The sequence below is a fragment of the Pinus tabuliformis genome, chromosome 6 (assembly GCF_031772625.1).
Source record: "Pinus tabuliformis cultivar Carrire ecotype Pingquan chromosome 6, CPIR1, whole genome shotgun sequence".
NCBI classification, from domain to species: domain Eukaryota; kingdom Viridiplantae; phylum Streptophyta; class Pinopsida; order Pinales; family Pinaceae; genus Pinus; species Pinus tabuliformis.
In genome coordinates, this window is record NC_142292.1 from 1760162470 (window position 1) to 1760306648 (window position 144179).

The window sequence follows — 144179 nt, forward strand, 5'->3', positions numbered from 1 at the left end:
TATTAGCGCTTGGTGGTGAGCATGGGTTTTCTTAGCCTGTTCTCGTTGTTCTTCTAGCTTGATTATTTCCATTTGTCTTAGTTGTAAGGAGGAAGTAGATACTTCATCAATGTATTGTACTAAGGACAAGGAGGGAATGACTAGGTGAGTAGGAAGAACTGCTTCTCTCCCGTAAACTAAATTAAAGGGAGAAGTGTCGATAGAGGCTTTCTTTGTAATTCTGTCTGCCCATAAGGCGTTTACCAGCGCTTTGTGCCAATTCTTTTGGTTTTGGTCGACTGTCTTTTTAATAATCCTGATTAGGTTCTTGTTTGTCGATTCAGCCAACCCATTACCTTGCGGATAGTAGTTGGCAGAATACTTTAGTTTGAACCCTCTTTTGAGCGCGAACTCAGTCATGGTATTTCCAGAAAAATATGAAGCATTATCAAATATTAAGGCCGTTGGCAATCCAAACCTAGTGATGATAAACTGATCTATGAATTCAATAATGTTTTCAGAATTAGCTGTCTTGAGAGGAACCGCCTCTACCCATTTAGTGAAATAGTCAGTTGCCGTGAGGATATACCTATGCTGTTTAGAGGAGTGAGGAACGATCTCACCTATTATGTCCAGGCCCCATTGACTGAACGACTGTTCGATGTTAACTGGCTGCAGTGGCATGGATGACTTCTTTTGTTTTCCTGCAGCAGTCTGGCAGACCTGGCATTTCCTTACGTGATTGTACGAGTCTTTGAACAGCGTGGGCCAGTAATATCCTGCACGTAAGATTTTATGTGCGGTGGCTTCTCCAGCATAGTGTCCACCTGCTGGTCCATCGTGGAGTTCCTGCAAAATCTTTTCGGCTTCAGTTTTCTCAAGACATCTAAGAAGCACAGAATCATAATTTCTTTTAAATAGGACATCATTTACGAGCTGGTATTGTTTAACTTTCAATCTCAGGGCTCTCTTCTTGGTGTGATCCAGGTGAAATGGAGCATACCCGTTCTTAAGGAAATAAATGGTGTCAGCATATAATGATTCTGCGTTGTTTAGGCTTACCTCATACGCGTGTACCTCTTCAGACGAGTTTTCAGGGATTTGCGATGCTCCAGCTAACATCTTACAGAAGCCTTGACCTCTTACGATGTGTGCCGGCTTGATCTCCAGGTCGTATTCTTGTAAGGCGGTGATCCAATTCGCTCTCTTTTCGCCCACATCATTCTGTATCAGGAGGTTTCTTACCGCTAGAAACGGTACTATGACCTTGGTATGGGCCTTTAGCAAGAAAGGTCTGAAATATTTGATTGCTTTGAAAACGGCGTATGCTTGTTTCTCTACGTTCGAATAATTGAGTTCAGCACCTTGTAAGTTTGAGCTAAAAAATGCAATTGGAGCTTCTACCTTTTCTTGATTCGCTTGAGTCAAAATTGCAACATAAGAATTCTCTGAGGCAAATGTGTATAAGACAAAAGGTTCTGAAAAATTTGGGGTTGCTAAAGATGGAGCGTTGATGATGGCTTGTTTGATTAAGTTAAATGCTTCGTGCTCGTCTAGACCCCATTTAAAGTTTGAATTCTTTTTTATCATTTTTTGTAAAGGAGAAATAATACGTGAAAAATCTGGGACAAACCTTTTCACAAAATTGATCTGTCCTAGGAAAGATTGCATGGTCTTTTTGTTATGGGGCATGGGTATCTCGGAAATTTCTTTGATTCTGTCAGGTTCAATATGAATGCCAGATTTGGACACTATGAATCCTAGCAATTTCCCTTCACTCAACGCGAAAAAAGATTTCTTCGGGTTAAGCGAGATCCCATACCTTAAAAATCTTTGAAATATTTGCTTCAAATCTTTGAGAGGGTCGCTTCGGTTCTTGGAGTACACAGTTATATCATCCAAGTAAATCACTACCGATTTATTGACTAAACCTTTAAATGCAATGTCCATGGCTCTCTGAAAAGTAGCGCCGGCGTTGATCAGACCAAATGGCATCTTCAGATAAGCGTAGGTACCCCATTTGGTTCAGAAGGTGGTTTTTAACTGATCATCCGGGTGTACTAGCACTTGATTATATCCTGAAAATCCGCCCAGGAAAGACATCAACTCTGAGCATGCTACTGCCTGTAATATTTGCTCCATCGGTGGGAGGGGAAAATTGTCTTTCTGACAGGCTTTGTTGAGATTCCGGAAGTCGATGCAGATTCTAATATCTCTGTTTTTCTTCCTAACAGGTACCATATTGGATACCCATTTGGAATGTCTGATCGGGAAGATTATTCTGGCTCTCAACAACTTATTCAGCTCAGTTTTTATCTGATTTTCTAAGTTGGGGTGGATTTTTCTGAGCCTCTGTTGGACAGGTTTCTCGTTGTCAATCATAGGGATAGTGTGCTGAATGATAGAAGTGTTGTAAGTTTTCAGCTCGTCGTAATTCCAGGCAAAAACGTTTTTGTACTGTTGTAGAAGACGGATATATGCTGATTTTTCTTCGGGGGCTAGGCCTTGGCCTAGATTAACGTTTTGCGGCTTCTCATCGGTTCCTAGTGTTAGCACTTGAAATTTCACCTCAGGCTGAAAAGGCAAATCTCAAAGCTACATCAAACCATTCAGCCTCGTAGCTAGCCCTACGGGGCAGGAGAAGGCTCTCTCCGGTCAATCTCGGCAAATTTTCAATGAAATGAGATGACCAATCAAAGGTAACACTGATATTAGGCTAGTAAACTGATTAAAAGGTTGATTTGGGGGTTTTTGGGGTTTTTGGTGGCAAATTGAGGATTTGTAATTTAGGGTGCGGGGATTGGACACAGTTTCTGCAGGGAAGTCTTTGGGGCAAGGTAGGAAATTGTGTAGATGTCTTTAGCTGAAATGGATGATCTGGAAGAAAGATAAGAAGGCTAAAGAGAGCAAACAATGGATTTGAATTCTCTTTAGACAGTGGAAAACATAAACATTAAACAAATTTGAAAGCTGAGCATGGCAAGCATGAATTCAAACTTTATCACTTCATTTGTTTAATAAGCTGCAGTAAAGAAAGAGATGGAACACATAAACACACTTACAATTACAATAAGAGAACACACCATCAACACAAGAATCCACAAGAATCCCAATGATGTCTGCAAAACCCTGGTCTTCCTTTTCCTCAAATTGCAGAGATACAAGTAAAATATACAATAGGAGCTTCTCCCTCAAGAGTCCAACCATGAAAATGAGCAAGAGAAGGCATAATATAGATGATCTAACTCCTTTCCCCACCTCTAGGGGTTGAGCTCAGCTTCCTAGGAGCTGTTTCAACTAATTCTAAACTGAGCACTAGATAATAGGCAGTCAAAACAACTTGCCTCTAAAACTTAGGAAACCTATCCATGTATTAAATGTTTACCATTTACATCAAAGAATATTCTAGAAGTGATGAAGGAGAGTAAAATTATCTAAGTGCCATGAAAATTACACAAAAATCCATCATTTACATGCCTCAAAAGTCAACCAAGATGAAAACAGTGTTTTGCTGGCCGAACTGGTCAAAACAGGCAAATTTCCCTGACAGGTCGCGCACATCACTCTGACAGGTCGCGCACATTCACAGCTCTGTTTGAGGGCCTTCCCAGTGTCCAAATCAGGTGCAAGATAGCTCGTTGGAAAGCTCTACGAGTCTACTTTCCAAAACCACCGGAATTTTTGAATTTGGAGTTGATTTGACCCCTCAAAAGTCATTTCTCCTAAGACAGCTTTCTGCAACTCAAAATAGGGGCAGAAAGTCAAAATTTGCATGTATTTTGAGCTTTTGGAAGCCCAAATCTCCATAAAATCTGAAACCCATCCATAGGCAAGTGTATTTTTGCATGACAAGTCCAAAAATGCAAAGTTTTCCCCGTTTTGAGTTGCCCCCATGTAGGGTCGCGCGCGGGGTGAGACCCGTCAAATGGCCAAAACCTGTAAAATTCCCAAAAATGCCAAAAATGCTTCAAAACTCTCAAAATTTCTTGGGTTTGCTGCTAGGAGGATGCTAATGAGTATCATGGTGAGTGAGAGAGGCCTCAGCCAAGATACGGAGCGGGTTGGTCTTCTTCTTCCTCTTGCGGGCCTCGGACAACCTCCTCTGGAATATCTTCATCTTTGCTTTGCAAACATGCATCCTCGCCCAGTAATGATTCTTCATGTTCCGTAGCAGTCTCTTGTCCTGGTTGGCCTTCTCCAATAGCCTCTCCAAGTGTGCATTCACACGGATAAGCATGGATTCCCTCTCTTTGGGCAGCAAGTCACCGGGCCTCCTACGGTTGATGACTTCGGTCACTTCGAATCCTCCACAGCTCATCCAACTCTTTCTCATCCTCAAGTTGCTTGTTGCGCTGCTCAAGATAGTTTATTGTCCATTGGGCCATGTCGAGCTTCTGCTGCAACAAGAGGTTTTCCGCCTCTCTCTGTCGGATGATCTCATGCAAATCTGAAGTGGGGGAGCGAGCATCAAGATCAATGATGTCAACCTGTGTGTCACCGGCTCTCTCCTCCTCTATCATGGGCTGTTTGCCCTCCCGTACTGCTGATGGAGAACGTGAGGCCCCTTCCACCTGGTGTGGAGATAACACTCGCTGACCTGTAGATGATGATGGCGAGACCCCTTCCACCTGCTGTGGAGATAGTACTCGCTGAGCTGCTGCAAATAAGGCCCTCGGGCCTTTCTGATAAGTGAGCTGAGGTGAGGAAGCAACATGTCTCGGAATAGTGATCTCAGGCTGGTGTGACGGACCTCCCTCCTCATAAATGGCCTCTGGCTCTGGCTCTCGCTGTGGTGGCACTGTAAAGAACTCATGAGAAATGAAGTCTGCCCATGGAATGCCCTGCTGACTCAACTGATGGGAAACAATGAGCTGGATGAGACCATGATGGCACAAACTCCTATACTGCTGAGCTGGGGACCGCCTCTAAAACACGGACACCATCCTCTGAATGTCCTGGAAGAAGAAAACCGGGATGTTCATCATCCTCACTCGGGTAAAGTGCATCAACAGGGGAATGTGATAAGAGAAGACCTGTGAAAATCTCCCCTCACATGTGAAGTAATGCATGATAAGCCGCATGATCGGAGCATACTCCCCCCGAAGGAATCTGAAAGGAAAGACCCCCGACAAGTGGCTCATGAATGCTGGCCTGACATATGGCTCAAAATAAACATAATCCAGCATTTTGCGCTTGGGCCACACCTCACCCACATTTGGTATCCCGGTAGCCTCTGAAATCACCTCCGGAGATAGCACAAAATTCACCCCTGCAAGAGTGACCTGCCCATCATGAAGGTGCAAAACAAATAAGCGGGCCAACTCCCTGTGGTGCTGAATCTGGGCAAGCCTCTCACAGAACTGAAAACATGACATATAACAGAAACAATTCACTGCCATAGGACAGGCCTGCAACTCTGCCAAAGAGGTGGGCTCCTCTCTTTTATGATGACCACCTTTGCCACCCCTACGAGGCCTCCGCTGTACCTCAACCTCTGTGGAAGAAGACCGGTCATCACCTTGCTCATAGGTTTCAGTGGTTGACATGGTGCTTTTGAGCAAAGTGGAGAAAATAGATAAAGTAGACTGCTGCCCTTGCCTGCGAAAATGCTGAGTTGTATGCTGTTTTCAAGGGGAACAAAATCATGAAGGAAATGTTAGGGGAGGGGATTTTTCATAAGGAAAGGGAAACATATAAAAATAGGGAATTTCTAAGGGACAATTCACAAACTGTCAAACATGCAATCTCATCTTAATCACCGGGAAATCATTTGCAAAGAAATGTTTTTATCAGGGAAACATGGATGATAATAACCAAGGGAAAGGATATACATGCTCAACAGGGGGTAAGGGACAACATGTATAACAGGGGTATGGAGCAGCATAGATCACTAGCATCAACAACTTGCTCTTTGATTTTGTCCTTTGACTGTACATTATAAGGCATACTCTGTTTTTCAAGGGATTCATGTACATTTGATGCTAAGGGAAACAAGGGATTCTTTTACATTTGTCATAGGGGAAGGAGGGCTTTATTTACATTTTTGTCAAAAGGGGAAAAGGGATTTCATTGACAACTTCAAAAGGGAAAAGAGTTGTATTGAAACAAGGATATTAGGGGATAGAAGGGAAAAGGGAAAACAGGGTTTAGTTTTGGGAGACACAGCAACATTATTTTTGTAATGAATACTCAAAGCAATATGTCTTTTTGATAAATATACACAGCTGCATTGTCTTTGTTTTTGCTTTGAATATACACAACAATATGTTCTCTGTTTTGTAATGACTATGCACAGCCATATTGCCTTTCTCTTAGTTTTGTCATTTTGCCATCATATTGCCTTTTTCTTTTTGCACATCATTTTGTTTTTCTTGCATAGAAATTTGTTCTTTTGCCGTGTGTGTTTTTATATCACAATGGAGGGTATTAGGGTTTTGAGAATATGTTTAGGGAGGGATAGGGTTTGACATTTGGAGATGGGAAAATTTTAATTTCTTTGCAAATGACATATGATAGAGATGTATAATGACAATTGCGAAATCAATGGGAAAAAATGGAGGTAATATAAATGGGAATAAAAACCTTGAAAAAACACCAACCCTAGCACTATGCCTACATGAACAAGCAATAACTAAAATCCATTTCTCTTTACATTCTTGGTAGAAAAAATATATATAAGCACAAGCCCAACATCCTTGATTCAAGCATCCAACACGTTAAAAGACCCTACCTCGATTGATTTGGCAAGCACGAGGGCGATTGAGCAAATTTTGAAGCGGTTTTGTGAGTGACAGGTTGACGGGTCGCGTACAGGATTTGACAGGTCGCGCATGGGCTGACAGGTCGCGCCCGTTATGTTTTTGCACTGCGGAGAGGCGCCTGACAGGTCGCGCACCGCCCAACAGGTCGCGCACAATCCCTGACAGGTCGCGCACCTGAAAAACGACCAATTTCTCTGCACTTCACCTTCGTTCGCCTCTTCGCCCTATCTCTTTGCCTTGCAAGCTCTTAGATGCACAATGAGGGTGTTTTAGAGGGAATTTGACTCTTTATAGGCCCAATTTGAAAAAATTTACTTACCAAACCCACTTTCTAATGTTTTGTTTTGGCAGTCACTTTTAACACTGATTTGAGTTTTCTTTGTCCTGAATTTGGCTCTTTGAGTGCTTTAACTCCGTTCTTTTTGCAGGTAGACCAACTGATGGACTCTGGCGAGAAGACCAGGGCTATTGCCGACATTTTGAAGAATTTTTGAAATTTCCTTATTTTTTGCAAAATTGACATGACCTTGGCTTTAAAAACAGGGTTTTTAAATCCAAGGTATAAATGAGCTGTACCTGATGAAAATATCAATGAAACATATTTACATACCTCCTTCTGGCTTGCTGGGGACTCATGGACTTTTGACTCATGACATTGCAAAGACTTTTGACCGAAACCCTAGACCTAAGACTTTGGACTTCAAGACAAAGCAAAACAAATGTGACACAAGCTCATTAACTGATATGACCTGATCCAACAAAGCCAAGAAGGGAACAAGGACCAGCTCCTCCATCAGTTTTATGGCATGCCTAACGGAATGCAAAACTGACATTGATGAGACACCTACCTATGCATAATGCAAAGAGCTTTTGATCACCGATGGAGGGCATCATGACCGACACTAACATTGGCTCCAATGGGGATGGTAGCTCCTTGGAGGTACCAAGAACCTTAGACCTCTGGGAGAGCAGACCAGTGTTTTATTCATTGGGCAAATGGAGTCAACTTGTACACACATGACCAAACTTGAAATGACTGTATTGGACTTTGACTGAAAACTGAAATTTTCAAAGGACTTTGACACAAACAAACTAACTTTTGCAGAAAATAAACAATCTGAAAACTTCTCACCAACCAATCCCCATCCTCAGAATTATAGCCTTCACCGCGGGCCCCAAACTAAGGATGAGAGATCAGTTCACACTTGCTGTAATATGAAAGAAAAACGGTAATTACAATGAGGATGATTAGAGCAGCAATTGCTCAAGCATGATATCTTTTCAGAAGCCGGCCATTCACCGACCCACCGGGACATTCATCACCATTCAACTCTTTGAGAAGGAAAGCATTAGGACCACGATATGCAGCAATCTTATAAGGACCTTTCCACAAATTATCAAATTTACCGTGCTTACCTTTGTCCTCATTTCGGGCATTCCATCTCAAAACAACATCCTCCAGCTGAAAGTTTTCCGACTTTGCCTTCTTGTCATAGATTTTCTTGATGCGCTCTTGCAATCTCAAAGAATTTTGGAGAACCTCTTTCCTTGTTTGCTGTAAGTGAATCATTTGATTGATTCGCCGTTGCATTGGATCCAGATCTTCACCCGCTTCTTGAAGCAATCTCGCGACCGGTACACTAAGTGATGTTGGAAAAACTGCATCAATTCCGTTAACGATTTCAAATGGCGACATGCCAATTGACTTCTTTTGACTTACCCGATCAGCCCACAATGCATTTACCAACTTTTTGTGCCAACTTTTCTTGTTAATTTCCAGCATCTTCTTGATAATGTTCACTAGTGACTTATTTGACGATTCGGCCAGCCCATTACCTTGCGGATGATAAGCCGTGGAGTGCCCCAAGCTGATGTTATACTTATAGCAAAAATCAACCATCTTCTTGGACTTAAATGCCGCTGCATTATCTGTGATCAATTTGAATGGACAGCCAAAACGTGACAAGATATTATTCTCAAGAAAAGAAATGATTACCGAATCCGTGGCCTGCCGAGTGGGAATTGCCTCTATCCACTTTGTGAAGTAATCGGTAGCTGTCAAGATCCATCGATGCTGCCCGGATGATGTTGGGTGGATTTCGCCAATGAAGTCTAAACCCCACTGCTGAAATGGCGCACTGATTTCCACCGGTTTGAGAGGCAAGGGCTGTAATTTATGTTTTCCTTGAAAAATTTGACATTCATGACAGCTCTTTACCGCTTTATATACATCTGAAAATAAAGAAGGCCAATAGAAACCAGCTCTCAAAATCTTATTAGCCGTGGTCTTCCAAAATAAGTGACCTCCACAGTCACCCTTATGGAAATCATTTACTGTTGTTTTAGCTTCCTCTTCGACCAAACAGTTCAGCAAGATGCCACCGGGATCCTTCCAATATAGTGCTGATTTCATAATGCAAAACTTAGCAGCCTTTAACTTCAATGTCCTTTCTTTGTTTCTTGACATTCCAGGAGGTGTGGATACATTCTGAAGTACATAAACTATATCAGCATACCAAGGAGAAGTAATAAAAATATCTGATACCTGAACCGCTGAATTTTCTTCATCACCATCGGACAAGGCAGCAATCAAGTTGATGTCAAGGGCATGGAGGTTTGTTTCAGCCATCAACTTAGCGAGACCTTGTCCTTTAATCAGCTTGGTAGGCTTGATTTCTACATCATATTCTAAAAGAGCAGCAATCCACTTACCCCTCCTACCTTCCGGCTCCGTTTGTACCAAGACATCTTTTACGGCTGCACTAGGGACATATGCCAATACATGAGAGTTAAGTATATATACCCGGAAATCTTTCAGAGCCTTAATCAGTGCCAACGCTTGCTTCTCAATGATGTTATAATTTAGCGCCCCATCTCTTATGATTCGGCTGAAAAATGCAATTGGCCTCTCAACTCCTTCTCTCTTTTGCATCAATACGGCTGCCAATGTATGCTCAGAAGCAAAAGAAAACATAATGAAATCTTGAGTGTAATCGGGGCTGATCAAGGTTGGGGCTGAAGACAAGATTACCTTGATTAAATTGAAAGATTTGACCGCCTCCTCGGTCCATTTGATCTCGCTGTCCTTCTGTAGCATATTGGTTATCTCTCTAAGGTGCTCTGCAAGGTTAGGAATGAAGCGGCGCAGAAAATTTAATTTGCCATTAAAAGATTGTATTTCCTTCTTGTTTCGGGGCTGCTCTAGCTGCTGAATTGCTTCCACCCGTGCAGGATCAATTCGAATACCATCTTTGGAAATGATATGTCCCAGCAACTTGCCTTCACTCATGGCAAAAAGACTCTTTTTCGGATTTAAGGAAATGCCATATTTTCTGCATTTTTGGAACACTTTCGTCAAATGAAACAAATGCTCTTCATCTGATTTGGAAAACACAGTTAAATCATCAAGATAAACAACTAAGAATATATCCTTTTCATTGGCAAAGGCCATATCCATAGCTCGCTGAAATGTGGCACCCGCGTTCTTCAACCCAAATGGCATTTTTGCATAGTGAAATGTTCCCCAAGGTGTAGTGAAGGTTGTCTTATCACGATCATCTTCGTGCACTAAAATCTGATTGTAGCCGGAGTATCCATCTAGCAATGACATCCTTGAAGCGCCCACTACCCGCTGCAATATGTGATCCATTTTGGGCAGCGGATAGTTGTCCTTGAGAGATACTTTGTTCAAATTTCTGAAGTCTATGCATAAGCGTATTTCACCGGTCTTCTTTCTCACAGGCACTAGATTGGAGATCCAATCGGAAAAGCGAATAGGAACTATAATTCCGGACTTGTAGAGCCTATTGACTTCCTTCTCAATCAAAGGCAGCAACTTGGGATTGATCCTCCACAACTTTTGCCGAAAAGGCTTTTGATTTGGCTTTATGGGAATAGTGTGTTGAATAATGCTTGTATCATAGGTCCTTAGATCTGAATAATCCCAAGCAAACACATTAGAATACAGAGACAATAATCTGATATAATCTTTCTTTACCTTAGGCGGCAACGCTTTTGAAAGCTTCACCATCTTTGGATTTGCAGCTGTCCCAAGGTTCACATCTTCAACTCCTTCGTTCGTTGGCCTCAAAGTTGGCTTGCGGGCGACATCATCCTGATCAAACAATTCCTCTAAAGGAATCAATCCTTTTGGAATGTGATTGTCTTTGAGCTGCAATACATCCATCTGATTCACTCCTTCAGCTTCCGTATCTATTGAGATGTCTTCAAACTTACCCTTAACTTCCAGAAAATCTTCAATTTCTTCGTCATCTTGGAACACTTGCCAACACCTTTGGTTATCTGGAACTGTAGGACGATGTTTCACATATATCTCGAACTTATTGCTGGAATTCATGGGTATTTTTAGATTACTTGCCGCCTTAGCCAATGCATCCACAACACCATTTTGAATCCGGGGCACACATGTCAAAGTATGTTCAGAAAATCTTTTCAGGATATCTAAAACAGCATTTCTATAAGCTCTCATGCGAGGATGTTTGGCCTGAAATTCACCTTTCACTTGCTTGATAACTAGTTCGGAGTCGCCATATACCGCTATTTTCTTTGCCTTTAACTTCAGAAGGATTTTCAAACCAGCAATAAGAGCTTCATATTTTGCCTCATTATTCGAACAATCAAAAGCCAATTTATAAGAACACACCCGTACCTTGCTTGGAACTTGGTTAGGGACTGAAAATGGACTACGAATCCACACACCTATGCCAGCTCCATCGCTGCCCACTGCACCATCAAAATCCATGGTCCAAAGACCATCCTCATCATCTTCCAAGGGCTGCACTTGTGATGTTGTTGCAGTTATGATTTGCTGCCCATTTGCTTCAGCAATTGACCTTATGACAGCAGTCCTTTCTTCCCTTTCCTTTCTCAAAATTTCTCTGAAATCTTCTGAAATGTCTGATATGTCTTCTACTTGAACTAACTGACTATCTACCTCATTGAAATTTTCCGCAAACAAAACAAAAGATTCTAAATCTATTTGTACATAATTTACAGGATGATTCACGGGCTTTTCCTTACTAGTGATCATGTATTTCATCTTCTGTTCCCGATATAACTTCCTCATTTGACCGAAAACTGGAATTGAAGCATATGAAAAATCAAGCTGAATCGTACCTTTGAGTTTGGCTCCCCATGACCTCGACAACAACATGCCAAATCGTGGAGGAATGTCCGCCACCACCACATCCATCAAAACATTCTTTGCTGGAATTTGATCTAGACTCACCACTAAATCTTTGATCAAACCAATGCATCTTACCCGGCTAGAATCAAACGAATACAAATCATGGTACTTCCTTGTGATGTCAAGCCCCAGCTTCTCCATGATTGTTTTCGGCATCAAATTATGTGAAGCTCTCGAGTCAAACATAGCATTGTGCAGCACAAACTCATGCAATCGCAAACTAATGTAAAACGGAGGAATGTCACTCTCGGGGGACTCACCATTCAAAGTTGGCTCAAAGATTAACTCCGGATGATCATCTTTACATTCACCATGTCTGGCATTGGGTCAAAATTCAGCAACTTGGAAATTTGGCTTCGGTAAGTGGCATTCTTCATGACTTCCGTTAAAGGAATAGATACCTTCACCTTTGCAATTTCATTCTCCACACTGAAAACTAGAAACTTCTCACCTTCCTTTGCAAGATTATCTCTTTTCTCAGCTTTATCCTTTGGTGCATTTGATGGATGGTCCACTTTAGCTGCTAATGATGATGGGATTGTTGAGGGACCAACTATGTCTTTACCTTTTGAAGAAACTGAATCATTTTTCGTTGCAATGTCTTTCTTCTTCTGCACAGGGTTTATAGGAATAGTCCGACCTGTCAATTGCCTTTGCTGTCCTTGCTGAGCTGATAATGCATTCAAGTACCCTCTTTGATATTCTTCAGATTCTTCTTCTAGTATCATATCATTTGACAAAATATAATGCTCATCTTGTGGAAAGACGGAATTACTTACCAACTCATCTTCTTCCGTGATATATGTAGGCATATCATCAGGGGTAAAGAAATGATTTTCCTCGCCAACATTATCACCCTCATCTTCAGATTCTTGACTAACAAAGTTCTGCTGAAAAGGCGGTTTCATTTGCTGCTGAACTGCTGTTTCTTGTGCCTTTGTTTCACGCTGCTTGATCCTATATTGTTGCTGCTGACCTCTGAAATTTGGGTTACGAATCTGAGGTTCCGGCTTGTCAATTGTGACCCTTTCAAGTAACCTCTTCACCTGTTCAACTGACTGAAGAACCTGATTTGATGTGGATGCTTCCTCCTTGATTGTAACTCGCTTTTCTGCCTTCATCCTTGCTCTTTTGTCATTCAAATTTGCCTCAACGCTGACAGCAATTTTCTGCATGTCCTCCAAGGTAGGGGGATCTCGGTCTCTGAGTGAATAAGCCATCTCCGGGTCAAAACCATCCGGGAATTTGAGAAGTGCTGATTTTCTAGATGGCCTCAAATCATCGGGAATAGCATTATAAACTGAATTGAATCTGATTATATAATCTTGAACCGACTCACCCGGATTACGCTTGAGGTTGTTGTATTCGGCATTGATTCGAAGCGGATCCTTTCTGATTTCCCACCGATCCAAGAATTGATTCTGAAGAGCTTCCAAGGTAGTGATGCTGTTAGCTGCCAACCCTTTGAACCATTTTCTTACTTCTTCGGCAAATGTTTGCACGAACAACCGCATGGTAACATCTTCTTCATCTAACTCATATAGATCAAAGAAAGTGGACATTTTATCGATATGTTGCTGTGCTGTAATACTTTGTGGAGTGCCATCAAACATGGGGATTTTACTTTGGTAATCAGCAGGCATATCATGAAGATTAGCAGGCAATGCAAGTGGGGCAAACCGGGCTGCCATTTTTCTAGGTAAGGTAGGTCTTGGAGTAGCAGGCGGGGTAGGTGTAGCGGTATGAGGAGTAAGAGGAGGAGAAGCAGTATGTGATGCTGAAGGCGAAACAACTGTAGATGGAGGATGAGTAACTATGGGAGAGATAACAATAAAAGGAGGATTTGTCTGTTCATGCGCCGTGATAGAAGATCCAATATGACCAGAGATATTTTCAAGGAAATCAGCAAGAGTAGTAGCTTGTACACGTGACTGAAGATTTCTCAAAATGAAGTTTTCAACTAATTTGTTATGCCTCTCAAATTCAATAGCAGCTGCAAAATCGGGATTAGGAACTAGAGTTGCAAGTGCACTTTCAGATTTTGTTTTGAACAGAGACAACTCAAAACTTTCGTCAAAATCTAAATCTTCAAGATACTCAAAAATAGCCGGGCATGAATGAGATCTGAAAAGGGGTTTAGGAGTTGTAGCCAGCTTGTTTTCTCAGAATGACTAGGAAAGAAAAAGCGTTTCAGCCTGTGAAAACTCTCAACCTATCATCCACGGCTCAGAGTTAACAAATACATGGGGATAAGATGTCAAAGCAGCGCTATATTCACAAGCTCACGGAGATTGACTGAAGCAGCGTTTATCTACTTGCGCTGATGTAAAACAAGAGCGTTTTCGAAGGCTACCTGGCGTAACTTCAGGCTCCGTCTAAGACCTATGAAATAACACGTCAATGAACAAAAGATCAGTTTGTTCTCCCCAGTATGGTCGCCAGTATGTTAGCACTTGAAATTTCACCTCAGGCTGAAAAGGCAAATCTCAAAGCTACATCAAACCATTCAGCCTCGTAGCTAGCCCTACGGGGCAGGAGAAGGCTCTCTCCGGTCAATCTCGGCAAATTTTCAATGAAATGAGATGACCAATCAAAGGTAACACTGATATTAGGCTAGTAAACTGATTAAAAGGTTGATTTGGGGGTTTTTGGGGTTTTTGGTGGCAAATTGAGGATTTGTAATTTAGGGTGCGGGGATTGGACACAGTTTCTGCAGGGAAGTCTTTGGGGCAAGGTAGGAAATTGTGTAGATGTCTTTAGCTGAAATGGATGATCTGGAAGAAAGATAAGAAGGCTAAAGAGAGCAAACAAAGGATTTGAATTCTCTTTAGACAGTGGAAAACATAAACATTAAACAAATTTGAAAGCTGAGCATGGCAAGCATGAATTCAAACTTTATCACTTCATTTGTTTAATAAGCTGCAGTAAAGAAAGAGATGGAACACATAAACACACTTACAATTACAATAAGAGAACACACCATCAACACAAGAATCCACAAGAATCCCAATGATGTCTGCAAAACCCTGGTCTTCCTTTTCCTCAAATTGCAGAGATACAAGTAAAATATACAATAGGAGCTTCTCCCTCAAGAGTTCAACCATGAAAATGAGCAAGAGAAGGCATAATATAGATGATCTAACTCCTTTCCCCACCTCTAGGGGTCGAGCTCAGCTTCCTAGGAGCTGTTTCAACTAATTCTAAACTAAGCACTAGATAATAGGCAGTCAAAACAACTTGCCTCTAAAACTTAGGAAACCTATCCATGCATTATATATTTACCATTTACATCAAAGAATCTTCTAGAAGTGATGAAGGAGAGTAAAAGTATCTAAGTGCCATGAAAATTACACAAAAATCCATCATTTACATGCCTCAAAAGTCAACCAAGATGAAAACAGTGTTTTGCTGGCCGAACTGGTCAAAACAGACAAATTTCCCTGACAGATCGCGCACATCACTCTGACAGGTCGCGCACATTCACAGCTCTGTTTGAGGGCCTTCCTGGTGTCCAAATTAGGTGCAAAATAGCTCGTTGGAAAGTTCTGCGAGTCTACTTTCCAACCCCACAGGAATTTTTGAATTTGGAGTTGATTTGACCCCTCAAAAGTCATTTCTGCCAAGACAGCTTTCTGCAACTCAAAATAGGGGCAGAAAGTCAAAATTTGCATGTATTTTGAGCTTTTGGAAGCCCAAATCTCCATAAAATATGAAACCCATCCATAGGAAAGTGTATTTTTGCATGACAATTCCAAAAATGCAAAGTTTTCCCCGTTCTGAGTTGCCCCCATGTAGGGTCGCGCGCGGGGTGAGACTCGTCAAATGGCCAAAACCTGTAAAATTCCCAAAAATGCCAAAAATGCTTCAAAACTCTCAAAATTTCTTGGGTTTGCTGCTAGGAGGATGCTAATGAGTATCATGGTGAGTGAGAGAGGCCTCAGCCAAGATACGGAGCGGGTTGGTCTTCTTCTTCCTCTTGCGGGCCTCGGACAACCTCCTCTGGAATATCTTCATCTTTGCTTTGCAAACATGCATCCTCGCCCAGTAATGATTCTTCATGTTCCGTAGTAGTCTCTTGTCCTGGTTGGCCTTCTCCAATAGCCTCTCCAAGTGTGAATTCACACGGATAAGCATGGATTCCCTCTCTTTGGGCAGCAAGTCACCGGGCCTCCTACGGTTGATGACTCGGTCACTTCGAATCCTCCACAGCTCATCCAACTCTTTCTCATCCTCAAGTTGCTTGTTGCGCTGCTTAAGATAGTTTATTGTCCATTGGGCCATGTCGAGCTTCTGCTGTAACAAGCAGTTTTCCGCCTCTCTCTGTCGGATGATCTCATGCAAATCTGAAGTGGGGGAGCGAGCATCAAGATCAATGATGTCAACCTGTGTGTCACCGGCTCTCTCCTCCTCTGTCATGGGCTGTTTGCCCTCCCGTACTGCTGATGGAGAACGCGAGGCCCCTTCCACCTGGTGTGGAGATAACACTCGCTGACCTGTAGATGATGATGGCGAGACCCCTTCCACCTGCTGTGGAGATAGTACTCGCCGAGCTGCTGCAAACAAGGCCCTCGGGCCTTTCTGATAAGTGAGCTGAGGTGAGGAAGCAACATGTCTCGGAACAGTGATCTCAGGCTGGTGTGACTGACCTCCCTCCTCATAAATGGCCTCTGGCTCTGGCTCTCGCTGTGGTGGCACTGTAAAGAACTCATGAGAAATGAAGTCTGCCCATGGAATGCCCTGCTGACTCAACTGATGGGAAACAATGAGCTGGATGAGACCATGATGGCACAAACTCCTATACTGCTGAGCTGGGGACCGCCTCTGAAACACGGACACCATCCTCTGAATGTCCTGGAAGAAGAAACCCGGGATGTTCATCATCCTCACTCGGGTAAAGTGCATCAACAGGCGAATGTGATAAGAGAAGACCTGTGAAAATCTCCCCTCACATGTGAAGTAATGCATGATAAGCCGCATGATCGGAGCATACTCCCCCGAAGGAATCTGAAAGGAAAGACCCCCGACAAGTGGCTCATGAATGCTGGCCTGACATATGGCTCAAAATAAACATAATCCAACATTTTGCGCTTGGGCCACACCTCACCCACATTTGGTATCCCGGTAGCCTCTGAAATCACCTCCGGAGATAGCACAAAATTCACCCCTGCAAGAGTGACCTGCCCATCATGAAGGTGCAAAACAAATAAGCGGGCCAACTCCCTGTGGTGCTAAATCTGGGCAAGCCTCTCACAGAACTGAAAACATGACATATAACGGAAACAATTCACTGCCATAGGACAGGCCTGCAACTCTGCCAAAGAGGTGGGCTCCTCTCTTTTATGATGACCATCTTTGCCACCCCTACGAGGCCTCCGCTGTACCTCAACCTCTGTGGAAGAAGACCGGTCATCACCTTGCTCATAGGTTTCAGTGGTTGACATGGTGCTTTTGAGCAAAGTGGAGAAAATAGATAAAGTAGACTGCTGCCCTTGCCTGCAAAAATGCTGAGTTGTATGCTGTTTTCAAGGGGAACAAAATCATGAAGGAAATGTTAGGGGAGGGGATTTTTCATAAGGAAAGGGAAACATATAAAAATAGGGAATTTCTAAGGGACAATTCACAAACTGTCAAACATACAATCTCATCTTAATCACCGGGAAATCATTTGCAAAGAAATGTTTTTATCAGGGAAACATGGATGATAATAACCAAGGGAAAGGATATACATGCTCAACAGGGGGTAAGGGACAGCATGTATAACAGGGGTATGGGGCAGCATAGATCACTAGCATCAACAACTTGCTCTTTGATTTTGTCCTTTGACTGTACATTATAAGGCATACTCTGTTTTTCAAGGGATTCATGTACATTTGATGCTAAGGGAAACAAGGGATTCTTTTACATTTGTCATAGGGGAAGGAGGGCTTTATTTACATTTTTGTCAAAAGGGGAAAAGGGATTTCATTGACAACTTCAAAAGGGAAAAGAGTTGTATTGAAACAAGGATATTAGGGGATAGAAGGGAAAAGGGAAAACAGGGTTTAGTTTTGGGAGACACAGCAACATTATTTTTGTAATGAATACTCAAAGCAATATGTCTTTTTGATAAATATACACAGCTGCATTGTCTTTGTTTTTGCTTTGAATATACACAGCAATATGTTCTCTGTTTTGTAATGACTATGCACAGCCATATTGCCTTTCTCTTAGTTTTGTCATTTTGCCATCATATTGCCTTTTTCTTTTTGCACATCATTTTGTTTTTCTTGCATAGAAATTTGTTCTTTTGCTGTGTGTGTTTTTATATCACAATGGAGGGTATTAGGGTTTTGGGAATATGTTTAGGGAGGGATAGGGTTTGACATTTGGAGATGGGAAAATTTTAATTTCTTTGCAAATGACATATGATAGAGATGTATAATGACAATTGCGAAATCAATGGGAAAAAATGGAGGGAATATAAATGGGAATAAAAACCTTGAAAAAACACCAACCCTAGCACTATGCCTACATGAACAAGCAATAACTAAAATCCATTTCTCTTTACATTCTTGGTAGCAAAAATATATATAAGCACAAGCCCAACATCCTTGATTCAAGCATCCAACACGTTAAAAGACCCTACCTCGATTGATTTGGCAAGCACGAGGGCGATTGAGCAAATTTTGAAGCGGTTTTGTGAGTGACAGGTTGACGGGTCGCGTACAGGCTTTGACAGGTCGCGCATGGGCTGACAGGTCGCGCCCGTTATGTTTTTGCACTGCGGAGAGGTGCCTGACAGGTCGCGCACCGCCCAACAGGTCGCGCACAGTCCCTGACAGGTCGCGCACCTGAAAAACGACCAATTTCTCTGCACTTCACCTTCGTTCGCCTCTTCGCCCTATCTCTTTGCCTTGCAAGCTCTTAGATGCACAATGAGGGTGTTTTAGAGGGAATTTGACTCTTTATAGGCCCAATTTGAAAAAATTTACTTACCAAACCCACTTTCTAATGTTTTGTTTTGGCATTCACTTTTAACACTGATTTGAGTTTTCTTTGTCCTGAATTTGGCTCTTTGAGTGCTTTAACTCCGTTCTTTTTGCAGGTAGACCATCTGATGGACTCTGGCGAGAAGACCAGGGCTATTGCCGACATTTTGAAGAATTTTTGAAATTTCCTTATTTTTTGCAAAATTGACATGACCTTGGCTTTAAAAACAGGGTTTTTAAATCCAAGGTATAAATGAGCTGTACCTGATGAAAATATCAATGAAACATATTTACATACCTCCTTCTGGCTTGCTGGGGACTCATGGACTTTTGACTCATGACATTGCAAAGACTTTTGACCAAAACCCTAGACCTAAGACTTTGGACTTCAAGACAAAGCAAAACAAATGTGACACAAGCTCATTAACTGATATGACCTGATCTAGCAAAGCTAAGAAGGGAACAAGGACTAGCTCCTCCATCAGTTTTATGGCATGCCTAACGGAATGCAAAACTGACATTGATGAGACACCTACCTATGCATAATGCAAAGAGCTTTTGATCACCGATGGAGGGCATCATGACCGACACTAACACCTAGGTTCACTGATTCGTAGTTCAGAGTTGAACTGTAGAGCTTGGCATTAGCTGACCTTTTGAACCGAATTTTTAAGTCATATAAGTCTTCTAGTTTGACCACTGATTTGGGTATAGCATTATCAGTGCTATTTTGTTGTATTTGGTGATCATGACAGTCTTCGTCAATTATCTGGTTTGAGTAGGATCCTTCAGAGGTGAGGAAACTTACGATGTCTGGGTCGTCATTGAATACCCTCCAGTTGGTGATGTTGTCAGGGATGGACGGTTTAAAAATTAACTCTATCGAGAATCTATCTGGACTAAAGTCTTCGGAGGGAATGAGTCTGGAGGCTACGTTAGCTAACAGGTCCGCGCTTGCATTTTGGAGTCTCGGGACTGACGAAATATTGAATGCTATGAAATGTGCAGTGAGATCTTGTACTAAAGATTGATAGTGCTTCAAATGACTTGACAGGCAGTGTATGGTGTTACGTACCTGTTTGACGACGATCTCGGAATCTCCAAAGACTTGAAGATACTTGACGTTCAATCCGATTGCTTTGTATAGGCCTTGCACCAAGGCCTCATATTCCGCTGTGTTGTTCGTGCAATCGAACTCGAGTTTGCATGTAAGCATAGTCTTATTTCCGTCTGGGCTAATTAGAACGCATCCTGCTCCTGCTCCCTCGTTGGACTTAGAGCCATCAAAATATAATTTCCAAAATAAAGATGTATTTACAGGGTTATCTAAAAAACTAACACATTTTGAATCATCAGTCTGGGAAAAGTTTTCTACTTGGGACAAAACTGAATTTTCCAAATAAGGTGATATGTGAGCATTGAAGTTTCCGAGGAAAGAATCTACCGAGTAGTTGCCTATGATGCTGCTGTTGTATGCTATGGCTTCATTCTCTCCTTCCAAATCTGTCACTATGTATTTTTGGTGCAATTCTCGTTCAACCTTTATTTGATTTGGTTTCCCGTTGGAGGGTAACCACATGTGCGACCAATCAGTTGAAAAGTATCCGTGGAGTTTCTCGGACCAGTCCCTGCTAAGAATCAAACCATAAAATTCAGGGATATCAACCACTAGAATGTCGATAACCTGGCATACCTTGGGGTTAGACGACAGTCTTATGGTCACTTGGTTAAGTTCACATATCACTTCGACTTGCGATCGATCAAGTTGAACTATGCGCACTGCGGATTTTTGCGGTTGAACATTCAGTTTGGCACATATTGACCTGGGTAAAATATTGGTTGAGGCACCAGAATCAACCAAGCAGTTGTGCACGTTTCTATTAAAGATTTCATAAGTGAGGAGGAAAGGAGGAGTATGAGATCTAGATCTTCCTCCAATCAAAGCGATGTCATTCGGATTGATTTTATTGATCGTGTTGACCGGAGGTCTTCCTATATGGTGGGAAGCTACAGCTGTAGGTAAAGGTGTAGTAGGTACGGCATGTAACTCTTTCATCATGATTTTCTGTTGGTGTTTCAATTTGCTCAACTCGTACAGAGTGATATTAGCCCTAGTCTTTTTCATGTCATCGATGATGTTATACTCCATTTCATCCGACACTATCAGTGTTCTTGATGGAGGCGTTTGATCTGATTGGACTGGGCTAAATTGGGTCGCTTTAGCAGTTGTTTTCTTTGTTGCAACCTTTTCTTTTGCTGCAGGGCTTGCGCCCTTCTGTTTGGGGGTAGTTTGGGGAGGATCAAGTTGATTTTTGCTTCGTGTGCTAACCGGAAATGCTTCTTGATCTTCTTCTTGTGGGAGGATGAAATCCCACATTCCTTGCAGTTCCACCACTTCTTCATCGTCGGTCTGTGTTTCGATGGTGCTCTCTTCTTCTTCTTCTTCAGATTCAATGTTTGAGACCACATTGGGTGGCTTCATCTCCATGGGAGGATTTCTTTTAAAATTCCTAAAAGGCTTTCTTGGGGACGATTCTGCTACTTGTTTTCTTATGTCAATCATCTCATTAGACATGGCCTTTAACACCTTTTGTAATCCTTCCATATCGAAAGGATCTTTCGTTTGCTTCTTCTTGGTGTCTTCTTTGAAAGAGATTTTCTTAGATTTACGTTCTTCGATTGCAGATCTCTTTTCTAGGGCTACTACGCGTTTTTCAACTGCTAACGCCTCAGTCAAATTTTCAACTAAGGTTGTCTTGCTTGCCCTATCTACGAAGATGGCCAAGTTTGAAGGTAAGGCCGTGATGTACCATTCACATCTCACTTCCTCGTTGGGTTGGGAAGCAGCGGGGATTTTGTTGAGGATCTTGTTGAACCGTAAGTTAAAATCTTTAATGGGTTCCCTAGCCTCAGCTTTAAGATTGGATAAATCGTTGATCAGTGTCGCTGTCGATCTATCATCACCGAATTTGGTAAGAAATTGATTTTGAAAAATGTCCCAGCTCGTGATAGATCCGGAGGGCAGCGAAAAATACCATGACCCGGCTGTCCCTTGCATTGTATAGGGAAAAAGTCGGACCACGACATCTTCGTTGGTAACTCCGTTGAGATTAATAGAAAGCATGAAATTATTGATATGTTCTTCAGTTAGCATTCCTGTTTCTGGATTGAACTTCGGTAGCCATTTCTCAGGATGGGCGGGTATTGGACTTAGGGGTGGAGGCATTAAAACCGCCCCAGGATTGTTCCATGGAGATTGGGCCATCGCTGAGTTGCTAGTTAACAAAAGTGCAGAAGGTGATCTCTGATGTTGAGAAGATGGAGATATTATGATCTTCGATGATTGCGGAGGAAGGGTTGTGGAAGATGGATGGGTGATTTGAGGTGAAGATGTGGGTGGTTGACTTCGCGGAGAGGGAGTTGAAATGGACGAAGTGGACGAAAGAGTCTCTCTGTCAGACTCTGGAAGTGCTTTCCTTGCTCTTTTCCTAGTGGGGAGAGGAATTTCAGTTGGCTGGATGCCAAACCTTTCACTCTTCAATCTGGTCAGGGGATGAGCAGGATTGTACTGCGAAGTCACGCTGCCTTTAGATTCATCAGACCTCTGAGTAAAAATAGAGAATCCCTGGAGTTTACGGATCAAAGTTTGAATTTCAGGGGGATCAATGATAAGTTGGTCTGATGTATTAGGGTGTGTAGCAGCGGTGGATGCCCGAACGACCTCTAGTTCCGAGTTTAATCGTACCGGAGAAGTCGGGGAAGTTGGTAAGGGTGATTTGCTCTTAGAATGGTATTTGGATTTTGAATTATGCGCCATTCATAGCTTAGGCCCTCCTTCTAGCGCCAGAAATGTTGAGGGCCCCGAAATCGGGTCAACAACAAGGGGGATACCCACCCGGTCCGGAACCTGGTTGGCGGCTCCTTGCCCGTTTGGAGTAGCGGGTCCGACAGGGGGTAATGGGACCAGTTTCCCAATGTGAAGGGTGTGCGTGTGTGTGTAGAGTTTGATGGTATTGATTTAAAGGTTTTTCTAAGCTAGTCTTAATTCTAACTGCTAAACTAACTCTATACTAATATAATCTAATGAAGAAAAACAATACATCTAATCTACGCTAACCCGGGGTGTTTTCTTTTGTTATGCGATCTAGAAAGATTTCAAACAACAGCTGGTAATAAAGATCATTCAGCTATTATCAGAATATAAATCAATAAAGATAAACCACTCTGCATAAGAAGTTAGGCAGAACAGTTGTGAACAACATATCGCATAATTAGTTATTCATATGTCAAGCATAAATAAATGACTCCACCATACAGAAGTGCCAAATGGTAATACACACATTCATACAGTAACATATAAAGAACTCAGCTGCATATCACTTTAGGAATACTAGCAGAATTTAGTCAAGAGATAAAAGTACCATTTATGACTGACTTCACTAATAAACTTCAAGCAATAATGATTTATTTCTACTTGTTCTAATATCTGCTAAGAGTACAGAAGTGCAACATCAGTAACAGACATTAAAATGCAAACATAAATAAATCTCGATCCATCCATTCATCAAAAACCCCCTCCGAGGGTGCAGAAGTGCATGTTCTGAGGACAAGTTTTTTGACAGATTTCCGGACCCTTCTCCAAATGCCATGAGAAGGGTTAAATACTACTAACTAATTAATCTTAATTACACGAATTTAGGGAAACGGCTTCAAATCACCGCCCTTTACTAAAATAAAATTTATTTCTAAAACTTAAATCTAATTTTTGACCGTTTCTATATATTCTCCTTAGTGCTGTAAACAGTGCAACGTTTGCCTGGGAAGAGTCGGCTGGCTGCCTTCTTCTTTCACTCGGGAGATAAAAGTGGAAATAACAAGAGCTGGCACCTCCTTCTGACAGACCAGAAGATATTTTCGAAAATCTTTCTCTAGCTGGGTGTATTCGCTGCGTATATATTTAGCACAACCCAGGTTCTTCTCGAACTGATTTTGCTGTTGCTATTTTGGTTTTTGGTCGTGCGAATGACTGAGTGAGTTAGGAGTCGTGCTGTATGGGCAATTCCCTGTGTCGAGAATTTCTTCCGTTCTTTGTTCCAGGCTTTTCTGGAGCGTCCTCCTTCTCTTGCGCTTCTTTCTCTGCTTTACCAAGTCTGAGCTTCAGGATCTTTTGCAAACACGCTGCTTTTGTGCGCCTTTGACTCTTCGTCTTGGATAGTCTAATTTCATCAGTGCCGGTTGGCTGATAGTCTGGAATCCGCGGTCCTGCTGCATGCGGCATCCATTTGCGGAGGCATCTTTTCTCTGTTATCTGATTGGCGCTTTCCCCTTTTCCTTAGATGTTTCCTGCATATAGATTTATATCAGTTGCGTGTCTTGCAGTCTACGCAAAGAAGAAGGGAAATGAAAAGATTGACATGAAAGCATTAAATTCTAATGAATGCATAATCCTGACATTCATCATGACTTGACTCTTCGGAAAATGCGATGCAATCATTTCTGGATACTCAAGCATGTGGTGATTAATTTCCTTTAAGGCGCGCGCTTAATCTTGGGTCTATCGTGTATGTCGGAGAATTCTTGCGATGAGTCTTTTCATATCGCAGATCGCAGATCGCTGATCGCTAGTCGCGGTTCACTGATATCGCAGATCGCAGATCGCTGACATCGCAGATCGCTGATTTCATTCAATGGTTTATGCTTCTTAGTGCGACGTTTGCGATGTGCGATGTCGCATATCGGCGATCAGCGTTTCTTGAAGATCTTCTTTTTAAGAGCGCTTGGAATGCATGCGACGCGATGAACTTCGCGTCGCTCTTTCGCAGTTTTGCTTTTCGCGCTTGGGGGATGCTTTAGTCTTTCCTTGCGATGCGATTTAAGCCTTAGGGAGAAAAATACAAAAATTTTAACAAAATATTTTTTTGGATTTTTTGTTCAGGGTCCCCCCTTTGCTTGATGTTATGGCTAATATCAAACAAAGAGGGGGGGTTGTTGGTGACCACAACATATTCTTAGGATTTGTTCTTGCTCAATCTTACATAACAAATAATGTTCATTTATACAAACACTTTCTAAACATAGTACCTGTAGGTCATGAATTCATAACATGTTCATTGTTTCATTAATTGTATCATATATTCTTCAAGGAGGCTCACTTCATTCTCATATTATCTACAATAAAAAACATATTAGCACATGCATCCATATAAATCATCAAAGAGACCATCAAAACCATGAGAAAGATCTATAATAAGAGCACTTCATTTAACAAGAAATACATCAAACATGTAACAGTCATTTAACCAGAATGAATCCATGACAAACTAGTCACATAATCAGACATCAACCAAAACTTGTGCTCCTTGATCTCATTAAAGAATAACACATAATAACATATGCATAGTCCTAACCAAGTTAGGGACTTCCATGTACCACTTGACCATAGATTACGCTGAACCAATTATTTCTTTCCACCCAATCACCCTCGTGCCATATTCTAAGCCTGAAGGTGGGATCACATGGGATAAACTAAAATATAATCAAACAAGGAATCCAAAGGAAAACCACCCCTGCCCTCAAGACACCATGAATTCACCTAAACCAGTCTAGAAACCACCAAAACCAATACAAGCTTGGATGCCTCAGAATTTCTTCACCATAACCAAAGGAATTTTCCTGTCTCCACTCTCCTGTCAAATGCTTGCCAGGAGAAAACCATATCCACCTTCAACCCTTGGGATTTTCCTAAGACCACCTCAACCAGGATCCAAAATCAAATGGCATCCAAAGCTCAACCAAACAGGGAGCCCACAAGATCATGGCTATCTAGGAAATGACATAAGGAAAAGTATGTACATGATTGTCACTCCAGGAAAATCCCATGCCAATGACATCAAAAATGACCAACAAACCAACGCAGGAACCATGAATTCAAATCCCAACATGATTATCACACATGCAAACTGTTACCTACAAAAATCCTCATGTTCGATGCCATTTCCTCTATTCTTTTCTGTCATTGCTAGTTGTTGATCCAATTCCTCTTGCTCTCCATACTTTTCCCTGCTTGTCTCTGCTTATCTCTTGCTTGTCTTGCTTGTTCCTTGTGTTGTAGTGTTCTCTCTCCTATTCTTCCCAAAGTTTGTCCATGCTCGAATGCTCTTTCTCTCTCTCTTTTCTTTTCCTTTTTCTTCATTTTTTTTTGAATGCATATTCTTGTCTATTTTCTCATTTTCTTGTCTCTTCCTCTTCCCCACTTGCTAAAATGGAGTTTCTTTCGTTTTCTTTTATTTCTTTTGCACTTTTCCACGTGTCATTGCTAGCCTATAATAATTAATTTGTCATTTATTTCCTTTTGCCTCTCGCCAATGCCAATTTCCATAGTCAATAAGTAATTAACGTCGAAGGGACCCCAATGCAATGTTTTTCCCCTCATTCAGCTTGGAATATGTGTCCCATGACATTGGTTTTATTTTTGCCTTTATAATGCCCATACATCATTTATTTACATGGAAATGTAACTCGGGGATATTACAAAAAACCCACAACGACCCTTTTAGAAAGAAATCCTCAAGCATCCAAGCACATAACCAAATGTTAAAAAAACCTAACGCATTCGCTTTGAGTTTGCACATGCATTCACTCCCTATTCTCTAACATTTTAATCCAGCCATTAGCCACAACACGATGGAACTTACTCCTTCAATCTTAATCGTAACATATAACAAGGAGACTAAGGACCTTCCCTCATCTCCTCTTCATTCACTGTAGACTAACGCCTCATCCATACAAGCCAATCAATAGAAACTCTATGCCAAATGTTAGATTGCATGTGCATGTATGCGAAGGAAGATTGTGTCTTGTTACCATTAATGCTTTATGGGAACTATGGGTTGGTAGGCGCGGCCTCTAAGGACCCTATAAACCAAATTAACACCCCATCAAAGGTTTATATAAATAATATTAAAAAATAATTATTTTATTAAAATATATTTAAAAATTATAAAAAAAAAAATTATTAACAAATTAAGATATTAAGCTAAATAATTAATTAAAGAAGTTATAAACTTTTATATATATATAAATTCCTTTCGTGCAATATGTGCAAATCATTTACGTATCTAAAAAAAATCAAATTTAATTATCTTCAATAAAATATAAAACCAGATTATGGACTTAATTTTTCTATAAAAAATTAATACACAAATAATTACAACATTGTTATAAAACTCTATATAATATCTCATTATATATTATATGTTGTTATTGAGATAAATCAATTGCAATTTTGTTTGTATTTATTGACTTGAATTAGTAATATATAGTAAATATATTGACGTCTTTTTATTGTTATAAATTATCATTTTATTTTAAAACACTTTGGAACATAAGAATTTGCTTCTTTATAATAGTAAGAGAGTTAAAGGTGAAAAGCACTTTCTCTTATATTACTTAGTCTTTATATTGATTAGTTTTTTCATAATATTTGTCACATCACCAAACTTTTTGACTTGTTAAATCGGAAAAGCTACAATGATCTTATAATCCTTCTCTCTTTTCTTTTTGTCATAGAAATAAAATATTAAAAAATTTCACTTAATCTACTTTCTTAAAATTTAATAGACCATATTCACCACAGCCATGATCAATCACTATCACTTTTATTATATTTGTCGGTATTTCTTAGTAATATTTTTAAATTTCCAAAATCTTTATTTTTAATTGGAGTTGTCTATAATGCGACTTTTTGGAGATTCCGGTGATGGAATCCGGTGGAAGAAATCGAGGTTAAATCTTGATTTGTTGCAGTTAAAATGGTTTTTTAACTGCATATTTGGATTCAGCACCCTGAAAAACCCCTGGGACGCTTTGATTGTGCAGAAACTAACTATCAAACTTGCGATTCCAATAAATTGCTACCAGATTTTGACCGGAAAAACCGGCCGAAAAAACTTTCAAAAAATTGCATTATAGACAATATGATTAGTTCACTTTTCTTACCTTTATATATTTTATTTATTAATATAATAAGATACGTTGTATTTGTTTATTGTTTATAAGAGTATTTTAATTATCAAAGTCAAATAAAAATATTTGGCAATGCAGGTCTAGACATGTCTGAATTACAACTTTTCAGTCGTCTACACATCTTTCTCGCTTATAATCTAGATACAATCTGCTTGGTTATGGTTTTGACTTTTAATCATAATTAATATTATTTAATACAAAAGGAAATATTTTTACGAGCCGTGATCTATTAATTATATCTTTTATTAACATCTTTGGTTTGAAGGATCGAATGCTTTATATGAGTTGATACTAAGATAAAACCTTTATATTAAACAAAATAGGGCTTTGATTTCATATAACCTAACTACTAACTATATAATAAGAAAAATACTAGCCCAATATGATGAAGGACAGAAATATAATACCTAGAACCTCTTCTCGCAACACTGGTCGTAAACTCTTAAGAAATCAATGTTGCTGGCTCAGATACTTTTGAAAGGGAGTATAGTGATTGTTTTGAGTTGGCCTCTTTTTGTTGAATTTCTAATTCTAAGTAAAATATTTTTTAAAATATAATTATTAATATAATTGAATTTGTAATTTTGATTAAATGTTTTTTAAATATATATTTTTATAAAATTAATAAATTAAGAAAGTAAAATATAAAATTAATAAACTAAGAAAGCCGAGGTTAATAATCTAAATACATGAGTTACAACAAGGTAGGAAATGGAAATATTTGGACTTTCATTATGCTTTATGTTGTCATATATGTGCCCCGTGGCAAGATAGTGCCCGTTTGGAGATGACATGCCATTTATCTATATTATTATCTGAGCCAAATTCGTGGAATTGAGGTTATTTTTATTAAATTAATATATATATGTATATGTATATGTATATGTATATATATAGAGAGAGAGAGAGTGTGTGTGTTTAAATGTATTTATCATATACAACATTAAATTGTTTTTGTTTGGTTAAAAGTTTATTTTCTTTAGATGTAAGGAAATAGGTTAACAACTTAAGGCTTGAAGATATCTAGCAAGAGTGAAATGTTTTTTTTGAATAATAGTGTTGAGTCATCCTTCTTTCCAGTGCTAATTTGATAACTAAGTTATCATATATATATATATATATATATACACATACACATCACTGAAGGATATATATCATCATTTCCCACTTTACATTATTATATTTATTATTTAACTATTTAGAACAAGGTGATTATCATTTTTTATATAATATAATAATATTACAAAGTTTTGCTTTACTTTTTATTATGTAATCCATAAGTGATATATAGTGACCATGTTGAAGTATTAATTTTATAGTACAAAAAAAAAATTCAGAATTTATTTTAATGAAGTTTACAATTTTGACTTTAGTTTAAAAGGGTTCATACTGAAAAAATCCATCAAGGCTACATAACCGAGCAAGGTTTACATAAAGTGAATCTATAGATTTTAATAATATTAAACATTGGACCAAACGTCTGTACTCTGCTTTGCCACACTATTTCTCCTATAGATCAACAAGCTCTATCTACCTTTATTTTCAGTGATTCATTCCCAACTAGTGCAGAGCATAGCAAACCAAACTAGAGCAAATAGAGCTTTGAAGACTCGAATGCAGAGTAGATAGAGCTTTGAAGGCTCGAAGGCAGAGTAGATAGAGCTTTGAAGGCTCATAGGCAAGGATTATAGACCAATTCATTGAAGATGGCGGGATTTGTAGGCATCTTGGTCTTAGATCCATAGCTCCAGAGTTAGTTCACACAAGTTTAGTTCAAGGATTTCAAATCTTGTGTAAGTTTTTAAAACAAATTTAACTGCTTTTTCCATTTGGCAGTGGATGGTAACGATTTTTAATCTCATGGGTTCATTCATATTCACACGCACACACCTAGACATACCCTATTTCCAAAGGTGCATGAGCTCATCCTCATTTTTGAATGCAGCAACAACTACATTGTTTCATACCATTAGTGAGTCTGAGAAGAAAGTTTATGTTGCACACATCAACAATTGCTTTGAAAATGACCCCATTATGAAGAGATACCTTCCAATCGACCCCTCCACAAATGATCTCTTTGAGATAACAAAGGATGGGGTTCTGCTATGGTATACATTCTTGGCAACTACAATTTTGGCTTCTAATGATAATGGACATCGTGTTTGATATAAATCATTGTAATTTTAAATTGCCAAGGAATTTATTTTGTTGGCAGATAATTAGAACTATAAGTGTACGAACTCTCAAATTTGAATGAAGACAATTCATTTTATTATTCTTGAATGTGTGGAGTAAACTGATCAATTTGGCAGTCTCGAGGATGATTGATGAGTGCACTATAAATACGAAGAAAAATCTCAACCCATGGGAGAGGAATGAAAATCATACTCTTTGTCTCAATTCTACAAAGGCAATTGGATGCACAATTGTCAATATTGGAATGCAAGATTTGGTTGAAGGAAGGGTAGGTGAAGATCAACCCTATGGTTGCACTTATTACTATCCTATCCATCACAGAAGGAATGTAGCTTTTGGGTGAATTATATATATATATCTATATATATATATATATATATATATATATATATATATATTTTTTTCTTCTACTATATATTTCCTTTTAATTATACTTATTGACTAAAAGATGTTTTTCTTTTTAATCTCGATCTAGAGTACACCATCCTCTGTATTTAAAAATGGATCCAAATTTTATGTCAAACAATGTTATTCATTTTAGTTACAGAACAAACCTATATTGAAATACATCAATACTTATTATCACTCAAATTAGTTGATATCCACATATTATTTGTCACCACCCACTAGAAGTCCATTGCTTGTAGCCTTGCTTTTTAATGTTGTGCTTGGTCTATTAGCCTTCAATGGGACAAGTTGTCTCTACAACTACGATGTTATTCATAAGTTGTTGTATCTTATTTAGATTGACACATACAGTTTGTGTGTTTAGTTGCATCATTATTTTCTACTTATTCTAAATTTGTATACATTTGTGTATTGTTTTTGCAACCTCATCTTTTACTTGGTTTAATATCTCAAATTATTAAGGTATGATCTCATCGGCCCAATTTCTATTTTAGCTAGTAGAAGGATCAACGTGGAAAGATATTTGTTACTATGAGTATTTGAATCTATATAGGCAAGAAAATTCACTAACACATTGGGAATTTTGTTTAAGGTACAACTTATATCAAACTTTGAGTTGAAGAAAACACCCAAGCTTGTGAAGTTGGTTGATGATAGTAAGGTAAAACTGTCATAAGAATCTAATAGAAATGAGCGTTATAAACTGCTTCCACATATAATGTTTGAAGTGTTTTTTAAAGGACTATGATTCTACATGGAGTTGTTCATGTAGTAGGTTGTTTGACATGTTCTAATGACTATTTGCATGATAATCTACTAGGAAATGGAGGAACTCATGAGTTTAGCTCCTGAGAAGGATTTGTTGTGATGGATGAATTTGCATCTTTGTAAAGCAGGGTTCAAGAAAGTTGTTTCAAATTTTTCTTCGGATCTGAAGGTATATATTCGAAAGAGTGTGCTTGGATATAAACGATGTTAAAAAATTAGGAGCCCTATCATCTGTCTATTCATTGGTTGCTCATTTAAACTCACTGTAACGACCAAAATTTATTATGCAGTTTAGTTTTGTTGGCAAAGTATCCTTGTGTAAATTTTCATGCTTGATAGCTATGATCTTACTTGACCCTCCATTACAATAATATTAGAAGATTATGAAGCAATGGCTTCATCTATGTGGAGCGGAAAATATAGGATTTAGCTATGTTGCATGGTTACCCACACTCAGGGCAAGGGTACCCAAGCCCATCTTGGGTTCCCATTTCCCATATAATTTCTAGAATAAGGACTTCATTTCATGAACCCAAATCGACCCAGTTTTTCCAGCAGGTGAGTGGAGATGGAAACCTAAAATGGGTACTTGAACCTTGATTTTGGGTTCTCCAGGGGCACACCATCCAGAAAAAAATATTTTTCAATTTTAAGAAAATCCCAAAGATGCAAGGATAGGGTAGATCCTACCATAGAACCCTATTTGTTCACCTGCCTCACACTGTCATGCGCTCTAAGAGTCAAAACACATACCCTCTCATATTTACCATTTCATTTCCAATAATGAAGGGCGAAATAGTAAGGCATTGAAAGGAGTTAACAAATCAACAGTGAAAGGATTTTGGTGCTCTATTCTTGCTAAAGCTTTATGAGAAATGATATACAGTGAAGTGGTTTGAATATAGTGTGTAGAATTTTCTCTACCAATCAGCTAGCTCACTGATATCATGTAGAAATTTCACCTGCAAATCAAACTGATATATGCAATGTACTAAATCATAATACTAGATCTACATCTACCATAAAATTTGCAGAAGCTTAATTGAACATGAGCAACATCAATCATGAACGGATATAACTAAGAATGAGAAGTAATCAACCATAACAAAAAAGATATAACCTAGGGAAAGCACCATCCTAAAACCCCATCTTTGTATTATCAATCAAGTGGAAATCCTCAACAACATACAAAAAGAATCAGCTCAAAAGCTATCCTGCTCTCTATGTACTCTGATGATGTGTCTCATGGACTATGTAGGCCTCTATATATAGGCTCCACAAGTCCTCCAAGCCCCTATTTCCTTGCGCAGTTTTGATTGGGGTCCAATTACATAACATGTGTGAATTGGACAAATCATAATTGTTGTCACCTTAGATCCAACTATGCAGTACTAGAAGGAATAATATTCCTTCCTCATGTAAGGAATATTCACTAGGAATATCCTAGAAACTCATCTGATCTCAACTGGGTCTCTATCTGAATTGCCATGCATCAGTTATTCATGAGTGAATACTCAGCTATATGAAAATACCAGTTGTCACATGCATGCAAGCATCAACAAACTGAATCTCATTAATTTAACATCTTGTTAAATTAATCTAATTGGACTTGATTAAGTTAAACTAAGTCAACTAATCCTCTCAATATAGAACTCATCCTTAATTCCTCAATCAATGGAGCAAATCAAGGACACATTCCCCAATCAGTGGAGAATTATTGCATGTTCTCACAAAGACTTCAAGTTTGATTTTCTTTAACTAATTAACTCAAACTGAATTAATTAATTATTTTCCAAACTGCTGTTAATATCAAATTCGAATTTTACTTCCTATTTCTAGTCGAGGGACTGACTAAAATAGGAACACTGCACTGCTAAAAATAGAACTTCTACTTTTAGCACTTCCATTTTTCATTCCCTGTTGCCCAATCCATGCGCAAATTGCTATTTTTAGCACTTCTATTTTTAGCAATTTCTTGTTGCCAATTTTCAACATAGTGTGGAATATGTACATGCCACTTTATCTTAACTTTTTAAGAATGAGGAGTCTAGATTTATTAATGCTAAATTTCAATTTTCAAATGATAATGATCAAGTCATTTGTTCAATATTTTTCTAATCATTGTATGTTTGTTAAAAAATTCAATGAAGCAATGTGCATGTTTTTGTTGTTATTTGCTCAAAATGATATTATGCAATGTGTCATTTCTCAAAATTTTAACTTTTTATAATATTTTCATATGCATATAATGTACCCCTAGCCCTGAGGAACTAAGTCCCCTATTCCAAAATGTGTTGTCCTTGTCTTTGAACACAAGTACTCATGCAACTAAGGTGTATAGCTTTGGTATGGACTTCAAATTGTTGATGTTATTTCACAGTTAAAAATTTTGATTAAATTTTGTCTTTCTAAATATAAATCTCTTTAAAACTTTATAATAAATACAAAATTTATATTCATTTTTAATATATACATATTATTTATCAATTTTATACTAAAAATTTAAAAACATTATCCATTATGTTAAATACTTTTATTTATTTTTAATCTCTTTAAAATATCATGTTCACACATAAGCCCATGTCATTATTGCATAATAAACAAAAATCACAGGATGACAATATGTAAAAAAAAAACAAAACTAATAACATTGCCACCAAATAACTCTTGTATTATAATTATTAATAATTACATTTTGCTTATTTTTTATTATATTATAAAAAATAATAATACATATCCAAAATAATTTAAAAAAAATATTATCTTACCCATAATTCATATCCAAGTATTTTTTCATATATATATATATAATTCTAAATTCTTATGTTTAAATATCTCACAATTTCACAATTGTTTATCTCAAATAAAAACATTAAATATTTAGTAACCTTGCCTTTTTCAAAAAAATATTAATCTATTATTAATTAAATTTGTTATTAAAAAAAATTATTTCCAATATTTAATAATAAAAAATTAAATTATTTCCCATATTTAATAATAAAAGATTAATTTTCATCGATCTCATCGACACTATGAAATATTAATAACTTCCAATTTTTTTAACATTTCTTAAACTAAGAACAGCCATCCGAGCCACAACTACTTACAGGATAGTTGATCTAAACCAAAGAGCAGGCAAGTAAAATCACAAAGACTAAATTCTATGTGAAAACATCCCTATTATGTTTTGTAAACTTAATTATATTCAGAAAGCTAGAAGGCTTTGATAATAGAAATGGCTCCCACTTCTGCAGCAGTCAACTCCTTCATCTTCTCCATCTCCTTATCTCTTTTCTCAGCCTCTGCCATAAGCTCGTCAATCTGTTGTTTATAGATACGTTCCAAATGGTCCAGCTGTTCAGAAATTTCAATCAAAAAACCAAAACCATATCAGTCCTGCAACCTTAATTTTTTAACTTCATTAACAGTAAGGGAACTCTAAAATAATTTATTTAACTTCATTAACAGTAGGGAACTCTAAAATAATTTATCTCAAAATGTAAAAGCATACCCCTTTCTTCCATTCATCAAATTTCTCTGTAACCTTGCCAATTATAATTTTCACTTCACTCTTTTGAATCTCAAGCCTTTCAGCCATTGTGTCCACAGTCTCTTCCAAACTTTTAGTGACTGCTTTGTCTTCAACCATTTTAGCCTGTAGCCAATCAAGTTTTTCACTGTCCTCCTTCATTTTCATCACAGGCTCTATAACCTTAGATTTATATGACAACATATCATATTTCGTCTTTCCATTGCCTGGTCAGCAAACATTAAATTTTAATTTTAGTAATTGAAATTCAGTTTTTTTTATTTTGATTATAGATTCTGAAAATATTTTAGAATTAAACACTAAAATAAACTCAATAGTTTAACGTGGTTTTTCAAAAGGGAGGGGCTAGTTTCCAAGCAGAAGCATTATAGGGCCCTTTTTTTATTACATTATATACATATCAAACAAGCTGATAACTGTCACATTGAAACCATCATATCAACCGGAACCGGAATAATCGCCATGGAACAGCATATGCTGCAGCGCAGCCACACGAAGGAGGTTCGCGGGTGGGGTGCGAATTAGCCAACTACCCCGTCCACTGAGCCATGCACTCATGGCAGATCCTGCGAGTTAGCCAACTACCCCGTCCACTGAGCCATGCACTTATGGCAGATCCTATTTCCACCTCTATTGTAAATTTAATGCGCTTGACATGCGGGGGCGATAGCCACATACAACGCCCGCGGTGATGACTATCGCCCCCTAGACATCACGGGGCGTGTTGCATGTGGCTATCGCCCCGCATGTCAGCCTGCATTAAATTTACAATAGAGGGAGAAATAGGATCCGCCATACACTCATATGCTAATAATTTAACGTAGTTTGTATCCAGTAAATTTCAAAATATTTCCAAAACCTAAAATAAATTTAAATTCAACACTAAAATCTAAAAATTAAATATTTAGCTAAATACAAATTGCAAAAACATTTTAACAACAAAAATATTAGATACCCATGTGTTTGTTGAAGTTTTCCATGTCCTCCTTCTTTGCCATGTAGCCATATAATATACGTTTTGCACCAGGAGGCTGAGTCAGCGTTCCACGTCGTTCCCAATCAGCTCGACCTCTTCCTTCTTTCGAGAAATCCTTGTGTAAACGGTCTGCCTCCAAGTAGCCAACTGCGGAATCCTCAAAAACCAGCAGACTGATGCCACGGTGGCCCTTTGGACCGTAGGCTTGTCTTGCCTTGATGGGTTTATATCCTTTGAAATGTGCCAACAGTTCTTTGTTTCCCATGCCAGCGCTCTGGAAAACAGAGTTACAAACAGAGTCGTAAATTTCAGCCCAGGGCATTCTCAAAAGTGTATTTATGAGTTTTCAACCCATATTAAACGTTAAAATATATTACCAAAATATGAATATAGATTTGGAATACTGCAGATCTTGGAATGCAAAGTAGGAAACCATTATATGTAAAAATATCATTTTAGTAGAGGAGAAAACTATTAGATTGTTTTGAGTGGATATGGTTATTTTTAAAATATCTTATAAAGAGAGTAATAAGGTATTATTAAATATTAAAAATGGAAGTTTTTTATATATAAAAATTTCAATTACATGTTATATATATATATGAAATAAAAATAAAAATAAATGGTAAGTTTGTTATGATTAATTTTTATCATTAAGGAGTGTTTTAACCGAACACCCAATTATATCAAGGAATGCCTTAACAGAACACCCTATCATTGTCTATCCAAGATTCATAAACAGAATTTTAAAATTTAAATTAAACAAATTTAAAAATATTTCTATTTCTATTTTTTTCCAAAATTATTTATGTTTCTATTTATATAAGTAATAAACCCTTAGTTAAAATGTAAATTTGTGTGATACATCCCTTGGCTGACCCATAATTAAAGATTTTGTAAGATGTTTGGGACAAGTAATGGTGAAGGTTATGTAGTGAGATTTTGATAGAATTATTAAAATGGAGATGGGGTATTTTGTATGATAAATTTATATTTTTGGATAGTATTTTATTTTATGATGTTATTATGTTTAACTGTTTTTAATAGATTATATATGTAGGGATATATTTCTTTATTATTATGTTTTAATATTTCAATCATTTAAATAATAAAATATAGTGTAGAAGCTTTTTCAATTTATAAATTTCATTTTATTTTTTTATTTTTTTAATTATAAAAAAAGAAATTGAATTGTTCTAGGTGTTGGAATAGTAGACTTAATTTTAATTAAAGACACATTGTAAGTTGGTGGGAGAGTTTCAAATTTGAAATTTGTACAAACAATAACATATGGATGTCTAAAAATTTGGAAAATAATTATAATGAAGACCAAAGGAGGGCAACTAAAAATATTTGATTGTAGTTTGGTGAGGATGCTAAGGAAATCATGAATGTATAAAAGTAGAATTGTATATTAAATTATGGATCTTCAAAGATCATTCTATATTACTTTGGGAATGATGGAGGCTTTGTAACATCCCTGACCCTAGTTGGGAAATGCTACAAACTCAACTACAATCAGTAACTGCCATTTCTCAGTGGAAGCCTCAAAACCCTAGTACATACTCCAAACCCTAGCTCATTTACAAAGCCCCCTATGACCATACCATCCCATGGCTGGTCCTCTGTAATCACTTAGTACATTGTATATCTATCAAATTAGTTGTACTAATTCTGTCGTGGTGAATGCACCTATAGTTGGCATTAATTCATTAAATTATAAAATGCATAATATCATGCAATACCCAACCATTATGTACCATGAAATAATTAGCCATTTAATCACGCATTTAACCAACAATTATACACATGTATTGTCCCAAATACGTTTTTTTGTAGAAAATATCTTTGAAAAATTAAGTAGTCAATTTAAATAACAATTTGCACACATTTGACCGTAAAATTAACAACAAAACTAGAATATATGATTTGCAACTAAAGAATAAACAAGAAAAACATGAAGAAGAACTCAACCTTATTTTATTAATTTAGATAGTACATGCAAATACTGGAAATGGCTGAGAGAATGACCTCCCACAAATATCTGCTACAAGCTGAACTGAGCCTCCAAAATATGAACTGAAATTCTGGATGAATTCTCCAAGGAGAGAGATGGATTCTCACCCACTCTCATTGAATCATATGAGGGTTTTCGTCTTGGGGCTACAACTAACACTAGGAACTCTCAATTCTCCAAACGTCTCGACAAGAAGAATACACAACTCCAAGATGTCCAAAATGATCTCCTCGTCCTCCTTTTAAAGACTCCATAGATAGATCTCCAAGCGTCTAGAAGCATATTATTTTATTATTTTATTATTATTCTAGAAGTTCCTCCATTGACTCTATCTTAAGTGACTTTTTGATTTTATTTTATTTCACTTAAGTCACTTTTGGCCTTTTTCCTCCAGTTAATTATTTCCCCCCCTTTTAATTAAATGACTAATTAAAGTCATTTTTAAAATGGAAAAATGGTAAATCACCCACTATATTGTCTCCAACCATTGAAAGTCACTTTTAAGCATCACATCGTGTAGTATTCTCGTTATGGTTCCAATGAGCTATTACGCTAAGGTATTCCATCAAATATTCCTCTCAGAATGCTGCCTCAAGCTTAATTAATTAAATCAGGCCCAATAACAACCTTGTTTTATGAAAGTTGTTGGAATGCAAGGTAACAAAAGGCAAGTTGTGCGGATCATGGAATATGCCAAGTGAAAGCCATCGGATCTCGTAAAAACTCCTTAAAAATCCTCTGAAACCCCTAATGATGTAATCCTACTACTACGACCTCGCCATCACATGCTCTGAAAACCCATCCTAGTTGTACTATAGAGGAAAATAAAAATGGGGACATGAAAAATACTCCTGCCCCAAGATTTCTTGCCCTCAAGCAATTTGTACCTGTTCACTGCAGAGGCTTAAGTAAATTAATACCAGGATCCCATATGAACCACTTGACCACATCATGCCTCCATGCAATCCAAACATGAATGGATCCCCTAATACCTAGATCCCAGGCCCATCTCTAACTCAAGTTACCATTAGTGGATCCACCTGGATCCGAAAGCCACCATGGCCAATCATCATCGCCCATACCCCATGGCTCTAGGTGTGCTCAGTGTCTGGTCGTAGATGTTTCTCCACCAATAGAATACCAACTCATCACCTCTCTCCAATCCAACCCCTGGCATAAACCAAGGTCAATCCCACTGTGTTGATGTTGGGCTAGTGCTACTAGAATACTAATGAACAGTCAATCCACATCCCATGGTCGACTGAAACATGTAGTATCCATCACACCTAAGGACCCATGTTACACTATGTCGTTGAATACAAATATTGTTCCATCAATAGGATACCAAATCATGATCTCTCACCAATCCATCCTGTGGGAAGGATTGGATGTATGGACACCTGTCTATGGTACAAGTCCATTATGCTGCATTGTGCCCAACTCATGTAGCTCTGTTTGGTTAATCTACAAGATATGTCTAGGGGACCTTGTTCCTCTCCCCATAATGGACCAAAGCGACTAAATTGTGCTGCAAGCCCTATGTATTTACTCCTAGAGAGGTATGTTGCCTTAAACTACCATAGCTCTACTAGTTTCTTATGCATCTATATGCTCTTCATCAATGGCTCATCCAAAAGATGCCTGCTAATCCTCCTCTATCATGGGCTCCACCTGAGCCTCCAATTGGCTCTCCAATAATGTCTCATCATGCACATTGTGCACATCATCCTCCTCAACTAATTCATGTCGCACCATATGTTGCTCATGTTGAATCGTCACATGTGACTTGTCTCTATTAATGTCTCCCATGGGGTCTACCGACTGCTCATCATACACAGGCATACATATTCGGCATGTTGTCAACAACTCCACATGACTGCTCATGCTACTTAAAGGCATCCTTGTATGAACCCATGGACTCGGGAGAATCCATATCTTGAAAATCATAAGGAACCTTCTCCTACTCTACCTCTACCATCTCCTTCACATCACTCAAGAATGAGTGGTCTAGTCCCCAAGTTTCCTTGGAGATGAAGCAAAGGCCCTTCCTCCTCAACTCATTCTTGCTACATGGTTGGTCACTACAAATCCTTCATGAATTATCTTGGGTCAATCATCCCCTAAATATTTTTATGTTTTTCTTTACCAACCTTTCGGCTAGCTCGTAAGTAGTAGGTGAGAACAACTATTCCTTCCTCCAAATGGCCAACAACCTAAACTGCAACCTCCTGCAAATGGCATCATCGCCTTCCATACATGAGGACAAAATGGACTGCATGTGTGTTATGACTATTTCAAGATGATGTTTCCTAATGTTGAAGAAGCATGAGAACATTTGTAGAATCAAGTCATCACATTCCAGCTCAAACATGAGGTCGTAATATCTAAACATGTCCATGAACTTTAGAATCTCTAGCTTCTTCCCAAAGGTTGGACCCTCACTATTATACAAGTTTTGAAAGGTATCCACTATCAACTTGAAGACTCTCCTCATAATGTCATCATTGTAAGGGGGTATAGGTGTGTTCAACATCATAATGCTACTGAGACAAGAGGAAACTGGAAGTTTGACCCCTTCACAAGGGTGCTCCAAAAGTTTATGTTGGACTAAGGTGAGCATGGCTAGTTTTAGAGCCCAAATCAAGCTCTCCCCATTTGACCGGTCCACCTTGGAAATGAGGGAAGAAAGTTCTTCCAATTTGAAAAGGGATTTTATTGTAAACCCCATGAATCTCAAATATATCCCAAGTGTAAATATTTTGGGTTCCAACTCATGTTCTTCTTGTGGCTGCTCTTGTTGTAGCATAGTAAGTATTCCCTTGGAAAAGGATCTGTTGATTGCTACTGCTAATTTATCAAGGGAATTTATGAAGGTTTGATCCATTTTTTCTAGTTCAATACTGAGAAGTGTAGCAAGCTATTTTATACATGACTTGACTGACAAACTACCTAAATCACAACCTTTTACAAGCCCAATAAGACACCTCATTGGAAATATATTGGCTCAGACTCAACCATACAAATACTCAACAACATATTAAGCTCACTTTCTCTCTTTGTTCTTCGTAAATTCTATTAACATCATACAATAACACAGAAAATGATACAAGCAGCCTTACTCTTGTTATGACAACACACATATGGACTCAACAATTAATGATACTCTTTCAACACACTCAGTGGTAGCATACAACTCCCTTCACTGACAAAAATACTAACACAAATCATACTTCAACTTCAATACATCTCATCAGCATTGTAGCTCAGCCATACCATCAGTGCCTCAACAAAATTCTGTATTAAACTCTACTACAACCATCTCCAACTGCTTATAATCATACTCACAACTAATCTCTGCTTACACAACCAGTAACGATCTGCCTTAGACCTTCAATATATTGGCCTTGGCCTTCATATATTCACTCAGAAATTGGCAATTTTGAGCCTCTAGCTCAGCCACTAGAAGCAATCTTCAGATTCCAGGCTCCTTGGAAGAAACAATATCCCCTCCAGAAACAAATAATAGAAGTCAACCAAGAGAAGCCGAAATTGATCAATTAGGAAGAAGTGTCTCTGACCAAACATACACACCTAGATTGCTCTAGGCAGGGGAAATGCCCTCTTCATCGATCACAACAGGATATCCTCTATTTTTGCTTACAATATTCTGCAATTGCACTCAGGGCACAACTTTAGAACTTGAAGAGAACAACTTAAAATGTAGGAAATGACAACTTTAGTAACTTTATTTGCTAAAAAATGCACACTTCTTAACTATAAATAACATATTCTTCCAAATACTAGGGATTCGATCTTCAAATGGTGATCCATCAGTGATGCTTTTTATTTTAAATAGATCATTTCTCCTGAAAATTTGTCTCAACCTACATAAGGGACTAATGATGACTCATGACCTATGCAAATCAATGATATTGACCATCAATAGTGGGAAAATTTCATTCTTAATCTTTCAATGAATTTGATTGTCTTTTCACGTGCAATTCGGCCACCTTTTGCACAACACCCTTGCCATGCACTAAGTCTCGATCTCCCTACGTTGATTAGCTCCCATGAATATGCTACACAAAACACTGTTATAATATTGCAGACTAGTCTGTTTGGCAATCATTACAATTATTAGCTCCCTACACATAAAAAATGGCGGCTCCTTCTCGTACTTTCATGTATGCCAGTCAGTGTAACAACTATTTAAGCCATTCGATTCATAATTCACGATTACAACCTTAACTTTTGGAAATGGTGGTTGCTTACACATATATAATAGAAGAAAGTCTTTGATTCCTCTGCACCTTCGTTACATGTTGGAACTGATCACCATAATGTAACTCCATGCACATGCAATGATCTCTCCTTACAACGACGCCCATAATGCAACTTTGCATAGATTATAAGGTGGCCCTACATCAATCCCTTTAATGTAGCTTCGTAATCGATATGGTCGCAATGTTTATGGTCCTCCAATAAAAATTCCACGATCAATCTATTGATTTCACTCCTCCACTTGCCACACTCATACTAGAATTAGGGCCACTGCTTTGCCAGACATAACTTAGCCTAGAACAAAATGGTTTGTTGTCCACAATTTGGTCACCCAACTGAATATTTAACCTTAATGTGACGTAAATTTTGATTTTATTTTTGACTTCATGAGTGGCCTACTACGTAATCCACGTTGTCTAGACTCACTTCGTATTCACTGACTGTAGCAGAGTGAATGTGTTGAAAATGTAGCAAGAAAATATCAGTTTGACTTTGCCTTGGTCAAAATAGAGAAATTCGAATTTGTATTTCAGCAGAAATATTGGAGGTATTTAACTGAGGCGACATGGCCCTTGTCACTCTATTGACTCAGTTAATTCAAGTTGGGGAAGCTTGAGTTCACTTCAGTATGTTTCATTTCTAATTTGTAGCAATCTATTTCAGTTAATTTGAGTTATTGTTAATTTAAGTAATTCTAACTACCAAAAGAACTAATGGATGTCATGATCTGGAAGTGGAACTTCAACCACACTCAATGATCAACCAATTAACTGATCAATCAACCCAAAATAATTGTTGCATGCAGAGAATTCGAGTTACCCAGTTGAGATGAAGATTCCAAGGCAATGTACTATCAATTGTAGTATATTCCAATGTGTACAGGTGGTGCATGCAATTAGAGGAAGGACCCTAGAGAATTGTGTAATCCAATAGTGGGAAATTCCTAAATAATAGGAGAAAATTTACTAAGGGAACAATGCGAGGAAATGGGAGGTCTTGGCTAGTTGAATTGTTTATTGATTAAACATTCAAGTACCACATTAATTGTCAACCTGGGAAAGTCTTTTTATTCCAAAGGCTACCGCGTACTGTATGTACTTAATTCTAAAAGCATTAAAAAGCTGTAGTATACGTAATTCTTACGCTAAGTTATCAGTACAGCTGAAATGAAAGCAGTTAATTAAGATTACAAATCTGAAAATTAAAATGATGGATGCTCTGCTGGCAGAGGATCAGGACCCTATCCTCCAGGTGAGGACGTTCAGCACCTGCCCCTGTAACCAGATTTCTAACACACACTGCACTCTAATTCACCGGTGAAATATCCTTGCACAACTTCAAGCAATGAATGAAACAGAGTACTAGCACAATGGAAATACCAGAGGTAATGCTACAGAATCCAAACAGAGTACCAGCGGAAAGAAACTATCACACACTTGACAGAAAAGTAAATGGGTGAATCTTGTGAGGAAGGTGGGCCCAGTCCCTCTCACAAGATTCCCCAGAACACAAAGGCTAGATTAAGTGCTCAGAATAATCTTCTATTCATCTGCCAAAAGATTCAAGTACAATAAAGTTCAAACTTGCTGATGTCTCTCAAAATCTCCCTTACAGATTACACATTAACCCCCTTCTAATGTAGATGTCTCCTCTTTATAGAGGAGACATCTATTACAACAGATTATTACAGTTCATTCGGTTAACCCATTCTATCAAAAATAAGAGTTACAGACCGCTGTTACAACAGTATAACAACATATTCTTTCTTAGGTTCTGGATGTTACACAGCTGGTAACTGTCTTCGACCGTCTTCTTGGGATCTTCGCATTCCTTAGCCATTTCCCCATGTTGTTCTTGATTTAAGCAATGGTAACTGTGTTCTACCCGCTTTAGATAGCTGCAGATCGTGCCACGTCAACGTTCTTCAGATAGTTGCCGGTTGTTATTCCCAGTTGTTGCAAAATAGCCTGCTTTAGATAGTTGTTGTTGCTGACTGTAGCAACTGCGTAGTTGCTGCTTCTGGTGTTGCAGCAACTGCGTAGTTGCTGTTTCTGGTGTTGCAGCAACTGCGTGGTTGCTGTTTCTGGTGTTACAGCAACTATAAATTATAACTCCTGCAGGCTTAAGACAATTACTTGGCAACTTAGTCAGCTTTTCAAAGATAAATATAAAGATACTCACGAATATGCAATGAACAATTAAACATATAGATATGCGGAAAGTCACTTCGTACCTTGGGGTGATTAAGTCATTATGTAATCAAAGCTTACAACTTATGACTGAAAAGGATAATATTAAGGCAAAAATATAAGGTCAAAATAGGTCAATTCTGAGTCCTAACATCCCCCCCAACTGAAGAGATTGCATGTCCCCATGCAATGCCTACTCTGAGTCTGAGTCGGAGTACTGGGATGAACAATGTAGATTACTGAGACAATAGTTATAGGAAGTGGCATCAAACTTCTTCCTGAATCCACAGGCAGTCTGTATTTGCCTCCATGCTGCTGCTTCTTCCCTGCTGGACAATCCAAACTGTCCTTTATATTGTTCACCAGACAGCCATAAAAGTGGAAATCTAAATCTGTAACCCATCCAATTTTCAGCACAGTGCTGCATGCAATTAACATAATGAGGTACCCTTGAGAGTGCCACCTGCAAATTAGGTGGATTATAAGGGTGATATTCCTGCCTCTCCTTGGGGCAGTTTTCCCAAAACAGTTTGTTTGCCTTGACAGCCAAGGATGCCTTAGTCTTTACATAATGCTGACAGTCTTTCAGGACCATTGCTTGCAGTTGCTTAACATGGTCCTTCATTTCAGGATCACTTACCATTCTCAGGTGTTGTGCAATAAAGGTGGCTGCGTTCTGCGGTTCAACTCTAATCCACAGAAGACAATTCTGTTCATTATGTTGAGCTGAAGCAAAGGCGTTCTTCCATGTAAGTTGATTAGCTAAAAAGGAGATAAAGGCTCTCAGCTGTATGTCGCCGACTACAGGTATCATATTCATATTTCTTTCTTCGGACATGGCTTCATTATGGAGATAGAGCTCGCATAACAAATGTTGATCATTTTTAGGTGCCTCTGCAAAGGTTTGCATAAACTACTCTGACGTAACTACTTGATGAGGTCTACCTTCTTTGACAGCCTTTATCTACAAAAATGTGAGTCTTTCCCTCAGAAATGTTGCATAATTAAAAGAGGGTTTCCTTGTAGTAAGTAGTCTTTGGAACAATTCAAACATCTGGGTCAATCTGGCTTTGAGTTCCTTGATTTCTTTATATTGGGCTCTGCACTGCTCAAGTGCTTACCAATTATTGTATGCATGACTAAACCAGATCCCTTTTTGCTGTTGGAATGCCTTGCCTTGCGACTGCTCATATTCCCTCCACCACTGTCCCTTTAATGCTTCAAAACTATCTATTTCTGTGCATACATCAGTAACGGAGGGAAGCTCTGTCTGTGTAAAGGCATCCACAAGGATAACCTGCTCTGTAGGAATAATCTGGGATGATCCAACATCTTTTTCTTCATTTCTGGCTAGTGTCTCTTCTTCCTGTTGTACTGATTCATTTTGTTCCATGGTGACTTGGGTGGGCCGGGGTGAGTCTGTGCCTTTTTCCTCATTTCCTTCTTCTTCTTCTTTTTCCTGATTTTCTTCTTCTTCTTCTTTTTCCTGATTTTCTTCTTCTTCTTCTTTTTCCTGATTTTCTTCTTCTTCTTCTTTTTCCTGATTTTCTTCTTCTTCTTCTGCTTCCTTGGCAATTTGAATAGAGCTGGGTGAGTCCAATTTTTCTTCATTTCCTCCTGAAACTATTTCTTTTTCCTCCATAACAGTTTGGGTAGGCCGGGGTGAGTCTATACCTTTTTCCTGATTTTCTTCTTCTTCTTCTCGTTCCATGACACTTTGAGTGGGCCGAGATGAGTCTGTGTTTTCTTCTGCATTTCCTGATTCTTGTGTAACTACTTCTTCCATAGCAATTTGGGTAGGCCGGGGTGAATCTGTATTCTCCTCTTTCTCATTCCTTGTTTCTTCCTGCATAGTTTCTGGGGAACTTGCTGGTTCTTGTGTGTCAGCAAGCCCTTCTGCTTGTTCTTGCGCAATCTCTGGAGAACTTACTGGTTCTTGTGTAGCAGTAAGTTCTTCTGTTCGGACCTGTGCAGTTTCTGGGGAACTTACTGGTTCTTGTGTGTCAGTAAGCCCTTCAGCTTGGTCTTGTGCAGTTTCTGGGGAACTTACTGGTTCTTGTGTGTCAGTAAGTTCTTCAGTTTGGTCCTGCATCTTCTCTGGAGAGCCTGTTGGTTCTTATGTAACAACAGGTTCTTCTGTCTGCACTTCTTCTGGAGTACCTGTTGGTTCTTGTGTAACAACAGGTTCTTTTATGTCAGGAGAGGATTGTGGCATTTACGTCCGTGTAACAGCAGCCTCTTTTGTTTCATCAACAACATCAGATGCTTCCTTCATTGGCTCTGCCACTACCTTATATCCTGCCTGAGTGTATATTTCACCACAATTGGTACACACATATTCATTATCCTTACTTTTCTCTGCTGCAGACGCTACTCGTGCTAAAACATGCAGGCTGAATTCATTCTGATATGCTTCCTTAACCCTTATTATTTCCTCCTGATAGTCCTGAATCTGAGATTTCAGGAATTCAATTTCTTCCTGTAGGGCAGGTATGGTAGGCTGGTCCTGCGGAGCAGTAGATTCCAATGGAGGCAGAGGTTGTGTTTCATCATTCTGATCAGTATTCCCCACAGGTGGTTCTTGTGTGTCACCTGGGGTAGTGGTTGTTTCTTGTGTTGCAGCCACTTGGTCACTATTATCTTGGGTGTCAGCAGCTGGTTCTTGTGTGTCAGCTGCCTTAAAGTATGATGTCACGAAGCTATGAACACTCTGCATCTCAGCTTCCGAGGGTGAGGGAGAGGAGTTTTGAGGACTGGTGGGAGTGCGGGTCCTTATAGTGATGGGCGGTGAACTGGGGGAATTAGGAGATTTAGCTGCTACCAATGACCGAGTTCTTCTCTTTGGTAGAGAAGCAGGGAATTCAGGCGTTTTTCTCTTTAGGCTAGCTTTCTTTAGGATGGGGACAGTAGTCAGAGTAGCAGGTGCCTTAGCTGAAACCCTGGTTCTCCTTCTTTTCACTGGGGTTTTCTTTTCCTGCTACCTTTTTCGTTTAAGCAGGGTAATGGGGATATTGTCATCGGAATCATCAGTAGAAATACCAAGTATGGGAATGGAAGGATTGGTTCCTTTGGGAGATGGGGTTGTTCTTGTGGCATTCTCAGCAACTTGCGGGGGTGTTTGCTGGATTTGTTCAGGAATGTGCTCTGCTTGCTGAGGGTTTTCCAGAGGGATTTGTTCAGGCATATCCTCCGTTTGCTGAGGAAGTTCTTCATCTTGCTGAGGTATGTCCTCAGCTTGGTGAAGAATTTCCTCTTCTTGGTGAGGAATTTCATGTTCTGGCTGTGGAATTTGTGCCTCTTGATGGGGATTAATGGGGGGTGGAGGGTTATTTAGAGCGAGGGCTCTATTAATCAGCAATTGGGCTAAGCGGTGGTGTTTTAAGGAAACTAGTGGATGCTTCGCTTTCACAGCATAACGTGACATATTTTGGAGACAACCCAATAGATAATATGGCATGTTTATTAACTGACCATTTCTCAAATGATTTAACAGGACGAAATCGTGCTGGTAAATTACCTGGTAGCGGCCTTCGCACGTCAGATATTGCTTGACAAATTCAGCGACTTTTGGCCACGGTTGAGGTAACGACCGAAGTGCTACGCCTCTGCCTTTGGGCTCTACCTGCTCGCCTGGTCGGAGAAAATCCTGCTGCGCATTAAGAATCAGGTGCTTTCTGCTGAACCACCGTGTGCCATTAGCTGGTAGCCCGGTAACTTCGGCTATGATTTCCTCCGTGACTGGAACTTGAATTCCCTAGACGACAGAGAATCCTTCTGTTAAATTGCATGCGAATTCAAGGACTTTCTGCTCGTCAAAGTCCGGAAGTCTCCCGAAGTACTCTATCCATCCCGCTTGCAAGAAAATTTGATAAATCTCCGGAAAGAGTTCAAGGACTACTGTCGTGCCAGGCTCATGTGTAATGAGGGTTCCTCCCATAGCTGTTGTTTCAGTAACTTTCAGAGTTCAGAGCCGAGCTTCCAATTTCAGTTCAGAGTAGAACATCGCAAATGGTAACATGCCGTGATAGGGTGGCTTTTACATATTACCGGGAGAGTTAAGGGTGGCGGTAGTTGGCGTGGTATGTCATTATGAGAGTTGCTTTGGTAATCCCCCCCTCCTACGTGTCAATGATATGATTGGAAGTACAATGATTTGATAGTCCTATCAACTTCTCCGCATTATCTATTATTTAATGTCCATACATAATCATGCGTACCTTCGTATTTTACCTTTTTGATTGCTGCGTCAAAAAGTCTTGTCTTGTCTTGTGCTGGATCATAATGATTACCGCGGATCTACAAGCATGGGAATACCGGTGATTTGTAATGATAATGACGGGAAGTGATAGTAGGGTGCTGTAATCATCACAAGAAGTGGTATATTTTATCAAAATTTGTTCCTTGGGGCTGAAGTGGTAAGACTGGCATTTTCGTACATGAAGGAATTTGCTGGGAAAGATATTTCGTGATCGGGAAGTGATGTTGTAGCACTGGGATTGGTTTTGCAGCCACGGAAAATTGCTGATGTGGCAACAGGGAATGATGTGAGACGTTTGTAAAGACGGGAATTGTGCTGGAGCAATAGGAATGGTGTTGCAGCAACGGGAGTGGTGTTGCAGCGACGGGGAATGGTGTTGCAACAATGGGAGTGGTGTTGCAGCGACGGGGAATGGTGTTGCAGCAACAGGGAAATGGTGTTGCAACAACAGGAGTTTCGAGTCCGCAAAGTAATTCCTTTGAAACTTTTGTTCTCAGCTACTTCCCAGGCTAAAATCTGCAAAATACTGAAATGTAATATCGCAATCCTTAGCAGGATTTATTAGTTTCTTAAAAAAAAGAATATCTAACCTAAAAAAAAAATTACATAAATAATAGAAACTCAAGTGCTTTGAGGGACAGCAAGTTCCCCTGGAAAAGAATACTATTTTATTGCCATGCAAGTGGCTTTAAAATCCTCTTTGGAAACCGGCCGCTGATATAACCGAAGTCGGTAGCCATTCACTAACAGTGGTGTTCTGCTTCCATCAATTGTTAAAAGTCTGACTGTTCCATTTGGAAAAACAGCATCCACTTCATACGGCCCTAACCACCTTGTTCTTAGCTTCCCTTGAAAATTCTCGAAACGGGAATCATAAAGTAAAGCCCAGTTACCTTTCTGGAACTGCTTTTTCTTGATGGTTCTGTCATGCCATCTGCTCCTTTGTTGCTGTATCATAGTTGTTTGATGGACGGCATCCAGTCTTTTCTCATCCAATTCCTGAAGCTGCTGCAACCTGGCTGTCTGTGCATCAGTTAAATCAAGGTTAACAGCCAAAGCAGTTCTTAAGGTTTTAATCTCAAACTCTACAGGGAAAATAAAATTCTTTCCAAAAACTAATTCATAGGGTGAAAAGCCTGTTGTATTTCTCCAAGTGGTTCTATAGGCCCATAGAGCCTCGGACAACCTCTGAAACCAGTCTCTTCTATTCTCCTTTATCGTTTTTGTTAAGATGGCTTCTATGACCTTGTTGGTACTTTCCGCCTACCCATTTGCTTGGGGGTGGTATGGTGTGGTCATTTTATGCTTGATATGATATTTTTGGAGCGTATTTTTGAAGCCATGAGAATTAAAAGGAGGTCCTCCATCAGTGACTAATTCTTTGGGTAGTCCAAATCTAACAAAGATTTCTTCAAATAAGAATGTTAGTACCGCTTCTTCATTAGCTTTAATGAGTGTTTTGGCCTCTACCCATTTAGTCATGTAATCCGTGCATACTAATATATAGACTCTTTGATTAGATGGAGGATTAATGGGACCTATGAAATCTAATGCCCATTTCTCAAAAGGTTCAAGAGTTACCTGGGGATTAAGTGGCATTTCATCCCTATGGTTAGGCTGGCCCATTCTTTGACAGCTGTCACAAGCCTTCACATATTTTCTAGCATCTTTAAAAAGTGATGGCCAATAATAACCCATTCTAAGTACCTTGTGTGCTGTTCTTTTGTCTGCAAAATGTCCTCCACAAGGGCCATCGTGACAAGCTTTTAGTATATCATAAATCTCGTCTTCCCCAATGCATCTCCGAATTTCTTGATCTATTCCTGTGTGGAACAGACACCCGCTTATCCAGCTGTACCTAGCACTTTGCTGGATGATCTTTCTTCTTTCCCTGTGTGATAGGTGTGATGGTAATTTTCCTGCAACTAGATAATTGGCAATGTCTGCATACCAAGGTGAGTGAGCAGATACTGCAAATAAATACTCATCAGGAAAAGAATCATGTACTGGAGCATATTCATCAGTTTTTAAACGAGAAAGGAAATCAGCAACTACATTTTCTTTACTTGGCCTATCTACAATTGTGATGTCAAATTCCTGCAACAGTAATAACCATCTGGTGACTCGGGCATTTGTAACTGATTTATTCATTAAATACTTAATGGCCGAGTGATCAATATGCACAAAGGTAGTGTAGCCAGTAATATAATGTCTAAATTTGTTGATAACATAAATAACTGCTAGAAATTCCTTCTCAGTAACTGTGTAATTTAGCTCAGCTGGTGTCATGTTCTTGCTGATAAAATAGATGGCATAGGGGAGACTGTTTTCTTCCTGACCCAGGACAGCTCCAATTGTCGTGTCTGAGGCATCAGAGGAGATATGAAAGGGTAATGCCCAATCAGGTCCTCTCAAAATGGGAGTTGCGGACAACTGATGTTTAAGTTTATTGAATGCATTTTCACAATCATCAGTCTACTTAAATTCAGCATTTTTCATTAACAACACAAATAGAGGAGAAGCTATTTTGGAAAAATCCTTAATGAATCTTCTATAATATCCGGCATGTCCTAGAAAGCTTCTTACATCAGTTTGTGTTTTGGGGATAGGGAGGTTCTGAATTACCTGTATTTTAGATGGATCGACTTGAATTCCTAAAAATGAAACAAAGTGACCCAATACAATACCTTGATTCATCATCATATGGCACTTTTCAGTGCTTAAAGTAAGGTGTGCTTCTATACACCGCTTAAGTACTTTTTCAAGATTTTGCAGTGCATCCTCAAAGGTCACTCCATAGGGAGTAAAGTCATCCATAAATATTTCCAATGAATCATTTAACATATCAGAAAAGATCCCTATTACCGCTCTTTGAAATGTTGCTGGAGCGTTACACAACCCAAATGGAAGTACTCTGTAAGCAAAGGTCCCCCATGGGCTAGTAAATGTGGTTTTGTCCTGGTCCTGGGGTGCAATCTTAATCTGATTGTACCCGCTAAACCCATCCAAGAATGAAAAGAATTTCTTACCTGCTAAATTATCCAATACCTGATCAATAAATGGTAAAGGGAAATGGTCTTTTTGGGTGGCTTTATTCAATGCTCTGTAATCCACACATACTCTCCATTTCCCATTTTTCTTGGGTACAATTACAAGTGGGGAGACCCACTCACTATCAGATATGGGGTATATAAATCCTGCATTCAAGAGTTTTTGAAGTTCCTCCTTCACAATTTCTCTAAGGTTGGGGTTCATTCTTTGCTGGGGTTGGCAGACTGGCCGGGATCTCTCCTTAATATAAATACGGTGAGTGCATAGTTCAGGGGAGATTCCTTTCATGTCTGTGTAGTCCCATGCAAATGCCTCTTTATTTTCTTGGAGTAACTTTATTAATTGTTGTTTTTCATTATCAGTCAAATCAGGATTTATATTTAATGTTTTGCCAGGTTCAATTTCAATTGTTGTACTTTTGGAAGGGCTGCCTACTGCTGTCTGAAATAAGTTTTCATCTTTCATGTTCTGCTGGGATTCAGATTCTAAGATTGTAGCGAAGTGATTATATGTTTCAGGGCTGACCGAAGAGGGTTCAGAAATAAAGCTGCTGATTAATTCATCTTCGGTAGAGTCCTTAAAAGTCAAGGCGTGTCCAATAGTTAATATAGGTTGGGTCTCTTCATCCTCATAGTCTACCCATATAGAATTGTCATTATTAATCATGGGTGTAGCATGAGGATAGAGGGTAAGTTGTTTGGTTTCCTGTCCATTAGAGATGGTCATTGATCCAGATCTACAGCTAATGAAAGCATCTGTTGTAGCCAACCAAGGTCTCCCTAGAATCAACGGATGACCCCCCAACTTTGTTTTAGTTTGTAACACCACAAAGTCAACCGGGTAATTCCAGGATTCTACAGAGATTATAAGATCTTCAATGACCCCTTCAGGTTTAATCGTAGAACGGTCAGCCAACTCCAAGATAGTTGGAGTTTCCCTGATAAGGTTCTTTAACTAGAGCAATTGTGCTGTTTCGAGTGTCATAATGTTTATTGCAGCTCCTAAATCTACTAGGACTTTAGAGATAAAGGTTTTTCCGACCTGGACTGTTACTGTAGGGTGACCAGGGTCACCATACTTCACAGGATAATATTTTTCGGTCATTAAAGCTGTTAATTCTCCCATCACATGAACTGTGAGGGGATCCTTAGCCTTTCTTCCAGGCTTTTTTATACAAATGTCTCTAATAGTTCTAGCATAAATAGGAACATCCCTTAATGCTTGCAATAATGGGATTTTAACATACAAGTTCTGTAGCTCTCCTAAAAGGTTAAAGGTAGGTTGTTCAGGTGTTTTAGTGAGAGCCACCCGTTCAAGGAATGGCGGATCTATTGTTTGATCATTATTATTAGGTGCTGATTCTGCTGTTTCAGCATTATTGTTAGCTGGTTTCTCTTTTCTAGCTTCTTCTTTGTCAGAGTCAGTAATATCATCTATAATGGGTTCAACAATTCTCTCTGAGTGAAGATGAATATCATTACATTGCAGGGGAGAGACAAGCTGATTTTGAATGTCAATAACTTGCAGGGCTTTATTATTTGGATTGGGGTTAGGTTGCACAGGCAGCTATGGTCTCATTGCCTGGTTATTCGGAGGAGTATTGGATGGTAAGGAAAGAGACTGTTGTTGTTGAGGAAATGGTATCTGTTGGGCTGCCCAGTTTGGATTCCATTGATTAAAATACGGTTGCTGGGGAGCCCAAGGATTCCATATAGTAGGATCAGGAAAAGGAAGATTTGGTTGCTGCATAAGTGGAAAATTCATTGTATTAAAGGGTGGGTACTGCATTTTGTTCATGGGTGGGTAGTTTGTTTGAAAAGGAGAGTTATTATTCCAACGATTGAATGCTGTGTTAGAGCTCATACCTTGTCTTTGTGGCCATTGCCTCCTCTGTGTCATCAGGTACACTGCTTCAACCTCTTCTTCGGTTGACTGCAGTGCTGCTTTGATTCCAGGTAGAGAGGGGCATTGCTGTGTTTCATGGTCCTTCTCGCAGATTGTGCAGATAGGTATCTTATCCAGTGGGCATTCTCTGAGTGGGTGTTTTTCTCTGCATTTGGAACAGAAAATGGCTAGAGCAGCTTCTGCTTCCGCCTGTTTCTTCTTCACCTGCAGAGCATCAATTTGTGAAGCAAAAGAGCTTAACATCTCAGTTTTAAATTCTTCTAATAAATTACCTATTTCAGCTCTTGTTGCTCCTCCACTGGCTGACTTCTGAACTCTTGAATATGCATTATCTCTGCTTTTTGATCTGCCTACTGCTCCCCTTGAACATCTCATGCAGAGATTAATAATTTCATCAAAGGGTTCTTTGGAAATGTCCCCTTTTCCAAGCATGTTCAACATGTCCAGGCAGTCATCTCTTACCCCTTTCAGCAATATTGTTTTCAAAATATCTTTACTCATATTAGGATGATCAAACCGCTGCAGATTATACTGTAATCTTTCCACAAAATCTTCCAAATTCTCGTCCTCTTTCTGAACCATTTTAAACAATTCTTCCTTCCTTTCTCTTGTCCGGCAGTAGTCTTGATACTTGGCCAGAAAGCTTTCTTTCATCTGGTTCCAGGTAGTGATTGCCTGAGCTCCTAGGCTCATAAACCATCTTAGTGCATTCCCTTTCAATGTTGCTGGAAATAGTTTTAGTTTCTGATTAGCGCTCACATAATCATAACTCCTACATAGTATGTCGAATTCGAAGAGGAATTCATCCGGGTCTTTAGAGGATAACCCATGAAAGTTGGGTAATGCTGAGAGTGGAATGTTTTTCATGGGGGTTGTTCCTCTCGGGAGCTCCCCAATAGGGAATTCCAGGGTAGAGAGTGAATTTTCCCCTCTTCCTTCTGTTCTGTTATCCTCCATTGGTCTTTTTCCTGAATCACTTGCTTTATCTTCTGTGTCTTTTGTTTCTTCAGGTTCTTCTATCGGTTCCTCGGTGTATTCTGGTACTTCCAGCTTCCTTTCAGGTCCTATTACTTCCTCTGTCTGTCGGTCTGTTTGTGAGGAATACTGGATCTGAGGTCTACGGGAACTCGTCCTCTGTGATGTTTCAGCCTTTGAGATGATTTCGTCAATATAAGTTTTTCTTCCTCCTTTGCCGCCTGTGAAATTAGGTTTCTTGCGTCCTCTCATGCATCTGTTATTCTCAAAAAGAAATCATTAATGCCTTTAGAAATCTCTAGTTGCCTTCCCTGGCAACGACGCCAAAATGTTGGCTAGTTGAATTGTTTATTGATTAAACATTCAAGTACCACATTAATTGTCAACCTGGGAAAGTCTTTTTATTCCAAAGGCTACCACGTACTGTATGCACTTAATTCTAAAAGCATTAAAAAGCTGTAGTATACGTAATTCTTACGCTAAGTTATCAGTACAGCTGAAATGAAAGCAGTTAATTAAGATTACAAATCTGAAAAGTAAAATGATGGATGCTCTGCTGGCAGAGGATCAGGACCCTATCCTCCAGGTGAGGACGTTCAGCACCTGCCCCTGTAACTAGATTGCTAACACACACTGCACTCTAATTCACCGGTGAAATATCCTTGCACAACTTCAAGCAATGAATGAAACAGAGTACTAGCAAAACGGAAATACCAGAGGTAATGCTACAGAATCCAAATAGAGTACCAGCGGAAAGAAACTATCACACACTTACACACTTGACAGAAAAGTAAATGGGTGAATCTTGTGAGGAAGGCGGGCCCAGTCCCTCTCACAAGATTCCCCAGAACACAAAGGCTAGATTAAGTGCTCAGAATAATCTTCTATTCATCTGCCAAAAGATTCAAGTACAATAAAGTTCAGACTTGCTGATGTCTCTCAAAATCTCCCTTACAGATTACACATTAACCCCCTTCTAATGTAGATGTCTCCTCTTTATAGAGGAGACATCTATTACAACAGATTATTACAGTTCATTCGGTTAATCCATTCTATCAAAAATAAGAGTTACAGACCGCTGTTACAACAGTATAACAACATATTCTTTCTTAGGTTATGGCTGTTACACAGTTGGTAACTGTCTTCGACCGTCTTCTTGGGATCTTCGCATTCCTTAGCCGTTTCCCCATGCTGTTCCTGATTTAAGCAATGGTAACTGTGTTTTACCCGCTTTAGATAGCTGCAGATCGTGCCGCGTCAGCGTTCTTCAGATAGTTTCCGGTTGTTATTCCCAGCTGTTGCAAAATAGCCTGCTTTAGATAGTTGTTGTTGCTGACTGTAGCAACTGCGTAGTTGCTGCTTCTGGTGTTGCAGCAACTGTGTAGTTGTTGTTTCTGGTGTTGCAGCAACTGCGTGGTTGCTGTTTCTGGTGTTACAGCAACTATAAATTATAACTCCTGCAGGCTTAAGACAATTACTTGGCAACTTAGTCAGCTTTTCAAAGATAAATATAAAGATACTCACGAATATGCAATGAACAATTAAACATATAGATATGCGGAAAGTCACTTCGTACCTTGGGGTGATTAAGTCATTATGTAATCAAAGCTTACAACTTATGACTGAAAAGGATAATATTAAGGCAAAAATATAAGGTCAAAATAGGTCAATTCTGAGTCCTAACAGGAGGTTGGAGGGCTTGATTGGCTAAGTGTTAGCCAAAGTCAGTTAATGAGGCAGAGGGATAGACTATACACTTGCAGGGTGTGCTCAGGCTTGAGCAAGCATATGTATTTCATCTCTATTCTTTGACTAATGCAATACAGATAGTAAGGGGTTTTGAGCAGTTGCTTTCCCCTAGATAAATCTAAGTGCATGTATGATGTTTCCTTTTGCATGTCTATAATTTGTGTTCAATATGGCGAATTAACTTACACATATCAGTAGAGTAACTTCAAGTCGTATGATTTAGTAAATTTCATGAGTATTTTTGAATCTACACATTAAATTCTACATGGTATCAGAGCTAGAATCGCTGTAGAACAAATATTTCGAAGTTTTCATTGCAGGAGGTTCAAATTTGAAGATCAGTGTTGCGAGTTTTCTTCAGGACTGAGAAGATGAATTTTAATGGACTCATGCTCAAGTATGCCTTGGAAGGCACCTCAAACTTTGTTGCATGGAAGGACCACATGGAGGCAGTATTTGATGGAAATGGGCTGCTAGAATACATCAAGATAGATGTAGCAAAACCCCAAGCATCTGATGCCAAGAATCTTGCTCAGTGGAAGAAAGATGTGGCCAAGGCTAGGAGAATCATATTGGAGGGAGTACGGGATCATTCGTCTCGAATCTCAACAGAAAAGAGACTTCGTTCATGATGTGGAAAGCATTAAATGAATTGTTCGAGAATAATTGTGACCACAAGAAACTGCCACGCAAGGACAAGCTTCGAAGTATTAAGATGCAGAAGCCTATGACACAATTCTGCAATATCAAAGCAGGTTTACACAGTGTCATGATGAACTTGGCGAGGTCGGTGTTAATGTCCTTGATGAAGACTTGGTAGCTCTAGCCATTTTGGGCCTTGCCAAGAGTTGGCATAGCTATCAAGATTTGGTAAATAGTAGGGAGAAACTACCAAGTTGGGAGCGCTTATGGTCTGACCTGGTACAGGAGGAAATAAGGCGGAATACCAGAGACAAGACTTCATCCAAGGGCGAGGATGAGGAGAAATGTGGCTTGGCTGGAAAGGAAAAGAAAGGGAAAGGGAAGAAATCCCAATGCAAAGCAGAATCTATTCAAGGGGACAAGAACAAATACTTGTCCAAAATCAAGTGCTTTCATTGTCATGAATTTGGACACTATGCCATGAAGTCTCCACACAAAAAGACAAGCATGAAGACCTCATGAGGAGCAGCAGATGAAGATTTGGCTCCACAGTTCGAGTTTGATTTCACTCTCATTACATGCATGGCCAACACAATGATGGTAAGTGTGTGGTACCTCGACAGTGGTGCCTCATTCCATATGACGGGGAATAAATATTTTTTCAGTGATTTGGAGGAGAAGGATCTATAGGTGCATATCAAGATGGGAGATGATAGAAGTTACAACATGACCAGGATTGGTACAATCACCTTTTAGAGGGATTCGAGCTCCCCTCTCGGGCTTAAGGATGTGATGATTGTTTCGGGTCTAAAGAAGAATATTGTCTCCGTTCATGGGGGCTTCACTGCGGGAGCAATACCATAGCACGTGGGTTCATATTGGGGGATATATAATGAGGGGAAAATGACATAATATATTGGGGGATATATAGGGGGTAAATGGTTTTTATATTGACAGGTATAAAAAATGGAGCTCAAAGTTAATGAAAAAATATAAAGGGCTATAAAAAATGTTAAGGAAAAAATGGATACCTACAATATCCAGTGAAAGTAGGGGTTTTTTAATTGGGAAGGTGTATTGGGTTTATATTGGTAGGGGGTTAAATAATATGATTTTAAGAGGTATTTTCCAATATGTACTAAAATTAAGGGTATTGTTTAATATTCCATGATCACACGTGATATGTCAAAGGTTCATTGAGTGAAGCCCCCATGTCTCCGTTTCAGTTTTGGAAGACAATGGTTATGATGTGATCTGCAAGAAAGGAAAGGAATTCCTGAGAGACATAGCCATGGGACAAGTGAAGAAAATCAGGGTTCATGTGAAGAACCTCTACAAGCTAGATGTGGAGGATTGTGCTGCATTGGGCACAAATGCAGAGAAGGTGCAGAGTCGTGATGTCAGTGAATTGTGGCATAGAAGACTTGGCCATTTCCATCATGGTGCCTTGAAGATCATGCAGCAGATTACCATAGGCCTCCCCAAAGGAGCACTATAGAAGAAAGACACATGGAAAGGGTGTACCTTGGGGAAGTACACAAAAGACACTTTCCATGATCGAGATAGTGGAGCACATGTAGTCCTTGAAAAGATCCATTTTGATGTTTGTGAACCTTTCCCGATAACCTCCAATACCAAACACAAGTATTTTGTCATCTTTATTGATGACTTCTCGGGAAGTGTTGAATCTTCTTCATGCGGAAAAAGGATGAGACTTTCTCTAAGTTCTTAGAGTTCAAGGCACTAGTGGAGAAAGAAACAAGCAAGAAGGTGAAGGCTCTTAGGAGTGATAATGGAGGTGAGTACGTGTTGAATGAGTTTAAAAATTTTCATGCAAAATAAGGCATTCGACGAGAGTTGACAATACGCCAAAACCCACAACATAATGGGGTGGATGAGAGGAAGAACCGAAGCTTTGTGGGAGAAGAACGAACGATGTTACATGACCAAAGCCTACCTCTGCACTTGTGGGCTGAAGCATGCAACACAACAGTGTATTTTGTATCCCCCGCTCTAGTTGACTGACAGTGATATGACATTAACATTTATTTAGCCCTAAGGCCCAAACATTATTCTTTGAGGACCTCAAGTTGAGGATCTGGGCACATGACTTTATTATTAGTGGTTGGGACATTAGTGGTTGTGATGTTTATGTATGTTATCCATTGATATTATGATGAAGATAGCATTAATGGTTATGTATGTTATCTATTGGTATTATGATGATTGCATCATTAATGGTTATGCATGTTCTCTATTGATATTACAATGATTGTAGCATAAATGGTTATGTTTGGTCTCTATTGAATTTATGATATGATGGCAGTAAAGGACATGTATGTTCTCTATTGATATCATGATGATGATAGCTTTGATGGATAGGTATGTTTTCTATTGATGTATGATGTTGATAGCTTTGATGGATATGTATGTTCCATTGATGTTATGATGATGATAGCCATGATGGATGTGTCCCCTATGTTACCTACTTGCATTAGTTCTGGTTCACAATGAACAATGATACGAATGACTAGGTGATGTTGATGATGTTATTATTACAATAACTAACAACAAGAAACCTTGTTACTGATGATTATTGAGTATGGCAGGAAACCACCAGAGGCACTCACATATGAGGAGTTGACGACACCTGGTTTGATGAAAATTTATATTTTGTCTTCGAAATTCTAAGTCAATTTTGAAACCTACTATATATGTATATCTATATTCTAATGATATGTTAGTGGTTGTAGGGACAGATTAGTTTCTTGGCCGAATGACTCACATATGGTGATGGGGTTGTACAATTGGATGGAACTACATGGGAGGGGTGGGGCAGTGTCCCTGATCTCACCCACTAGCACTCCCACCGTGACTTGAGTTGGAAAGGCCGGAACACCTTCACCTTGAAGATCATGATGTCATGAGGGCAGATCCCAAATTTGGGTCGCTCATGAGGATTTTATCAGGGGGTGTGCATCAAGGTGGATTCCTTGATCCCCGGCACCATTAGTCTCACTATAGAAAGCAACATAATAGATGATAATGTTCTATGTCATTGTACCTATACTTTCCCCTCGTAGCCACTGAATGCTTGAAGGGTAAGTGGCTCGACACCCTTGGAACTTCAAGGGAATTTCTTGAAGGGCACCACCAACTTGGCACCCTTGGCATCACAAATAAACTGTTAGGCGTGGCACCATTGGAACTTCAAGGGAATTTCTTGAAGGACACGACCAACTTGGCACCCTTGGTATCACAAATAAACTGTTAGGGATGACACCCTTGGAACTTCAAGGGAAGTTCTTGAAGGGCACAACCAAACTTGGCACCCTTAGAATCATTAAAAATAAATAAATTAATAAATATAATCAAGATATGAAAACCATGTAAATTCACATCAACTGGTAAATGATGATTACAAACGAGGTAATTAAATCAAGAATAAAACTTGGGTCAAGGGGATCATAGGAAGAAATAAAATATTTTACCTTAAAACTCTACCCTTTCCATGTTGGAAAATTTTAGGTAGATAATGTAATTCAATTAGGTAAAAAGGGGAAAGGGGGACATAAATGTAAGGATAAAAATAAATCCTAAAATAGTTAAACCTAATTAATAGAAGAGGATGGTGAATTAAAATAAGATTAATAAATTAAATTTTAGGGAAATTTAGAGAACCTCCATGTGGCAACAACCAACATAAGAATATCCATCTAAGAGATAACTTCAGTTAAATTAGGGAGTAGATAGAGGATCAAATCTTGACTTATCAATTGACTTTAGTAATGAACACAAATTAAGGAGTAAAAAGGGGGATCAAGAAACAACTAGGAGAAGAAATAGGAATCTTGTTGAGGTGAGGAAAAATATTATTATTAAATTTAAATTTAAATAAATAATTTTGGAGATCCTTGATGAGAGAGTGACACATGGGTGGGTAAATAATTAAACTATTGGATTATCAAAAAAATAAATTATGCATGAAAGGTCAAGTGTCACCTATGAGGACTCCTATAAAAGAAGGGGCGGGCCATAGGAGAAAGGACTTTTTCTTTACCCTATTGATGGATGGATGAGATTATGTCAGAGTTGTGACTACAAACTATAATGAGTTTGGTGAGGTAGAGGAATTTAGAGAGGGGACTCTTGAGCCAAAAAGTGTTCTCCTCTACCATCTAATACATTCCTCCGTTGTACAACCCCATTGCAGCTTAGGGGTCCGCGGGGAAGAAGAGTACCCAAGGAATAGGCTGGGAGGTCAACTGGTGGGTCATTTCATTCGGGTTAAGTACGTCGGCATTCACACTTGGAGGCGACCGACAACAAAGGAGGGCAAATAGCGGCAAGTCAAGTTTGAATCTCGTCTCTTGGTGAATGGTACCTATGTTGTTATAATATTCTTTTGTATGACTTCATTATGGTTTTAGTTAATAACATGTAAATTAGATGATATGTTCAATAAAGTGAATTTCAAGAAAGTTTTATATAATGCTTAATAAATTTTGAGTTCTCAATGCTATTCTCTTATGGTTGTATTTTTAGTATTTTAAGAAGAAAAAAAAAGTATAGGGTTGGTCCTTACACTTGGTACCAGAGCTATGTTTAACCCTTGAGACCTATGGACCCATGCATGCATGAATAGTTTGTTAAATAATCTTCTTAATTTATATGTAAAGAAACAAACAATTAGTTTCAATGAGATTCTGTCATTGTGAAATCGCATAGCTGAATTGCAAGTGCCGCAAGAGTATGTATTTAGTTTATTATAGAGAAAATGTATATTCAATTATAATCTGCAAATGGAATTTAAGAAATTTTAAAATGGCAGAAAGGTCTAGTGGCATTATTCATATCCTACTGTAAACACATTGCCTGTATGAAAAGTGGATAGTTGACAATGGCAACGTACAGATTGAGTGCTTTGGATGATAACCTACTCTGCTCTCATATTCTCTCTAAGCTATCTTTACCACATGCAATCCGTTGTTCTTTTCTTTCACGCAGATGGCGATATCTGTGGATCGTTTTACCTCACTCCTACTTTCCAGCAACTTCGGCTGTGGATCTAAGGTTAGAGATCATATACTTATCATAGCACTGAAATGCTCCAATCCCTGGGAATCTCCATGTACCGATACTCTCAGGATAAGATGGATACCGCAGCTCTCCTGCAGGACCCATTCCCACTTGAATTTCCACAATGGTTTCCCCCAAAAGATCCTTAAAATTCTCCTTGAAACTCCGCATGTAATCAGCATAGCATTGAACATGTGTCCTTCCCTTCAAAACTGGAAGATTATCACATCCCAACGAAATATACTCATAGTTTCTCCTGCCCCACTGGTCCGTGTAGGCTAGATCATTATCATGGTTTATTTCTTCGACAACCCATTTTGGCAATGGAATATTGGCAGAATCCCCAACATTTCCTCCACACTGGTGGAATGACATTACAGCCTGGACTTTCAATCCATGTTTCTTGACCATTTCCAGCAGCTCTCTATACCCAGACCAATTATACTACCCTGGAGCCTCTCATTCAACAAGACCCCACCAAACATCCACCATAACTCCCTCAACACCAGCACTCTTCAAGGCTTGAAGACTGGCATTCATAGCCTTCTGTCTATTGACCGTATCGTTATGGTTTATGCTATCCAGAGGGAGCATAACAAACACAGGGACCCCACCTGCTCCATGCTTTTTCATAGCATCTAGAGGCAAATCATGCAACTTTTCTTCAAAACTCTGCTCAATTTGGGCACCAACTCTGGCTTTCGCATCTGTGGCAGTGACAGCCTGAGTTTGAACCTCAAATTCCTAGCACGCCACCGACAAATCTGGCTGAAGCCCGACATTTTGTCCTCTTAGGCTATGAACAATCCTCCTCCACCATTCCTCGGGAGACAACGAAGAACTACATGGACTTACAGGGGGAGAAGAAACTTGCAATAAGTGCATATCAAAATCTACTTTAGGTCTCTGGGTTTTGCAATTAAGACCTGAAGAAGGCCTCCATTGAGCTGATATATGCTTTCCAGCCTCATCTAGGCAACAATCAGAAGACGTCTCAGAATACGAAAGCTTATCGAGGAATACCAATGAGCCAATTTGATGAGGAATTCCTAAAGACATGATTGCGAATTTCGAGAATCACAAAACAAAATCTACTAAAAATAGCAAGGATTTATCCGAATCCAGTTAAAAACCACAATAACTGATCAAAACAGTATAAACAGATTTTAATCAAGCAGGGATTCAAACGTGGGTATGCACAAAACAATGAACCCAGCGGGGATTTCTTTGGGTGTCAGCGGATCAATAAACCCAACAGAAAGTTCTCTGTGGATACGCACAAAACAATCTATGCAACAAGAATTTATATCTGGATATACACAAGGGTTTTCTATTAAAAATGAATACTGGATTGAAACCCTTGACAAGTTGGGGATTCAATCTAGACACAAAGAGCTAAATCTGATGATGACCCAAATGAATTTATGTTTAATAACAAAAAATACCCAACAAGATTTCTATACAAAACACTATGGGAATTATTCAACAAACTGCACACAGCTGATGGGTATCGAAATACAGTGTTTTCACCCTATATCGAGGTTGGAGCTTAATTGTTGTTGGTTTTTACAACTATCCACAACGCAGATTTAGTTGTTTGAAGGGATTTCGAACAAGAACTTGTTGAGAAAGTTTACATTTCATCGATTCAGCAGATACTTGTCTTCTCTCACAGTTCTAAATAGTTTTCCCAATCTTGAAGAGAGACACTATAAACGGGAGGCTGTAAGATGGGAAAACACATGGGAAGAATCCAACAAAGCCAATTGGGGAGTGTATGTGAAAAAAGGACAGAGGCCTCCTCAACGCATCCTGGAAAAATAAAATTGCTATGTTTGTTTTTCTTTTGCGTTTCCATTGGCATTTCGGACGAAGGTATGCTAATGTTGTCTCTTTTTAACAACGTTTAATCTTCAATTACAATATTTGTGTAGGGATGCATAGGTGTTTGGAATGTCTCGTTTGTCTTTTTCATGAAATATTGTGTGTAGAGTGAATATTATTTAATACTGTCTCACTGTATTGCATTATATAGTAGGCTTGAAGTTATTTAAGATTTAGCGGCGAAGAAAAGTTAAACTCTTGTATTTGTTTTTTTTGCTATGAAAAGGGCAATATTGCGTTTATTTTTGAAAGGCTTGATTTTCCTTGTGAGTTAACGAGGCAGTTTTCCGGATAAAATTTCAATATTGTGTTCAACTCTCAAATGCATTTTTATCCTATGGAAGGTGCAGTAATGTGTTTATTTGTGAAAGGCTCAAAGTATTTTCGCAACAATTGAGATGGGTTTCAGGTTAAAATTTCAATATTGTGTTCATTTGTGAAGGGTTAAAAATTTCTCTTCTGCAACGATTGAGGTGGCTTTTGAAATTGACTGGGTGCATAGGCGCTAATTATTTTTAAATTTAGGAAGGAAATAAATGTAAAGCCTAATCAAAATCTTGTGTAAATTTTATAACTACCCTCGAGGTTTGGAGGGAAATCAACTGCCCACATTTCGCTTGGTAAATAATAATGTCAACACTGAGGAAAAGGGTTACACTTCACCATTTTATAAGCCTGTGGTTTTTCTATCTTCTTGTGCTGGGAACACTAGTCAATAAAGGGCGATCCTACCAAACACATGAGCTTGATTGCTATATTGTTAGAAATTCTACCTGCTACGTTCCAGTCTACCTAAAGTCGCAAAACACCATTATGCATTCTATTTTAATTGTTGGAATCTGGTTTCTAAATACCAATTCTGAATATCACCATGCAGCATGACCCCATCACTTTGATACTCAAGAAAAACTGCTCCCTGCCCGATGGGACCTGCGTCTGCCGGACCCTCTGCCACTTCCTTTTGTGCCGCGCTCATTTCATGACCCAATCTAAAATCTGCTTAGGCTCTCTTGTTTTCTTGTCACTTTGCTTTGAAAGTGCTAGTGGAAGGACAAGTGATGTTTGTTTTTAGAAATATTATAACAGCGATGCCCACTACAATTTGGGAATACTAAAAAAAATAAAAAAATGTGTGAAGTCTGATTCTAAACATGACATAAAAAAAGAAAGGTCAGAGAGTGAAATTTCTTAGGATTCACTCTGGTTGCATTCACTGAATCATAAGAAGTGAATTCCCAAATATTTGAACGTGTTAATCTATATTTTTGATTCAACATCAAGTTTGAGCACTACTAATTTATTGAAGTTAATTGATGCTTGGCGAATTCTAGCTTTGAAAGATATACTATGGAACATACAAAAATGAAGGTTCCCATATGCCTCACTCTTGGGAGGGGATTCTTTGAGAAGCATCATATGGAATTTTTTTATTAATTACTTATCAATGATTTCTTTTGTTGGTTATCTTATGTTGTGTTTTTTTTAACATATTTAAGCTTTGGACAACACATTTTATAGGTAAAGTATTTATATCTTCAAACAATTTTGAGTTCCTAGCCAACCATACTCCCCAAACCAATGTAAAAAGAAAATATCTATATCTTTTGGTCTCCCTATTAATGTACCAAGTTTTGAGAGCCTACACTACAATGTTCTAGTCCAAAGCATTTTTCAATCTTGTCATTCACCAAAACTAATTTCTGCAACTTTGGATAGCCACCGATAAGTATTTAGTTTTTTTATCCACCTTTGCTATCAACCATTGGTTGTCCACTTTTTTATACAAAGTATATTTTAGTTAAAATCCTAAATATTTGAAGTCAACATCTAATTCAACCACATTGGAGGGAAGCAATGGGTTGATAAAGGTTTTGTCCCTCTCAGAGATATCTAGAAGGTTATGGTTGGTTTTATTTTGTTTATCTTCGAGTCTATAGCCTTATAGAAAAGGTTAATGCTTTCTTTGAGCTTCTCAAACATTCTTCTAGAGTCTTTGTATAAAATAAAGATATGGTCAACAAAGAGCAAGTGGGTAACATAATAAGAGTTCACACCATTTATCCATTTGATACTTCCATTCTTGTTGGCCCCTTTAACGATTTGCCTAAAATTTATGCAACTAGAAGGGAAAGGAGGGGGAATAATGGGCACCCCTATCTTTATCCTCTTTTTGGCTTGAAAGGAGATGCTACTAAATATAGAAAAACATATCAACTCGATGCAATTAATTACTTGAGCATTGAAAAGAGGAAAAAAAAAAAAACCAAATAAGTAAGGATTAGCCTTGTCAATTGGGGTTATCCTCCCCATCCAGGTTTAATTCCTGCAAGGGACATGACAATTGTCGATAGTATTTATATTCCTCATATGGAATATACATCGTTGTACCTGTGATTTTTGTTAAGAAGAAAGATGGGTCTTGGCAACTGTGCATTGAATACCACCAGTTGAACAAAGTGACAATAAAAAAATCAATACCCTCTCCCAAGGATATATGACTTGTTTGATCAAATGAAGGGGGAAACTATGTTTTCAAAGATAGATCTGAGGTCAAGATATCATTAGTTGAGAATCAAGAAAGAAGATATCCTAAGGACAACCTTTAAGACAAGATTTGGGCATTATGAATTAGTAGTTTTACCCTTTGGACTGACAAATGCCTGAGATGTTTTCATGAGTTTGATGAACGGAATATTTCGGGATTACTTAGCCAAGTTTGTACAAGTATTTACTGATGACATTTTGATCTACTCAAAGACCCTAGAAGAACATGATGAACACTTGAGGATAGTTCTACAATGTCCTAGAGAAAACCAATTATATGGGAAGTTGTCAAAGTGTTCCTTTTATCAAACCAAGATTCATTATCTTGGGCACATTATCTTTGGGGATGGTATCGCAGTAGACCTGATAAAGATCGAGGCCATCATGGAATGGCCAACACCAACCAATGTTCATGAAATACGAATTTTCATGGGCATGGCAGGGTATTTTCGTAGATTTGTCGAATGGTTTTCGAAGATAGAAAGCCCCATTACCGAGCTCCAAAGAAAGGACAAGAAATTCATTTGGACTGAAAAATGTGAAGAGGCATTCAAAAGGTTAAAGGTGTTATTAATGACAACACCAATTTTGAAGGTGTCAGATATGGAACAAGAATTTTTGGTTTGCACTAATGCCTCCAAGGAAGGGTTGGGTTGTGTGTTGATGCAAGAAGGAAGAGTAATAGCTTATGCATCAAGGAAACTTAGAACCCACGAAGAAAACTACACAACCCATGATCTAGAAATGGCAACAATTGTTTATGCACTAAAGATTTGGAGACACTACCTTCTAGGAAGGAAGTTTGATCTTAGGACTGACCATTGTGGGCTACAACACATATTCACTCAAGACCACTTAAATCCAAGACAAAGACGATGGTCTGAGATAATTAGTGAATATGATTTTGATATCACTTATATAAAAGGAACGATAAATAGGGTGGTTGATGCTTTAAGTAGGAGGCCTCAGATATTTTTAGTGATTCCCTTAAAGGCAAATTTGAGGGAGAAGCTACTTGATTTACAATGGAAAGACACCTGCTACTAGGAGGTTAGCAAAAGTTTGAGGGAGGATGAAATGAAGGTCCCAAAATATGAAGAATACTCCCTTGATAATGATGGGCTACTACGATTTTGGGGAAGGATATATGTACCACTGAATGAATATATACGCCAGTTAATCTTGAATGAAGCACGTCGCACAGTATACATGGCACACCTTGGTGTTAACAAGATGAGTGCGGACCTGAAATCACTCTTCTTTTGTAAAGGAATGAAGAAGGACATCGTGAACCTAGTAGCAAGATGCTTAGAGTGTCAACGAGTAAAAGTTGAACATAGACATCTAGAAGGGTTATTGCAACCCCATGCGATACCAAAATCTAAATGGGAAGTTATATCAATGGACTTCATTGTGGGACTACCAATGACCTCAAGAAGACATGATTCCATATTTGTAGTGGTGGACACATTGACCAAGAGTGCCCATTTCATACCAGTTAAGACTACATATAAGGCACCAGAAATAGCCAGAGTTTTTATTGATGAGATTATGAGATTGCATGGAGTGCCTAGGAAGATCATATCTGATAGGGGAGCAGTGTTTATAGGAAGGTTTTGGACCAGTTTCCAAGAAGCCTTGGGAACCTAGTTGAACTTCAGCACTACTTATCACCCTGAGACAGATGGGCAGACATAGAGGACTAATCAAATCCTTGAAGACATGCTTCGGATGTATGTGATGCACCAAGAAAAGAGATGGGAGGAGTTTTTACCCCTCGTGGAATTTTCTTAAAATAATAGTTATCAAAGTTCCATGAAGATGGCGCCATTTGAGTTCTTATATGGAAGACCTTGTAGAACACCTCTCAGTTGGGACCGACTAGAGGACCGAGTATTAATAAGACCAGAAGTGGTGCAAGAGATGGAAGAACAAATGACCATGATTAGGGGGAGGCTAAAAGAAGCACAAGATCGGAAAAAAAGCTATGATGATGCTCATCGGGTAGACCAAAGTTATGAAGTGGGAGATAGGGTGTTCCTGAGAGTAAGGCCCCAAAAGGAAAGAAGCTCTATAAAATTTGGAAAGGGAGAAAAATTGTCTCCACAATTTGTGGGACCTTTTCAAATCTTAGAAAGGAAAGGGTCGGTGGTATATATGCTTGCCTTACCTCCATCTTTAGCGAGTATGCATGACATGTTTCATATTTCTATTTTGTGTCATTATATTTCAGATCCTTCGCATGTTATTGACTTTGGTCATTTGCAAGTTCCGGACGAGGGAACAGTAATGGCTGAACCAATTCGCATATTGGACCGACGAACTTTGCAACCTAGACGATGGTTAGTGGACCAGATTAAGGTCCAGCGGGACAATTATAGTCCTAGTTTAGCTACTTGGGAGGACGCCGAGGAGATGTGTCACCGTTTTCCTTACCTATTCCAAGGACTTTTAGAAGAATTCTATTATTAAGAAGGGGTGTATGTAGTGCCCCGCTCTAGTTGACTGACAATGATATGACATTAACATTATTTAGCCCTAAGGCCCACACAGTACTCTTTGAGGACCTTAGGTTGAGGATCCAGGCACATGACTTTATTATTAGTGGTTGTGATCTTTATGTATGTTCTCCATTGATATTATGATGAAGATAGCATTATTGGTTATGTATGTTATCTATTGGTATTATGATGATTGCAACATTAATGGTTATGCATGTTCTCTATTGATATTATGATGATTGTAGCATAATGGTTATGTTTGGTCTCTATTGAGTTTATGATGATGATGGCAGTAAAGGATATGTATGCTCTCTATTGATATCATGATGATGAAAGCTTTGATGGATAGGTATGTTTTCTATTGATGTATGATGTTGATACCTTTGATGGATATGTATGTTCCATTGATGTTATGATGATGATAGCCATGATGGAAGTGTCCCCTATGTTACCTACTTGCATTAGTTCTGGTTCACATCGAATAGTGATATGAATGACTAGGTGATGTTGATGATGCTATTATGACAATGACTAACAACGAGAAACCTTGTTACTGATGATTATTGAGTATGGTAGGAAACCACCAGAGGCACCCGCATATGATGAGTTGATGACACCTGATTTGATGAAAATTTATATTTTGTCTTTCAAATTCTAAATCAATTTTGAAACCTGCTATATATGTTTATCTATATTTTGATGATACGTTAGTGTTTGCAGGCACAAATTAGTTTCTTGGCCGAATGACTCACATATGGGTGATGGGGTTGTACAATTGGATGGAACTGCATGGGAGGGGTGGGGCAGTGTCCCTGATCTCACCCACTAACACTCTCACCGTGACTTGGGATGGAAAGGTTGAAACACCTTCACCTTGAAGATCACGATGTCATGAGGGCAGGTCCCAAAGTTGAGTCGCTCATGAGGATTTTACTGGGGGCGCACATTGTTGGCCCGACAAAAAGGTATGTTTTCACCTCATAATAGATTGATTAAGCATTTGTCTTTATGTGTTTATATTCATTTTAGGAATAAATATAGAAGAAACAATAGCAGAAGCTAGGTAAAATCGATTATTAACAAATTGGATAAATCTGGGTACAAAAAACTAACTTTCACTATCTTTATATGCAGGGACGCAGATTGGATGATTGTTGTTCAAAATATAGAACAACAAAAATCAGGAAAGGAAAAGTACAATGTCTTGAGTATGGAGGACAGCGGAAGACTAGGAGGACCAATGCTATTATGTGATGAAATCGGATTGAGGGTTGCGAAATCCTCAGGATCCCCTAATCCTGAGGATTCCCTTCTATCAATTTATTTTTCCAAAAGTTATATAAAGCCATGAGGTGAATTGAACAGCTAGTTAGGAATTTTAAGATTGTAACTATTCTTTTTGGACACGTAATACTTCCATTACGATGATGTTGTAACTCTGTTATTGATTTTAATGAAGAAGACTGTGTTTCATCTATAATCATATTCTAAATATCTTTCGACGGGGACTTCTGGAGACTTTGGGCTTAGTCGATAGGAGATCTACTGCTTCAATTGTGTTATAAATATTTATGTTCATTCTTAAAATCGTTTATTATTGTTAGTTTGTGAAGTTAGCACTATTCAGATTTCTGTGAGGATTGATGATTCTGGTTTGCGTTTTCTGTTCAGACAAGATTTTAGATCTAGCTGTGTGTTACATCTGCGTGATAATCTTTATCGAATTGATTATGTTAATAAAAGCATTTGATTATTGTTCATTCTAAAGTAATATTATCATAGATCTCAAGGTTATAGTTGATTGCTTTCCATGAGATGTTTACATATTTATTTGTTGCTCAATTGTTGTAGCTTTCCTTCATGTTCAATGGATTAGTGTCAATACCAATTAGATTGTTGAGAGTGATTCTTTCTATTGGCATTCCAATTCAGTTTCTTGCAGAATAGATTAAGTAGATTTGAAAGTGCTTTAAAGATTGCTTTCAGAATTGTTTGGGTTGAACTTAGAGAAATATATATTAGTGATTGCAACGATTCCAAATCATTTCATTATGAATTGACCTCTGAATTCACTGCATATACAATGCTGGCACTCTTGAAATAAACAGACTTACCTTGGGTTGATGATTAATGTAGGTATTAAGATTGCTTTTAATAGACATCTTAGCGCACCTTTGGCGACGTTGCTGGAGAGAGTGCTTCAAAGTGATTTTTTTTTTTTTTTTGTTGTAAAAGAATTGGGTTTTATAAACGAGAGGTAAGAACTTGCGTAACCAACAAGTAAAGTGCTTGCTCATCAACCTGCTTTTCAACAAATGCATAGAGTTTAATTAGGAATAGGTATTTTTTTTATGAATGGCTAGGAATAAAAAGATAGAAAAAGATCAGAACCCCCCACCTAAATCACAAAACCCAAGGGATCGATGAACCTTGGGAGATCAACTTTTATAAACGAAATTGTAAGAAAAGCAAAGTCTCAAGCATCAGTAAGACCCAACTGTATCCGGAAAAAGCCCTACTGTAATCCCTCAAGCAGCAGGCTCACCATCTGCAGCTTACACTGAGATTCATAGCCAAATTGGAGGATCTGAATAGATCTTTTAGAGTACAAAAAATTTACATTCTGATCCTTTACAAGAGGGAAAATCATGCAATTTAAGAGAAGGGGAGGCTGAAACCAGTGGAATTTCTAAGGCAGAGCCACAGTTGTTTGAACTAGGATCTCCTGTGATCCAAGATCTAGGCAGTGCTGCAAAACCATCTCAGGTTGAGACGCCTCCACATACTCAAATAGCACCCCATGAAGTCCTTGAAAGGATATTGACACATTTTTTACTGAATGGCGAATCAACCACCTCAAGGTTAGACCTCAACATTGGAATATCCCATAGTCGATCCAGTAGTCAATGCCCCTATGAAATCTATTCCCTTGCAAAACCTCCCAACCTTTCATGGGATGATCACAAAGGATCTGGATGCCTTCTTATTCGAGTTTGATGTCCTCTGTAGAGGATACAATTATACCATCGACCCTTAAAAATTAAAGTTGGTCCCTTCTACTCTAAAAGGAGAAGCTTTGAGGTGGTTCATGGGTTTAGGCGAGCGTACTATTAACTCTTGGGATGACATGAAAACTTCTTTCCTCACAAGATACCAGGACTTTTGCACGACTAGGGAATTAAAGGATGAAATCTTTAAGATGGCTGCAAAGGATAATGAAACTCTAGAAGACTATGTCGAATGGTTTCACTATGATTTGCAGAGATCCCCTCACTCCACATTACCAAAAGAAGTCTTGAGAGCCATCTTAATTAAAGGAATGAAATAAGAATGGATAGAAACTCTAAATTTGATGGGGAAGGGAAATATTTCCCATGAGGATTATGATGAAATCATTCTCTTGTGTATCAGGTGTTCGCGAGGTAGTACACGCACCGGATCGGGGAGTTGAGTTCCTATTACTAGAAGAAGCAAACCACATAGTGGAGGCATAACAAGAATGGAAATCAATAACCTCCTAGAAGACTTCAAGACAAACATCCTAGGCACCCTCACATCTCAGTTGGATGTCCTATAGGCTAAATAGAAACAAGCCTTAGCAGAATAGAACTTGGTTGTTTTCTTCCTGCACTGCCGGAAGAAGCATAGCCAATGGGAATGTCCATTGGACATGGTCCAGACATGCACTATCTGCACCAAGGACCATGCCACTGAGCAGTGTCCATCACTTCCAGGGTTGAAAGCAGTTTTCAAAGAGGCAGAAGAAGAGACAGAACCAATATACTTAATGAACCAGCGTCGACAATGGCAGGGAAAACCCATAGGTATGTCACAAGACACATCCCAGTTCTTTCCTTCTTCATCATTTAATCAACAACAGAATCCCGGGGCAACATGGAAAGGTCAATCAACTTACTCGAATTGGCAATCCCAACCATTTCCTATGACACCTTGGCCAACTCATCCCTTTCCGGGTAATGGTTGGCCGAATTCTCCTTTTACTCTTGTTTGGCAAGGTAATCCATATCCATCCCAATGGCCTGCCTCTACTTCACAAAATCCGAACTGGTCTCCAAAATGGCAGTGACCTTTAGGGATAACCAATACGCCTATGGGGACACGTCCTCAACCTCAACCTACATGATTAGCCCCATATCCATTACAACAAAATCCTCATCCCCTTTTGCGTCTCTAATTGGCAGCCCAATCGAATCCAAATGCCAATAACAAACTGGTTCAACTGGTGCAAATTGTCAAAAGCTCAGACTATGAGATTGAACAAAAAGAATGTAATGAACTTAGACTGAGGTCAAGATGCATTATCACCCCTGAGGAAGACGGAGACTAGCCATCAATTGAGTTAGAAACCCTACACGTACATACACCATCCACTGTGACTGACACAGAAATAAAACAAGGAGAAGATACAGTTGAGCATAAGGACTCTGAAAAACTCATAGTTACTTCTCCCTCATTCCCTCAGATTAACAATACCTAAACCAGTTGTTTATCCAGACTTTGAACTTGTAGGGGAACTGAAAAATCTTTGCATTAAAATTCCACTCCTCCAAGCCATCCAAGATATTCCTATTTATGCTAAAACATTTAAAGAGATATGTGTGAAAAATCTTATGAGGAAAGCAAAAGCTCCACTCACCATTCATGTTGTAGGGACCTTGTCTGATTTGCTTTTGGAAGGGGAAACTCTAATAAAATATGAAGATCTTGGGAATCCCATAGTTAGAGTCCAAATATATGGTCCCTCCTTTCCAAACACAATAGTTGATTTGTGTGCAACCATTAACATCTTAACAATAGAAACCTGTAAGACCCTTGGTATTACAGCTTTGGAACCAACTACCACCCTACTAGAACTTGTTGATCATTTGGTGGTAAGACCAGAGGGAACTTTATAGGATATTGTGGTTTTTGTTGATTCATGGGAGTATCCAGTAGATTTTCTTGTTATAAACCCAAAGAGTCGATTAGATAGGCACCCTCTGATTTTGGGCCGACCTTGGCTGGCAACAACTGATGCTTATATAGGTTGCTGAGAAGGCAACATGACCATTGCTAAGGGGGATGCTGTAAAAAATATTGTTTTATATCCTCCTTCCAAACCAAGTTTGCCCATTGTAAAAATACATAAACAACCACCTGCATACCTGGAAGAAAGCATTCGTTCACCACTTACAGTAGCAGAGGCACTTGAGTTCAAGAATCAGACTGAAGATGATGTAATCAATAACTTTATCAATTAGCCAGCTAATATGAATAATGTCAAATGTCAAATGTTAAAAGCAATTTTTAACAATGAAGCCTCAGAAGACCCTTTGAAAGAAACTGATGATCAACATATCCAGACAATTGTCATTCATAATAGCAAGCCTGTTGAAATTGAACTAGGCAAGGTTTTAAACATTAATGATAGCCTGGATAGTGACCAACAGCAAAAGCTCATTCAGGTCTTGCAAAAATATAAAGGGGCTTTTTCTTGGGACTATCCAGACATGAAGGGCATAGACCCACAGTTATGTATGCATCATATCTACACCGAAAATGATGCTCGTCCTATCCGGCAACCTCAACGGAGATTGAATCTGCATCTCAAAGATATTGTAAAAGAAGAGCTACAGAAGCTGCTGGATGTGAATTTCATTTATCCCATTTCAAATAGCAAGTGGGTCTCTCCACTGGTAGTTGTTCCCAAGAAAAATGGGAAGTGGCGTATCTGTGTGGATTATCGGGATTGAACAAGGCCACACAGAAATATCACTTCCCTCTTCCATTTATTGATCAAGTCCTTGATACTTTGGCAAGGGAACAACTCTTTTCTTTTCTAGACGGCTTCAGCCACTACAATTAGACTCAAATCGCCCCTGAAGACCAAGACAAAACCACCTTTACTTGCTCATGGGGTACATTCGCTTACAGAGTGTTACCATTTGGCTTATGTAATGCCCCAACTACGTTTCAAAGAGCCATACTTTGCATTTTTTCTAATCTGATAAACGAAGGACTTTAAGTTTACATGGATGACTTTACCCCATATGGGGACGAATATGATCAAGCGCTACAAACATTAGAGAAGTTTTTGGAACAATGCATCGCCACCAGGTTGTCTTTAAGCAATGTTAAGTGTCACATGATGATGTCATAAGGCGTAATCTTAAGACATTACATTTCTGCAGCTGGGATACAGGTAGATCCAACAAAGATACAGGTAATTCTCCTACCATCTACACTGTAATATTCCTAATTAGCCATGGCTAATTGGAATATTCGATTTTGCCCAATTTTTGCCTTCTATAGTTGTTTATAAATAAAAAAAGTGAGGATGGGGGACATAACTCACTTTAAGAATTAAAAGTCACTTCCTAGTAGCACAACATTATGACTTAAGGTGGAGCCAAGGGGGCCAAAGGGGGACACAGAAATGGGGCCCGCGCAGACACATGGAGGGACTACGCGGGAGGGAAGAACACATGGCAAGAGGGGAATCACGCAGGAGGAGGTGAGCCTAGGGATTGTGAGGGACAGAGGCTATAAAATAGAGAGGAGCCCCCTCATTTTGGATCATTTTGGTTATGAGCATTTGTGATAGTCATTTCGACTTAGAGCACGCTCGCTGTTTAGCTAGTCTGCAACACTGTTTAGTGCATTTAGTGTCTCCGTTCGGAGATCTCACCCTTAGCCCCGGGAAACTTCGAGTGCCTGCTCGGGCAAGTTATTTCCATTGCCATTCCAGCAGTAGATTCATCAGCATTTCAGCAGCAGTTTCATCAGCGTCTTTGAGGAACTACACAGAACCCCAAGGGGGTGATTTTCGGGGGTCGGCCATTTCAGAAAAGCTTTCTGGGTTTTTCTGGGTTTTTTGAGTAGAGTCCAATTCTAGAGTTTCAACCTTTTTTGAGGAGGGGAGCAGCCCCAAATCCTCATTCGATTTCCAGCAGCAACAATAGCACGACAGTTTCCCAGCAAATGGGACGCAAATTAGTGTGAGACCATTCCAGGAAAGCTTGCTGGGTTTTTCTGGGTTTTTTAGTAGAGCCTGAATCCATAGTTTCAGCTTTTTCAGAGGAGGGGAGCAGCCCCAAATCATCATTTGTTTTCTAGCAGCAACAACAGCATAGTAGTAGCATCCACGCAGAGAGGCCATTCTTGTCATTCTAAGAGTATTTCTTCACTTGCCTTGTGCAAGTCGAGGTGCCATCTGTCTAATCACCTCTTGTACTCATTTATTGCTCAGTATAATAAAATGGCTTAGCATTTCTTGTGTATATGCTTATATTTCCGGTTTACATTATTATATGTTGTTCCACTGTTATTTTATCACTTCTGGGTTATTATATCATTTGCACATATTTGATTGGAGTTTTTGCTGGGGTTTGAGGAATATTCCGGGTTAGGAATATTACAGTGGTATCAGACCATAGATCTGGCTCAGCTTGTGGAGCTAGCAATCTATGACACCGGGGGAAAAACCCTATATCTGTTACAGAGGTTAGAGATACAGAGACACTGGGCGTAGGTTGGAGAATACCTACGAAGAGGGAGATTGCGTTCCTGTGGCAGACGTAGAACAAGAGCGACCTGTGGTAGACACAGAACAGATAAATCCAGTAGTGGACGCAGAGCAGATGGCAGACGAGGACGGGAAGAGATTTGTGGATATGCTCCTCAAATCAGTGCAGGATCTGTCGAGGCAGATTGAGGTGATAGGGCAGAGATTCACAGCAGTAGAGGCCAGACAACGGGAGAGCCCAAGAGTTTTTCAAATTGGTGAGGGATCAGGTGCATCCCATCACTTGCCAGAGCAGCGTGATACTGCGCAGCAAGGGGCCTCACATGCCCCTACACGCTCTACCATGCCCACCTTCTTAGGAGCAGACACGGGGGCCGCAACCCAGTAGGAGGCAAAGCCTAGGCATATGGGCGATTATTTTGTAGAGTACCAGGCCTATGGGCAGGAGTTCAGGGAAGCCCTCTCATTCAGAGATTTTGTTCAGCTCCAGTGGGATAGCAGACCCCGCGATCATCACAGAGGGTACCGGCATTACCATGATGATGACACCCACCGTGCAGCAAGCAGATTCCACTTGCCTATGTTTGATGGCTCATCAAACAGTTCGGCGAAGTCTTGGGTGGAGAAGCTAGACATTTATTTCCAGCTTAACCAGATGTCGAAGGCAGAGGCCATCAAGGTGGCAATGTTGCATTTAGATGGCGAAGCCCAGGATTGGTGGTTTCACGAGATGGTTACATTGGGGCACTCCACAGTGACGTGATATGCTAATTTTACCAGGAGATCGATGGAGCGATTTGATCAGAGGGATCTAGAGCAGCATTTCGTTGAGCTGACGAGGCTCAAACAGACAGGGAGCCCAGAGACCTACATTGCAGATTTCTTGAGGGTCTCCGTGATGGTGCCAGACCTCTCCACGGCACGAAGGGTCTATATGTATGTTGAGGGGTTAGCAGAGCCACTTCGGGGTCTAGTCCGATCCACTAGACCAGCTATGCTCCAGGACGCTATCAACAGGACCCGGGACTTACAGGATGTCTTACCCAGGACTCGGACACCTTACCCCCAGAGACAAACTTTCCAGTCTAAGGGGAAGGATGTGAGGATTCCACCTCCAAAGGGGAACCCAGGACGAGTATAGTTTGACGATGATGCCAAGAGGGAGCTGAAGAAGAAGCGGTTGTGCTTCACTTGTCAGGAGCCATGGGCACTAGGACATAGATGTGTTGCTGGTAAAGCAAATTTTATTGAGGTCTTCTTCGAGAGAAGTGGAGAAGAGGATGACGAGGAGGATGTGGAGGTAGGAGATAGCCATGCCATACAGGGACCTTTGCCACCTCCACCACCAGCAGCAGGTGGTACATCTTTTGCACCCACCGGAGGGGCCCTTGTAGCGGTGCGGGGAGTTCCCAAGTATCTGACGATACGCGTACGAGGGACAGTATGTGGCCAGTGTGTATCAGTTTTGGTTGACAGTGGGGCAACCCACAACTTCATCGATGCCCAGATGGTTGAGCGGAGAGGTATACAGACAGAGAGCTTCAATGGGTTTTCAGTCTTGGTCCCAAAAGATCAGACCATGACGTGTGCTCATTATGTTCCAGAGCTTTCAGTGACGATGGGCACCTACACATTGACTGACCACTTTTTCGTGGTCGATATTCCGGACACCAACATGATACTAGGTGTTCAGTGGCTTATCACTCTAGGGAAGGCCACAACAGATCGGAAGACCCTGGAGATGAAGTGGGATTATGAGAAGACAGGGAGGCATGAGAAGATATGGGGACAGCACACATATCCGCCTCAGACTTGTCTCGGCTCATCGGATGGAGGTAGTCTTCCGAAAGGGAGACATAGAGTGGGTAGTGGAGCTACGTGCATCAGAGGCAGGAACTACAGGGCAGACGGTACACCCAGAGATACAATCTATCCTTGATCGGTATGCCATAGTGTTTGGGGAGACTCCACCAGGACAGCCACCAGATCGGGGGTTTGAGCACACCATCGAGCTTGAGCAGGGCATATAGGCCGTGATTACCACCCCCTATAGGCACCCCAAGGCCTATCAGGATGAGATTGAGCAGGCTATCCAGGAGTTGCTTGCATTGCCAGATTTCACACAGCCATTTGTTTTGGAGTGTGATGCATCAGGAGAGGGGATCCACGCAGTATTGATGCAGGGAGGTCACCCTATAACATTTGAGAGCCGGAAGCTCCTTCCGCACAAGAGGTTGTATTCTATATACGACAAGGAGATGTTGGCCATCATGCATGCATTGGCTAAGTACCGCAGTATCTGGTGGTAACAGGTTCAGGGTGAGGACTGATCACAATAGCCTCAAGTTCTTTTTGGAGCAGAAGCAGCTACAGGAGAGGCAACAGAAGTGGATCAGCAAGATCCAAGCATATGACTTTGACATTGAGTATGTCAAGGGTAAGAACAATGTGGTAGCAGATGCCCTTTTACGTAGACTAGCCACGTTGTCTCTTATGAGCTTGGATACAAACTGGAGGGCTCGACTCAGTAGATTACTCCAAGGACAGGTTTGCATGTGAGGTTCTGGATGGGCAGGTGGCAGATGACAGGTACAGGGTGGTCGATGAGATCATCTATTATAGGGACTAGATCTTCTTGACTGAGGGGTCTCAGCTCAAGAAGAAGATACTCCAGGCATCACATGATTCACCGTTGGCAGGACATCAGTGGTTTACTAAAACCTAAAGGGCCATTAGGGAGAGGTTCTCATGGAAGGGCCTCAAGGAGGATGTACTTCGACACATCCGGGAGTGCGATGTTTGCCAGAGGAACAAGGGAGAGATGAGCCATCCCGCGGGATTATTGCAGCCTCTTCCCATTCCGGAGAGGAAATGGGAGAGTATTTCGATGGATTTCATCACAGGTTTTCCCATGGTACAGGGAAAGGATTGCATCTTTGTCGTCGTTGACTGACTGACAAAGTACGCACACTTTTTTTCCATATCCGCACACTATATAGTAGCACAGGTGGTCGAGCTGTTCTTTAGAGAGATCTTCAGGCTACATGGTCTTCCTAAGACCATCGTCAGTGATAGGGACAACCGTTTCATGGGCGGGTTTTGGCAGGAGCTTTTCCGGTTGGTGGGGACGAAGTTGACACTGAGTACCAGTTATCACCCACAGACGGATGGGCAGACAGAGATAGTTAATAAGTGGCTAGAGGGCTACTTGCGTAACTATGTCAGTGGGCAGCAGCGAACATGGTTGAGGTGGTTGCATCTAGGGAAGTACTGCTAGAATACTTCACATCACATGTCCATTGGTATGTCACCATTCTATGCTTTATATGGGTATCATCCTTTATCTTTTGCTGACGTGATGTTTGGTGATATCAAGGCTCCCAGAGCCAAGATATGGATCCAAGAGAGTCAGGATATTCTCTAAGCTCTCAAGGATAACATGGCTACAGCACAGAACCAGCAGAAGCTATATGCCGACAGGGGTTGGGTGGAGAGACCGTTCGCACAGAACTAGCAGAAGCTATATGCCGACATGGTATACCTACGATTATAGCCATACCGACAGTCGTTACTGAAGCATAAGGGGGCTAAGAAGCTCAAGCCCCACTTTTATGGGCCATACAGGGTGATATGCAGGATTGGACAGGTTGCATATGAGTTGGAGTTGCCCCAAGGCAGCAAGATTCATAACGTTTTCCATGTATCATGCCTGAAAAAGGCATTGGGGCAGTAGGTGACAGTGATAGATGAGCTACCACCCATGGATGACGAGGGGCATTTGGTATTGCAGTCGGAGGCTATCACTGATACTAGGGAGAGGCAGTTGCAGAGCAGGACGGTCTGGGAATTCTTGGTGAGGTGGAAGAATTTGCCGGATGAGGATGCCACTTGGGAGAGTGAGAAGATCTTGCAACATCCATCACTTCAGTTGCTTGAGGACAAGCAACATTTTTCCAGGGGAGACTGTAATATTCCTAATTAGCCATGGCTAATTGGAATATATTCGATTTTGCCCAATTTTTTCCTTCTATAGTTGTTTATAAATAAAAAAAAGTGAGGACGGGGGACATAACTCACTTTAAGAAGAAAAAGTCACTTCCTAGTAGCACAACGTTGTGACTTAAGGTGGAGCCAAGGGGGCCAAAGGGGGATGCAGAAATGGGGCCCATACAGACACATGGAGGGACTGCGCAGGAGGGAAGAACACATGGCAAGAGGGGAATCACGCAGGAGGAGGTGAGCCTAGGGATTGTGAGGGACAGAGGCTATAAAATAGAGAGGAGCCCCTTCATTTTGGATCATTCTGGTTATGAGCATTTGTGATAGTCATTTCGACTTAGAGCACGTTGGCTGTTTAGTTAGTCTGTAGCAATGTTTAGTACATTGAGTGTCTCCGTTCGAAGATCTCACCCTTAGCCTCGGGGGACTTCAAGTGCCTGCTCGGGCAAGGTATTTCCATTGGCATTCCAGCAGTAGATTCATCAGCATTTCAGCAGTAGTTTCATCAGCATTTCAGCAGCAGTTTCATCAGCGTCTTTGAGGAACTGCGCAGAACCCCAAGGGGGTGATTTTCGGGGGTCGGCCATTTCAGAAAAGCTTTCTGGGTTTTTCTAAGTTTTTTTAGTAGAGTTCGATTCCAGAGTTTCAGCCTTTTCTGAGGAGGGAAGTAGCCACAAATCCTCATTCGATTTCCAGCAGTAGTAGCAGCATGGCAGTTTCCCAGTAGATGGGACACAGATTAGTGTGAGACCATTCCAGGAAAACTTTATGGGTTTTCTGGGTTTCTTGAGTACAGCCCGAATCCATAGTTTCAACTTTTTCCGAGGAGGGGAGCCCCCCCAAATCATCAGTTGTTTTCTAGCAGCAACAACAATACAGTAGCAACATCCACGCAGAGAGGCCATTCTTGTCATTCTAAGAGTATTTCTTCACTTGCCTTACGCAAGTCGAGGTGCCATCTGTCTAATCACCTCTTGTACTCATTTATTGCTCAGTATAATAAAATGGCTTAGCATTTCTCGCTGCATTTCTTGTGTATCTGCTTATATTTCTAGTTTACATTATTATATGTTGTTTCACTGTTATTTTATCACTTCTGGGTTATTATATCATTTGCACATATTTGGTTGGAGTTTTTGCTGGGGTTTGAGGAATATTTCGAGTTAGGAATATTACATACACCTTGTACTCAGATGAAGGTATGTAGCTTCCTTGGATATGTAGGTTATTATCACAGGTTTATAAAAAAAAAATTAACAAATTACTGCGCCTTTATATTCTTTAATAGGAGATGTTGACTTTAAATGGTCTGATAAATGTGACACAACTTTTACAGATTTGAAGAAATTAGTTTTGATGGCACAAGTATTGCGTGGACCCAACTGGGAGCTGCCCTTCCACATCTCTATAGACGCATCAAATGCAACAATAGGCGCTCTCCTCAGCCAAGAGGAGGACAGAAAACCTTATGCTATATATTATATCAGCAAAAATCTTACTGTTTTGAAGCTTCTGCGATCAATGCCTTGTGTGTTGTTTTCTTCCAGAGTTCTCGCATCCATGATTGTTTGTATCGACGTTTCGAGCCATCCATCGTGGCTCATCATCAGGATAGATCAGTAATTGTGTAGGACAAATCTCATTGGGTTTGAATAAATAGGGTTAAGAGATGCACAGGGAATGGAAGCCAACCTTGCCAGACTTATTTTGTAATTTTTGGGTTTTGATTTTATTATATGCTATTTAATAAAATAAAATAATTTAAATTGAGTTTGAAATATTTAATTATGTAATTAAATTGTTTAATTATTAATTTTTATTTTTATGTTCATATCAGTAATAATTTAATTGTTTAATTTGGTATTCTTTGTTTTTTATGTAAATTAATATATATATATATATATATATATAAGAATTTATGTAATGACTTTTTAATTATTCTTATTTCTTTTATTTTTATTTCTTCTTGTTTTTATTTATTACTTATTTATGAATAATTATATTATGTTAGTTATTATTTTATTTTATACTTAATTTTATTTTAGTTTTGTTTTTGTTGTTTAGAGTTATATAGAGATTTTTAAACTATGTGATAGGATTATTTATTTATTTCAATATTAATATTAAAATGAATTTTTAATTTATTTTTATTTAATGTTTATTTATTTATGATTAATTATATTATGTTTGTTACTACTTTGTTTCATACTCGATTTTATTTTAGTTTTGTTCTTATTATTTAGAGTAAATTAATTAGTCTGATTTTAATAATAATCTAATGTTAATTAGCACTAGTTTAATTTTATTGCTTGTTTCTATAATTTTAATGTTAATGAATATTAATGTTAATATTAGTAATCTAAGATTTATAGTTTATAGTTTTAAGATGTAAATTAATGTTTTTAATTTTAAACTTCCAACTCTTAAAATTAAAAACATTAATTTACATCATAAAATTATAAACTATAAATCTTAGATTACTAATATTAACATTAATATTCATTAACATTAAAATTATAGAAACAAGCAATAAAATTAAATCAGTGCAAATTAACATTAGATTATTATTAAAACCAGACTAATTAATTTACTCTAAATAATAAAAACAAAACTAAAATAATATCAAATATGAAACAAGGTAGTAACAAACATAATATACTTAATCATAAATAAATAAACATTAAATAAAAATAAATTAAAAATTCATTTTAATATTAATATTGAAATAAATAAATAATCCTATCACATAATTTAAAAATTTCTATATAACTCTAAACAACAAAAACAAAACTAAAATAAAATAAATATAAAATAAAATAATAACTAACATAATATAATTATTCATAAATAAATAATAAATAAAAACAAGAAGAAATAAAAATAAAAAGAAATAAGAATAAATTAAAAACCCATTACATAAATTATCATTATATATATATATATATATATATATTAATTTACATAAAAAAACAAAGAATACCAAATTAAACAATTAAATTATTACGGATATGAACATAAAAATAAAAATTAAAAAATTAAAAAATTTAATTACATAATTAAATATTTCAAACTCAATTTAAATTATTTTATTTTATTAAATAGCATATAATAAAATCAAAACCCAAAAATTACAAAATAAGTCTGGCAAGGTCGGCTTCCATTCCCTGTGCATCTCTTAACCCTATTTATTCAAACCCAATGAGATATGTCCTACACAATTACTGATCTATCCTGATGATGAGCCACGGTGAATGGCTCGAAACATTGATACAAACAATCATGGATGCGAGAACTTCAGAAGAAAACAACACACAAAAAATCTTACTATTGCTAGACTTAATTGAACAATAACAAAAAAGGAATTCTTAGCTGTCATTTATGCCATAAACAAATTTAGACATTATATAACTAGCTATCAAGTTTTTCTATATACTGATCATTACACCACAAGATACTTAGCTAACAAACCTATTACAAATGGTTGAGTGACTCGGTGGATGTTACTTTTGCAGGGGTTTGATATCATCATTAAAGATCATCCAGGGAAGGAAAACCCAGTCACGGATTTTTTGTCTCAGGTTCCAAAGATAAATGATCCATTGGCAGTAGATGACCAGTTTCTAGACGAACATTTGTTTGTCGTAGCATTCAAAACACCATGGTATACAGATGTAGCAAACTATATGGCAGTAGGAAAGCTACCTAGACACTTGACAGCAAGGAAAATGAAACAGATTGTCTAGCGCAACGCCCGATTTTCATGTATTGGCGGATACCTTTTTCATACAGAGTCTAATATGTGTATACACAGATGCATTCGTGAGGATGAAGTTTATGACATCCTGAAGGCTTGCCATGACAAGCCCTACGGAGGACACTTCGCAGACCGTAGAACATGGCATAAGGTACTATAGATGGGCTATTATTGGCCCACTATTTTTAAAGATGCTAAGAAATATGCCCAAGATTGTGATAGCTGCCAAAGGATGGGTCAGCCTAGTCAATCTGATAAAATGTCGTTGCAGCCCCAATTGGTAATAGAACCGTTCGAACGATGGGCATTAGATTTTGTTGGGTCATTTCATCCACCATAAAACCAAAAGGCCTACATACTGGTTGCCACAGACTATGTAACGAAGTGGGTAGAAACAATAGATTTTCCAAGAGCTACAGAAGAAGCTGTAATTAATTTCCTTTTTGGGTTATTTGTGTGGTATGGTTTACCTTGGGAAGTGATAACGGATGGAGGATGGAAATTTGTAGGACACAAAATTACAGCCACTCTAAGGAACCACCACATCACACATAGAGTCACTTCCCTGTATCACCCACAAGCGAATGAGAAGGTTGAAAGTAGCAATAAGGTCATCGAAGAAATTCTGACCAAGACAGTTTTGACACATCGACAGGACTGGGTTGCTAGGCTACCAGAGGCCTTGTGGGCCTATCGCACAACTTGGAAAAATACTACTGAATATTCTCCGTACCAACTTGTATTTGGCAAAGAACATATCTTTCCTATTGAATTTGAAATAAAGACTTTCGAGACAGCTTAGGCAGTGGGATTGGATCTGACAAAGGCCCAAACCAAACGACTTCAACAAATAAATGAATTAGACGAGGCTTGACTACTTGCTCTACAACGCACCGCAATTATTCAGTAGCAAAGGAAAAAGTGGCACGACAGTCTTATTAAAAAGAAAATGTTTCAGAAAGGAGACTGTGCGCTCCTCTATGACTCCAGATTCCAAGACTTTCCAGGCAAGTTACAGACAAGGTGGCTTGGCCCTTATGAAATTCAAGTACATAACAATGACACTCTCACTTAGACTACCATTGATGAGTTTGGCCAATATTTTAAGGTGAACGGACATTGGGTGCGTCTTTATCACAAACCACTCACCAAAGAGTCTTTTTGTCAATAGGTACATGATGATCCCACTATGAAAATTTTAGCTGCAAGGAGTGATGACGTGCAGCTTTAATTTCATAAAAATGTATCTTTCTTCAGTTGTAAACAATGTATATATTCTCTTGCGGTTGGTTGCAATTTAGTTAGGCATCACCACGTAAATATGAGGATTTTCCTTGTTTTTGGATGTGTTTAATAATTGTTGTTAAATCGATTGAACGATTGTTGTTCAATCCATTGAACAACATTGATTTCTTTTTGTGTGTTTTGTTGTTCAAACAATTGAATGATTGTTGTTCAATCAATTGAACAACACCGATTTATTTTTTGTGTTTTGTTGTTCAATAGATTGAACGATTGTTGTTCAATCAATTGAACAAAACCGAATTCTTTTTCGTGTTTTGTTGTTCAATCGATTGAACCACTATTGTTCAATCAATTGAACAATACCAATTTCTTTTTATGTGTTTTGTTGTTCAATCAATTAAACGATTATTGTTCAATCAATTGAACAACACTGATTTCCTTTCGTATTTTTTTGTTTAATCGATTGAACAATTGTTGTTCAATCAATTGAACAACACCGATTTCTTTTTTGTGTTTTGTTGTTCAATCGATTGAATGATCGTTGTTCAATCAATTGAACATCACCGATTTCTTTTTTGTGTTTTGCATTTCAATTGATTGCATGATTGTTGTTCAATCAATTGAACAACACCAATTTCTTTTTGTGTGTTTTGTTGTTCAATCGATTGAACGGTGTTGTTAATCAATTGAACAACACCGATTTATTTTCATATTTTGTTGTTCAATCGATTGAACGATTGTTGTTCAATCAATTGAACAACACCGATTTCTTTTTTGTGTTTTGTTTTCTAATCGATTGAATGATTGTTGTTCAATCAGTTGAATAACATCATTTTCTTTTTTGTGTTTTGTTGTTCAATTAATTGAACAACACCAATTTCATTTTTTGTGTTTTGTTGTTCAATCAATTGAACAACACCGATTTCTTTTTGTATCTTATTATTCAATCGATTGAATGATTATTGTTCAATCAATTGAACAACACCAATTTCTTTTTATGTGTTTATTGTTCAAATCGATTGAACAATTGCTTTTCAATCAATTGAACAACACTGATTCTTTTTTGTGTGTTTGCTATTCAAATCGATTGAATGATTACTGTTCAATCAATTGAACAACACCAATTTATTTTTGTGTGTTTGTTATTCAAATATATTGAACGATTGTTGTTCAATCAATTGAACAACAATGGTTCCTTTTTGTGTGTTGATGTTCAATCAATTGAACGAGAAAGAAAATGGAAAAGAGAATGACAGGCGATGGAACAGTGAAAAGAAATCACAGCTATTCATTCTACTAATAACGGTTGTTCAATCAATTGAACCACTGTCAAATATATTGAACGATTGTTGTTCAATCAATTGAAATACAATGGTTCATTTTTGTGTGTTGATGTTTAATCAATTGAATGAGAAAGAAAATGGCAAATAGAATGACAGGCGATGGAACAGCAAAAAGAAATCACAGCTATTCACTCTATTGAACAACGGTTGTTCAATCGATTGAACAACCGTTGTTCAGTAGAATGAATAGTTGTGGTTTCCTTTTACTGTTCCATCGCCTATCATTCTCTTTGCCATTTTCTTTCTCTTCCATGTCTTGAATAAAAACCATCTGATTGGATTTGAAATTTGTACCAAGATAAAGAAAAACAGTAATATTAATATCATTATGACTTATGAAACTTTTGATGGTCATCTTTATTCCAAAGCTGACATTGTACACCTATATAATGACTGGTTGAATATCTTCTCTTTGGACACATCATAAATAATTTATTATCTTAACACCATGTTGGTTTATCTTTCACACTTTCAAATGGATAAATCCCTTTGATATGCTAATATAGGGATAAAACCATAACCTTCATTGGCATTTGTTTTACTTCTTACACCATCCCTGACTCTTAAGCCCACTATTGTTATTATTGTGCCCTTACATTATTATTGTTATGTCAGCTCTGATTATATTATGACCCTTAGACTTCTATATATAGAAAGGAGGTTTTATCATTTGTATCATCCAAGATCTGTTCATTTGTGTAACGTAAAGGATGTTGCCCCCTCGAAGAGGCTAAATTCTAAGGTGTTGATCTTTCTTTTCTATCTTTTTGTGAGTTGGTTTCATAACATTTGGTATTAGAGCTTTAGATTCTAGGGCTTCGTTGCTCCAATTAGGTCATCATAGAATTTTATCTATAACATTTTTTAAGCGACGTTTCAGAAGCTAAAAATAAAACCCATTTGAGACAAAATCTCACTAAACCTCGGGTCCGAATTTTAGATCTTGTATCACTATATTTTTGGAGATATGATCTAAGGAAGTTAGGGTTTTTCCAAGCTCCAAAATTCCATTTCAAACAGGTCATCGTGGAAATTTCGCTATAATTGTTTTTCTACAAAGTTTCAGACTCTGAAATTAAAACCCATTTGCGTCGAACACTTGGTGAAGGGTGGGCCCAAATTTCATATCTTGTTTCGATATATTTTTGGAGATATAATTGAATATATTTAGGGTTTCTGTAGGCTCTATAATTACATTCCAAACAGGTTACCATGGGAAAATCGTCATAACTTTCTTTCTGAGCATTAGATTGAAATTTCATAAGAAGTTGTAGAAAGAAGACAGACTGTAGTTTTTGGTGTATCAGTTTCAGGTCCTGAGGTTGAAACAATGACATGGGGCACTTTTTACAAGTTCGCTCTACTGAACCAGTCTATAATCAAGTCATCGTGGGAGATTTGTCATAACTCTTCCTTGCAGAATCCAATCTTGATCAGACTTGCAGGGTTAGAAAGAGGACTCAGAGGGATACTGTAGGATGCAATTTCAAAACTTGGAGATTTGAAATTACAGAGTTACAGTCATTTCAAGATCGAGCTCCTAAAATCAAGAAAATGCAATATGAGGAAGTTTGATGGAAAGGATCCATTAAATTGGATACTACAGATGGAGCAATTTTTTGATCTACGTGAGGTGCAACTATTACAAAAGGTATGTATTGCATCTTTATATTTAGAACTGAATCAGTTTTTATGGTATCAAGGGCTTTGTTTTTGTAAACCACTTGTCACATGGTTAATTTTCACGGAGGAAATGATAGCACATTATGAGGATACAAAGAGAAACTGCGTCTTTAGCCAATTGATAAATCTCAAACAAAAGGGTTCAATGGAAGAGCACATTGAGGACTTCCAAAAATTGAATATATGGGTAAATGATATTTTAGCAAAGCAAATGATTGATGTATTCATAGGGACTTTAAAGGATAACATTCAACATGAGGTTTGTCTTTGGGAACATGATTCATTGGAGAAAGCATTCAAGTTGGCAAGAAAAATTGAAAGCGAAATTATGGAAACAAGGAATCCCACCACTCATGACTATAATTATGGAAGTGCTTTTTCTCCTAGCCTTCCACAACCTACAAGGAAAGGAAAGGCTTTGTTACAATTGTGATAACAAGTTCATTAAAGGTCATAAGTGTGCTGAGAAGAAATTATTTTACATAGATTATGAAAAGGAGGAAGAAAAGGATCAAGAAACATCAAAAGAAGAGGATATACACCAGGAACCAACCCTAGAGAAAGAAGAAATGAATATGACCATTTCTTGTAAAGCATTGGCAAGAATTACCACTCCTCAAACTCTCAAGATAGAAGGACATATCAAGAAGAAAAAGGTTCAAAAAGTGAAAGATCGCATCGAGAAAGAAGAAATGAATATGACCATATCTTGTAATGCATTGGCCAGAATTACCACTCCTCAAACTATCAAGATAGAATGACATGTCAAGAAGAAAAATGTTCAAGAAGTGAAAGATCACATCGAGCATCAAGAAATGAATCTGACCATATCTTGTAATGCATTGGAAGAAATTACCAGTCCTAAAACTCTCAAGATAGAAGGACATAACACGAAGAAAAAGATTAAAGGAGTGAAAGATCACATCGAGCATCAACAACAAGTTCTCCAACTTTTAAAGGATAATGCCACTTTGGTGCAGAATCAAATAAAACAGCAGGCAGATCAACATCATAGTGAAAAAAGTTTTGATGTAGGCGATTGGGTATTTTTACGGCTACATCTCAAGCAAGTTATTTATCAAAAGGAAATGTTGTACTACATGCACTCAAGAAATGGCGACCTTACCTAATGGGAAGACACTTCAAGGTAAAAATGGATCGTGATAGTCTTAAATACCTTTTAGAACAAAGATTATTTTTAAAAGAATAGAAAAAATGGGTCACAAATATGTTGGGTTATGACTTTGAAATCATCTACAAGAAAGGGAAGCAAAATGTTGTCGCAGATGCACTCTCAAGAAAGGATGAGGATGTGGAAGCATTGTTTTGTGTTATTTCTATTATCCAACCAGATTGAATAAACGAATCAAGGGATGAATGGAAGAAGGACGAAGAAGTGTGGCCACTCATTCAAAAGTTGCAGAAGATCCCAAGTTCAAACAATATTGCCAGAACATGACGAGGAAGGAAAAATCATATTGGAACCTAGAGCAGTCACAGAAACAAGAACCCGACAGCTATGAAATCGATCAATTTCAGAGTATCTCATCAAGTGGAAGAACTTACCCACTGAAGATTCCACATGGGAGGACAAGAATTTTATACAGAAGCATCAAGAACTACTCAAGCGTTGAGGACAACACTTTTTGAAGGAGAGGGGCATGTTAGGTCCCTATACTACTAGTGTAACCCCTTATTTTTATTAGTACAACCCTCTTATTATATTGTTGTGCCCATGTAGTCCCCATATTGTTATTATTGTACCCCATATAAGCCCACTATTGTTATTATTGTCCCTTACATTATTATTGTTATGTCGGCTCTGATTATATTATGACCCCTTAGACTCCTATATATAGAAAGGAGGTCTTATCATTTGTATCATCCAAGAATTGTTCATTTGTGTAATGTAAAGGAGTTTGCCCCCTTGAAGAGGTTGAATTCTAAGGCATTGATATTTATTTTCTATATTTTTGTGAGCTTGTTTCATAATAGTAACCTATATCTTATATGCAATGTATCATTATTGTCCAAACACTTTACCGACAATCATTAACATTTATCACGGTTGTGCACTTGTCACCTTTCCACCTAAGGTAAATATCTATTTACATAATGATCTAAATCTATGTTTTATTCTTTTTCAGGCATTTCAAATCTTTCGACCTATACTGCTCTGATTTCCTTTGTCGTATTTTACGTCGCTTTTATTGATTGTTCACCCGCATTTATGACTTCCCGACGCCTCCTCCCTTTTTCCCATGCTTGGTGGGCGTGGACGCCCTTTTTTGATTGGAGGGGTGATGTCTGCATTATGAATAGCATGTGCGATGATTTATGGATAGCATGTGTGATGATTATTAAACTGATTTCTGGTTAAATGACTGCATTATGAATGTTTGTGTGTAATAATTATCAAACTATTTTCTGATTGGAGTGGGGAAGGCAACCATTATGGATAGCATGAGAATTAATTATGATCCTGTGCCAAATATTGCTGATGAGACAAATAACATAATTGCCTTTGATATTAACTCTCAAAACAATGTCACTACTCTATCAATAGCTTTAACATTCTATGGTGTTGTTCCAAACTGTGAAAGTGTGAGAGGAGTGCATGCAAAATTGAAAGTGAACCAGCTATTGAGAAACAACAGCCATGGGAGGAAAATCCATTCGAAGTGAACCCAGAGTGCTCAGGGTATCAGACCAGGCTCATGTGATTCTTGAGCACATCGGCTAGCTATGATACTTGAAAAATTACAAGGATTTCATGAGGAAACGACACTTGAATTTCTGCAGACTTTACAGAATGGCCGCACCACGGTGAAAGGCAGGAACATAATGGTCCCTGAGGTAGTCATATCTGAAGTCTCTGGACTTCCAACAAAAGGAACGAGATGGATGGATAAACATGTTCTTCTACAGGACACAGTCACAATATTTCAAGACCTAGATGAGCAATTGGTGTAAAAAGGAAAAGGGATTCACCCTACAACTTTAAGACAACCATGGCAAGAATTGGCAGCCATTGTGCAGAGGTATATCACATGTGACGAATGTCAGGACGTGGTAAAACCTCGTCAACTTAAACTATTAGCTATTTTGAAACAGAAAATTACAATTAACTTGTCATTTTATTTAAATTCATTATTACATGACGCTCGATGGGTCAGAAAGGCAAAGGACCCACATCTAGTCATCAACCATCATGGGCTGATCAAATTAATCATCATTCATGGACTGACCCAGCAATAGCTAACCTGGGATAACCTTGTAAATCCTACTTTGACCCCACCTATAGAAAACCTAGAGACTGAACAGTAGGGGGCAAGAATGACAGGTCCGAAAAGGACACATAAAAGAAAGAATACTTCTTTGGCCTTGGGCCTAGTAAAGCAAAGACACTCTGCGAGGATAAAATCATAGCGGCACACCCCAATTCAAATAGAAGAGGCAGGGCCATCTCACATGCCCCCTCCAAGTCCACAAGATGACTCTTTGCAAGACTATGAGGAAGAGGTTGCCCGAGTACTAGAGAATATGGGGACATTTTGTGAAGGAAGGGAGCTATTTGGAAATTTTGAAGGGAAAAATTATGCCCCTAACTATTCTACCCCTGCTAGCAGTTCTGATCATGCTGAAACCTTGCCATTTACTGACAATTTGGAGGGACAAAAGGAACCAGTTCCTTCTATGGAGAAGCCCCTTGAAACAGAAGTTCATGTAGAGGAAACCCTCGAGGAGGGAAATCAAACAGAAGCTATTGTTCCTTTGGAATCCCTAGCAAAGGAAAACCCTACAGAAGAAACCCTTGAGGGTGAAAATCAACCAGGGGGGCACTATTTTTATGAAGTTCCTAGAGGATGAGGCCCATATAGAAGAAGATCCTGAAAATGAAAATTTCTTAGGAGACACCATTCCATTAGAGTCTCCTAAGAGGGAATCTCATGAAGAAAGCGATCTGGAAGGTGGGAATCCATCGGGAGACACGATTCCATTAGAACCCCATCCTGATATCGACACAATTCCACCTGAACCTGAACCTGAAGTAAATACAGTTGCACCACCACCGATCAAAGACCTCACGACAAAGAAAACATACAAGGATATATTGAGGAAGTTGCTTAAAAAGTACCAGAAGCATAAGAAAACAGTTTAGCAGCTAAGAGAGTTATTGAAGGAAGTACTTAGGGCCCGGAAATTGAAAACAGAATTGGAGACCATAGGGACCCAAACAGAACACTGCTCTTGGGAAGATATTGAAATGCAAACTAAGACCATTTTTGTTTTTTCAAAAGGAACTCAAACATAGCAATGTATTTTAAAGAATAGTGAAATGCAGACAAAAGATCCTTGTGTTTTCCCAAGGGAAACCCAAATGAACTTCCCCACTATTGATGCTGCTATCCAAACCAATTTTGCAGAGAATATTCAGGAAGATTATCATATGCCCCAAGGAACAGCTAAAGTTGCTACTCAAACTGATACTGAAGAAAACACCCAAGCTGATTGTTGTATGACCCGATAAGCGGCTGAGGCTGCTATTCAAACTGACTCAATGGTAACACAGGATGATGAAGTCTAGACAGAGGAAACGCCTGACTATATTCCTCTTGTAAGGGAAGCATTCATTATAAAATTGCAAAATGAACTAGCCAAGACTCAACAGGAGTTGGCTTGACATAAAGAGAAGTAGTGCCGCTACGAGTACACCAGGAATTGCGAAAGAAATTTGAGGCACTTACTGTCACAAAGGATGAGACTTTCATTAATTATAAATATGAACAGAAGAAAGTCGAAAAATCACAGGCCAAGATGCAGAAGGCTAAGGAGCAAATGGAGACTGTTTTCTCTCTCTACCTAGATGCCTTGTCGTGCCGAGCACCTGCCACCAACTATGCACTATTCTTGCTAAGAAGATACCTCTTACTAAAGGTTAAAGCCATTAAGGCTGGTAAGTCAATGGAAATTAAGACCACTCCAGACTTTGTCAAATGTTTCAAGGAACAAAATGAACAGGCACAATGCCTTTTATGTGAATTGTACATGCATAAAATTTTCTTAGAGGATGACCTAGATAGTAATGCTAGCCCCTTCATAGGGGATATCCAATTTCAAGCTTTTCTTCCCTTTGCCACTAATCATATTAAATGGGCTAAAGCCATAATACTTTTCAAAAGAGGGAATATGTTATAGACTTATGGGTTAGGAGAGAACCCACAAAACCCCTACATCTCTTTGTCCAACATAAATAGTTCATGAAACGAACGAGTGTTGTGGGTAAATTAGGACCACTCCATACATACATCATATAGGTAGGGAAGGAATACTTTCAGGAAATTAAAGAAGAAGCTTTGTCTATAGCCAGACAAAGATGGGAAGCCTCCAGTAACAATATTAGGAACAAGGAGCCATTTGAGTTTAGAAATTTTAAAGCTGCGTCCACTCACTTACACAAATACAACAATATGGTCCTAAGCATGGGCCCTGACTGGATAGGGTGTCGATACAAAAGTTCAATTATACGGTATCCTCCAAATGGGTATTACAGTCATTATAACTTGCTAGATCATTGAGTGAACCAGGCTTTTGCAATGCTCAAACAGAAAAAAGGTCTTAGGTTGTATAAGGAGGAAGTATATCTTGCTTATTCCTTGACTCAACTACACCTTAACCATCTTATTGCATGAGGACATGCAAAAAGGCAAGCAAGGGAGTATGTTGGGCCGAGGAAAATGTATGTTTTCTCCTTGTAATAGCTTAATTAAGCATATGTCTTCATGTTTTTATCTTCGTTTTAGGAATAAATATAGAAGAAAAAATAACAAAAGTTGGGTAAAATCAATTATTAACAAATTGGATAAATCTGGGTATGAACAACTAACTTTCACTATATTTATATGCAGGGACACGGATTGGACGATTGTTGTTCAAAAGACAGAACAATAGTGGCCAGGAAAGGAAAAGGACAATGTCTTGTGTATGGAGGATAGCGGAAGAATAGGAGGACCAATGCTATTTTGTGCTGAAATCAGATCGAGGGTTTCGAAATCCTCAGGATCCCCTGATCCTGAGGATTCACTTCTATCCATTTATTTTTCCAAAAGTTATGTCAAGCCATGAGGCGAATTGAACAGATAGTTAGGAATTTTAAGATTGTAACTATTCTTTTTGGACACATAATACTTCCATTACGGTGATGTTGTAACTCTGTTATTAATTTTAATGAAGAAGATTGTGTTTCATCTATAATCGTATTCTGAATATCTTTCAGAAGCGACTTCTGGAGACTTTGGGCCCAGTCGATAGGAGATCTACTACTTCAATTGTGTTATAATTATTTATGTTCATTATTATAATTATTTATTACTGTTAGTTTGTGAAGTTAGCACTATTCAGATTGCTGCGAGGATTGATAATCCTGGTTTGCGTTTGTTGTTCAGACGAGATTCTAGATCTAGCTGTGTGTTACATCTGCATGATAATCTTTATCGAATTGATTATGTTAATTTAAGCATTTGATTGTTGTTCATTCTAAAGTAATATTATCATAGATCTCAAGGTTATAGTTGATTTCTTTCCATGAGATGTTTACATAGTTATTTGTTGTTCAATTGTTGTAGTGTCCCTTCATCTTAAATGAATTAGTGTCAATACCAGTTAGATTGCTGAGAGTGATTATTTCTATTTTCATTCTGATTTAGTTTCTTGCAGAATAGATTAAGTAGATCTGAAAGTGCTTTAAAGATTTCTTTCATAATTGTTTGGGTTGAACTTAGAGAAATAGATATTAGTGCAATGTTTCCAAATCATTTCATTCTGAATTGACCTCTGAATTCACTACATATACAATGCTGACACTCTTGAAATAAACAGAGTTACCCTGTGTTGATAATTAATGTCGGTATTGATATTTCTTTTAATAGACATCTTAGTGCACCAACACACATCAAGGCGGATTCCTCGATCCTCGACACCATTAGTTTCACTATAGCAGGCAACATAAGAGACGATAGTGGTCTCTGTCCTTGCACCTATACTTTCCCCTCATAACCACTGAATGCTTGAAGGGCAAGTGGCATGGCACCCTTGGAACTTCAAGGGAATTTCTTGAAGGGTACCACCAACTTGGCACCCTTGGCATCACAAATAAACAGTTAGGCATGCCACCCTTGGAACTTCAAGGGAATTTCTTGAAGGGCACAACCAACTTGGCACCCTTGGCATCACAAATAAAGTGTTAGGCGTGACACCCTTGGCATCACAAATAAACTGTTAGGCGTCACACCCTTGGAATTTCAAGGGAAGTCCTTAAAGGGAATGACCAAACTTGGCACCCTTGGAATCATTAAAAATAAATAAATTAATAAATATAATCAAGATATGAAAACCATGTAAATTCACATCAACTTGTAAATGATGATTAGAACTGAGGTAATTAAAGCAAGAATAAAACTTTGGTCAAGGGAATCATATGAAGAAATAAAATATTTTACCTTAAAACTCTACCCTTCCCATGTTGGAAAATTTTAGGTAGATAATGTAATTTAAGTAGGTAAAAAGGGAAAAGAGAGACATAAATGTAAGGATAAATATTAATCCTAAAATACTTAAACCTAATTAAGAGAAGAGGATGATGAATTAAAATGAGATTAATAAATCAAATTTTAGGGAAATTTAGAGAACCTCCATGTGGCAACAACCAACATAAGAATATCCATCTAAGAGATAACTTGAGTTAAATTAGGGAGTGGATAGGGGATCAAATCTTAACTTATCAATTGACTTTAGTAATGAACACAAATTAAGGAGTAAAAATGGGGATCAAGAGACAACTAGGATAAGAAATATGAATCTTGTTGAGGTGATGTTACACAACATTTTGTCACTATCCCTGTAATCCCTGTCTATTATCCTGGAGGACCTCTACAGTGTACCCGAAATGCTTTCAATCATAAAGAAACTCCCAGTATGTCCCTCTTCATGAGTAGAATAATTCCCCTTTGCGTCATTTCCCAAGAAGCATGATTATCACTTTTATAAAAATAATGTTTCTAAAGGATAATTTGTCAATTCCAAAAACATTTTATAATAAACTATATAATTAAAAACAAAAACATTAAAGGATAATCTGTCATTTCCAAAAGCATTTTATAATAAATAATTTTTAATTAAAACAATATATATCACATTAAATATGTTATTTTACAAATATTTAACCAGATAAAATAAGATGTTTTTTTTTAAATAAAATGTTTTATTGTTAATTAGGCTAAAAGGTGTTCCTCTATTTGGAATTGACTACTTGAATGATTTTATTAATTAATTATATTCATCTATAAATTGGAAGATGGCAGTGTATTATTGTTGTTGCCACTCCATCAACTAATAAAATTATAAATGATTGGCATATTTTTACCATGTTTAAATTATTTTTGTACAAAAATATGATTAAAATTTTACTATGCTTAAAATTTAAAAATATAAAAAAATATTGAAACTTGGTTCTTTGTTATCATGTGTGTGTTACATTACAAAATGGCTTTGCGCATTCTTGTAAAGGGCATTAATAATAAAGTGATTAGTCATATAATATGATCATATAAATGATAATATTAAAGAATTTGTAAAGGTAATCTTCATATAATAAATCAGATTTTATTCATATAAATCACATCATTGAATAATTAATAAAAGTAATCATGATATTTTGATATTTAGAAAATAATGAATTTTGATGTGAACAATAGCATTTATGTTTACGGTTTGAATTATGTAATCATGAGTATTTTTTTGTTTGATTTCATAATGTTAAACCGAAACTACTCGTGATTCGGATTATTAAATTTCCATAAGGAAAACCTATGTCATCATTAAATAAACAATATTACAAAAAAATATATGAAGTGTTGTCTCAAGATAGGGAAACTATCTTGGACACACAATCACTTGGTTGAGAGAATATCTCAACCACACACCAATCTAGGAAACAACTTTTAGCTAATAGGAACAAACTCTTTTAAATAGAAAGAATCGCAACTGAGACAAGTAGGAATTACATTTTCCAACACTCCCCCTTAATGACTACTTGTCTCGATATCAATCTACAATATCTACATCTGGTCCAATCGGGTAATTACACCTTGTACCTTGTTCATGCAATTGTCGATGTCCACATAAAGGAACAACCATCTATTGGAATGCATGGGTTCCCAACTAATTATTTTAAAATTCTAAAATTCTAAACTTTATTTTAAAATAATTATGAAGGATGCTTCATTACCAACTAAGAAAATGAAATGTTAATAATTTTTCAATTAATTGTTGAAAATAATTCAATTATTCTTAATTAATATAGAACTAGGTTATAAACTCATTTTATGTAACAATATTTTCAAATTAAAAATTCTAAATTTTATTTTAAAATAATTATGAATGACCCTTCATCTCCAACTAAAACAATGGAATGTTAATAATTTTTCAGTTAATTGTTGAAAATAATTCAATTATTTGTAATTAATATAAAGTTATGTTATTCTACATCTTCAAAACACTTAAAAGGAACCAAATTTATTGAGATGTAATTATGTTTTATCATCTAACATAGATCTAAGTTGATTATAGTCTCACATAACATAATTCTCAAAACTAAATATAAGTTTAATTACTATAAGGTATTTAATGTATATTGTACAAATATTTTTTTATGAAAAAATTATATGTAAAAATTTTGATGTGATATTTTCTAAAAGATTTCTTGCAATTGAGTATCACTTAGTTTTTTTTTCGTTGATTTTTTTTACAAGCACCTTCCTCTCTCTCTATATATATATTTGTGTGTGAGAGAGACAATATTTTTAACATACCAAACTACTAATATATATGACAACATTTTTAACATACTAAATTACCAATCTAGATCTATCTTAATTCAAGATCTACCAAGAGATGAACTCATTTTTCACTCTAAAAGAAGTTTGCACCTCAAAAGATTTGATCCTTATGAATGCTTAATAAATCCAAAATTAAAATTGATCTATGCTAGTTTAATTAATAATAATAAATTTTAGTTTTAATTTTTAACTTTATTTTTATGTAATTTGACTTCATCAAAATATTTTAATAAATAATTATAATTTTTAATGTAATTTAACTAAATCAAAATGTTTAAACAATATAACAAAACATAATATATTTTTTTAATACGGAACACTCTAAGTAATAAATTTAAATAAAATTAATTTTCTAAATTCACAAATTAAAATACTAAATAAAATAAATATTAAAATTTAAATTAAATTATCACAATAAGTGAAATAAACATTTAAATTAGAATATAAAATCACCACATAAATGAAAGTTAATTTTGTAATCAAATCACTTTTATTATACTCTTTTATAACTAATTATTCTTGATAAATATAAATAGATTTTTATAAACCAAGTATATATCAAATCAACCAAATAGTTGAATTAAGAAAATGAAAGCGACAGTCGAACTGTCACGCCACAACACACCTTAGGAAGTATGATTCTCACTCAATATATGAAGTTGAGTGAAAGTGATGTTCACTGGGTAAACATCAATGCTTTTCCTCGGTATCACCGAACATCATTCTTACTCAATGTGCATGCATGAAGTTGAGTGAAAGTAGGATGTATTTAATAATTATTTTTTAAATTATAAAATCGGAAAGATTCTACCTTATCGGATAAGAAATGTTTAAAATTATATATATATATTGATTATTTTAATTTAAATTTATTAATTGAAAATCTGTTTTTTGTTTGTTAAGTTAGGTAGTTAAACGTATTTAATTCATCAATTTATAATTTTTACACGAAAAAGTATCTTAACAAAACATTTTATTGTGGTTAGTTAATTATAAAAATTTATATGTATTTATTTTTATTTTAAATTTATTAACTTATTTTAATTTTAATTTTAATTTATTATTGGTAAAATTATATATATTTTTGAAAGAAAAAATGTTTTATATATATTAATTTTAAAATTATTCCATATTAATTTTAAGTTAAATTGAGTGAAAAGACATAATTCAATATATTTGTACTCTAACCAGATAAAACATTTTACATTAATCAAATAAAACATTTTTTTAAACTTTTCTACACTAAAAGGTCTAAAGAAGTTTGGGAAAAACTATTGTGTCCATTTTACATGTCTGGGGCAGTGGAATGGAAAAGACATTTCATTTTGGAATGTGATGTGTTTAGAGAAAGTTAAGAGAATATGTTAGCATCAGAGTCTTCGCATTGTGTGTTTAGCGAAGAAATTATTAGAATTTTGGGAAAAACGATTGTGTCCATTTTATATCTCTAGGGCAGTGGAATCTGAAAAACATTTCACTTTGGAATGTGATGCATTCAAAGAAAGTTAAGAGAATATGTTAGCATCAGAGTCTTCGCATTGTGTGTTTAGCGAAAAAAAATTATTAGAATTTTGGGAAAAACGATTGTGTCCATTTTACATCTCTGGGGCAGTGGAATCGGAAAAACATTTCACTTTGGAATGTGATGCATCCAAAGAAAGTTAAGAGAATATGTTAGCATCAGTGTCTTCACATTATTGATTTAGCGAAGAATTTGAATAAGAAAATAATTCAATTATAAAAAACTAAAAAACTAAAAACCTATAATTCCATAGACGGTAGAAAGTTAGACTAACTCATCAATTTAAATAAAAAAATATAGAACTACAAAAAAAAAACTAAAAATCTACAATTCCATAAACTAATTTTAATCCATAAACCTTAAAATATCATTTCATTTCATTTCTAACATTATACAACAACCTACACTACCTAATAATAAAAATTTCTTAAAACTTCTGATCAGCCTTAACCTCAGTCAAATGGTGACTTTTAAGAGAGATTAGTTGCAATAGTAAATACCTGTGGGCTCTCTTGTGACTTGAAGCTGGTATTCTCAACAATAACCATCGGAGGCCAAACAACCTGAGAATCGATATGCTGCTCTTGCAGGCTCAGCCACTTCCCATAAACCTCCTGTACAACAAAACCAGCGGCGCTTCGCCTCTTCGACTCTTCTTCTAGCACCATCATGAATTTCCCATGCAGCCTAACATTCCATTGCTTCACATTTTTCGCATGGTCTATCAAAGGTTTCAAACCCTTGTAACTGTTAGCAGCCCCAACCCCACCGCTGCATGCAGGGCAAGTCCATTCCCTATCATTCACTTCCTTCAGAGTCAGTGCATCCATGGATTCAAAGAATTTCTTGAACACTCTGTGTTTCTTCATGGCCTCGTGCCCTAATGAATTTACATTTTCGGCCTCATTGTCATCATTATCCCCCTCGCCGCCTCCGCCCTGCGGACGAACAGTCTGAGACATTATTTTCTCCTCTTCTCGCGAGGCCTGATGGTTGGGGTTCCGGGGGAAAATCTTGCGAGGCGCAGAGCCACTCAAACCCCGGACCTTTGCACGCTCCTGCTGAGGAATCGAGGCCGTCGACATAGTGCTGGAGCTTAAACTGACTGAATTACAGCTGCGAGCTCAGAGGGAGAAAGAATTCATTCATGGAGAAGCTGCTGCTGCGCTTCAGTGGATTTATTGAAGCTATTGCAGGCCGAGGCAGCAAAGTATCAAAGTTCTGCTTATGTGGACTGTTAGTGGGATTCGAACATCTAACCTTTGCTAAACTGTTAGTGGCATTCGGACATGTGACCTTCGCTAAACGATTCCTCCCATGGTTACCCGTACATTCTACGACGTGTGGTCCCGTAACAAAAGTGGGTTCGAATTCTTCGGAAAACAAAAGTGGGTTCGAATTTATCTGGAGCGATGGTGATCGAAGTACGATGTAAACCCAGGTGCATGTATCCTTCGACTTTATTGATGTTATGAAATAATTAAATTTCCCATCATAGAGAATTTCGAAACAGGTCTCATGACTTTCGTTGGTATGGAAATGGTTCCCTTCACACTACGCGAGGGGCCAGCAAAAGTTCCTTTCTCACAGGCAATTCCCCAAAAAGTTGACTGCCACTGAAATTCTACAAATTTCCATGTTATTCCAAGAATCAAAATCCGTGATTCTAATAATATGTCAAACGTAAGGCAAGGATTGGCTTAAAAATTATAAAATAAGATAAACTATCAGGTTATATAAATTATATGATTGGTAAATTATCATGATTATATAAATTAGATGGCTGATAAATTATGTATTAAAAGTATAATTCTATAGATTTTGAAGGCTTTGTTACAATACCTTGGTTTATTAATACCACATGCAAAAAAATTATAGTTCATGTTTATATAACATTTTTTTAAAGGGAGAAATTCAATGGAGCTCTAGCGATTTTTAAACATTGACGGCAATGGGTTTCAATACGGGACCTAGGGTTTCACCTGGTGTAGTTTTCAACAGCCCAAGGTTTGGTTAGGGCCTCCCATGGGGTATGGGACCGGTGCCTCCGTGTGCACATGGGCTCACATTGGGTCAACTGAGAAAGCTTCTTTAAACGTTTTTTATTAAGGTGTCGATAGTTTAGTTTTGAGGCAGTTTCACCTGCACTGGTCAGAGTAACTTTTGCTCATCCTGGTTTACCTCTTACCCTAACAGTTTTTGGCGCGGCACCCTTCGCTGGTTGTGGTTCTCGTGCATCCCGTGGCGGTCTCGGCGGGGGAACAAGAGGTTGTGAAGGGTTCCAAAGCAGTTTTTCGGGGTTTGGCCTAGGTTTCTCGCTGCTTCCCAAGACAAAGCTCCCATTTACCTCTGTTAAGTTGTGGCTTGCATGAATGGAGGAGGAATTAGTTGATTAGTCCTCGGACAGTCTAACACATTCAGACATCTGGGTGCAATTACACCTGTTGTCACAAGTTGGGCTTAGACCGGCATCATCCACTCCACTGGAAGACCAGGTAAGCGATTTAGTGTCAGGAATGGTTGATATGGAGGAGTCTTTGCAGGGCCTGGGCCTCGCTCAACCGGTTGCGGCGGTTTCAGTTTCTGAGGGATCTATACACCTAGGAGAAGGCACAAGCTCACCCTTTCTTTCAATCCCGTCGCTGTCAGAGCTTTTAACGTGGAGTGAACAAAACCACCGTGCCGAGGGCTTTCAGAGCAGCGAGGGTTTTCCGGTGGAAGGGTCTGGGGGTCTAGGACATGGCTCAACTGAACCAGTGGACCTTCAAGCGACAATGAACTTTCCCTTAAGCATGCAGGAATATTTTTCAAAAGGATTTACAAGTTTTACACCAGCAAGAAACACTCTGCCATCCAGCGACTTCAACGACATTGTGAACAAGGTCACCGAGGTGGATGAGGCCCACGCCTCAGACTCGGATGATAACCCTCTAGGGGCCGAACAGCAGCAAGTTTCAGGCCTTGGCTCAAAGGAGAAGGCCGACAAGAAATCAAAGTTGTCAAAATCAAGAGAGGGGTTGATTGCTAGTGTTTGGGGAAGGTGTAGGCATGGACAAAGTGGCATTGACAGAAAGCACAATTTTGGTGCGCAGGGTCTGAGGTAGGTACTACTCCCCGAGTCAATTGAAGAAATGTGCAATGGAGGTATGAGGCAATGTGATGGAGCAACTTCCTGCGGTTTTGTCGATGTCCAAGTGTTGGTTCGCCCTTATTTTTCAAGAGATAGAGCAAGCAAACTGGGTGATGACGCGTTATTGGCATCTTGAAATGATCCTCATCCTGCTAAAACAATGGACACCTCTTTTCGACCCTGAGAAGGAAAATCTGGGCGCAGGGCCAATTTGGGTTCGTTTGTTGGGGCTCCCGCTGCAATTATGGTTTGAAGACATATTTCGGTGTATAGGGGATGATTTGGGCACTTACCTTGAACATGATAGATCATATCTGGACTATGGTTGTATGGCAATCGCTAGAATTCTCGTACATCTAGATACCAGAAAAGGCCTAGTGGAGAGCTATCGCTTTCAAATGGGCGACATTATCAGATGGCAGGAGTTGGATTATGAGGGCATTCCCTTCAGGTGCTGGAGGTGCCATGAGGTTGGCCATCTTTACAAATCTTGTCCCTTGGTAATCAGGTGAAGGTCGAGCCCTCCGAAATGTTTTTCCTTGACGAGCACTCAAACAGAGTTGAGGATGGAAGATGACCTCGTAGCACTTTAGGTCGGGTCGAGGCAAGGTCAGGGAGGGCCTAGTGCTGCGGTCTGAGTCGAATGCCTGGACCACGGATGCCCCGATCACCATAGTGCGCACCAAGGAGAACAATGTGTTTTCGGGTACCTCTTCTCCCCCATCCTCTGTTTACAAATGATTGTATGATATCTGTTTCTGCATCTTCAATTTGTATGTCGAATATAGTTTCCAAGGCCGGTACGCTGCACCCCGTTATCTATCCTGTGGTCTCTGCCCTTGCACCTTCGCTCTGTACCCCTTGCGATATTATTCAAAATGACCTTTCTCAAGACCCCTCAAGGGATTCGACCTCTGGCACTTCCCATCGGTATAACTTGCATTCCTTACCTCCCACCCTTCACGCTTTCGAACTGGATGAGGGCCCTCACCCGTCCCTTCCTCCCAAGGCCCCCTAGGGCAGACAATCCCATCTGTCAAAAGCTATCAAAAGGGCCAGCATTGAAGTGGCTTTAGGTATTCATTCTCCCATAGATCAGGGCCTTAGAGCAAAGGGGAATCCTACAAAGGTTGCCCCATGAAAGACATCTCTTTTAATTTGTAGGGGTTGTGCGGATAAAAAATTGGCGCTGAGAAGACTGTGTTTGTCGAAAAAGTTGGATTTTCTCTTACTGCAAGAAACCCTAGGCGATGGTCCCCTTGTAAATAAAACCCTAAAATCCTTCCTGCCAGATTGGGATTTCTTCTTCCTGGATGTGAGAGGGAGGTCGGGAGGCGATGCTCTAGTTTCAATAACAAATCGATCAAGATCACAGACGCATGGGATGGCAAGGGTTTTCTGGGAGCAGATTTCATCTCCATCTCACTCAATATCCCCCTGAGGGTTATAAACATCTATGGGTCCTGCCAGAATAGGGAGGTTTTCTGGGAGAATCTGCTCCAGGCGGATTTTATGCAAGTTGAGAACCTGATTATTGGTGGTGACCTCAATTTCTCACTTGGGCTCGCAGAATCCTGGGGCCACAGAGCTCAGTGGGACTGTTTAACAGGTTTTTTTGAGAACTTGTTGGATGCCCATGACCTAATAAACATAGACTTGGCTCGTATCATGCTGACCTAGAGGAACCGCAGAATGGGGGAGGATGCCTTGGCTCGAAGGCTCGATCGTTTCCTAATGAAAACCCCATTACTAAATCACCTTACACACATTCGTCAATGGGTTGGTTCGGGGGATTACTTGGATCATTCACCGATTTTTCTGGAAATTAAGGATGCAAACCTCAAACTTGGATCACCCTTTAAATTTAATGCTTCATGTCTAAATGGGGAAGACTTCCATGTTATCGTCAAGGAATGTTGGACTCATTGTAATCAAGATTCCAAACCCCCTCTAGCGGTGGTCATATCAGACAAGCTAACTTGCTTAAAGGAAAAAAGTATCAATTGGGCAAAAGCCAAGTAGAAAAGGGAAGGCGAGGAGTTAATTAGGATTGAAAGGGAGTTAAAACAACTTGAGTCGTCAGGGTTGTCCAACTATGCCTCCCTACAAGGAAAAGAACAGCTCATAAACCTGGAGAAAGAGAAGATCATGTTGCTGTGAAGGAATGAGGAAACTTATCGACTAAAAAGCAGAGCTTTATGGTTGAAGTCGGGTGACGAGAATACAAAAATTTTTCAACAGTTTGCCAGAGGTAGAAAAGCTATAAATACGATCTCGAAACTAAAATACCATACATGCAGAGAGGCCAGATCTTTCTCCCAGCTAGCTGATATGGGAGTTCGACACTTCTCAAACATCTATAAGGACACAACAGGAACCACTGTCGTCGAAATCCTCCGTGTTGTGGAGACTATGCCTAGGTTTATTGAGGAAGAGGAAGAGGAGTCTCTTAATCAACCTGTCACTTTGGGGGAAATTGGAAGCAGCTATGAAATGCTTCAGCAAAGACAAAAGCCCAGATGGTTGGCCAATTGAATTCTACATTACCTTTTTTGAGCTCATTGGGTAGGACCTGCTTGCCATTGAGGATTGTCGGATATCAAGTAGGATGTCAAAGGCCTTCAATTCTACTTTCCTTGCCCTCATCCCTAAGGTGGACAAGCCCCTTACCTTTGATGATTTTAGGCCCATCTCCCTCTGCAATTGTGTCTACAAGATTATCTCCAAAATCATTGCCCTTCGTATCAAGCCAATCCTTTCTAGGATGATCTCCAAGGAACAGTTTTCCTTCCTCAGTCACCGTCAAATCCATGAAGCAATCGGTACTGCCCAAGAAGCACTCCACTCGATCAAAACTCTTTCCAAAAAGGTTGCTATCCTCAAGATTGACCTATCCAAGGCTTTTGATAATGTGAGTTGATCCTACTTACAACTCATTCTTACACATTGGTTTCCCTCATCAATTTATCAATTGGATCTTGTGTTGCTTCACCTCTGTGTCGTTTAGTGTCCTTATTAATGGGTTGGCTTCGGCTTTCTTCCATGCTGAGAGAGGTCTTAGGCAAGGTTTCCCCCTCTCTCCTTTGTTGTTTCTTCTGATTATGGAAGGCTTAAGTAGATTATTAAAAAAGGCACGCTCAGATGGAAACTTGGGAGGGGTTTCAATCACTGATAGGATTTTTCTCTCACATCTTTTGTTTGTAGATGATGTACTTATTTTCTTAAATGGCTCTTTCCGTGATTCCTCATGTTTCAAGTCCATACTATCTCTGTTTTGTAAAGCCACAGGTATGGAGCTGAATTATGACAAATCAACTATCATTTTCAATTCTTGTCTGCAAAATGAACAAAGATATGCATCCCAACACTTTGCTTTCGTCAAGCAAGAGTTGGATTCAGGTCTGAAGTATCTGGGTTTTAGGCTTAAGCCAAACAGTTACCGTATTGTTGACTGGTCATGGCTTTTAGCAAAAATTGAAAACCGCATCAACATCTGGTAGCAGAAATGGCTCTCTCGTGCCGGTAGGCTCACCCTGATAAAATCAGTGTTAGAGGCAATTCCAGTATACTAGATGTCCCTGGCATGGATTCCTAAAGGCATTCTTCGTAGAATTCAGCAGATATGTTGCAGATTTCTTTGGCGGGGCCAAAATTCAAGAAGAACCTTTGCTTGGTAAGATGGGAAAGGATTGCAAAACCCAAAAAAATAGGTTGGATGGGCACTGAAGGAATCCCAGGAGTTCGCAAAATCCCTTGGGGCAAAGATGGGATGGCAAATCATAACCACAAACAGCGTTTGGAAGGAAGTTATATACAGCAAATACATTCTCCCCTTATCAATTGTTGATTGGATCTGCAATCCCTGTCAAAACATCTAGAGAGCTTCAAGTATTTGGAAAGCCATTTCCCACTCCTTTGGCATTATCAAGGAAGGCCTGGCTTGGAAAGTTGGCGATGGTTCGTAGATCATACTTAGCTTGGATGCCTGGGCTGGTAGTGGGAATGCACACATCCTTCCTAGAGAAATGCAACAGGCCTTGATGGAGGCAGGTTTCACTCGGCTTGCTCACGTTACAGCAGTGGGGCATCCAACTTGGCCAAGACTGCAGTTGTTGGCTTTTGAGAATTTGGGAATAGAGGAAAGATGGAGCAGGGTCTGGTTGCGGTTTGTAGGGGCTTTGGAGGAAGCCAACATTCGGTTTTCTGACAGGGCTGATGAAATTATTTGGGCAAAGGCCCCAACTGGCAGATATTCCCCAAAAGTTGGCTTTACTTTGATCATGGAGGCTCAGGTAGTGGGTGAGGATTTTTGGTGGTGCCAGTGTCTCTACAAGCTGAAGGTCCCCCACAAATCTTGCCTTTTCATGTGGGGCATCTTCTCAAATAAAATTACCACTGAAAATAATTTGAGAAAACGCATGCTTCATGGCCCCTCTCGATGTTGCGTATGTAATGCGGATTCGGAGGACACTGACCACCTTTTCCTTCATTGTCCAACCTCATATGCAATTTGGAATCATATCATTTTGGCTCTCTCAATTGATATCCGCTAGGCTAGACAAAATGTAAACAATGCTTGGCATCGTTGGTGGACAAGTGCAGCCACTTAGAAAATTAGGGACCTGCCTCTCATCGTATGCTAGGGCATTTGGCTTATCAGAGACCACCAGATTTTTCAAGAAAATCCCATTCATTGGGCAGTCTCATGCAATCATATGCTGGCCATTTTCAATTTGATCCCTAAGGATCCAGTTAAGCATTCTATCAGAGTCATTAGCCCAAAGATCATAGACAGAAATCAGCATTGGGCTTACTTTGATGGTTCGGCGGTGTGGGGGCAGTCTTTCATTTAAACAACTCTGTTTTTTTTCAAAAGCCAAGTGGGTCTCAGGCAAGGAACAAATAACTATGCAGAATTAAACAGCCTTAGACACCTCCTCCTTTTCGCAAGAGAGAAAAATTGCCACATAATTCAGATTTTCGGGGACTCAGCTTATCATAAATTGTATCAATGGGATCTACATCTATCACTTGCACACACTCAGGTATCTATTGGAGGATGCTTTATTTTTAAAATCTCAATTTGAGTTTTTTGTCTGCTCTCATATATACAAGGAAAGGAATGAAGTAGTTGATATTCTTTCCAAAGAGGTCGCGCAACTGATTAGAGGACACTGGTTGATTCATGAGTTCAAGGATGGTGCTTTCTACGAGATCTACCACCGACCCTTCATCGAAGGGGCAGAAATCCATCTAGAATGATCTATGGGATCATTCCTTTTTTGTTTATTTTGCAGTTTCCAGTTTTTGAGCTAAACTAGTTTTAGACTTATGGCTTTGTTGCCATCGTTTCCACTGTTTTATAAGGACGGTCTGTAAATATTTTGCTTTTGACCCTTGGACTGTTATTATTGGATAGTAGTGAAATCATTTTTCATATATGCTTGTATACAACATGTAATTTTCTTAAATCTTTTAATGAAAATTACGTTTTTTTCCCGAACAAAAAATAATAATAATAATAATAAATTTAATTAAAAAGGTTAAATATACCTAACTACTTTTGAGATAAATATCAATCTTTGATTTGTTATTATTATTAAATATATTCTAAAATATTTTGTGAAAGCTAAATCTTATTAACATAATAATTATTGATAATTAAATTAAAATTTTAGAAATCCTATTCCAAAATAAATATCCCTATTAATATAATAATTATAAATTAAATATAAATATGTATTAATTGAAATTTTCGTTCATGATTAGCATGTTGGTGACTTTCAAAATGAAAGCTAGCTTCCTTGTTAAATTGAAGTTTTCATTTCTAATGAAGATATATGATGTAAACTAATCTCTTTCGAAGATGTAGCTTCATTGTTACATTGAAGTTTTCACTTTTAATGAAAATGTATAACATAAACTAATTTCTTTAAAAAATGTTCTTTGCATTTAAGATTGTCTTGGATTAGTGACAAAGTCAATACAATAACTTTTACTTTGACACCCTCCGTGTTTAATCCAATTTCAGTTTTAAAGCTTAATCATACATGGATTAAGGTAAAATAGAACTATTTTATGGAAAAATTAGTTTTAGAGTTTAATCCATAGGTAAAATAGAAGCATCTTATGAAAAAGAGACAGAGCTTAATGGTGTATGGTCTTTACAAAGAGACAAAGGTTTTTGATACATGGTGATTTGGCATTGAGCTATTCTTATGTTAAGGTTGTTTTGTTCTTTTTGGTTTTTCTTTTTGTTTTCTAGATTTTCTGTTGTTGGTATTGGATGTTTGTTTACGAATAAAGTTTATTTTAATTATGAAGTTATGGTTTCATGCTTTTAATCTATATTCAAAGTCATTATTAGAACTTTTGTATCTAACAAGGCAGCATGACTAGCATTCCCTACCACTTAGTTTAATTTAGCCATTAATTAATTTTGCTGGAATAAAAATATTTGTTAGAATGATTTGATGGGAACATGAAAGCCAAAGGAGAAGGTTATGAAAACAATACTAATATTAACTAGATGGTAAAGATAATTAAATCATTGAGTTTGATTGTTTAACCTTCACTTAATCATGTTTTTTTAAGTTCGTTGTTTCATAGCCAATATTATTTTGACCAAATCATTTTACAAAATCACAAAGTTTTCGAAATAGAACAATCATAATGTAAAATTATGATGTTGTTAAATTGAAACATTTGCATGTTTGTATTTAATGGGGTAAAACCAAGTGTCTTGCACAGTGACAAAAATGTCTAAGTTGAAACATCTAGATGTTGGTGATGATGTACAAGTACACTTGTTAGATTACTTTTCATATAATTTAATTTATATAAATTATATAATTAATAAAACTTGAATCAATAATTGTTTAGAAAAATTGAATTAAAGTAACTTATAATTTCAAGCAATACAAATTAATTATAAAACAGGGATAATAATAATAATGATAAGTCAATGCACATGATGTAATTTAAAATGTTAAATTAATAATGGTCAAAGGAAAAATTGAATGTCTAATATAATAACATGAAAAAATCCAATAGAATCAAAATTCTTTACATATTTTTTAATTTTTACAGTCAATTAAAAAGCAATAAACTTTTATAAATAATCAAGTTTCTCTTTTTTTGCTAAAGCAAGAGTCAGTCCTTCTATTATCTTGTCACTCAAAATATGATACATAAAATACATCACACCCAAAGAGGAAAAGGGCTAAAGACTTAGCAATCACTTCAATCTTTGGGGAAAGAGTCAACTACTCTTGAACAAAACAGTTTGCCACCACCACACGAACCTTGAACCAAGGTCAAGCAGTCAAGGGGCAAAACGAAACAAAAACAACTTAACCCAACAAACTTTGCTCGGATCCAAAGAGGTGAATAGTGACTATAAAATAAAGATTTCGGGTCCGCGAGGGAGTACCCGGACCCATTGACCAGCTCGACAAATCAGAGCCCTTGATCTACATCTTCAAGATCCAACGGCCGAGGGAGATATCGGGCGGAGAAGAAGCCGGAGGAATACCCGCCCGATGAAGGCAGTATTCTCTCTCCTCTGGAAGCCACGTGTTGATCGATGCGTGGCATCGAATACATTTCTAATAAACCACTTAAGGTTTTGAGGATGCCTGATAACCCGAAAACCGCTTGACGCCTGATAACCCGAAAACCAATTAACGCTTGATAACCGCTCGTCGCCAGATAACCACTTGATGCCTGAGAAGTGTTTGACTCTTGGTAACTGCTTGATGCCTGAGAACTCTGCACTTCTACCATCCAATCTATTGAGCCACCCAATTGAACCTGTGCCTCGTAGTTTAGAGCAGATCATCACCATTTTTCTGACTGCTTGCTTACCTGTAGAACCCACGAGTAGGCAGCTTGGGGTATTCCACTGCGAGGCCCGATTGTGCCAAAGCTCAGGTTGACTAACAATAAAACCTTTATCGTCCATTGTTTATAGGTCATCTGGCGGATTCCACTGCATGTGCTAATAATGCTCCTTGTCTGTGAGGGCCAGAGTGTGGCAGCTCTCACGCAGTTGTCCTGCGGGTACCGACTCCCACGAGCAGCACTTGTTGTCTTTTGTGTATCTCACCCCTTTATTAGCGAGTCAATCTGCTACTTTATTGGCATCTCTACGCACATGCACAAAACTAAGAGTTCTGAGAATTCTTAGGTACGATTGAATACGGTAATAGACCTACAAAAGTCTCCAGTGTCTCGAGACTTTGTCAGGTGTAGTACCCATGCCTAGCCGCTTAACCGACTTAATTATTAATTCCGAGTCAGCCTCGATGATTGTATTATGTAAATTGAACTCTATCACAATCTCTAAGCATTGTTCAATGGCCATGAGTTCAGCCATATTATTCGTCGCCCTCCCCAAATGACTATGAAAGATGACTTTTATGTTGCCCTCTTCATCTCTGATGACTCCTCCATAGCCAACGTCCCCAAGGTTACTTTTTGAGGCTCCATCAATATTGAATTTTAAAAATCCTTTTAGAGGGGGTTGCCAGAAATCCTTTCCAACTGATATTCTCTTTGTTGTCTTGATTGTTCCCTAAGGGACGAGAGACTGGAGTCCCAACAGTTTGAGGATGTGAGCGTCCCGATGACCTGGGGGTTTCTCAGGAGGTTGCTTCCGATGGACATTGATAGTTTCTTTGAGCTGTTTTAGGATTTGAGCTATGATGCTTTGAGTTGAGCCAGATTTATCTTTGAAGATCCTGTTGTTACATTCTTTCCAAACATCCCAGATCAAGAATCCTGGAATCAGAGCCCAGGCTATGTTTACTATCTCATTGTCCGATAAGTCCTTCCTCCAATTATTTAAAGTGTCAGTGATGTCATTTTCGTTCATGTCTGTCTGCTTGAAGATACCGACTACCCAATTCCATAAGGTGGAGGTGAAAAAGCAGGGGTTGAGAAGGTGATCTATAGTTTCTTCCTGTTGTCCACATAATTGGCATCTTGATGGCCCAACAAAACCTCTCTTTTGAGATTTTCCCAAGTTAAAATATTTCTGTGCTGGACCAGCCACCTGAACAGTTTGATCTTCGTCCAGTGTGGGTTGTTCCATAGGTCTCTCCATGTCTTATCAGGGCTTGGGTAGTTAAGCCCCGTGGCTATTCTTTTGGCTTCTTTGAGGTTGAAGATGCCCTCGTTTCTTTTACCCCATATTAGAAGATCATTCGAGGTAGAGGTAAAAATTTGTCTTTTCTCCAAAATATCTTTCAGTACTTTAGCTTGGGTCTTCAAGGGGGTTTCTTCATTGTAGTCTAGTACCTTCCAAATCCTCCATTTACCAGTGTCCCTTGACTGATCCCAGTAGTCACTTACTTTTTCTAGTCCTTTGTTAATGGTATCGATTTTGATAATATCCAGTCCTTCTCTACTGAGGTTATGTTCCTGCTGCCAGTTGTCCTCCCAAAACCATGCAAGCTTCCCATTCCTGATCTCCCAGAAACTGTGTTTCTAAACTAAGGCTCTATTTTCCCATGCCTTGTTCCAAATGTGGGAACCTTTGATGTGGCCTATCATTCTGATGTGGTCCGTTTCTTGCCAATCCCTTGCATATTTTTGTTTCCAGAGTTTAGCCCAGGGGTTTCTTATTTCCTTTAGCCATCTCCACCAAATTTTTGCCCCCAAAACTTTGTTTAAAATGTCCGGGTCATGGAGACCCAAACCACCATGGGTTTTGGGTTTACAGAGCTTGTCCCATGCTACCAGAGCCCATTTCTTTTTCTCTTCCCCTTTACCCCAAAGAAAATCTCTTTGAATGTTCCTGATTTGTTGTAATACTCCTGTTGGTGCCAGAAGGGCTGATAACATGAAGATTGGAATGGTTTGTAGCACAACTTTTGTGAGAACTAACCTCCCAGCTAAATTCAAGGATCTGTTTGTCCATTTGCTAATTTTATCCTTCAGTTTATTGATTACAGACTCCTAGATTTCCTTGCTCAGCGGTTTATCGGTGAGGGGAATTCTCAGACATTTCGAGGGAAGATGATCTCTTTGAAATCCTAGATTCCGGAGAGATCTATTTGTATTGAAATATCAGTATTGAAAAATAAAACTTTAGATTTTTTTAGGCTTACCTCAATACTCGCAGCCATTGCGAACTCATGTAGGATTTTTTTGAAAGCTTTGGCTTTCTAGGCTGTTGGTGTGCCCTGCAACATAGTGTCATCCACAAATTGTTGATGGGTCAATGTGTCCCCATTCGGAGTGAATCTAAGTCCTTGGATTCTTCCTTCCTCCATGGCTGAAATGATCGCTCTGCCAAATCCTTCCATCATGAGAATGAAGAGGAAGGGGGAGAGAGGATCTCCTTGTCTGAGGCCTCTTGATGGCTTGAAGGTTCTAGAAGGAGGTCAATTAAGAAGAATTGAACAACTGGTAGTGGCGACGAGAGCCATGACCCATCTTATCTAGTTGTGGTCAAAGCCATATGCTTTAAGAACTTCCCTTATATAGGACCAGCTTAGCTTATCATAAGCTTTCGCTTATCATACCTGCTTGCTTATTGGTCCTGAGGGAATGCACCACTTCGTGAGCTCGAACGATGTTATTGAGAATTTGTCTACCTTCCACATAACCAGTCTGCTCTTCTGAAACAAGTGTTGGAAGAAGGGGTTTGAGTCTGTTAGCAATTACTTTGGAAATGATTTTGTACACCACATTGCATAAAGCTATGGGTCTAAATCTATCTGGAGTCATGGTTTTTTCTTGTTTGGGGATTAAGGCTATGAAGGATTCATTAAGCGCTCTCAGAACTGATTTTGATTTTCTCGAGTCCTCCACCACCTCCAGCATGTCGTTTTTTACTATTTCCCAACAAGTTTTGAAGAAGTCTACATTGAAGCCATCAAGGCCTGGCGCTTTCCCATTGTGCATCTCTTTGATTGCTTCATTGACCTCTTCCTCCATTACTGGCATGTTAAGATTATAATTGTCTTCTCTGGTTACTAGTTTTGGAATGTGCTGAGTAAAACTTTTAGTAAATAGAGATTTGTCTTCCATGGTCTACTCTGCTATACTTTGGAAATGTTGGACCAGAACTGCTTCCATTTTCTTGTGGGTGTTTTGCTCTGTACCCTGAGGATCTATAAGTTTTGTGATTCTATTATGAGCTCTGTGTTCCATGGTAGACTTGTGAAAGAATCTGGTGTTTCTCTCCCCTTCCTTAATCCATTACACTCTGGATTTTTGTCTCCAAAATATTTCCTCCTGCTAGCATCTTTTGTCCCATTCTTGTTGAAGTGAGTCCGCTTGCATTTTCTTTTCCTCTGTGAAGCCTTCTGTGATGAGAATTTGATTAATTTCCTACAGTTTTCTTTCCACTTCTCCCTTGGCTTTGAATATATTTCCAAACTCATTGTTATTCCATTCTTTGAGCTTTCTCTTGATGTGTTTGAGTCTCTGATGTAGGAGGAACATTTTTGTGCCTTGGGTGGGTATTTCTTCAGCCCACCACTTTCCAATGTTAGTGATGAAATCAGAGTGAGTAAGCCAGACATTTTCGAACTTGAAAGGTCTGTTCCTCGGGTTCCAATAAAGGAGGCTTCCAGCTGGATGGGCCAGTGGTCCGAACCTCCGAAAGGGAGGATGAAAGCAATCATGCTACGACCGGTGAGAAGGAGATCCTCCGAGATTATGAATCTATCTAATCTCGAGGCTACTTGGGAAGTTCCTCCTCTCTTATTGTTCCATGTGAAGATGCCATTTATTGTGTCCATATCCACTAGTCTCATATTGTTAAGGAAATTCTGGAAGGCTATTGAGTCTCTACCAAATGATTTGGTTCCTCCTTTTTTCTCTGTGAGAGATATGATCATATTGAAGTACCCTCCCAGAATCCAGGGCACTGCTGGATGTCTCTCTCTCAGCTCTTCCAAAGAGGTGAGGAGCCTGAGTTTGTCTTCTAGAAGTTGAGGACCATAAACATTTGTGATCAAGTAGCTATCCTTGTCCCCCAATGGTTGGATAACCATTGAAAGGTGGTTTCTTCATGTCTCAGCATCCAAGATTCCAAATTTCTGAGGATTCCATAGAGTAAGAATTCCTCTAGCTAAATTATTTGCTTTGACTTCTAGATAATCGTACTTAATAATCCATTTGCTATGCAGTTCTCTTATTTTGTCTACTGAGCATTTTGTTCCCTGAATAAACACCATATATGGTTTTTCTTCTTTTATTCTGTCACTGAGATTTCTTTGTTTCCTTTTACTCCCTAGTCCTCTAATGTTCTAGGTTGTAAGCTTCATAATGATGGGTTTGTAAAAGAGTAACTGGTGAGATCTTTCATCTTACCTGAATTAATCATGAGTTTTCCACACTCTATCAGTAGTTCATTCTGTCTCTTACGTCCTTTTTTCTTGCTTGGGTTCTTGGTGGAGTGTCTTGTTATTTTCTCCTTTGATTTAACCCCTCGGTTCTCCTGGCTATCGTGATTCCTTTTAACTCCTGCTGCCTTTGTGTGAGACCTTCGAAGGAATAGCTATTGTACTCTATCAAACTCCTCTTGTGGTAGAGAGTCTATTCCTGTGTTGATTCCCTGCTCCAGAAACTTTTCTAGTTCCAGGTTCTCCCTCTTTAGGATCTCCTGTAGGTCTTAGTTCTCCGTACCACCATCGCTTGGGGTCATCTCAAGGTCCTTTCCAGGTTCCATTATGCTTGGTATGTCCTCCTTTTGTCCATTGTGCTCCTGTATGATTTCCATGTTATCCTCTGTTTCATTTTCTATTTGATAGTCTTCAATTTTCTTGTGTGTTCCATTTTCTCCTCCTTCTTCTTGTAAGATCTTGAAACTGTTATAACTTGGTATCTTATTTTCGCTAGATTTCTTTTGGGACTTTTCCCCCCCTTCTTTTCCTCTGCCTCCCACTTTGGTGAAGCCTTCAGGGTCTTTTCCTTTGTTGGTTTTTAAGAATTTCTCCCTTTTGTTGAGTGGGCAATCGCTGAAGAGATGCCCATGTTCATAACATTTACGACATCTAAATGGGATGTGTTCATAGTTGACTGCCTAGATTCATTCCTCGTCATAAACTTCTAGGATGACTTCATCCGGGAGTGCTCCCGATAAGTCCATCTCGACACATATGTGGGAAAAGGAGGTATATTTCCTCCGCAAAGTCACCTCTAATATCTTTATGAAATTCCCTAATTTGTTACCTATAGCTTTTAAAGATTCCGGCAGCTAGTAGTCTAAAGGTAAGGAGTATAATCTAATCCATACTGGGACCGAAATGAACATTTCTTGCTCCAGAACAAAGTTCATCACCCAAGGCCGCATGTAAAGTCCTGCAGCAGCATAGAAGTGGGGTCCTCCTTCAAAAACTTTGTCTTTGTCTTCTAGGTTAGTGAAAACCACTGTGAAGAAACCCTTGGAGCCAAGATGTAGATTTATTTCTCCTTTTGGTTTCCAGTTATTTCTTATCCAAGTATACATAACTTTTTCCGTCAGCCATATGCCCCTTAACTTGCAAATAACCGCATAAGTCGCCATATGTTCTCTGTGCACCTGTAGGGCCGGATCATTTAAGACCACCCAGGGTTTAATGTTAGCCTTGGGCTTACATGGTCCTGTTGCAGACATTTTCTTAGTTCTCTGACTAGTGTCACCAGGAATCTTTTCCCGCTTAACATCCTTGTGGGTCCCTTCATTTTCTTGGGAAATGCTGCTTACCGGCTTGTGAGTGTCAGTTGTCTTTGTTTCTGCCTCAGGTGGATTCCAGAAATTGTTCAAACTTGCCTCTTTGCTTCTGTTCGAAACCACATTACTGTAGGAGGGAGTGGAGCTCCCTCCTCTAAGCCCTTCCATCATTACATACTCGCTTTTGTTGCTCCCTTTTCAAAACCCTAGTTCCTCAAAGCTCTCGTTCCTGAATAATCAAGTTTCTCACTTAACTAATAATAATTTAAAAAACATCAATAACTAAAAAGTTGAGGAATCTTAAAAAACTAAAAAAACATTAATCTTGAAATGATTTAAAAATCAACTTCTATTCTACTTGTAATTAGTTGTTATTGATTTCCCACAACCATATTAGCATCCATATTATTTTTGAATATATTGTCTAATATTTCTATTCTTATAAATTTTAAAATTTTAATTAAAATATTTATAAATAAATAAATTATATAATTAATCATGTTCTTAAAAATCATAATTGTTGAAACTTTTTCTTTCAAAACTATAAAGTTAAATTATAGAAAAAAAGCATAATAAATCAACACTCCCTTTTGAAACCATAAAGTTAAATTATAGAATAAGCATAATAGAAAATTAAGTACCAGTGTATTTCAAATCTTAATACAATATTTTGCTAAAAGCCATGTCCATGGTAACACTTTTGCAATATTTAAAAAAAAAAAAAAATTATACTTATCTAAAAAATGGGGAAATTAATTTTTAAAATGTTAACTATAAAATATTTGATACTAATTTTATAAAAATATTTAATTTTAATTTTTTTTAATAATTTATTTATAAAAAATAATTGAAAAATATAAAAATTTTGCAATTCCTCGTTTAGAAAAACAAGAAAACAAACATTGAAAACCATTCAATGAAAAAATTGTCCTTAAAATATTCTTACCTCATGCATTAGCTGACACTGTGATATTACCACACCAATGCCCATTAGCAAAATTTTGGTAAAAATATTTTAATTTTTAAAAAAATTATATATAATTAAAAAAAAAAATTAATAAAATTTAAATGAAATAAATATATACATATATAAACTGAAAACTGTGACCCTTGCATCATACAACCACGGACATGGGCATATCATCACACCAGGGTGCTTTTCTTTACAGGATGGAAAGCTTATAGGCCCTACTTAGGCTGATAGGCCACCAATAACTTTTATTAATTGAAATTCAGATTTTTCAATAAAGAAGATTATTGTTGTGTTGAAATGAACATAAATGTTCATCTACTTTTCTCACTAAAAGAATAAGAGAGTCTGTGATCTTGCCGCAATGCAAATGTCAAAGCCATTTGTCTTAGAAGCTATTGTTTTAGCATCGTTAAAATTCTCCTCCAAGTTACTTTGGTGAAACTTAGAATTTGCTGTTTCTCGTACGGTAATCGTTTAACATGGGATTTTCCGTTTCTGGTATCTGGTAAACATGTTCGAGTCATGCTGTACTGGCTGGGGCGGATGGCTTTCCCACCCCAGCCATGTTTGAGTTCTGCGGAGGCGAATATTGATGACCCTTTGTGTTATGGAGACGATTTGTAACGGTTATGTCGTAAAATTCTGTTGGCTTCGGCCATTGATTGTAAAAATCTGCGGGTTTCGGTCATATGATGATTCTTCACAAGAGAGCCCATGATGCTTCTATAGGGAACTAGCCCCGCCCATTTTTTTAAAACATGTTTGAATAGCTTTGGCCATATGATGATTCTTCACAAGAGAGCCCATAATACTTCTGTAAGAAACTAGCCCTGCCCATTTTTTTAAAACATGTTCTAATAACTTCTTTTTCACCATTTTATTTGTTGTCCAACTTACACTCTCTGGTTGCTTTTGCTAAGAAGTATTCGATATGGAAATAATTGTTTCTCTTTTGGAATTTTCTCCCACCAGATTAGGGTATATTTTAATTTTGCTACTCCATCAGCTCGTTTCCAAAAAGTTTAAATTTGAAAGAAGAATTAATAGCTAATAAACTAAAAGCCCGGCCTCAAAGAATGCAAAGCTTGCAACAAATGAACGCAGTAAAAGCATTACCAAAAAAGCAGTGTACAGGAGATTAGCGGCCTCTGTTATATAAAGAGATGCTTAAATTAAGTCGAAGAGTGAGAACCATAGTTAGATAGTGATTGGATTATGCGATGAACATATTACTTAATAAATGCTTGCACGTTATAAGCAAGGACATATGGTAGCTTCTTATTAAAGGAAATATTTTGTCAAGGAAAGATAATATACTCATTTATTGGAAGGACTCTATGATGAATGGCTAGTGGATGATACAAAGAAGGATAGAAGGATGTAAAGGTGTTGAGTTGTAACTTTTTTTTGAATGACCTTATCACTTTCTTTGGGGAGTGTGATGTTAATATAATTATAACCAAAGAGTCAACCTCTCTACTACTAGTTTACTTCCCTAGCTACATTATTGGGAGGGTGAAAATGAGGTACGATTCAAATAATTGAATTTAGGATAAATTATTTAGTTTTAAAAAATTAATGATGCAATGCAATTTGTGTTGTTCAAGACTTCAACAATCTAAGGAGAAAAGGTTGATTTAATTGAAACAAAAAGAAAAAGAGGGGAAATGACAAATCATTAATTCCAATGTTATTCAATAAGGGGTGTCAAGTACCTAAACCATTAAGTGGCATTAAGGAGATTGGGTAACCAATTTTTTCCTCTTTAAGTACTATTTTAGGGCCACATTTGAGCTCATAAATCCATTTCGCTCATCGAAAGCTTTCCAATGACTATACTCTTGGTCAATTTTGAGCTATAAGTAGAAAGATATGACCTTGTAAGGATTTCTTCAAAAAATTCCTCTCTCTTCCAAGTTATCTTCCATATGTCATCATTGCTTACATGGCATTATACAATTCCACATTATATTCCATACAAACATCTTTTGGTTTTCATATTTATCAAGGCAAAGTCATCGTTGATGTGCTTGTTGCATCCCTCAACATCTTCTTTAAGTACCTCCACAAAGCTCCATTCATGTGATGTGTTGTGCCACCAATTTTTATGGCATGACTTATCACATCTTTGAAAAAATTCTAAGCTACAAGGGAACCCTCTCCTTCTCTCTCACTCCCTTGGGACATCTACTTAGCACTTGCCACATGTCCTAATGTTCTTATTTTCCTCCATCATTTCACATGATATGGGCTATATTACATGAAGATAGTCTTCATGTGATATACCTTCTATTGCATGGAGAGAAACTTCATGCAACACACAAATTTACCCAAGTTTGTGTCATAATTTTTCCAAAATTCTTGAGCTTTTTTCGTAAGTATTTTCCTCAAGGATTTACACTTTTCCAGGTCCTTTTTACTTCTTCAACACATCATAAAGAGGATCTTAAAGCCCTAGATTTCAAGCCTCATTTAAGTGCATCTACTTCCTCTAAGTTAGGCTAGGATGCCAAGGATATCAAAGCTTTAAAACCCCCAGGCTGAAACTTTTTTTTTTGTATCCACCAATTACTTTGAGCAACTATGCAAAGTTAATGCTACAAAAAACCCTTAAATCTTTCCCAACATGTTAAACCATTGGTTTCAAATCGGGGAATGCGTATGATCATTTGAATTCTATTTACACATGCACTCAACTAAGTGAAGACTCCATTTCATCATTCTCATGTGAATTATTGATATGATTGGTACAACCTTCTTAATATGAAAATACTAGTACATCAATGCACCACGCATTACACTTTTTAGTCTCACTAAGGTGTATGTATATGAATGCAAAATGGAGGATCACAAAACAAGCACACATAGACTTCATAATAAAAATAAACTTTATAGGCCAATTAACCATACAAATATTTCCAAGATAAACTCGGTTTTCAACAAACTTAACTTCTTTAAGGGTCCGAAGGAGAAATTGACATTCATCATGGAGATGCACTAGATTTAAAAGGCCATGGCTTGTACATAATCACTCATTCATGCAAGTTTAACATTCACATTCATTAATTTATTTATACATAAATTCCATTCTAAGTAAAGTAGACATAACTCACCCTCATGAGTTTCATAAACCAAATGCAAGGTTGCACTTCATAACAACCCATATAAGGATTCCACAAGTTAGAAGACATGAGATAAATTAGGCAAGAGGATGCTATGACTATAAGTTGTTCATTTCCTTGGTTATTCTCTACTAAGCCTCTAGCTTCACCTAACATTGTGCCTCCAAGCAAAATTATTATAGTACTAAATTAGTTGAAGGTTCATTGAACTGGCATGAACACATACACTATGTAAATCAAGTTACTTAATCATTATAGCTTAAAGAAGGCATGCAACTAATAAATTAGTTAGACCATATTCTAAGATCTTTTTACACCATTTCTTTCCTTGTATATAAAATACTAATTACATTCATTAATAATTATACTAACTGGAAAAAGGATAATCTCACAATAATTACACTAAATATTAAGCTTTCTCAAATAATTGAGTTCAAAATTTATCTTAATTTTAGTACTTAATTGTGGGGTGGCAAGAGGGGCAGAGATTCTTCTAAATCCCAAAGGAAAAATGGAAATTAACTATGCTTGGGGACTTGGGCACAAATATAACAACCTAGCAGAGATGTATGGGATGTATGGTGGCCTTCAGATAACCAAGAACCTGAATGTCTCCTCAATAATCATTATTGGAGACTCACTTATTACCATCCAGTACCTCTGCATAGGGTCTAATATGGTGAATAATCAAGATTCTCTTCTCCTTCGTAAAATAAGAGCCATGTTGGAGATCTTCTCTTCTAGATCTTGTTTCCACATCCACTGAGGGCATAACAAGGAGGCAAACATTCAAGCAAACAAGGAATGTCATTGTTGGCTTAGTGGGGCCTGACCCAGGTTCAGAGTTGATTTAGCCAAACAAATCTCGATACTACTGGCCCTTTCAGCAACAATCCGTGGAGCGCAGACCGAGGTCTCACCCGAAGTAGTATGGGAGGGTGCTAGAACCAGGTTTCTGCACCCTGGAGATGTCTAACGAGTTCGACTGGTCCACGGTTTGACCCTTCGTGCACTCTCCCGCGCCTCGCAACCTAATATACTGCCTTCGCGCACTCTCCCGTGCCTCACAACCTGATATACTGCCTTTGCGCACTCTCCCGTGCCTCGCAACCTGATATACTGCCTTCGCACAGCCCTACCCAGGGGTTGAATGTCGCGCTCTTGTGTTATTACCTAAGACTTTACTGGTATTCCAATGTTGGTTGATTATCTTAGCCTACTTGCATGCTTTAAGTTATACTTAACAACATAAGCCATTCATACAGGTGCGCGCAGTAAATAAATAGTATATTTGCAAATTATATCAAACATGCATTAACCAAAGAACAGATACACATAATTATGATAAAACTTCTCTTTATTAATTCCTTCCTCGGTTACAGACTCGACTCCGCCCTGCGCACTCAGCTGCAGACTACTAGGCCTCTGCGCACTCAGCTGCAGAGCCTTCTCCTACTCTATGACCCAAAGACACTTTACACTCCTGACTCAATCACTTAGACTTGTTACTCTTCTCTATCCTTCTCTTCCTTCTACACTTAGAGCCTTGCTCTATTTATACAATCCCATGGTCCGCGGACCATGGGTAGGTCTATCCAGCCAACATTACATTACAAAAATAGGGCGGACAACCCTGTTACTCTATCATAATTTCGCGCCCCGCGCCTGTAATTCGCAGAGCTTTACAACAAGATTCGATCAAAACTTGGGCTTTGAGCCCCAAAACATGCCTTGGGGGATTCCATGCCCAACAGACCCCCAACACAAACATTGTGACCCGCCCTCGAGTCACTATGTCGGCGCAGCGATCTTTGCGTGGAGTCCCTCCAACTGTTCTCGAACTGCGTGGAGGTCAGCAACGCACTGAGCTGATGCTTTCTGGATCTGCTACATATGTTGTTCCAAGACCTCTATGTCTAATCTGTTGCTCTGTATCGGTGTCAGTATCCCTTGCATTTGTTTATAGTCCCGCACCTTGGTCCGGATCCTTGGGGCGTGAAGACTATGCTTCACTGGTTAGTCAGATAGCTGTGCCACCCATGTAGGGATTCAAGCAACTGCCATTCACTTTGCCTGGGAAAGGTTCTCCATTTAGTTTGACTAGCTGTACTGCACCTTCGTCTGTGACCTCCTTAACCATGTATGGTCCCAACCAATGCATTCTGAACTTTCCCGGGAGTTTTTCAAACTTACTATCATACAACAGCACTAAGTCATTTACCTTGAAGGCGCGCAACTTAATATGTCGATTGTGCCAAGCCTTTTCTCGCTTATTTTGTACCTGGTGATGACAACTAGCCAGGAAATGTTCCTCCTCAAGTTCTTCCAATTGTGCGAGCCTTTCTTCCAGAGCTTCGTGGTCCATCGTACCTGTGAGGGCTTCTATGCGCAAACTAGGTACAATATACTCCATCGGCATGACAACTTCCACGCCATAAACTAGCCAGAAAGGTGTTTGTCCCGTCAGTTTCTTGCACGTTGTCCTATAAGCCCATAGTACTATAGGTACGCGCAGGTCCTAATCGCTTCACTGTGCGTTGCACACTTTGGTTAGCACAGTCTCCAGTATTTTGTTGAATGCTTCTACTGTCCCATTGGCTTGTGGGTGATACGGTGTGCTTTTCTAATGATACACTTGGAACTCTTCTGTGAGTGCGCTGATGGTTTCGTTCAGGAAATGTGTACCACGATCACTCATTAAGATTTTCAGACAGCCAAATCGAGTCAACATGTGTTCAAACAAAAACTTTGCAGTGGTGGTGGCCATGCAGTCTTTAACTGGCTGCGCTTCCGCCCAGCACATCAGGTACTCCGTCACGGTGATGATATATTGTGTGCCCATTTTTCCCTAGGGTTTGATAGGTCCCACAAAGTTGATTGCCCACTTTTCAAAGGCTTGCAGCATCATTGTGGATTCAAAGGCATTTCGTCCCTTCACGATGGTTTACCGGTCCTTTGACATATATCGCAAGCCTTACAGTGTGCTTTTGAATCCTAATGAAGGGTTGGCCACCACAACCTTGCGCAGAGAATCTTTTGTGCGGTCACTCATCCTGCATAGTGTCCTCCTGCAGCGCCCCCATGTGCTTCCGTGAGGATCTGACTTCGTTCAAATTCAGGTACGTACCTTCGCAATATCTCATCATTTCCCATTTTGTATAGGTGCCCCGCGATGACAGAAAAATCCGCCGCGCGCACCACCAATTCCTTCTTCTGTTGGATGGAGTATTCCTTCGGCGCAATCCCTGTTGTTAGAAAGTGGATTATATCTTCGAAGTGTCTGTCTGCAATGCGCACAACAAAGAGTTGTGCATCAGGTAATCCTTCCTCCAAACTAGTAGGTTCCTCGCTCGTCTCAATATGTGACAAGTGATCCGGTCTTGCGTTCAGGCATCCAGGTTTTACCACGACCTCAAAGTCATATTCTTAGAACAATAAGAGCCACCTACATATGCACCCCCCCAACACAGGCTTATTGACCAAGTATTTTAGCACGGAATGGTCTGTATACATCTTGAAATGTCCTCCTAGCAAATAGTGTTGGTATTTTTGGAGCGCGTACACCATAGCCAATCCCTCACGCTCAGTTGTGGAATAGTTCTTTTCGGCTTTGGACAATCTACGACTTGCAAATGTGATAGGGTGATCCAAGCCCTCTCCACCCTCTTGTGTGAGCACCGCTCCCAGCGCGATACATGACGCATCAACATGGACATGAAACTCCACATCCCATTTTGGGAAGACCAAGATTGGAGCGGAGGCCAATTTCCCTTTTAGGACATCCAGGCTTTTCATGCAATCATCATTCCAGCAAAACTTGACATCCCTTTTCAATAGTTTCTCCATCGGCGCAGTGATCTATGCATAGCTTTTGATGAACTTCTTGTAGTACCCTGTGTGTCCCAAGGTAGAGTGCAACTGTTTAACACTTTGTAGTGCTTCCAAATTTAGAATTATCACAATCTTCACTGGGTCGACCATTGGTCCCTGTTTGTAGACCACATGTCCCAGTAGGTTCCCAAAGGGAATGAGGAACATACACTTCTTAAGGTTCAACGCAATCTGGTGTTGTAGGTAAGTATCCAGCATCAAGCGTAAGCTTACTACGTGATGCTTAACCAATACAAAGACAGTCCAATCATCCAGATAGACCTCCAAGAATTTGTGGATATATCCTTTTAATGGGAAACAACTATGCGCGAGAATATGGTTGGCGCGCTTTTTAACCCAAACGGCATGATGGTGTATTGAAAGCAGCCCCATTCAGTGGTGAAGGTGGTCTTGCTCCTATCTTCCGGTGCAATTTTGATCTGGTGGTACCCTGAGAACCCATTGGTGAAAGAATATGCTTCTTGCCCACCGACATTTTCTAATACTTCATCTGTGAACGGGGTCGGGAATGGGTTGTGTACACAGGCGTCATTCAACTTCCTGAGGTCCACGCATATTCTTATCTCGCCCTTCTACTTTTTCTCCTGCACTACCATAGGGCTCACCCAGTCGGATTCTTCCACTGGCTCAATAATTCCAGCTGCGAGCATTTTGTCTAGTTCTACGCGGACCTTTTCCTTGTACTTCGGATTCAAGCGGTAAGGCCTCTGCTTAACCGGCTTCACGTCGGGTTTTAGGGTGATCTTCATCATCCCTAAATTGCCAACGATCCCCTTTAAGTCCGTAATCTTGGTCGGGAATAAGTCTTGGTACTCGCAGAGTAGCTCAGTGACCTTATCCACCGTGGCATCATCCCAATAGTCACCGAGCGTTGCATACTTCGGTTCAGCCTCCGTCCCAATGTTTACCTACTTCATTTTTAGCAGTGCGGTGATGTCAGGATCTTCAATCAATGGTCCTTGAACCTCGTGATATCCTTTAGTTTCTGGAATGTTGATTTTTCGTGGATCCTCATCATCCTTCTCAATATTTACATTGTAACACTCTAGCGCACAGCTCAGTTAGGTCGCCCATTCCGGCTGAAGCACTTCCATTGGCTCATGGGGTATTAGCTGCTTTTACTGCTTATAGCGAATCATCAACAATATCTCACCAATGATCCTCAAACGTGAAGGTTAATAGGGATCCTTCACACAAGATATCCCATTCGCTCATGCCATGGCAAAGCTCCATCTCAGTATACCATTCATGGGTATGATATCCAGGGTATGACAGAACAGGTGCACCCACTCTGGTTGTGGCTCTTCCCCATAGACCTTGGTCCATTTCGCGAGGTGTGCACGTGGATCATCCCACCCTTCATACTTGTTTGTTAGCTGCATCTGAGGTGTCCCAAACCGTATGCACATCATTCTTCTGCATTTGCGCCAGTCCTAAAAATTCTACTAGTGCGTACCCCACCACCTTGCGGGCGTCGCACGTAGTACCCATTTCAGGGCATCGAACCGCTATTGTTCCAGTACTTCTCTTTCAAATTGGTTTATGAAATCATCCACCTCGATCAATTTGCCATACATAGGTAGATCTCTTACCTCTGTTGTCACGTAGCGCAACGACCTTGTCATCATGTTGCAGTTGAGCGTGGTTACTTCGTGTAATCGGTTCTGCCATAGTTCTATCTCCTCATCTGAATCTGAGGTGTAGGAGCTTTCACGCTCTCACAAAATCCTGCCATCTGCTGTTGGAATCACCTAGTCTTGCTCTCGTGCGGTTATCTTGTAGATACAATCTAGATCGCCATCACTATCATAGTTGCGTACTGTCTCTGTATAACACGATCCTTCCGCAAGGTTTAAAGGTACCACTACGCATAGTGACTTTTTCTAAAAAATCATCTTGCACTTCTTTAGATTTATCACTCCATTCATGTCAGTGGCCCAATCTATTCCCAGTAGTGCGGGATAGGGATTGTTGTCATCAACAATCTCTATCACTTCGAAATATGCAAGCGCGCTCACACCTTCGATATCTACCGTTATTCCCTGAAATCTTCCCATAGGTAGGATCTTTTGCTGGTTTTTCATTTGCAATTGAACAGGAGACCATTGCAACGCAGGCCTGCCCATGCGTTCCCATGTCTGCTTTGGCAGGACATACGCATCCGATCCTAGATCCAAAATCACTTAATCCATTTCATATTCCCCGATCTGCGCGGTCAATCTCATCTCTCTTCCTATTCGTGTTGTGTGCTTTCCGAGCTTCCGGACTACACGCGGTTCTCATGGCGCGATCCCAACACATCTAGTTATGAGTTCTTGCAGCCCCTTCATAGCCTTGTTGTCGTGCAACAACTTCATGCATGTCTCCAAAAAGGTAGTGAGCATTAATGGGTCCATTTCTAGTTCCAGTTTGTCTTTACTACCTGAAGTGGAGGCCTCCGCAAATCTCTTCTTAGCTTCCATGAATGTCTCCTTAGCACGCTCCAAATCAAATTTTGGTTCCTTTGTTGGAGCCTTGCAAACCCAGGCACTCACTTCGGGCTACTTGCATTTGTCATCTCTTGTCGTGATACCATTTCAGAGCACGATATTTACATTCGGGTCTTCCTTGCGCGGTTCAGACCTTGTCATTTGCAGGTTCTGATTTGGAGGAGGTTGGAGTGTTCCTTTATTGTGCAGCCTTGCTATTAGCGTGGGACAGTCCTCTGTCTCATGATCAAACTAGGTACAATATAAGCATGATGGTCTCGTTGGATTTGTACAATCGTGGGCATAATGTCTCGGTCCTCCACAATTGTAACATATCAATTGTCTGCGACCTTTTCCTGGTCCCATTCCACCTCGACCTCGTCCGTGTCCCTGAAATCCAGTGCATGCCATCCTTGCATTTTGATCCAGGGCCCGTGTTTTAGTCTGAACTCTGTAGGTAGGAGTCTGATCCATCATCAGTTCATAACTTCTACAGGTGCGCTCATCGTGGCCTATTGATCTATAGAAATTACAGAACAACTGTTGGGAACTCTGTGTATACTTCTGTAATAGATGGCAGTTATCTGTAGCATGCTTCCCTCCTATTTGACAAATCGCACACCATAATGCAGGCGCCACGCTCGATCTGCTTGTGCCTCTGGTCTTAATGGAATTGGTCCTCATGCCTCCAGATAGTTCGCGAAGACTAGACAATGGTCCTTGTCATGTCCCTGGCCCTTGCACTTTACGCACCATACCTCCTCACGCGCTTCTGGGCGAGTTGTCCTGTCTTGTTTCAAACTCTGCATCTCAAGACACAAATTCTTCAACTGCGTGTGTATTTGTTGAACTCACAGGTTAGGATCTTGTATTGGGGTCTCGTGCCTGAGTGGATAGCTTCTGCTATGACAACGCGTTCCTTAAATGCAGCGTTAGCGATGCTACAAACCATGCGCAGTGCTGCCCATCCGTCAAGGTCATGTTGGCTTCACGAATCATACCCTTTAATCTCTGATCCAGCTCCCTGGGGGTCTCACCTGGAAGCATCACGATTTCCTTAAATCCGATGATCAACTATGTCTCTGACTTTGGAGTGCTAAATTCCTTGTTTAGTGCAGCTTGGATATCTGCGATCCCTGCGTTCAGATTGTCATTGGAATCTTGATGTACCATGTCAGGGCACGATCCTGCAAAGCGCTAACCAGCGTTGCTTTCTTTATGTTGTCATCCATGACTCCTTGCACTTCCCATACAGCCCTTACCACAAACCAAAATTGGTTCGGATCTTCATTCCCTACTCCTTTGAACACCGGTAACTTTATCGCGCTTTCCATATTGAATTGTGGTGGTAGTAGAGGTGGTGTGAGTGAAGACGGGGGTGAAGATGGTGAAACTAGCGGTGGTGTAGGTGGAAGTGGTATGTGCAGAATTTGCTGCTTTATAAAACTGGATCGCACTTCTTGGTGTGAACTTCGCGAGCTCTTCCTCGCTTTCCCGGTGAAGTGAAATCAAGGGGCTAGTTTCTAGTTCTGCGCTACCTTCGTTTCTGTAGATCTTCCCACTTCGCGTAGCCCCAAACATCAATTTATTTGCATAACCTACTTTTCACACAGTAGCATTTTAATCCAAGTGTTCAAAAATTTAACGTACTTAGCTCGCGGTCCTTTGAGGAAGCATCGTTCTGCCTCGCTATAGCTAATTGAAGTATCTACCGCGAACTCGGTGATAAATCCCCCTATAATTCGATCGAGCCAGTGATCCACAACGTGCACGATCTTATCTTCCGATGCTTCCAATCTGCGCACCAACTCTGGAGTCTACTAAAAATGGCAACAAGAAATTCTAAAAATAGAAATGCTAAAAATAGCATTGCTATAAATAACATTTCAGGATATACCCCAACTCTGTTGGAAATAAAAAAAAATATAAATGCTAAAAATAACATTGCTATAAATAGCATTTCGGGATAGATTCCAATTTTAATTAGTCCTTGAATTAAGATTGAGAATTAATTCAAATTTAGTCTCACCAGCTATTTGAAAAATAATAAATTAATTCATCTTGAGTTAATTAGTTAGAGAAAATCAAACATGAAGTCTTTGTGAAGACATGCAACAGTTATCCATTTGATTGAGGAAGTTATCCCTTAATTAAGGAGATAAGGATGAGTTGTATTTGAGTTGTAATTAGTTAGCTCAGTTAACTGAGTTAAGTCCAATTAAATTAGTACCAAACAGTTGGAGGAACTAATTGTGAGTTCAGTCAGTTAATGCATGCATGCATGCAACTAGTGTACTTCAGATAACTGAATATTCTCTCATAAATAACTCAAGAATGTCAGTTCAGACAGAGACCCAGTTGAGATCAAAGGATGGGACAGTGTACTATCAGTTGGAGGAATTTTCCTATATAGGAAACTCATCCATGTAGAAGGAATTATCTCCTTCAGGATTACGCAGTTATTTCAGAGGTCAGTGTTGTGTGTGAGAGGATTATTCACACAGGTTGTAGTTAGAGGACCCTAGAGAAACTGCGCAAGGAAATAAGAGGCTTGGAGGACTGAAGGAAGGCATATGTGTTGTCTATTCTGTCTATGGGCAGCAGTAAGGGATTGTACTAAGAGTTGGGTAGCTTGTGAGCTAAAGTTTTGTGTAATCCTGAGATATTTCCACTTGCACGATAATACAGATAGCGAGGTTTTTAGCTGAGGCTTTCCCCAGAGTATTGTTTTTTGTTTCATGTGTGATTGATTTCTTCTTCATCTATTATATGTGTTCTATTTGATCTAACTCAAAATCGATTAAGCTTCCACAAGTTTGTTGTAGAAGTAGATCAAGTATTTTGCTTTAGTTACATTGCATTATCAAGTGATCTATAGTGAAAATTTCTACATGGTATCAGAACAAATGTAATCAAAGCAGAGAATAGTATACAAAGAAGGGAGAAGTTTGAAGTTTGAAGTTCTTGATTATAGAAATCGAATTCTTATCACATCTCAAAGTTCACCAATGGCGTTCAATGGTTTGAGACTCGAGTATGCCCTGGATGGCAGCTCGAATTATATAGCCTAGAAGGATCGCATGGAAGCGGTATTAGAGGAAAATGGTTTGAAGGACTTCATTGATCAAGAAGTCCCCAAGCCAACAATAGCTAATGCCCAAGAATTGGCAGAATGGAAGAAATGTGTGGCTAGAGCGAGGAGGATTCTTCTGGAGGGAGTTCGAGACCACATTGTCTCAAGTCTCCATGGGAAGGAGACACCATTTTCAATGTGGAAGACATTGAAGGATCTATATCAAAATAACAGTGATCAGAGGAAGCCGGTGCTGTAAGACAAGCTTCGGAAAATCAAGTGTGAAAAGGGTGACACAATCTGTACATACATGAACAACCTCACCACCTGTAGGGATGAGCTTGGAAGTGTAGGAATCACGACAGCCGATGATGACATGGTGAGTCTTGCTCTCCTCGGTCTTCTTAAGAGTTGGATTAGCTACCAAGACTCAGTAAATGGAAGAGAGAAATTTCCAGATTAGGAACGATTGTGGTTGGATATGATGTAGGAGGAGATCAGGAGAAGCACCAGAGATGGTTCTTCATCCAAGAGGATGAAGAAAATTGCGCCTTAGCGAGTAAGGCAAGGAAAGGGAAGGAGAAGGATTCTCAGCCCAAATCGAGTTCTTCTCATGGAGGGAAGAAGGTTGACAAATCTAAAGTGAGATGCTTTAATTGTCATGAGGTGGACCATTTATGCAACTAATTGTCCATTGAAGAAATCCAAGAAGGGATCCTCGGAAGGATCTTAAGGTGAGGCATTGGCCTCTCAATTCGAATTGGATTTTACCCTCATCGCATGCATGGTTTCATCGATGATGGGTTGTGGTTGGTTTCTTGACAATGGAGCCTCATTCCACATGACTAGCGATAAGAGTTTGTTTAGTACCTTGGAGGAGAAAGACCTCAAGATACTCATAGAGATGGGTAATGATGAAAAGTATAGTGTTTCAGGAGTGGGCACAGTTTCTTTTCAGAGGGAGCATGGAGCTCGCATTACCTTGACAGATGTGAAGTATGTGCCAGGACTGAAGAAGAACTTGTTATCGACCGCGATGCTGGAGGACAAAGGCTATGATGTAGTCTTTAGTAAGGGAAAGGTTTTCCTTAGACACATCACCACGAGACAGGTGAAGCAGATCGGTTCACTAGCCAAGAACCTGTATGCTCTTGAGGTTCAAGATGCATGCAAATCCTTGAGGAGCAAGGCAAAGGTTAGAGACTTGGTGGTTGATAGGGAGAGTAAATTACCTCTCAACATGCAGTTCGAGAAGAAGTCTCAAACAATTGTGGAGGAGACATAATTGGAGATGCTGAGAGGAGGCCGAGTGGAGGAATCCACTCATGCAGAGACCTCCAGTAGGGGGAAACTTCGAGCCAAGTGGGCAGAGGGATCACATGCATCCATACCTCCAGGTGTGAGGTGGGGCGATGTGAAGTGATAGCCCCAAGAAAGCTGAAATAGGGGCAGGATCTTTGAGGTACCCAACCTCTTTGATTAGACCTTGCTATGGGAGCCCCGACGAGGAGTAGCAAGACTGGCTTAGTGGGTAGAGACAGATGTGGATGTAGCGGTAGAGGAAGCTTTATCATCAGAGGGTGTTTCTAGCCCAACAGGGAGGTCAGTTACTTACTTCTCAGTAACTGAGTTGCAGTGCAGCAGTGGACAACACGATGCAACATGATGAGAGGAGGTGCAGTGCAGATGCAGTGCTGGGAGAAAAGACCAGTAGCAGCACAGATGCAGTAGGAGGAATGAGTGTGATTGACGCAGTTAGAGATCAAAGTGATAGAGGCTAGAGTAGTCAGATACTAAAGAGCACAGAGGTGCATAGTTTTTTAGTCGACTGAGGCAATAGCAGTCAGAGACTTTGGCGATAGAGGCATCATTCTGATTCAGGTTGGATATTTTTTGTTTATGGAGTTGCTGGAGCAACAACACTTGAGAGAAGTGTTGCATGCAGAACATTCCAAGGGTTCAAGATCGGGTTCGAGTTGAATGCCTTTCTTGTTGAGAGGGAGTGTTGAAAATGGCAACAAGAAATGCTAAAAATAGAAATGCTAAAAATAACATTTCAGGATATTCTCCAAGTCTGTTGGAAATAGCAAAAAATAGAAATGCTATAAATAGAATTGCTATAAATAGCATTTCAATATAGATTCCAATTTTAATTAGTCCCTGAATTAAAATTCAAATTTAGTCTCACTAGCTATTTGAAAAATGATTAATTAATTCATCTTGAGTTAATTAGTTGGAGAAAATCAAACATGAAGTCTTTGTGAAGACATGCAACAATTATCCCTTTGATTGAGGAAGTTATCCCTTAATTAAGGAGATAAGGATGAGTTGTATTTGAGTCATAATTAGTCAGCTCAATTAACTGAGTTAAGTCCAATTAAATTAGTTCCAAACATTTGGAGGAACTAATTGTAAGTTCAATCAGTTAATGCATTCATGCATGCAACTAGTGTACTTCAGATAACTGAATATTCTCTCATAAATAACTCATGCATGTTAGTTCAGATAGAGACCCAGTTGAGATCAAAGGATGGGACAGTGTACAATCAGTTGGAGGAATTTTCCTATATAGGAAACTCATCCATGCAGAAGGAATTATCTCCTTTAGGATTCACAGTTATTTCATAGGTCAGTGTTGTGTGTGAGAGGATTATTCACACAGGTTGCAGCTGGAGGACCCAAGAGAAACTGTGCAAGGAAATAGGAGGCTTGGAGGACTGAAGGAAGGCATATGTGTTGTCTATTCTGTCTATGAGCAGTAGTAAGGGACTGTACTGAGAGCTGGATAGCTTGTGAGCTAAAGCTTTGTGTAATCCTGAGATATTTCCACTTGTATGATAATACAAATAGCGGGGTTTTTAGCTGAGGATTTTCCCTGAGTATTCTTCTGTGTTTCATGTGTGATTGATTTTTTCTTCATCTATTATATGTGTTCTATTTGATCTTGCTCAAAATCAATTAAGCTTCCACAAGTTTGTTGTAGAAGTAGATCAAGTATTTTGTTTTAGTTACATTACATTATCAGGTGATCTACAGTGAAAATTTCTACAGATTCCACACAATAGGTTTGTTGAGCCTACACCTTCCTTGATTGTCTACTAGCTTCGCGATCCACTCGTACAACTTAGAGGGGAAGGATGCAAAGAAAATTTTGCGGATTTCCATATATAAGTAGCAATCTAACCACTCTTCCTTCGATAATCGCGGATTCCTGTTTTCCTGTGCCGCGAAATCATGAATCTTCTTGCCCAACTACTCTTCAATTCCTTTCTTTGTCGAATTCCAGTGATACGACATCAAACATCTCTTATGAAGATCCTTGTCCCGGAAACGGAACCATTTGTTGGCTTAGTGGGGCTTGACCCAGGTTCATAGTTGATTTAGCCAAACAAATCTCGGTACCACTGGACCTTTCGGAAACATTTCGTGGAGTGCGGACTAAGGTCTCACCCGAAGTAGTATGGGAGGGTGCTAGAACCAGGTTTCCACACCCTGGAGATGTCTGACGAGTTCGACTGGTACGCAGTTTGACCCTTCACGCAGGTTGCTTCATGCACTCTCCCGCACCTTGCAGCCTGATATACTGCCTTGACATAGCCCTACCCAGGGGCTGAACGCCACGCTCTTGCATTATTACCCAAGACTTTACTGGTATTCCAATTTTAGTTGATTATCTTAGCCTACTTGCATGCTTTAAGTTATACTTAACAACATAAACCCTTCATACAGGTGCGCGCAGTAAATACACAGTATATTTGCAAATTATATCAAACATGCATTAACCCAAGAACAGATACATAGAATTATGATAAAACTTCTCTTTATTAATTCCTTCCTCGGTTACAGACTCGACCCTGCCCTGCGCACTCAGCTGTAGGGCCTTCTCCTACTCTACAACCCAAAGACACACTTTACACTCCTGACTCAATCACTTAGATTTGTTACTCTTCTCTATCCTTGTCTCCTCCTTCTACACTTAAAGCCTCGCTCTATTTATACAATAGGTCTATCCAGCCGACATTACATTAAAAAACTAGGGTGGACAACCATGTGACTCTATAATACTTTCATACTCTGTGCCTGCAATTTGCGGAGCTTTACAACAAGATTCAGTCAGAACTTGGGCTTTGAGCCCATAAAAATGCCTTGGGGGGATTCCATTCCCAACAGTCACCTAGAGATAGGGAAATTGGAATTGAATGACATCTCAGAATGGAGAGTTATCCCATGAAGCAGGTTGGTAAATACATTAGAGTCCCCCTCCCTAAAGGGTTGATAAGAAATTTGAATAAGGAAAAAATAGGTAGACTCCATAAGTCTACTCATGTGATTAATATAGTCCTATTCACCTCTTTCATAATCAATAGTATGCTCAGAAGACAACGTCGAAGTGGCATCATGCTTCAGGAGAAGAATGAATGGTGACATCATGTGCCCACGCCAGCTGAGGTAATGAAGGATGGAAGGAAAAATTTCAGACAATTATGGTCCTTCTCCCATTCCATGGCTTTTATTTAATTGATGGCAAGATAGATTAAATTCAATAACAACAATAATGATAAAAATCCTAAAGCGTGGAAAGCTCCATACACAAGTAAGGCATTCATGGCTAGAAAATATGTTTGGAATTGGCCTTTGACGGTTTAGATTCTCGAGAAGGAGAAAAATAGTGACAAATTAGATGGTTTAGAGAGCAATAAACATAGCCTTAAGGGTGCTTGGGAGTCTGGTATCCTACAATGTCAAGTGTGGTTTGTATCTCATGGGCGAATTGACCTCGGTTGGTCCTGGTCCCAAGAAAATCAATTTCTCATGAAAAAAGCACAAGAGGTAAATTGGATGGTCCAAAGAGCATCATATATAGTTTCAATGGGGTCAGAGAGTCAACTATCTTGAGGTTTCAAGGTTGGGTTTCTTTCCATGAGCGAATTGACCTCAACCCCTCCAGGACAACTGACTCAGTTCTTGAGATCACCATTCTTTCCATCTCTTCGATGTCGCACAACCAAATATTGAATTGGTGGTTGGATTGCTTACATTAGTAACAGTGGAGGTCATTTACACCTCTGGAAGTTATTCCAAATTGCATAGGCATCCTTCTCTGCCTAGTGTCTTGAAAGTCCTACAAATTGATGATATCACTCTCTTGCCTACGATTGCTCCTGTCCTCCATTCATTCTAAAGGGTTGACTCTGCATCCGTGGGCGTTCCTAGCTGAGATGGAAGCCACCTTAGAAAATACGGAAATGCTCCCCATTAGTGTGAAAGTTAGCCTCCCTTTACACTCACCCTCTTATCCTTATTCCACTTGTCAAAGAGCATTATGTTGTGGGGATAACCTTATAATCAATTGAGCATCATGGCAAGCCAGGACACACCTTCCTTTGGCTCTGAGGGCCCATTTTACTGCGCTTTATTCCCTCACCCCCCAATTGGAGGCAACGAGGAAATCAAATAACTTAGGAGTCAAGTGCGATAGCAGTATGATCATATTCTCTTCCTCCATGAAGAACTTTAGAAACAAAAAGAAAAAATAAGTCAATCAAAATAAGAAATGGATTGGTTTCCCCACCATTACACTGATTTTCATACATAGATAAATGTGGGCGTGGATCACAGTACAACCAGTAGTGCTCTAGATGGACCCTTAGATAAAATTTCAAGTGATTTGCCAAGTTAGTCCATGACTACACAAAGAAAATGTGTCCTGGTTTATGGTCAATTTTGTAGAATTCACAATTGTTGCAATTTTTTGTCTTCTGTATGAATAGGGTAGGAAAGTAGAATTAGTTTTTGAATCTCTATCAAAGATGCATTTTGAAGTGATAAAATATTTGAATTACATGTAAAAATCCCTAGATTTATTGTTGCTTTATGGGAATATACTTAATGAAAAGCCTAGTCATCCTTGTTAAAAAATAAATAAATTGTAGTACATAATTGAACAAATAATGGATTGAAAATATAACACCACTACATCATTTCCACCATTGTCCTACCTTTCATCAATTCCAGTAACTCAAAATAGGATTGTGCCTTGAGTTTTAAATTTCATCTCTAGATTCACTTGAGTTTACACCAATTTAGACATATACAATGATCTCAAATTTAAGTTATTTGGCTACAATTATTGTATTCTTAAGGATATATACCACAAGGAGATAAGTCCTTCAAATATTATCCATATCAAAAATGACCTGAGGCATAATAAAACTCTATCAATAATTGGTCTATATGGAAACATACATATGAGGCTCTATTGGAAATATTGTTTTCATTGATTTCAAAGACAAAGGGAGACTACAAATGTCCAAGATAAAGATTGCAAGATGGAGGTTATTGGAAATATTGTTTTTGGAGCTTTGATGCTCAGTTTGGATACCCTATATTTGAATGTTTTTTACTCTAAATACATAGCTCAAATGGGAGCATAGGATATATGGTTGAAAAGATTATTTTGAGACCTTTCCAATGGTATATGGTAATCCCTCTAACTCTAGAGGAATGAGGAGATATGAAAGATTCTGTTAGAATAGCTTAGACAAAATGTACAGGTTAACTCAACTCATTTTTACTAGTACACCTACAAATGAAGAATCATTATAACTAAAGGATATATGTACACATTTGAAATGTATCCAAGCAAGAATATATCAAGTACATATGCACTAAAGAGATATAAGGTGTGCAAGAGTAGCTGAGTATTCTTTGGGTTTAAAGGTGTGCAAAAGGAGTCTAAGGAGTCTTTTTGAAGGGTTAAGGGTGTGTTATGAAGAACTAAGGTCTACGATGCTATGGAGTGTGTTGTTTTGGGGTTGTGATGTTGTGAAGTGCACTATTTCATATTTTGGGGAATGATAACATGAGGTTTGCTAGGGCATGAAGGCTAAATCTAACTAAGATTTGAAGGTGTATTTGAGGTATGAAGCAAGAAGAGGTGTTGGAGCATGAAATTTAAGGGTATGATGATTCTGTGAAATGCATAAAGTATGAAGCATGCAAGTGATGTCAAAAGTACTCTATATATGGAGACCTTAGGTTGGTGCCTATATAGGTCTTGCTAAGTTGGTGCTTAGACTAGGATATTAATGTCTCCAGTAAGTTGGTTCCTACCCAATATCTTGTTGAGTTGGTGCTCAGCTAAGGAGATTGATGTCTCTAGTATGTTGGTTCATATAAGCTTTATAGCAATAGGTTGGCGTCTACAGACAGTTATAAAGATAAGCTTTGTGGTTTTCTCCCACAAGGGTTTCCACATTAAAAATTTTGTACTATAATTTCAACTTAAATTAATTTAACGTTTTGAAGTTAATGAATGGTTGATGAATGCTCATTTTAGACAACAAAAAGTAAATCATCTTATACTGATTCACCCCCTCTTAGTATAAACGTAATTTCAACAATTGGAATCAAAGCAAGTTCTTTTGAAAATGATTTAACCACTAGAAGGTATATGTTGGGAGCACACATATCTAGTCAAGAAGGTTTCTCCACAAACAAAGCCTCATTGTTTAGTAGAACAAAATATGCATTCTGGAGTATAAGGATGCATACTTATCTAATGGCTCTTGGCTTTGATATTTGGATATCAATTGTGTTTGGTTATATAGCCCCAAAAACTCCTCCAACAAATATGGATGGGAAGAAGGCTAATGAAAATAATGCAAAATCCATGAATGTTATCTTGTGTGGTCTATTAGAATCAAACTTGTCAAGGTGATGCATTGTGAATCACCAAAAGAAATTCAGACAAACTTCAAAATATATATGTATATGAAGGCGATCACAAAGTGAAGAAGGAAAAGTTGTTGAGAAATCTAGGGCATTGTATCTCTTAGATCATGAAATTTACTTGTGAATATTATTATATGCTTTTTAGTTCTTCTTTTACTTATTTATGTTTTTCTTTCATCAAGACAAATGCCAAACAATAAAAATCACAAGGGACACGGAATGTAGGCACTCAGCCAGGGAAAAACCCCTATCTAGGGGAAAACCTAGTCAAGAAATATTTCTTAAGTAGATTCAAATCAAGGTAATACAACCAAGACCTATGACTCAGACTTTAACCCTCCATCCATCAAGCTAACCAAATTTGAATATGTTCTCTATAATTTGACCTTTATTCTGCAATAACAATTTTGTCCTCAATTCAATACTTCATCCCTTAGTCTTGTACTCTGAACTACAATTTGTAGTTAGTTTGTACTTTGGATAATCTGAATCAATTTAATCTTCGTTGTCTACAATATATTCAAATTCGTTGTATATAATTCCTTCACTTCACTTCTCTGAAAAATATCCAAACTTGACTTCTTCAGGTGGGGTCAAGTTCACCTAGGTATATATAGTTGTTTTTGTCTATAATTGAACTGACATGAATTATTTGGTTAAGGCCGACTTGTCATCTTGTTGGAGGCTGAATAGTTAAAGAGGTTGAATTGATGGAGGAGGTTTTGACAAGACAAAATAATTTTCTTTCTTTGACACTATGAACCCAAGAAGGGTTTCTTACATAATAAATTTGACTTTTGACTCAACAAAAATCCTAGAGAAATTAATGGGTGCTTTGACCTATTGACCATTGACCTAAGCACGAAATCCATGCTTTAATAAGCCAATAATAATTTTGTTTTATAAATAATTTTATTTTCTTTCTTTGTATAGATACATGACTCGAATTCAATTACGAAGACCAAGACTAGTTACATTCTTCAACACTCCCTCTTAACTAGGGAGGTATTCATAATTACATACATATACAAGTACATGGAAGATATCAAAATGATATGAACTAAGAAGATTTCTAACACAGTCAGTGATGCAGACTAGATACCTAACCAGGGTATTCTATTCAAGTGGGACTAAGGGGATTTAAGCTTTAGCCAACTCTACGCACCATCAGGATTTTAAGCTCTACCACCAACCTAGGGATCTAGGTGTGTATCCAAGGTCAGAGATACATGACCAACGCCACCCTCCCTCTTTGAGATCTAGACATCAACACATAGGCCAGCTAGATGTCCTCCCAAGCATCTTGCCATTAGATGCTTCATCTCTCCCTTTAAACTAAATTAAATATATCCATTTGACCAAACATGTTTCTAGAGTGTTCAACATTTTTATGGAGATATTTACCTATACAAACACAAACCCCAATCAACAATAAACTTTCAAATATATATACAAGTAAACACAAACCTTCGGGGTCCTCAATAATCTTGATGTTGCTTTCATCATCAAGTTATTCATATATAATTTGTCGAAATCTTTCTTCTTCTTTTATTTCTTCATCAACACCAAATACATCCTCAGATCTTCTCAAGTCTTTTGTTTGAAACTTTATGAAACATGAACATTCATCTATAGTATTTTTTCTTACTTCAAGGTATTCACTGCCATAATATTCCATCCCTCGCAACTGGGGAGACATACCCTTTCTGCTACCCAGGCTCCCTCTTAACTTAGGAAGATCAACCACTCCCTTTTTATATAATATTGGGTAACCTTTCATGGATCTATTCCTTCTTACAACATCAAGGTCATCTTGACCATCATCATTCATATAAATTCCTTCGTTCATATAAAATCAGTGTTTGAGGCAATTTCGGTATACTAGATGTCCCTGACATGGATTCCTAAAGGCATTCTTCGTAGAATTCAGCAGATATGTTGCAGATTTCTTTGGCGGGGCAAAAATTCAAGAAGAACCTTTGCTTGGTAAGATGGGAAAGGATTGCAAAACCCAAAAAATAGGTTGGATGGGCGCTGAAGGAACCCCAGGAGTTCGCAAAATCCCTTGGGGCAAAGATGGGATGGCAAATCATAACCACAAACAACGTTTGGAAGAAAGTTATTTACAACAAATACATTCTCCCCTTATCAATTGCTGATTGGATCTGCAATCCTTGTCAAAACATCCCGAGAGCTTCAAGTATTTGGAAAGCCATTTCCCACTCCTTTGGCGTTATCAAGGAAGGTTGGCTTGGAAAGTTGGCGATGGTTCGTAGATCATACTTAGCTCAGATACCTGGGCTGGTAGTGGGAATGCACACATCCTTCCTAGAGAAATGCAACAGGCCTTGATGGAGGCAAGTTTCACTCGGCTTGATCACATTGCAGCAGTGGGGCGTCCAGCTTGGCCAAGACTACATTTTTTGGCTTTTGAGAATTTAGGAATAGAGGAAAGATGGAGCAGGGTCTGGTTGCGGTTTGTAGGGGCTTTGGAGGAAGCCAACATTCAGTTTTCTAACAGGGCTGATGAAATTATTTGGGCAAAGGCCCCAACTGGAAAATATTCCCCAAAAGTTGGCTTTGCTTTGATCATGGAGGCTCAGGCAGTGGGTGAGGATTGTTGGTGGTGGAAGCGTCTCTGGAAGCTGAAGGTCCCCCACAAATCTCGCCTTTTCATGTGGGGCATCCTCTCAAATAAAATTACCACTGAAAATAATTTGAGAAAACGCATGCTTCATGGCCCCTCTCGATGTTGCCTATGTAATGCGGATTTGGAGGATACTCACCACCTTTTCCTTCATTGTCCGACCTCATCTGCAATTTGGAATCATATCATTTTGGCTCTCTCAATTGATATCCGCTAGGCTAGACAAAATGTAAACAATGCTTGGCATCCTTGGTGGACAAGTGCAGCCACTTAGAAAATTAGGGACTTGCCTCTCATCATATGCTGGGGCATTTGGCTTATCAGAGACCACCAGATTTTTCAGGAAAAGCCCATCCACTGGGCAGTCTCATGCAATCATATGCTGGCCATTTCCAATTTGATCCCTGAGGATCCAATTAAGCATTCTATCAGAGTCATTAGTCCAAAGATCATAGACAGAAATCAACCTTGGGCTTACTTTGATGGTTCGGCGCAACCTAATGGCTGTGGTGGAGAGGCAATGTTTCATTTAAACGAATCTGTTTTTTTTCAAAATCCAAGTGGGTATCAGGCGAGGAACAAATAACTATGCAGAATTAAATAGCCTTAGACACCTCCTCCTTTTCCCAAGAGAGAAAAATTGCCACATAATTCAGACTTTCGGGAACTCAGCTTATCATAAATTATATCAATGGGATCTACATCTGTCACTTGCACACACTCAGGTATCTGTTAGAGGATGCTTTATTTTTAAAATCTCAGTTTGAGTTTTTTGTCTGCTCTCATATATACAAGGAAAGGAATGAAGTAATTGATATTCTTTCCAAAGAGGTCGCGCCACTGATTAGAGGACGTTGGTTGATTCATGAGTTCAGGGATGGTGCTTTCTACGAGATCTACCACCGGCTTTTCATTGAAGGGGCAGAAATCCATCTAGAATGATCTATGGGATCATTCCTTTTTTGTTTATTTTGCAGTTTCCAGTTTTTGAGCTAAACTAGTTTTAGACTTATGGCTTTGTTGCCATTGTTTCCATTGTTTTTATAAGGATGATCTGTAAATATTTTTCTTTTGACCCTTGGACTGTTATTATTGGATAGTAGTGAAAGCATTTTTCATATATGCTTGTATACAACATGTAATTTTCTTAACTTTTTTAATGAAAATTACGCTTTTTCCCCAAACAAACAATAATAATAATAATAATAATTTTAATTAAAAAGGTTAAATATACCTAACTACTTTTGAAATAAATATCGGTTTTTGATTTGTTATTATTATTAAATATATTCTAAAATATTTTGTAAAAATTAAATCTTATTAACATAATAATAATTATTGATAATTAAATTAAAATTTTAGAAATCCTATTCTAAAATAAATACCCTTATTAATATAATAATTATAAATTAAATATAAATATGTTTTAATATCATTATGAAATGATCTGTTATATAGCATGTTGGTGACTTTCAAAATGAAAGCTAGCTTCCTTGTTACATTGAAGTTTTCATTTCTAATGAAGATATATAATGTAAACTAATCTCTTTCGAAGATGTAGCTTCATTGAATGTTAAGTACTCGGTGATTGTGAATGGCATTCCTTCTATTTTTTTTCAAGCTGAGAGGGGTCTTCGCCAGGGATATCCACTTTCTCCACTGCTGTTCATTCTGGTGATGAATTCTCTCAGCAGTCAGATCAACAAAGCTGTTGCGGAGAAGAGATTCCTTCCAGTTAAAATATGCAAGAACATCTCCATCTCTCATAGTCTGTTCGTTGATGATATTCTCATCCTTGCTATGCTCTGTAGGGCTTCCTGGACCTGCATAAACGACATTCTCTTAAGATTTCAGAGAGCCACCGGACTGATCATTAACAAGGAAAAATCCTTCCTTCTCCATAATGATGCGAAGTTAGATACTGTCAAATGGATTTCGGACCTGTTGGGTATTGCCCCAAATTCGCTACAGCACGGATTCAAATATCTGGGTTTTCCATTAAAGGCTAAAGGACATACAATCAGGGACTGGCAATGGCTACTGGATAGATTCTACAAGAGAATTGCCCAATGGGAATACAAATTTCTCTCACTTGCTGGCAGGCTTATATTAGTATAGTCAGTCCTCTGTCAACTGTCAGTCTATTGGGCACATATTTTATATCTTCTTAGCAGTATTATTAATCAGATGAACAGGTTGATTGCAAACTTCCTTTGGGGAGGTCATGCAAATCAGACTAAAATCCATCTTGTCAAAATCGCGTCCATCGCTGCTCCAAAATGCAAGGGTGGATGGGGCCTGAAGAACATTCGCTCCTTTGGAAACACATTGCTCTGCAAATCTCTTCACGGAGGCGTATTTGGGGACGGGCCGTGGAGTAATCTCATAAAGACAAAATACCTCAAAGGAAAACCTGTTGAATTATGGTACAGAAAGCGGTCCTTGGGAATCAGAAAGGGCTCGCTGATATGGAAAAGCTTATGCAAAGTTCAACCTCTTTTCATGAGAAATTTCTGCTGGACTCTATATTCTGGATCCAACATTCTTATTGCCTTCGATTCCATTTTATCTGGCAAGGGGTTCTCTTTTCCACATCCGTTGCTGCACGAACTTCATAGGCTGGGGATCTTTACGTGGGACAAATTGATTAAGGGGTGGTCAGGTGCCTCACCGATCTGGAAGGAAGGCGAAGAACTTCATCTGCCTCGACAGAAGCTTCCTTTATGGCGGTCGGCAAAGGAGCGACTTATTTTCTTGGGGGTCTCCAGGACAGGTTCTCATGATAGCCTGGTATGGTCCATCCATAAGCTGGTCAGCGTTAAGAACATTTATGAAGACATGTTTTCTTTTGTTACAGAGAATCCACATCCTTTTTTTCCTACATGCTTTTGGAAAGCTGCTTGGCCGATGAAGATGGTTATCTTCTCCTGGTTGTTATTCTGGAATAAAAACCTCACATGGGAGACATTGCAAAGGAGATGCTGGCAGGGACCCAGCCGATGCTCGATGTGCCTGAAAGCTTCGGAAACAAACCTGCATATGTTCTTCCACTGCCCAACGTCCCTTCAAATTTGGTATGATTTATCTATGCATTTTGTTTTCCCTCTCATCTGTTTCTCTTCTGTCCAGGAAGGATTCCTTTGGTGGAGTGGGCAACCGCCCTCTAGGAGATCGCTGTTCATAATTGGCATCTATGGATCTGGAGGAATGCACATACTTTCCAAGACTCTAAGGAGCCTATCCAGGCTATCTTCTAGCGTATTCTGGCCTGTCATGAGTCCCTCCATTAAAAGCTTTTTGTATAAATATGTTTCTCTTTTGATGTCGTCATTTTAGATCTGCAATTGGTCTTTGTATGTCTCATGTTCTTGTTGATCATGGTTCCTCTCTTCAGCAGGCTAGGCGTAACTGTCATCCATATTTTCTTGATGGTCTGCTTTTTTGGTATAGTTTTGTAAAATTTTTGGGTCTCAACTCAATTAATCTGGGAGAAGTACAGACTCTTCTCATAGCCCTTTATGTCGCTCTCTTGATCTCGGTCTTTCTGATAAGGATGCTTAGGCACTAGTCTTGTCGGTATAGAATTGTCATACA

The 144179-nt window shown here is 38.8% G+C and overlaps 2 protein-coding genes across 2 annotated transcripts; both read right to left on the reverse strand.

Moving 5' to 3' along the window:
* Positions 1-34343: 34343 nt before the first annotated feature.
* LOC149265976 (protein SUPPRESSOR OF GENE SILENCING 3 homolog) lies at positions 34344-101276 on the reverse strand. The gene is made up of 5 exons (XM_089429909.1): positions 101175-101276; positions 100379-101138; positions 35816-36110; positions 34822-35066; positions 34344-34664 (listed from the first exon to the last, which is right to left on the reverse strand). The coding sequence occupies exons 2-5, from the start codon at positions 100961-100963 to the stop codon at positions 34524-34526; spliced, it is 1266 nt and encodes a 421-aa protein (XP_089286035.1). The 5' UTR covers positions 100964-101138; positions 101175-101276; the 3' UTR covers positions 34344-34523.
* Positions 61939-62666, reverse strand: LOC149265977 (beta-amylase 1, chloroplastic-like). Its single transcript, XM_089394498.1, has one exon. It carries the CDS (start codon positions 62391-62393, stop codon positions 61944-61946), a length of 450 nt encoding a protein of 149 aa, XP_089250624.1. The 5' UTR covers positions 62394-62666; the 3' UTR covers positions 61939-61943.
* Positions 101277-144179: the final 42903 nt, after the last annotated feature.

Excerpts from the sequence above, each read along its gene's own strand:
- LOC149265977 (XM_089394498.1), bottom strand. The coding sequence starts at position 62,393 with ATGGTCAAGAAACATGGATTGAAAGTCCAGGCTGTAATGTCATTCCAC.
- LOC149265976 (XM_089429909.1), bottom strand. The coding sequence starts at position 100,963 with ATGTCGACGGCCTCGATTCCTCAGCAGGAGCGTGCAAAGGTCCGGGGT. Across the intron at positions 36,111-100,378 it reads AGTCACAAGAGAGCCCACAG|AGCGCTGGCATGGGAAACAA; the intron begins GTATTTACTATT and ends TCTGTTTTCCAG. Across the intron at positions 35,067-35,815 it reads AAACTTCAACAAACACATGG|GCAATGGAAAGACGAAATAT; the intron begins GTATCTAATATT and ends TTTGCTGACCAG.